Source organism: Sminthopsis crassicaudata, chromosome 3 (genome assembly GCF_048593235.1).
Source record: "Sminthopsis crassicaudata isolate SCR6 chromosome 3, ASM4859323v1, whole genome shotgun sequence".
In the NCBI taxonomy this organism is placed as follows: domain Eukaryota; kingdom Metazoa; phylum Chordata; class Mammalia; order Dasyuromorphia; family Dasyuridae; genus Sminthopsis; species Sminthopsis crassicaudata.
The window spans coordinates 118,297,474-118,441,652 of NC_133619.1; positions in this window are offsets into that span (position 1 = coordinate 118,297,474).

A 144,179-nucleotide genomic window follows, 5' to 3' on the forward strand; every position below is an offset into this window, starting at 1 on the left:
TTAACATTTCTCCATACGTTGGTCTAGAAAAATCTAATCAATGGGCACATAATATTTCCTAAATTTGTAATTGAACCATGCTAATTTTTAAGTGATTCCTTACTTCTGTCCTTGAAGGACGGTCACTAGGAAATAGCTACAAGGAAGTTTGATACCTCTTTGACCCTGTACAAATCAACAAATCTTTTTGTACCTTGGTTTCCTCATCTGTAAATTAAAAAAAAATAGATGAAGGGATTTCTAAGACTTCTTAAAAATTTAAGATTCTATTGGTTTTGTGAAATTTATTCAAAGGTAGCATTGTAAACAAACTGTAGAAATGCTGAGATAAGCTTTCCCTGCTCCTGAGGTTTTAATATATTCTAAGTGATTTGACAATTACCTTAAGCTATAGAAATTAATTCAATTGTAGAATTAGGGTGAAGACCCTAAAAATAGAAGGTTAATTTAAGTCTATGGTATTTTTAAAAGCATTTTAAAACAATTTTAAACTTATTAAGAAGTTTTGTGTTATGAATTCTATTCTCCCCACATTGAGATGGCAAGCAATCTGATAGCTGTTATACATGAGTAATCATGTGAAACATTTCCATATTAGAAATTTTGCATGAGAGAGAGAGAGATAAAGAGAGGGGCAAAGGAGGGAGGGGGAGAGAAGGGGGGGGAAAGAGAGAGAGAGAGAGAGAGAGAGACAGAGAGAGAGACAGAGAGACAGAGAGAGAGAGAGAGAGAGAGAGAGAGAGAGAGAGAGAGAGAGAGAGAGAGAGAGAAACAGAGAGAGACAGAGAGAGACAGAGAGAGACAGAGATAGAGACAGAGACAGAGACAGGAGGAAGAAAGAGAGAGAGAGACAGAGACAGAGACAGAGATACAGAGAGAGGAGAAAGAGAGAGACAGAGACAGAGACAGAGAGAGAGAGAGAGAGAGAGAGAGAGAGAGAGAGAGAGAGAGAGAGAGAGAGGGAGGAGAGAGAGAGAGAGAGAGAGAGAGAGAGAGAGAGAGAAGAGAGAGAGAGAGAGAGAGAGAGAGAGAGAGAGAGAGAGAGAGAGAGAGAGAGAGAGAGAGAGAGAGAGAGAGAGAGAGAGAGAGAGAGAGAGAGAGAGAGAGAGAGAGAGAGAGAGAGAGAGAGAGACAGAGAGAGACAGAGACAGAGACAGAGACAGAGACAGGACAGAGAGAGAGAGAGAGAGAGAGAGAGAGAGAGAGAGAGAGAGAGAGAGAGAGAGAGAGGAGAGAGAGAGAGGAGAGAGAGAGAGAGAGAAGAGAGAGAGAGAGAGAGAGAGAGAGAGAGAGAGAGAGAGAGGGGGGAGGGGAGGAGAGGGAGACAAGGGAAGGAGGAAGGGAGGAAGGAAGTGAATAAGTGAAAAATAGCCAGTCTGTATTTGGACAGTATCAATTCTTTCTTTGGAGGCAGATAACATACTTCATTATGAGTCCTTTGGATTGTCTTGGATCACTGTATTGCTAAGAATAGCTAAATCATTCACAATTCTTCTCAACATTCTCCTGGTTCTGCTCAACTTTACTTTGCATTAGTTCATGTAAGTCTTTCCAGGTTTCTTGAAATCATCCTTCTTGTCATTTCTTATAAAACAATAGTATGCCATCAAAATCATACACCACAGCTTGTTTAGCCATTCCCAAATTGATGAGCAAATCTATGTTTTTTAATTTGAATTTTCTGTAAGTTGTAATGCCAAACTGAAGCTCTTGCTTCCAGAGATTGGATTCAGTACAGAGGTTGTCTCAATCATTATACCACTTAATTTGTTTTGCCCTCACCCAGGATTTCCTCTGGGAACATCCAAATTGGGCTCATGTGTGAGTGTCTGCAACAAAAGATAAAGAACCCTTAGCTCAGCATTATATGCACCCAAACATTAAAAATAGGACATTTTGATCAAAACAATGCAAAATAATTTGTAATGAAACATAAATAACTAAAAAATAAAAAGCATTCTTTCTACTCCAATGTGTCCCATTTCCCCAGGAATATATACATGCCTATAAAAGTAGAGTCCTTTCTATTTCATGTAAGGTCACATACACACACACATACACACTTTTTTTGGATCTGCACACTCCACATATTCTTAAGTACCAGTGAATGGCAAGTTATGGGTTTATTCCTCCATATTGTAATTATTCCTTTCAATTCCTTAACTCTACTTGACCTTTGGTGTATGTGTAATATTTTAATTTGTATTATAGATAGATGTACTTCAATTTTCTCAATTAGACTATAAACTTATGAAGGGCAGGATCTTTATTTCTACTAACACTGCCAGACAATTTCTCAGGATCTCTGCCTAGTATTCTTTGTTCTTCAACATGTTCTTCAATATTTCAGTGGATTTGTGATATCATCTTCATGGGTACTTCTTTATAACTTCACAAACATTGCACTTGCATTTCCTCATCCTGTGTGATTCTTTTCTTGTCCATGCACTCTTGTCAATGTACTGCCATAAATCCTCTGCAGATAATCTACACAACAACCATATTCCAAATCACTATTTCATGAAAACTGGAGCAGCCCTCATGTTGCCTTTGCTGTCCCTTATCTCACTACGTGATAAAATACATTTACTTTTCTCACTTTTCTCCATGTACATTGCTTGGATGACATCACTTAGAACACTTCTGTTATTCAAATCACCAACAGTAATATATTTCAAACTGCTTACTTCTCACCTCTAGGACTGGTTGATTTTCTTCACTTTGAGATACACTAATATACCTTTGAGTTAATATATACCAACAATACCATAATTGCTTCCCATAGACAACTGTGATCACTCTATCTTTTTGAGAGATCATGAGGTTTATATCATGCTGCTTGACTGGGAAAAGCCTACGTTGATTAGCGGTCTCACTCTGCCTCTTTAATTGTAAATCTCTAGTAATTTGACAGCCAACACACATGTCTCTATTGCTGTGGGGAGTCATCCTTGTTATTTTTCAGAGACCGTTATGTTCCATGTGGTCCTTGGACATAAAGAAACTAGAAAATATTAGTATTAAATTAAATTTTGTTTCAGGGAGCAATGTGGCATAATAATATATGTATATTAGATATGTACCTAACAGAGGAGGTAATACTGCATAATTTCTTACCTTCAACCTTCATTCTTTTTATTCAATTCTGGGGCCAGCTCATTGTCAATCTTTAGGACAATGAGCTGGCCCCAATCTTTAGGGTTTGTTATAGTATAATATATTGTCTCACCAGACTTCTCATTCAACTGATTGTCATAGTCTCAGCAAAAAAAGTATTTTGATCTATTTATTTCTTCTTATATAGATCGTTACATTGATCTCTTGTGATTGCACAGGGATTTCTTTGAGGAGGCCAGGTGATATGGCCTGAAGTGAAGGGGGAGAGATGATGGTGTGTATATAAGAGACTAAATGATACCTACCAAAAAAATCTAGGAGGTCTCATCATTTAGGGAGAATTCCTCTTCCATTTGGCTTATGGCAAAGACATCTATCACATTATTAAACAAAACTGGAGAGCAAACAGTTCCCTGTTTTATACCTTGTTTATTATTTTTAATGGGTATTGTTAACATTTATTTACAATTTAACCTATATCCAATTGCTTGCTGTCTTGGGGAAGGGAAAGGTAAGGAAAGGAAGGAGAAAACTTAGAAACACAGTCTTTAAAAAATGAACAATGGCAATTATCTTTACATGTATTTGGAAAAATATAATCATATTGGGGAAAATTATTTATATTAGCATTTAAAATATTTATTTTATTTTAATGTATAGAATAAAAGAATCAAATGATAACATAATAGTATAATATAAAAAATAATTGCACATGAAACTGCAAATCTATTACATACAGCTAGCTATTCCTTTTAGATATACCATTATCATTTTTTTCTTCTCTTCCTCCTCCCCCATCCAAGAGATGTCTATTTTGGGGGACATTAAATATATATATATATATATATATATATATATATATATATATATATATATATATATACACACACACATATACATATATACAAATATGCATATAAATACATGTACATATGTAAAAGCTATTATGTACATACTTCTATTTATCAGTCTTTTCTCTGGATACAGATCTGTAGTTTATTTGGGTATTTATAATAGTCTTGTTCAAAGTTGTTCTTAAAACCCTAACCCTAACCCTAACCTTAAATGCTGCCACTACATACAATGTTCTCTTGGTACTGCTCAATTCACTCTTCATTATTTTGTGCAAGTCTATTCATGTTTTGTTAAGTCATGGAGCTCATTATTTCTTATAGCATATATATGTGTTTCTTATACATGTATATTTTTTTCTCATAATATTCCATCACAATCATATATCATGTCTTGTTTAGCCATTCCGTAATTGATGGGAATCCTTTCAATTTTCAGGTTTTTGCCACCATAAAGAAAGCTGCTATACATATTTAGAACATATTTTCATTTTCCCCTAATCATTTTTTTTCAAATAGACCTAGTGCTTATGTTGCTGGGTTAGCGTATAATCAATTTAATAATTCTTTAATAATTTACAGATTCTTCTGCAAAATGGTTTAGAACAATTGATAATTCTACCAGCAGTGAACTAGTGTACCGATTTGTCCACATCTTCTCCCACATTTGCTTTCCCTTTCAATCATTTTAGCCAATCTGATACATAAAAATATAAAAATTTGTTTTAATTTGCATTCTCTAATCAATAATGATTTAGAGCATTTTTTCAAATGAACAAATATAAAATGTTTTGATTTCTTTATTGAAAAACTGCCAGTTCACATCTTTTGATCATTTATCAATTGGGGAATGACACATATTCTTATAAATTTGACAAAATTTTTTTTACATATTTGAAATATGAGACCTTTATCTGAGGACCTGTATGTAACCCCCTCCACAATTTTATGCTTGCTTTCTGATCATAGTTACATTTATTTTATTTGTACAAAAACTTTTAAATTTAAGGTAATAAAATTTATTTATTTTATTCTTTACTCTGCTCTCATCTCATTTATTTATATGAGTTGTTTGCCTATCTGTAAGTCTAAGTAAATATTTTGTGTTCTTCAAATTCTCTCTTTAAATCTAGCTGATATATCCACTTTGACCTTATTTTGTAAACGGTGTAAGATACTGGTCTATGTCCAATTTCTGCCATACTGCTTTTTAGTTTTCCCCCATTTTTTTTTTTTACCAAGTAATGAATTTTTATTCTTAAATCCAAAATCTTTATACTTTATCATTTTAAAAACATAAATCAGCTTTATGTATGGCTTCATCTATCAAGTGCCCTTGTACCATCATAATACATGGAGTAAGGTTTAAATATAGTGCAGGAATTATAGCCCTGAATATAAAGTTAGAGGCATTTGATTTAAATTCTCCATCTGTTTTTAACCACCCACATGGCCTTAGAAGTTAGGTGGTTCAATGAAAAGAATGGTAGACATGAAGGCAGAATGACCCAAGTAAAAATCTGGCCTCAGACACCCACTAGCTGTGTAATTCTGCCAAGTCACTTAACCTGTGTTGCCTCAGTTTCCTCATCTGTAAAATAAAAATAATAATAGCTAATCCCCAGGGTTACTATGAGGATAAAATGAAATAATATTTGAAGAATCCTTTGCAAAGCTCAGCATTATAGAAATACTATTATTATTGTTATTTTTAGTTATTTTACTTTTTTGAATTTTTTAAATATAAGATAAGGTAGTTAGAATAAATCATCAATAAGGATAACTCTAATTCTAAATCCATGACTATAGGAAGAGTTTTTAAAAGCTTCCATAAGTCCTTAAAAATAAATAGTAGATATTTAATAAATCGATATGGAATCAAATGTTATTTCTTTTCATACTTAAGTAGCATAAATATTATCACATGAATTTTAGAAATTAGGAAACAGGGTCTCAGAGTTTTAAGTGATTTCCCTAAGTGATATAAGACTTTCCAATAAGTGACAGAACTGGCATTTGGACCCAAAGACAAGGTGTCTCTGATTCTCAGGTCCAGTTCTGTTTTCATCCCTCTCTATGAATAATAATAAAAGCCTCTAAATGGTAAATGCCAAATGAATGGAAAATTATAAATGCATATTGCAATTGGAGATGGACTGTCTTATTTTGACAAAAGGAGTAAGGCAGAGTGAAAAAAGAGACAGGAGCAGACAGGATCAGGCTTGGCAAACAGTAGCTGCAGCTGCAAACCAAAGGATTATCTTAATGTGTGCACAGTGTGGAAAAAGATGCCAGTCACATATTGATCTCTTCAGCCACACCCCGGCATCGAGATAGTGATCGGCCACAAGTCCCCATCATCTGCCACTCCTGAAGGACAGTGATGGATCAGTGCTATTTGCTTTTATTTTAAATGACATTTTGCTCTATGCTAATGAAATCAGTAATTAGACAGTCACTCAGCTGCTGCTATTTTGTAATTTTGTGATAAAGAAGGAATTGGTGAGTTGAAGAGAGAAGAGAAAAGTCAGTTCCTTCAAATATCAAATGCAAAGTGTGCAACCAGCACTGTAGCATGATGAGCTGTTACAGGATATGTGATCAGGGCGCAATTAAAATGTATCCAGCAAAGGCAGCCTGGAGCTTGCCAAGAAACACACCACAGAATTATGCAAGAAGTGTCCAACCTATGATTTAGAAATTCTGTGAACTCAGAAAAAAAGAATGTTCATTTCAGCTGGGTTTAGATGAGAATGTTGCTGAGGGGGAAAAAAATAAAACAAGTGTAAGTCAATTCTCCAGAAATGACATGTTACTCTGAACGAGCTTGTTTCTCCTCGTGTCGACAGGTGCTGCTTAGAAAGTTAGAGAATTCTTGTGATTATGCAGAGACCCAATAGTGGTACTTTGCCTAGAATTTCAATTAATGTGTGACTCCTAGTATGCATGGGAAAGTTATTCATTCTATAAAAAAATTATTGAGCACCTAAAATTCAGTTTGAATCAGCAAACATTAATTAAGCATTTACTCTCCCTCTCTCTCTCTCTCTCTCTCTCTCTCTCTCTCTCTCTCTCTCTCTCTCTCTCTCGGCAGCTAGGTGACACAGTGGATAGAGCACCAGCGTTAAATTCAGGAGGACCCAAGTTCAAATCTGGTCTCAGACACTTAACACTTCCTAGCTGTGTGACCCTGGGCAAGTCACTTAACCCCAGCCTCAGGAGGGAAAAAAAAAAAAAAAATATATATATATATATATATATGTATATATATATATATATACATATATATGTATATATATATATATCATAGTGAAATATATAACAATGCAGTACCATGGAAAGAACCTTGGAAGTGGGTTCGAGTCCAACCAGATACATTTACTAGTTTTGTGATGATAGGCAAATTGATTAACTTTTCCCTAAAATGAAGATAATAACACTTTCTACCTTCCTATGAGGGTTGTTATGAAGAAAGCAATTGTAAACTCTAAAGTGTTCTATAACTAAGCTCCAATGAAAATCCATCTTTCCCTTAAAGAACTTATTATCTAATGGGAAATTGAATCTATTAAACAAAACAATTTTTTTCATTAAGCTATAATATATAAAGCCAAATAATGACAAGATCTGCCACATAGAAGCATTATAAGTGCCTAGTGGTAGTACGGGCAATATATATGAAGATATAACAAAGAGACTGGAGTATTTGAACAATGCTTTTGGAAGAGAGCATACATGGATTGAGTGTTAAGGTACTGACTGAATTTAAATAGGAAGAGAGAATAGGATAGGGGAGGATAAGAAAAGAATAGGTTAGAATAGAATAGGGTAGGGAAGAGGATAAGAAAAGATAGAATAGAATAGAATAGAATAGAATAGAATAGAATAGAATAGAATAGAATAGAATAGAATAGAATAGAATAGAATAGAATAGATAGGATAAGATAGAATAATAGATAGGGTAGGGTTGGAAGAGGATAAGATAAATACCAAGAGGAGAAGAGAGGAGAGGATGGGAAAAGTGTAGAATAGGAAAGGGTAGAAAGAGGATAATTTAGGATAGGGTATAGTAGGGTAGGAAGAGGATGAGATATGGTAGAAAGAGAATAGGATAAGATAGGAAGAGGATAGAATAGGATAAAACAGAACAGGACAAGACTGAATAGGATAAGACAGGATAGGATAGGATAAGATATCATAGGATAGAATTTGATAGAATAGAACAGGTCAAGACAGGATAGGATAGGATAAGATAGCATGGGGTAGGGTAGCGTTGGGTAGGGTAGGAAAGGGATAAGATAGAAGGGAAACAGGGGAAAGGAGAGAATAGGATAAGAAATTAGAATAGGAAAGGAAAAGTGCCCCTAGCTTCTTCCATTTCTCAAAATTTTAGATTTAGAAAGAGTAGATTTCAGAGCTTTCAGAGAAAAGATAGATAGGATTCTATGGCCACTATTTCCACAAGGAAATTGGCTAAGGATAAATGGGTCACTTTCATGAATGAAATTTTAAAGACACAAACAGAAATACTTATGATAAGAAGGGCAATAGAGAACTGTCTATAGAAATTGATGTGAAGATGGGAGCAAGGGCAGGTAATGAGGATGAATACAAAAGCCTGGGACAAAATAGTGCTAGGAGAGCTAATGCTCAGACTGAGCTGAAGCTGGCAAGAAAAGCTAAAGATAGCAAAATTGAATTTGTTTCATTTTGTTTTTTATTTACCTTGAGTGAATGAATCTCCGATAATGATAAGAATATAAAAATATTCAAAATGTATTTTGAATCTCTTTTATCTGTCAAGGAAACCAATCTGTGACCTGGAGAAGACAGATTCGAAAAAGATAATAGGGAGTTGAAACACAAGGTAAGTAAGAAAATAACAGCTAGAAAATAAGATTGTCCCAACTCTTAAAGGGTTTTCATTTTAATGAGGAAAAAAAAAAAAAAAAAAAAAATATATATATATATATATATATATATATATATATAAACGGTTTTAGTTGTAAGTCCCATGGTTCTTGGGGTTCAGTGGTGAACCCCTTAATATCATTATTTAATATCACTATTTCCAAGATTCTTTGGTTTAGAGCCCTGAACCATTATCATCAGAGTTTAAAAGGAGATGGTGGTAAAAATGGTGGTGGTGATGAAGGTAATTTGACTTGCCCATCACATGGTGCCTCTTGTCTCAGCACAATCTCCTTGCCTTTTACATTTTAGAATATTATGTTGCTAGTTTTTTCTTCTTTTTTTTAAAAGCTCCTTTGAATTTTTAAATGAGTCGTTTTGTTCAATTGATTTTTTTTTCATTTCACAAATTCTGTTTTTCAGGGATTTGTTTTCTTTTTCCATTTCATCAAGTACATTTTATAAGGAGTTATTTGCTTTTTCCATTTCACTAAATCTATTTTTAAGGAGTTTTCTTTAGATAATTTCTTTGCTTTCTTTTCCAAACTGTCTTTCAAAGTTCTTATTTCCTTTCCCATTTTTCTTCTAACTCTCTTTTAAGATTCTTTTTGAATTCTTCCAAAAGAGCCTTGTGAGTTGGGGACTAATTTATATCATCCTTTAGGGCTTCATCTAGAGATAATCTGGAGATGAGGGTTTGAAATCTGTTCTTCTCTTTTCCATAAAAACTATCTATTATCAGAGTTCTTTTTTGCTTTTTTGTTCATTTGCAAAAAAAAAAAAAAAAAAGGTTGAGTTCTGCTTTTAGGGCAAATGGGGAGATTGTGCAAGCTTCCTCTACAGGTGACAGTGGCTCTGCTGAGTCTGTGCTGACTAACTTTGGGTGCTGGGTAGGCATGGCCAGGTTGAGTTATTCTGAATTCAGGGGCTCACTATTTGCTTTTTGTTTTTGTATTGGATGTCTCACAGCTAATTTGCAGACTTACTGACAGAGTAGCCATAACTGCTGTAGATTCCTTTAGTTACTATGTTCCTCTACTACTCAGGCCCACAATACCCTGGGTCTCTGCTTTGTGCCTGTGCTCAGCAGCCTCCCTCCATGTCCGACTGAAACAGTCCTTTTCTGCAGTTCTTCCAAAATATCTTCTGCTGGAAATTTGTTATACTCTAAATATTTCTGGGTTCTGTCACTCCAAAAATCAGTTTAGAGGCTTGATTTGGTGTTGATCTGAGTGACATCAGGGAAAGCTCAGATAGAGATGTATCTCTTCTCTGCCATTTGACTTTGTTCCCCTCTCCGTGCCCCTCCTCCCCTCAGCCATATTTTCTTCTTTTTTTTTGCCTACATGTTAATTGTAGACACTTAGTAAATCTTGCATGATCCTAGATACTTGAACTCCTTTTTTGGTTTGCCAACAGCAATTTTTGGAAGTTCTGGATTTGAAATATGATATTTCTGGGTGTTTTCATTTTGTAGTTGCTTTCAGGAAGTGACCTATGGATTCTTTCTATTTTTACTTGACCTTCTGATTCTAAAAGACCTGGAAAGTTTTTTGGTCTTTTCTCTTTCTCGAAATATGGCATTTAAAGTTTTTGTTTGGACACAATTTTCAAGGTATCCGATGATTCTTAAATTTTCTCTTCTCAATATCTTTTCTGTTTCAGTTGTTTTGAAATTACATACCTCTAGTTTATTTTTCCAATTTTAAAAATTTATTTGAATTGTTTTCTTGTTTTCTCATAATCCGTGAAGGCCATTATGTGAATAACAATTTCCTTTTGTTCTGTTTTTAATTCTCCTTTTAATTTTTTCCCCTTCTTATTACCCATTTTTAATTCCTTTCTTTTAAATTTCATGCTTAATTTCCTCTAGCTATTCTTGATGATTAGTGAATGATAAGTATTTGGTAAGCATTTACCATGTGCCAAGCACTCTGCTATAACCTGGGGGACTCAGGGAAAAAATATGAAAGAACATTCAATTTCTGGGTGATTGGAAGACCTAAAATTCAGAAGGGTGCAGTAGCAAGTACCAGGGATACTCAAGTTAACAGTAGTTCAAATGACAGTGCCACGAGTTCAGTAGGACATAGGTAGTAGGGCCAATATGGTGGCTAGTGGATCTCAGGAATGATGAAACAGATGGTGAAGACTGGTAATCTTGCATCTCATCAGAAAGGGATTTGTAACTCCCATTTCACCTAAAAGCTGAGTGAGCAGTCAAGCACCACAGTTGGTTTCTGAGTAGCCAGTACTTTTGGAGGAGATGAAGGGAAGGCATGGAGAGAGGGATGCTTTTTCTACATTTGGCTATCCGGGATGGATTCTGTGTGACTATTAAAAAGGAATGATAAGAGAAAGGGGAAAACCACGCCTATAGTTTCCCCTCTATTTTATTCCCTGAAGTTCTGCTTATAGCTGTTTTTTATGCCATTGATCTTCTTTAAAATCATGCTTTTTCTTTGTTGTGTTCAGTGTTTACCCCTATTTTTTTATACTGTCAGATTTAGTTCTTGGTTTCAGATTTTGGGCTTGGCCCTGCTCCTTTCATTCTTCTTGAAGAAGTTGTATATGTTTTTTTTTGGTCCTATCCCTGATGTAGGTTGGATGTTGCTTTTACTATCAATTTAAAAGGAGTGTATAATATTAGGTTCCACCATTCTCTACTTTAATCTCTAAATTCTGCCTCAATCTCTTGGTGATCCATTGTGAATTCTGAGTTTATCCATGCTGAATCTTCTCTTTGTTCAATGCACAATTAGAAGTTGGTTCCATTTTCTGCTATATCCCTGATGAGAGCCAGGGGAATCCTGGAGATCCTATTAATCATAGGCCTTGGGCACAGCCCTCCATGGATCTCTTAGTTAGGGGCTAAGGTGTCCTTGTTTTCTACTGTGGCTCTCAAGTGATCCGAGAGGGATATGGTTGGGTCCAGTTAAATTGCAGAGTGATCTCTTTCATTGCTAATGTACTGACAGACCAGAGTTTGCTATTAGAGCTTTTGATAGCATTCCAGTCTCCCATGCTGCCTACCTAACTTTAAGTGTGTTAGAAGGATCAAGAGTCAGCTTCCTTAGCACAGTTCCTCGGTCTCTATCAGTTTCTATCCCATTTATTTATATTAGCACTAGTTTCCGTGGTGGGTTCCTGCTTTGGATTATACATGTCTTTGATTGGTTCATGTAAATTCCTACTGACTTCTCTAGATGAGCCTTCTCCATATCCTTCCTGATTTTTTCCATTCTGAATTATAGCGATCACACTGACTTTTCTGCTAAGAACCCTCCGTCTGCCTCTGATTTCTTTGTATTCAGTTCTGGATTGGGTGGAAAACTTAGTGTTTTTCTTTTCTGTTTTCTTTATCCATGATCTTTTATGATTAGTTTGCTGATGTCTACAGAAATTTATGTGGAAGAAACATTGCCATATTACCTGAAAGTATCATCCTCCTCCTTTTTCCTGATATTTCATGGTATTAAAATGACTTTCAATTTAACATAATATTAAGACAACTATTAAAACCAGTAAAAAGAAGTATATTTTCTCAGATTAAATTTAGTGACACATTTAGGGCCTGATAATAAAAAAAATCAGTTTTAAAAATCTGGTTGCATAAGAGAAAAAAATAATGACTTGTTCCTTTTTTCCCCTTTTATTCTCTTAACTCTTCATATGAATAAGCTGGGAAAATATCATGTTTTTCTCAGATTTACATAACTCAACCCACAGTTAACTTTTTCTGACATTGCTAAGAATGCAATTTGAATTTTGCAGTTCCACCCTGCAGAGATGGACTATGGTGTTCTTGGTTAAAAAAAATTAATTGAAGAGGAAGAATTAATTCAGAATATGCTTGCCATTTAAACCCAACACTGTTTCAAAGTTCAGCTTAACTGTGTTAGTGATCTCATTGCTATTGGCTTTATATCATACTCATAAAAACTTATCCTGTTTCCTATGGGTTCTTAAGGTTCTTGGTCTCATCAGTGTAGGCAAATATCATTCTATCTTTCTGCCATCAAATTTGATTATGTGTGAGGGGAAACTTGAGACAGGATAAGACAGAGACAGATAGTCAAGCAGACAGAGACAGATGGAGAGTGGGGATTTTAATCAATTCATGGTAGAAGGTATTTTTCTATGCCTCACTTAATAACATAAGATGTTATTTAGCAACAAAAAAAGGTAGTGTGGTATAATGCATAGAGTTCTGGCTTAGGCTTTAGGAAGATCTAGTTCAAGTCTTTCCACTGACAAATACTAGCACTATCACTACAGGCAAATGAAATAATTTTTTGATACCCCAAGCAACTCTCTAAGGTTATATTATGCACAGAAGTTGGTCTGTATTGCTGGAAGAAGTTTCCACATCAGGAATTCTTTACACAGATAAAAATAACAAATCTGGTCAAACCCTCCCCAAATTAAGTTAAATGAATTGGGTCTAATTCTATCAGGCCATAGTATTATTCTTTGGGGCTTTGTATGTTTTGTTCATGGGAATTAAAAAAAATAATGATAGTAATCATAACAGAAACTGTCCATTGAAAGCCCACCCCTATGCACAGTATTCTTGGCTTTTTGCAATCCCCTATATGGACTCTAAAACATTCAAGAATACTTTGTGATAGTTCCTCCATAATGAGGACTAACCAATGTAAGTCTATATTCATGAAGACTAGGCTTTCATTGACCAGTCCCTGTTACACTCATTAGCAAATAAAAATAATTGTGTTTTTCTTATGGCAATGCTTTATAGGTAAATTGTCTATGATTTTGTTCTTCTGTTGAAGCCAATTCATTTAGTGATATTTTATGAGATGTCACCTTATTTTCCAAAGGCACAATAACACATATAGAAAAATTAGTTTCAAAATGTTATTGACTTAGAGAGTATATTTTGCCAAAGAGTTGGATGTTAACTTCATCACTCCTTTACTGTGGAAACTGGTCCAAACAGATTTAGCTTTCATCTACTTGAAAGCAAAATAAAGAACTAGGAAATGAGAAATGTTACATTTTTGTTCCTTTGGTAAGAAAAAATTCTCAATATTAACCTGAAAAATGTAGGAAAAAATGCAACAAGATGAGAATTGAATGAGTGATGTTTCCCTCTCTGGGGGTCTTCAATGTGGGATCAATATATAGTAAGATGACAACTCCTGAGCAACACTCACCCCAGAAGCTGTGCCCTTTCACTTCTTACACAAATCACTGAATCACCAAAGAAGCAGTCCTGAACCCAGCTGTGCAAGCAGGTGGAAAACACCCCCACTAATTACAGCTCTGTCACATAATGGCAGTGATGCTAGGAATGAAGTATTCACTGGAGGACTCTTGGTTTTTCCCATCAATTGGGGATCACATACGGAAAAGAAGGTGTGACTCATGGAAGATGAAATCAAATCAGTCACATTCTCAGCAACCAAGATGGATTAGTGGGTATTTAGAGATTTTCCTAGTGGTCAAAAAAGTTTAAGAATTAAAAAAAAAAATGACCTCTGATCATGAGAAAACTTTGCAGCCTTCTATTCATCTTCATTGATATTAACTACTGGATGTATAAACAGCAGATCCCAGAAAAAAGCAGTCTGGGTTGTCACATTCTTAGTAAATTGTCCAGGTATAAACAGTAGAAAGACCATCAACTATTTCATGGAGCAGACTCACTGTTAAATGGCTTTGGAATGTTATTAGAAAACTGATATGGAATCATCCATAGCAGACCATGGAATATTTAGGATGCAGATATATTTGTAATGTCATGAGACATCCTAGATAATAAGTTTTTCTAAATCTATTTGATGGCACCCTTCTTGTCACTTTTCCCAGTAATTCACAAGTACATTTATTCTTTGGTTTTCCAAACACAAAATTACTTTTCTCTTTTATCTTTAGGTCTTATTTGTCTACTCTGTCCCTTTGGTATATTTTTCTATTTTCAAGCAAAGGGTGGGGGAAGGAGAGAGGGAGAGGGAGAAGACAGAGAGAGAGAAGGAAAGAAAGAGAAAGAGAAAGAGAGAGGGGGGGGGAGAGAGAGAGAGAGAGATTGAGAGAGAGAGAAGTTAAATAGAGGTGGAGTAGAATAGTAATTCTAAATCTGAATGTGAATGGGATGAATTCACCCAACAAAAGAGAAGCATATAGTACATAATAGAGTGAATTAAAAAAACATAATCCCACAATATGTTGTTTATAAGAAACACACATGAAGCAGAGCCACATAGAGCAAAGGTAAAAGTAAAGGACAAGAAAAAAAATTATGCTTTAGCTGAATTTTTAAAGATAAATAAAAAACAGAGGTAGCAATCACAATCTCAGACTAAGTAGAAGCAAGAAAACATCTGTTAAAAGAGATAAGTATGGAAACTACATTTTGCTAAACATCTATTAAAAGAGTTAAGAATGGAAACTACATTTTGCTAAAAGGTATCATAAACAATGAAATAATGTCAATGCTAAACATAAGAGCATCAAACGGTTTGGCAGTCAAATTACATTAAATAAAGATTTTGCACAAATAAGTGAAGATCAGAAGGAAAGCAGAAAACTTGAGAAGTTTCTCTGATAAAGGCCTTATTTCTCAAATAGATAAATGAGTCATATTTTTAAGAATGCAAGTCATTCCCCAGTTGATATAGTCAAAGGAAAAGAAAACAGGCAGTTTTTAGAAGAAGAAATCAAAGCTATCTATGGTCATATGAAAAAAAAAAATCTAAATCTCTATTGATTAGAAAAATGCAAATTAAAATAACTCTGAGGTATTACCTCACCCCTTTCAGAGAGGCACAAAGGAAAATGACAAATATTGGAGGCAGTGTGAGAAAATTTGGACATTAATGTACTATTGCTGGAATTGTGGATTGATCCAAACATTCTAAAGAGGAATTTGGAACAATGCCAAAAAGATTATCAAACTTTATACTTTTTGACCCAGTAATACCACTACTAGATCTGCATCTGAAAAAAAATTAAAGAGAAAAAGGCCTATATAGACAAACATATTTATTGCAACTATTTTTGTGATGGAAAAGAATCACAAATATTTTCTTTCAGAATATGACTAATATGGAAATGTTTTGCCTGACTAAACATGTATATCAAAATTGCATACTATCTCAATGAAGGGAAAAGGGAGTAAGGATGGGAGAGAAATGGGAACTCAAAAGTTTAATAAATGAATGTTAAAAATTGTTTAAATGTAATTGAAAAAATATTTTTAAAAAGAAATGATGAAAGGGATGATTTCAAAGAAGTCTCAGAAAACATATGAACTGATACAGAATTAAGTAAGTGATAGAAACCAGGAAAATAAATTTTATTATAACAAGAACATTGAAGAGCCAAATAACTTTAACAAGTAGCAACTCTGATTATCGTAATGACCAATTATGATTCCAGAAGACTAATAATGAAACATATACTTAGAGAGCTGATTAAAACTATTTATACACACACACACACACACACACACACACACACACACACAGTGTGGGAATTTGTTTTACTTGAATATATTGATTTGTAACATGGATTATTGTTTTTCTTTCTTTCTCATGGTGGAGGGGGGGGAGAGAAAAAGTGGGAAAGAGAAAAGGTGAATCTTTGTTGATTAAAAAATCAATTAAAAAAAAAGGCAATTCCATTTCATGTTTTTCTCAACTGCCTCAGTTTGGGACCAGGTGGCAGCTGCCACAAGTTCAATGAGCCTTAGGGCTGGCTATTTAGTCACTTTTAGTCATATTCTCCTTCTCCATGATACTTTATTCTAGTTCTCATGGCAACAGGATGAAATGTATTAGTGCATAGAAAAAATCACTTGGTTCTCCATAGGTGGTATGAGAACTCCTGGATGATGACTTTCTGAAGACTTTAACTGCTAACTAGCTGGGTACCTGAAAATCATCATTTCCCTTTAACTCCTCATTACTCAGTCCTATATCCCTAAACTTCAAGGTGAGAGAATATTAAAATATAACATAGAAAGTACAGCAAAGGAAAATAAAATTCTGTAAAGTTTCAAATTTGTCCCAACAAATTGCTTTATTATTAAAAATATAAGACTTACATTTCAGTGTGTCAGATTAATATGTATATGTTCTATATGATATATACACATACATATACATCATATGTATATCTATATCCATATCTATCTATCTATCTATCTATCTATCTATCTATCTATCTATATAGATATAGTCTGATTTTAGCGGATATACCAAACCCAAGAATAAAGATTTTAAATCATTTTTAACTCCATTTTGCTAATAACAAAGAGAAGTTAAGTGAATTTCTCCAGGAGGACAAAGTTGGCAACTAGTAGAACTGAGTCTTAAACCCAAATCTCTCAAAATCTAAACCTGGTGCTCTTTCCATTATGCTACTCTCATTTTCCTATGAATTTCTATACTTTATATAGTTATCAAATTCCATTTTGATGTCTTTTAAAATACTCATTATGTTATGTCTTTCAGGAAGAACTATAGAAAATAAAAGGAATGTTCAATAAACATGAATACACATTTATTAATTAATTATTCAATCAATCAGCTCTTTTTTTAAAGACCTGCACTCTAAGCACTATGCTGTGCACTGAAAATACAAAGACAAAAATTCCTCTCTTCAAGTTGCTTATATTCTATTGGGGGGGAAAACTACAGGGCTGGCTGATAAATCATTATAAATTATGAGAAAAAAATAAATTTAAAGTAATTTGGGGAGGAGGAAGGGCACAAACAGCAACAAATAGGAAATTACTTCTGAAGCAGGTAACTAAACAGCATATTTTGTATGCTGCTATATTTTAGCAGGAATTACTTGTATATCAGAGTAAAAGAGACAGCATACAAAAAAAGGGAGAAATAATTAAATAAAATTACTTCAAAACAACCTTTCCAATTAAAAAAAAAAAAGACAAATACATAAAAGGTAATAATAATCATTAGTGGCTAGAGTTGCCAATATAAAACTTGATAATATTATGTAAATTAATTAATACATTTAATGTTTTACCAGCCAAAGTTCCAAAATTCTACTTAGTTGAAATAATGAAAAAATTGATTTGGAGAACCAGAAGGTCCACAAACATTTCAATAAAATAATGAAAAATTCAAGGAGGAAGTTAGTTAAGCATTATCGCACAATACAAAACAATAGTTATCAAAATCATGTGATGTTGTTTGAAAACAGAAAAATAGATCAGTGGGACAGAGTAGAGAAACAAAACCAAAAAAATAATGTTAATAGTAATTTCATTTTTAAAAAACCCCAAAATACAAAGTACTTGTGAATTTCTGGGAAAAGTGATAAATTGTTTGCCATCAAATAGATTTAGGACGGCATATTATCTAGAATGTCTCATTTCATTTCAAATGTATCTGCAACCTAAATATAAAAGGTCACATCATTAAAAGAAAACATTAGAAAAGGATGAAAGAATGCACATTTCTCAGCTATAGGTGGGGGAAATAATTCTTAAATAATGGATAGAAAAGATCACAAAAGATAAAAAAGATGATTTTGATTATGTAAAATTAAAAAGCTTTTCCAAGAAAAAAAAAATCAATAAAGATAAACTAGAAAAGTAAGTTGTGTAGTGGGAAAAAAACTGTTAGTTGAAGCATTTAAACATATCTTATAAAAATTTGATTTCCAGGACATATAGACAATTAAAACAAATGCCTAAGACCAAGAAACAATTCCTTTTACATAAGTCATCAAAGGTAAGAAAAGGCAGTTGTTTGTTGTTTGTTATTTGTTAAGTTTTTAACAATGAAAAAATGCAATCATTAACCATATGAAAAAAATTCTCTGCCATTAGAAAAACACCAATTAAAACAACCAGGAAGTTCTACCTAACACTCAACAAGCTAACAAAATTGATAAGGAAAGGAAGTAGTTAATACCACAACATTTGTGAGAAGATAGCTTATAGGGGACTTTGGTGAGACTCTGTTGTGACCCCACTCCCTCAAATCCTAGTTGCAGTGCTTACAACTAGAATGTATTTAGTATTTACTTAGTCCTAATTAGAAAAGTAATTCTGAGTCACCTCTCCCAACCTTTTTGTCCCTTTGACATGGCATCTAGCATTTGTATAATATAAGCAGTTGAGGTAAAGGAAGGAGCTGCTGCTTTTCTGACCTGGCCAGATCCTCACCATTTGTACATGGTGTTTTCAGGACCTTAAACAACCTCTTCACAGAGCTAGGAGAGGCAATGGTGCTCATGTCTGAATTCACGTAGTGCATCTTTGATTCTTACTAATGGTATAAATAGCACTGCTGTAGTCTAAGAGTTCTTATTGTGAATTGAATCTGAAAACCCAGACTTATCAGGGAGAATTCATAGAGACATTACTACTGGTGAAGATTAGAATATACTAGAAAATAATTTGGATTATATAGATGAAATTACATTCACTACTAGGCTTGTGCTAAAAGAAAGTCAAAGACAAAAACAAAAATCATTTGTTCAACTGTACTCTAATCAAAAGACACACATTCTTTTAAGCTTTTTCTACCAAAATTTTAATAGGAGAACATTTTTGGTAGCAAAAAAGCTGGAAAGAATGAGAGCATCCATTGATTAAACTACAGTTGAACAAATTGTAATACATAAATTAATAGGAGAAATTCAGGAAAACATGGGACAACTAGTATGTATCAATGAAAAAAGAACTAAGAAGGACCAGAAGAACAATCTAGCTATTTACTGTGATAATTTTAATTTTTAAAAATACAAAAAAGACAACTGAATTCAGAATAAATACAATGACCAATGCTGAATGTGGGTAATAAGCCTATGAATGCCAAATGTGGCAGATGAGTACAGACACAGTTGCTCTTTGCACTGTACTGAACAGTTACAGCTGGATGAAGATCTAAAGAAAGCATAATTTCCTTTTTGGTATTGTCAGACTCGGCTTCTATTATTTTCAGTTGATGCATTCTGCCTTTAATCCTATTTGTTTATTCTATCTTTTACACTGACACCTTATTTGATTCTGGAAAACGTGTTGAATTGTTCTTAATATGTTTTGGTATTAGTATCTATGTACTGTGCAGAGCACAGGAGAATTCTTCACTCTTTGCCAGATTAGATGCAAACAAGCTTCTATCCTCCAGGCAGCTCAAGTAGAAAGAATCAGGTTACTTTAATATAATAAATACTATGTAGGAGTAAACATGCAAAACAATGTAAGCAAGATGACAGCCAAGGTGAAATCCTAGTAAGAAAAACAGTTTACAGAATTTAGAGGAAAGTGAAGTTAATTTAGCATCAATGAGAGGCAGCAGAGAAGAGTGGATATCCTGAGGTTGGAGAGAGATGAAGAACAAGGAAGGGGAAATGGAGAGAAAGAGGTGATAGTGAAGATGTGCAACTTTTGATTTAAAATGTTACATAAGAGTTCTAAAATCATAGACTTGTAGAGTTGAGAAGAAACTTACAGCATCCTAAGTCTAACCTCTTTGCATACTAAAACAGTTTTCCTCCAGATGAGAATTCTTAAGAGGTATAAAAATTATTCAGGGATTTCAGTGATATCTTAATGAGTGCTGTTCCAACAAATATGCTTCCTTCTTTCTTTCCCTCCCTCGTTCCCTCCCTCTCTCCTTCCTTTCCTCCCTTCCTTCCTCCTTTCCTCCCTCCCTCTCTTTCCTTCCCTCTCTCCCTCCTTCCCTCCCTTCCTTTCTTCCTTTCCCCCCTTTCTCCTTCCTTCCTCCATCATCATAATATTAGTCAGCACTTAAAACCTTAAAGCTAAGCACTTTAAGATTCACAAAGCACTTTACAAAATATGATCTCATTTTACCCTGGCTTATATCAACCCTGGGAAACACATACTACTATTCTTTATCTATCAGTTATACACTGGTTGTCTTAAAGAAATTGGGCGGGCTGGAGCATCACCAGGTTGAAAACAAATGTTTGGTAATCTGAAATCCCTCTCTATGTGTCCTTAACTTCCCACCATGACCAGAGCCTCCAACTGGAGCCAATTTCTAAGTCAAATACATATACTTAACCATTTAAGGGGTAGGCTTTAGCATGTAACCCCTTTTTCTTCCTTCACACTTCAACTTCCAAATGTCAGGGCTATTCCTCATCTAGAATATTAGATGCCCAGTCACTGAGTCACCCAGGCCCTGCAACCTTGTCCAATTCTAACTTGGGATCAGTGTTCTAAGTTTGCCCATCTCCTTAATAGGGAAATTAATGTTCAGCTTGGTGACAATAATCTTTTCCAGCTCTAAATCTCTGATCCTACAATCCTATAAGTACAACCAGTTCAGAAGCTAGTTTCTAAGCCTCACTGGGAAATTGGCAACAGAGCTTCTTATTAACAATTTTTCTTACATTTCGTACCAAGTATACCTCAATCAATCAATGCCAAGGAAGCTCTTTTCTTTTCAGTGGTTTCTCTTTCTTGGAGAACTCTTTCTTTTTTCTGATTTGCTTTTGCTGTGCAACTGCTTTAGAAGCCTAAATTCACTGCTGCTTGGGTGCTCAGGAAGGGGGAAAATGCCACTTCAATCTGAGTTCTCACTAGGCTATGTCCCAGACATCCCCTAGGGACCCTTCTGAGCTCAACGACTTATTTTTTCACTTCAAAACAGCAGAAAGGAGAGGCCCAAAGGGTTAGAGATTGTAGCTTTAGTGTATCCAGGAAGTTTTGTCTCAGTAGTCAATTAAAAGTATTCTCATGAAAGACAAGAAACAGGCACAGGAAAGCTGATTGGAAGGCAGGAAGGCAGGGAAGGAATGAGGGAGGGAGGGAAGGTGGGAGGGAAGAAGGAAGGAAGGAAGGAAGGAAGGAAGGAAGGAAGGAAGGAAGGAAGGAAGGAAGGAAGGAAGGAAGGAAGGAAGGGATTTGAAGCCTTTACAATCTGAACCTACCTACCCTTCCAATCATTTGATGTTACTCCCCCTAATACACTTTATACTCCAATCAAGCTATCCTCTTCACTACCTGTGAATTCATGGATGCTATCTCCTGTACTTTTTCTACAGGCTGCTCCATACTTGGGACTGCATATTCTCCCCCTTTTCTGCTCTCATATTTCCTTGGCTCCTTTATAGTCTCAGCTTAGGTGCTACCTCCTGAGGGGAGCAGTTCCTAATTCCTACAAGTTATGACTATTCCCTTCCTCCTGAATTTATTTTGTATTTACTTACCTGTGCACCTGCTATATCCTCTTTCCCTTGCTAAAGGTAATTTATTAATAGATGCTTACATTTTGAAGCTGACTCAAATACATTATCCTATTTGATTTACATCTGTTCCTCAAGCTTAACATTGAACCTATAGACAGTGTTTATTAAATATCTTTAATTGAATTGATTGTCCTCTATTCACTTTCTTTAATTTCTTCCTCCTCCATTCCCCATTGTGATTACAGCCTGTGACTGGAGGGGGGAAAAGAGGAACAAAAGGCACAAAGAATATCTGAGAGGATCTTGAACCCTTACCTGTGTGCCAACTTGTGATCTTCTTTTCCATATACTTTGATTATTTTCTTGATGTTTAGTGAAGCAATTCTTATAATCATCTTCTCTCATTTTTAATGGGAGATCAATACAGACTAGAATATTAATTTTAATGGTAAGAGGTAGCTGAATTTAGGTTAACTAAAAGAAAATCTCTCTCTCTCTATGATATTCTAATCATCTTTATCCACCTATTCCGAGGTATTCAACTCTGTTGGAGTTCCAGGGGAGTCTTATTAAACCAAAACATAACCTTTTATAGGAGAAGTCCCATAAGCAGTGTTCTGATCAACTATCCTTATTATATTAACGACTAGATAATGTATGCATTAATATAAATATATGCCATAATATAAATAATGCATCATTCATAAATACGAAATAGTGGTGTTTAAATTCTGTCATTCTGAATTATGTCAGTCCTTTGTGCTCTGCTAATTTAATCACATTTAAACTTTCTCCTTTTAGTTAGTGCATTCATTCACAGAGAAAAAAATGTTTTTTATTAATAAATATCCTATTTTTATTATACTTTATTTTTATTTTATTTTTTAAAATTTTATTTATAATTTTTGACAGTATATATGCATGAGTAATTTTTTATAACATTATCCCTTGTATTCATTTTTCCAAATTATCCCCTCCCTCCCTCTACTCCCTCCCCCTGATGACAGGCAATCCCATACATTTTACATGTGTTACAATATAACCTAGATGCAATATATGTGTGTAAATACCATTTTCTTGTTGCACATTAATTATTAGCTTCCGAAGGTATAAGTAACCTGGGTAGATAGACAGTAGTGCTAACAATTTACATTCACTTCCCAGTGTTCCTTCTCTGGGTGTAGTTGTTTCTGTCCATCATTGATCAATTAGAAGTGAGTTGGATCTTCTTTATGTTGAAGATATCCACTTCCGTCAGAATACATCTTCATACAACATTGAAGTGTACAGAGATCTTCTGGTTCTGTTCATTTCACTCAGCATCAGTTGATGTAAGTCTCTCCAAACCTCTCTGTATTCCTCCTGCTGGTCATTTCTTACAGAGCAATAATATTTCATAACATTCATATACCAAAATTTACCCAACCATTCTCCAATTGATGGACATCCACTCATTTTTCCAGTTTCTAGCCACTACGAAAAGACCTGCCACAAACATTTTGGCACATACAGGTCCCTTTCCCCTCCTCAGTATTTCTTTGGGATATAAGCCCAATAGCAGTAATGCTGGATCAAAGGATATGCACAGTTTGACAACTTTTTGGGCATAATTCCAGATTGCTCTCCAGAATGGTTGGATTCTTTCACAACTCCACCAACAATGTATCAGTGTCCCAGTTTTCCCACATCCCCTCCAACATTCATCATTATTTGTTCCTGTCATCTTAGCCAATCTGACAGGTGTGTAGTGGTATCACATAGTTGTCTTAATTTGTATTTCTCTGATCAGCTTTCATATGAGTGGATATAGTTTCAATTTCATCATCTGAGAATTGTCTGTTCATATCCTTTGACCATTTATCAATTGGAGAATGGTTTGATTTCTTATAAATAAGGGTCAGTTCTCTATATATTTTGTAAATGAGACCTTTATCAGAACCTTTAACTGTAAAAATATTTTCCCAATTTGTTACTTCCCTTCTAATCTTGTTTGCATTAGTATTGTTTGTACAGAAACTTTTTAGTTTGATGTAATCAAAATCTATTTTGTGATCAATAATGATCTCTAGTTCTCCTCTGGTCATAAATTCCTTCCTCCTCCACAGGTCTGAGAAGTAGACTATCCTCTGTTTCTCTAATCTATTTATGATCTCATTCTTTATGCCTAAATCATGGACCCATTTTGATCTTATCTTGGTATATGGTGTTAAGTGTGGATCCATATCTAATTTCTGCCATACTAATTTCCAGTTTTCCCAACAATTTTTTCCAAATACTGAATTTTTATCCCTAATGTTGGTATCTTTGGGTTTTGTCAATGACTAGATTGCTATATATGTACCCTTTTTTGTCCTTTGTATCTAATCTGTTCCACTGATCTACCGGTCTATTTCTTAGCCAATACCAAATGGTTTTGGTGACTGCTGCTATATAACATAGCTTTAGATCAGGTACACTTAGACCACCTTCATCTGACTTTTTTTTTTCATTAGTTCCCTTACAATTCTCAGCCTTTTATTCTTCCATATGAATTTTGTTGTTATTTTTTCTAGGTCATTAAAATAGTTTCTTGGGAGTCTGATTGGTATAGAACTAAATAAATAGATTAGTTTGGGGAGTATTGTCATCTTTATTATATTCGCTCGGCCTATCCAAGAGCACTGAATGTCTTTCCAATTATTTAAATCTGACTTTATTTTTGTGGCAAGTGTTTCATAATTTTTCTCATATAATTCCTGACTATTCTTTGGTAGATGGATTCCCAAATATTTTATACTTTCAACATTTGTTTGGAATGGAATTTCTCTTTGTATCTCTTGCTGTTGCATTTTGTTGGTAATGTATAAAAATGCTGAGGATTTATGTGGATTTATTTTATATCCTGCAACTTTGCTAAAATTCTGAATTATTTCTAATAGCTTTTTAGCAGAGTCTTTGGGGTTCTCTAAGTATACCATCATGTCATCTGCAAAGAGTGATACTTTGATTTCCTCATTTCCTACTCTAATTCCTTGAATCTCTTTCTTGGCTCTTATTGCTGAGGCTAACGTTTCTAGTACTATATTAAATAGTAATTGTGATAGTGGGCAACCTTGTTTCACTCCTGATCTTACTGGGAAAGGTTCCAGTTTATTTCTATTGCATATTATGCTTACTGATGGTTTTAAATATATGCTCCTGATTATTCTAAGGAATAGTCCATTTATTCCTATACTCTCAAGCATTTTTAGTAGGAATGGATGTTGGATTTTATCAAATGCTTTTTCTGCATCTATTGAGATGATCATATGGTTTTTATTAATTTGATTATTAATATGGTTAATTATACTAATAGTTTTCCTAATATTAAACCAGCCCTGCATTCCTGGTATAAATCCTATTTGATCATAGTGTATTATCCTGGGGATGATTTTCTGAAGTCTTTTTGCTAATATCTTATTTAAGATTTTAGTATCAATATTAATTAAGGAAATTGGTCTATAGATTTCTTTCTCAGTTTTCGATCTACCTGGTTTAGGTATCAGTACCATGTCTGTGTCATAAAAGGAGTTTGGTAGGACTCCTTCATCCCCTATTTTTTCAAATAGTTTATATAACATTGGGGCTAATTGTTCTTTAAATGTTTGGTAGAATTCACATGTAAATCCATCTGGTCCTGGGGATTTTTTCCTGGGGAGTTGATTAATAGCTTGTTCTATTTCTTTTTCTGAAATGGGACTATTTAAGCAATTTATCTCCTCCTCTGTTAATCTAGGAAGCCTTATTTTTGGAGGAAGTCATCCATTTCACTTAAGTTATCAAATTTATTGGCATAAAGTTGGGCAAAGTAACTCCTTATTATTTCTCTAATTTCCTCTTCATTGGTGGAAAGATCCCCCTTTTCATTTGTAAGACTAACAATTTGATTTTCCTCTTTCCTTTTTCTGATCAAATTTACCAAAGGTTTATGTATTTTATTGGCTTTTTCATAAAACCAATTCTTGGTTTTATTTATTAATTCAATAGTTTTTTACTTTCAATATTATTGATTTCTCCTTTTAATTTTTTATTTCAAGTTTGATTTTTGGTTGGGGGTTTTTAATTTGGTCTGTTTCTAGCTTTTTAAGTTGCAGGCCCAATTCGTTAATCTTTTCTTTCTCTATTTTATTCAAATAAGCCTCTAAAGATATAAAGTTTCCCTTTATTACCACTTTAGCTGCATCCCAAAGATTTTGGTATGATGTCTCATCATTGTCATTATCTTGGGTGAAATTATTAATTGTTCCTATAATTTGCTGTTTCACCCAGTCATTCTTTAAGATAAGATTATTCAGTTTCCAATTATTTTTTGGTCTCTTTATCCCTAACTTCTTACTGAATGTAGCTTTTATTGCATTGTGATCTGAGAAGAAGGCATTTATTATTTCTGCCTTCCTACATTTAATTTTGAGATCTTTATGTCCTAATATATGGTCAATTTTTGTATAGGATCCATGAACTGCTGAGAAGAAAGTATATTCCTTTCTATTGCCATTCAGTTTTCTCCAAAGGTCTATCATACCTAGTTTTTCTAATGTTCTATTTACTTTTTAAATTTCTTTCTTGTTTGTTTTGTGGTTTGATTTGTCTACATCTGAGAGTGCAAGGTTGAGATCTCCCACTATTATAGTTTTACTGTCTATTTCTTCTTGCAATTCCCTTAAACTTTTCCTTTAGAAAGTTAGATGTTATACTACTTGGTGCATATATGTTTAGTATTGATATGGCTTTATTGTTTATGCTACCTTTTAGCAGGATATAGTTTCCTTCCTTATCTCTTTTAATTAGATCAACTTCTGCTTTTGCTTGATCTGAGATAAGTTTTGTGGTTTGATTTATCTAAATCTGAGAGTGCAAGGTTGAGATCTCCCACTATTATAGTTTTACTGTCTATTTCTTCTTGCAATTCCTTTACCTTTTCCTTTAGAAAGTTAGATGCTATACCACTTGGTGCATATATGTTAAGTATTGATATGGCTTCATTGTTTATGCTACCTTCTAGCAGGATATAGTTTCCTTCCTTATCTCTTTTGATTAGATCAACTTCTGCTTTTGCTTGATCTGAGATAAGGATGGCTACCCTTGCTTTTTTGGCTTTACCTGAAGCATAATAGATTCTGCTCCAACCTTTTACCTTTACTCTCTATGTATCTCCCTGCTTTAAGTGTGTTTCCTGTAAACAACATATTGTAGGGTTCTGACTTTTGATCCAGTCTGCTATCCGTCTCCGTTTGATGGGAGAGTTCATCCCATTCATATTTACAGTTAAAATTACTAATTATGTATTTCCTGCCATCATATTATTCCCAGATTATGCTTTTTCCCTTGATCCCCCTGAACCCCTTCCCCAATATTTAATTTATAGACCCTACTTGTGACGCACAGCCCTCCCTTTTTTAGTATCCCTTCCCCCTCCTTCCAAGTCCCTTCCTTTATTCCCCTTTTCCTTTTCCCTTTTCCTCTCCCCTCTTTTAATGAGGTGAGAGAGAATTCTCTGAAAAACAAATATGTCAATTATTTACTCTCTGAGCCTCTTCTGATGAGAGTAAGATTCACACAATGTTTCTCCCCCACTCTAAATTCCCTCAGATATGGTATATTTTCTATGCCTTTTCCTGGGATGTAGTTTCCCTCTTTTTATCACTCCTTCCCCTTTTTCTGATACTAGCCCCTTCTCTTTACCACTCCCCTCCTTTTTTTTATATCAGTAAAATCAAATTATCCATGTGGACTTTCTATATATCCACAACAGAGATACAGTTCTCAAGGGTTCTGTGTACCTTTTTCTATTTCTCTTCAGTCTTGTGGATGTAGATCAAATTTTTTGTTTAAGTCTGGTTTTTTTTTTCTTAGAAACAAATGGAATTCCTCTGTTTCATTGAATGACCATCTTCTTCCATGGAAGAAAATGCTAAACTTAGCTGGGTAGTTTATTCTTGGTTGCAATCCTTGTTCTTTTTTTTTTTTTTTTTTTTTTGCAATCCTTGTTCTTTTGCCTTTCAGAATATCAGGTTCCAGGCCCTTTGATCTTTTAATGTGGAGGCAGCCAGATCTTGAGTGACCCTTATTGTGGCCCCTTGATATTTGAATTGCTTTTTTCTAGCTGATTGCAATATTTTTTCCTTTGTGTGGTAATTCTGCAGCTTAGCCACAATATTCCATGCAGTTATTTTTTTAGGGTCTTTTTCAGAAGGTGTTCAATGAATTCTTTCAACGCCTATTTTCCCTTCTGTTTCTATTATCTCTGGACAGTTCTCTTTGATGATTTCCTGTAAAATAGAATCTAGGCTCTTTTTTTGATCATAGTTTTCGGGAAGTCCAATGATCCGCAGATTATCTCTCCTAGATCTATTTTCCAGGTCTATAGATTTTCCCAGTAAGTATTTGACGTTATTCTCCAGCTTTTCATTTTTTATTTGTTTTTTGTTTTATTTGACTGATTCTTGGGTTCTCAATGAATCATTCATTTCTATTTGTTTCTTCATTCACATTTTTTAGTTCTTTTTGTATATGCCCAATTGAGTTTTTAAATGAATTATTTTGCTCTATTGAATTTGTTTCCATTTCCCTAATTTTTTTAGAGAATTATTTTCTTTTTCCAATTCAGAAATCCTACTTTCTTGAGACTTTTTTATCTTTTCCAATTCAGAAATCCTATTTTCTTGAGAATTTTTTATCTTTTCCAATTCAGGAATCCTACTTTCCTGTGATTTTTTAACCTTTTCTAATTCACAAATTTTGTTTCCCTGAATCTCCTGTGAATTTTTTATTTTTTGCAACTCAAATTTCAGAACATTGTTATTCTCTATCATAGCTTCTCTTTCCTTTCCCCATTTTTCTTCAAACTCTCTTAATTTTTTAATAGTCTCTTCTAGGAGAGGGTTATGTGATGGGGGGCAGGAATCGTTCCCCTTTAGGCTGTTATCTGCTGACTCTCTGCTGTTAACTTCCTTGGGGTTGGATACCCGCTCTTTCTCTGTGTAGAAAGAATCGATGATTCTCTTTAGCTTTTTACTCATGGTTAAAAATCTTTTGGGGTCTGTCCCTGGCATAGGAAATTATTTATTTATTTCTTTACCAGCTTCCTCCCAGACCGGATGGATGCAGCGGCTCCTGCGCCTGAGCTAAAAGAGAGCTCTGGGACAGAGTTCCCCTCCCCCTCCCTGGAAGTGCCTCAGGGGTGATTAGTACAACTGCGCTGTGAAGGTTGCCCAGTGAAGGACCCCGCTGCGTGTCCTAGAGACTTCCCTGAGGTTTAAGACTGAATTGTAAAGGTGACACTAAGCCCAGCCAATGCTTTCCATGGGGCATGGATATCAGCAGCTGACATGAAAAGTCCCTGCGTTCAAACTGGAAGTGTCTGCCCAGAAACGCAGTCCCTATTTCAAAGATTCTGCTTCTCTGGGACTTCTGCAGCTGAGTGCCACAGCCTCCAGCCAAACCTGGCACTAAGTGAATTAGATGTTGCCTCAGGCTGTGTCCCCACTTTCAAGTTCTTAACTACCCCAAGGAGAAGCCCGGACAGCCTAAGTCAGCCACACCCACAGTGCCAAGATCTGTTGAGTCACTTCCGGATTGGGGTGGTTCTAGTATCTGGTTTTATATTTTAAAGCGGCTTGATTTCTCTTCTGAACAGCTGTTTTATAAGCAGAGAAGAAGGAGCTAACAGCCTGTGCCAGATTCCTCTATCTCAGTGGCTTCTCTGATCCCAGAGTTCTCCCCAGCTTGATCGGCGCAGCCTGCTAGCACCTAACCCTGTCTGCACTGGCTTTTTTCCTTCCTCCCCTGGGAGCTGACCTTTTCTGTTGAAACTCCAGATTCTCTTCAGCTGGTAAGTTATGCTTCCAATCCTTGTGGTTTCTACCAGTCCAGCGTTATTTTTGAGGGTGATTTAACTAATTGGTATTGAGGGAAGAAGGGAGCTCACAAAATTGTGTGTATCTTCTCCGCCATCTTGGCTCCGCCCCTAGACTTTATTTTTTAAATTAATTTTATAATTATGACTTTTTTTTGACAGTACATTTGCATGGGTAATTTTTTACATTATCCCTTGCACTCACTTCTCTTTCCCTTCCTTCCCTCCACCCCCTCCCCTAGATGGCAGACAGTCCCATACTGTTAATGTGTTATAGTATATCCTAGATACAATATATATGTGCAGAACCGAATTTCTTGTTGCACAGGAAGAATTGGATTCAGAAGGTAAAAATAACCTGGGAAGAAAAACAAAAATGCAAACAGTTTACACTCATTTCCCAGTGTTCCTTCTCTGGGTGTAGCTGATTCTGTCCATCATTGATCATTTGGAATTGAATTAGATCTTTTCTATGTTGAAGATATCCACTTCCATCAGAATACATCCTCATACAGTATTGTTGTTGAGGTATATAGTGATCTTCTGGTTCTGCTCATTTCACTCAGCATCAGTTGATGTAAGTCTCTCCAAACCTCTCTGTATTTCTCCTGTTGGTCATTTCTTACAGAGCAATAATATTCCATAACATTCATATACCATAATTTACCCAACCATTCTCCAATTGATGGACATCCATTCATTTTCCAGTTTCTAGCCACTACAAAAAGGGCTGCCACAAACATATTAAAAAATATTCTAAATGAATTCACTGCTTATAATGTGAAAATCAGTGAGATAGTACTATCTGCTAAAGTTCTTTTGTGATACTTCATTGGGTCCTAGAGATGATGACCTGGATTCTTGAAGGTTACCTCATGTAAGGTCAAATTACAAAAGGTCGTACCAAGATGAAGAGATCCTGAATATGGGTGGGCCTGGGAGTTTTGTTGTCCAAGGATCAACTTACCTTAGTCTGAAAGTTTTATAATTAGATATTAAACCAGCCACAACTGCTCTTGAAGGTTGAATAGAGAGTGGACCCCAAGCAAGTCAATGTGGGGAATACTTTCTTACTTTGATACACTGATGATCTCACAGACAATTATACTTTCTCCAATAATGCAAATCATAACCTATTTATGCCTATAGATACTATACAACTTATGTCCTTGTGTTTCTACAAATAGACAGGGCATCCAAACAACTTTCTGGGTAACAGAATATGTGAACTGTATATCAGTTATCCTTTCAGTGGCTCATCTTCTTTTCCATAATAACTTCTTTTTAAGCATATCTTTTATGCAGCTTCTCCTGTTCAATTCACTTTTTTTTTCTCCTGTTCATGCCCACTGCATATTGTATTGCCCTTTCAGTAATCCTCAACATCAATTTTTCATCAACTGTGGTATTCCATGACTCTCACTCACACAATAGGGAGTACCTATGCAGATGAGATCACAGATCCTTTCATCAGTATTCAAGTAAGTCTGGAGGTGAGCAGCACAGGTCATTGGTGTGTATGGTTAACATCTTAGATTATTAAAATCTGTTCTCTAGGCAACTGAATGGTAAATCTGATTCCCAGAACAAGTTCAGCTATTTTATGTACAATCCTTACAAAGTTCAAAAAGAAGCAACAAGAACAGAAAGAATATCATATCCTATAGTGGCGTTGTTCTCTGCTTTTACTCTAGAGATTCAAGCCATCAATGCCTTACTCTTAGGAAAGGGATCTTTCTAATGGAAATACTATTCTTTCTCAGTTTCCCTCATTCTTTTCTTGGATTGGGCTAGTTATTATAGCATAAAAAGCTAGAGTTCTAAACATTTAAGAATAATAAGTAATTCTATCCCTCAAGGTTCTGTGTACACATAATATTGTAAAGTTTTTCAGAGACAAAGATGATCATTCATTAGCTTGAGTGAGAACTTATTCCTTGATTATAAGAATTATGTAAAAACACCAATGGAGCTTAAATTTTTACCTAAGGGATTAGAACATACCATTATTCATTGACAAGTATTACTGAAGATAAGATAATTGAATTAATTTTGAAAACATTTACTACAATTGAATAGAAATGCAACTAAAATCCAAAGTAATTCTGATCATTTTCCCAAGTTGTAGTCTCTCTTCAGCTACTGGCCACTATGCTTTTAAAGTCTAGAGGAAAACACCATTGATGAAATTATCTTTTTAATACACTACTTAACATTGACTCACTCTGGGAAGCCTTCCTTGACCTCACTTAACTGGTCACTTCTTTCCAAGAGATACTTTTACATACTTACTTTGAGTTATAAAATTTTGCATTTCCAGATATATTACTTTATATCATTATACCTTTTTCTTTTGTATTCATTCATTCATTTATTTAATTATTCATCCAGTTAGAATCTTGTGTTGTTGAGAAGAGAAAATACTAACATAGATATTTTCTAATTCCTCCCTCTCTCCTGTCACTTCAAGGGCAATTGTATATTTCATAGTTTGGAGTTAGAATGGACCACAGATATTACCTATGGTTATAATTTTATAGATAAAGAAATGGACTCTAAAAAAGTATTTACCTCTGGTCATATAACTAAGAAGCTGTATAACTAAGATTCACTGACTTTAAATACAGGAAACAAATGTCTGACATTGGGGAGAGGAAAAAAAAAACAAAACTCTAGGATCATTAAGCCCTTACAAGATCTGGGAGACTGAACTGTGAATTTCAGCACCAAAGGGAAGAGAATCATCAGTTTAGATGAGAGTGATTAGATAGATGATGGAGGGATAGGAGATACATCTATATGCCTGTAGTAAAAGTATATTAGAAATTGTATTGGTTTGGAGAGCGAGATGGTGTGATTGTGCTCTCAAAGATTGGTAGTGAGGAATAAGTGACTGCAAAGGATGGAAGCTATAAGCCTTCAAGAACTTGCTGTAAAAATCCTTTCCAGGAGTCCCTTTTCCCACAATGTATACCAAGAGTAATGAGACTCTGTAAAATTGGATTCTATGCTACAGAATGCATTTAAATACTGGACTTCTAAGGAAAGGAGCATGAATATATCTATATATCTATCTCTCTATATAAATATATTCTATTTCCTTACACACACACACACACACACATACACACACACACACACACACACATATATATATATATATATATATATATGTAAGGAAATAGAATAGATGGTTGTAGGTAGAATGATAGGGAAACCTAGGCCAAAGGATATAATTATATAATAAAACTATAAATTCCATTGGGACCATGCCTAAATTTCCTTAGTCTTCTGCCAACAATATCAACACACAAAAGATATTCAATAAATGTTTATTCAGAAATGCTCGCTTACCCTAGTCCTAGAAATGGAATTATTCTTTTTCTTTTTAAAAGGGATTCCATAAAATAATATTCTATTATTTTGAAAAAAATGTTTTGTTTAAAAGGAGAGTAAGGAAATATATTTAAGAAAATGTCAAAAAGCATCCAAGATGCAAATTGGTTGTTCTAATAATGATGATTGGCTGATCAAATCAATGATACAAATACAAAGGATGGAGCAAACTATTTCAATTTCTACTTTAAAAATTTAAAGGTCCTCCTGGTAGTTAATAGTATTTTTTGTCATTATTGTTGTTATTATTATTAACCATGTTTTACTTTTCTTTCTTTGTATTGGTAGATGCTATGGGAAAAGTTGCATGCCAGGGCTAATGGAAAGGCTAAAACTTGATTCCTTATATTTTAGAGGAAAGTCAGATTAGATTTAGAACTTCTTGTATTTGAGCAGCACTAGGACTCTGTAATAAAGATCAGGAAATGTGGGTAGGAAAAGCCTAGAAAAAAAAACAGATTTCGGAAGTCAGTTGGAAGCTGAAGATGTTAGTGGAGAAGAATTTTGTTATTGTTTAGTTATTTTTCAGTAATGTCTGTCTCTTCATGACTCCATTCAGGGTTTTCTTGGCAATTTCCTTTTTCATTTCCTTCTCCAGACTATTTTACAGATGAGGAAACTGAGACAAAGTTTGCCCAAAGTCACAGAGCTAGTAAGTATCTGAGGTCATATGTGAACTAAGGGGGTTAAGTCTTCCTGACTACAGGTGAGCATTCTATCCACTTCACCTAGCTGGAACTAAAGGTGGAAATCCAAGTAGAGAGGAGTTAGGATTAGGCATCATTTAAAAATCTCTCTTTCCCTCATCCTTTTCTTCAATGCTTCTAACCTACAGCTGAGATAATACTATTCCCATAAACATACACATTTGGATAGAACCTTGGAGCTTGGTGAAAAGCATAGAAATTCAGGAGGGGATAGGAAATCTCAAGCAGTAAGGCAGAGGAAAACAAGTTCTCAGTATGGCTTGGCTATTTGTTTGCTTTTTTTTAAATGTAGCATTATATACTTTATTATATGTGCATTATTGCATAAAATATTTTCAGTCAAGTGGCCATAAGTCAGAGATTGCCTGGCTAAAAGTGTAAATGTTCTCTATATAACCATTGATAATATTTCTTAAACAGTTTGGGTAAAATAGCTTTACTGCTGACTGATTCAAGACTGAAGGCTATCAGATTGAAAACACATCTATACAAAGACATTTCCTATTGAGTGGAACTATAACTGTCTTACTATAATATTCAAAGGGTCACTCATATCTCATTAACTCCACTGCCTACTTGAATTTCTCATTCTTGCATGGGGAAAAACATCAGTTGGAGTTAATGGAAGCAGTGCATACATATGAAGAAGGGAATCAAGCTGAGAGATTTGGCTCTAGCTGGCTCCATATGGACTTTTAATATCCTTTCTCACTGAAGCGAGGATTCTTCCTTGGGATCCATACCTCTTTATAGTGGGTTAGTGCTCATCATTACCCAGAAAAAGAAACTGTCACAAGGTACTAAAGTAATGGTTTATTTGTGAGGATCATAGAAGGGTTAATTCTGTTGTCTCTATCACCTTCTCTCTATTCATACGACTTCTACTCTTGTTCAGGCTCTAACCTTCTCTTTATAATTAAAATAGTCTAGGAATTGGGCTCCCTAACTCATGCCTCTCTCTCTCTTCTGCAATCTATCCTTCAAATAGCTGCCAAATTGACATGTTTAAAACATTTTAGTGGCTGTTCATAAGTGGTTCCCTCATATACAGTTCTGTTCTAGTAAATGCTTAATAATCATATCTCTGGATAAAAAAAAAGTTTATTACAGGACACAATTTTATATTTAATATTTATTAATTATAATAATATTTATTTATATAAATATAATATTTATTTGATATTTAATCTTTATTATTAACATTTTCTCTATTATTTTTTTAAGTTTGGACAATGAACAAAATAATCAGTGAAGTCCTATTTGTAGAATTTGCTGATTTCTGATATGTAAATACCCACATTGAAATGTTAACAAGCTCCCGAGGCAGTTTAAGCAGCCTCCATACACATCTGATATTTGGTTCTTCTTCCTCTAGATCTTTTTTGGAATAGGTGAAAGAGATGATTCTTTACCTCAGTTGTTACCTTATTCACTGAATGGCTGTGCCCACAGTCCAACTGAGACCTCTTGAAGACTGTAGCTTAAAAAAGCCAAGGTCTCCCATTGCATCCATTGATCTACATCTGGTCACTGGACCCAGATGTCTCTGAAGGGGAAAGTGAGGCATGTGACCTTACATAGCCCTCCCTCACTTAAATCCAATTCATTTGCATGTTATAGTATCACCTCTCTGATGTCATGGTCCTCTTCTAGAACTAAGGACAAACAACAACCTTTCCCCCTGTAGAATCACCAGCTTCCTTCAAAGAAAGGCTCAGAGTCACATTCTATGATGTGTTTTTTCTAGAATTCCCCAAACTCTACTTAATTATGAGCATTCTCAGAATCCTGAAATTCTTTTATATAAGCTATCATAAAGACATGAGATCATAGAACTAGAACAAATTTTGGAAGTTATCTAGTACAATCTTCTCATTCTATAGTTGAGAAAACAGCTCTATAGAGATTGAGTGAATTGGCCAAAGTAGCAAAGTATCAGAGTCAGTATTTAGATCCTTATTCAGAGAGTTTTCTTTGTTTGTTTACTATAGATTTTGTACTTAGAAATGTAGTGTGTGATCATATAAGAAGGCTCTTTGCTGATGTGGACCTGATTCATTCTTGGAGGTTGAGCTTAAGAGTAATTTTCTTTCTTTGCTTTGTTCTCCATTACTTTAGAACCATCTCATATAATCAGGTTATATAATTCATATTTCCTTAAGTGTGGGTAAGAGAGACTTCTAATTCCTATATAAGCACTTAAAATACCAAATGCATGTTGGAGTAGGGGGAAGATTTTTGTAGAGGTACAGATCAGCCAACCAAATGACATTTGTAAAATTTTATTATGTTCCATTCATATGGGAATTTAATGAAAACAAAAACAAAAACAAAAAAAACCAAGAAAGGTGAAGAAACTGAATCAGAGAAGAAAGTTGTTCCTAGATCTGAAATCTCATGGCTTTGTGGTAAAAAAAAAAAAATAATAGGCACTCTATATCAGTGGGATGAATTAATTAATTTAGAAATCAAAATCCTAAAACCACACAGAAAAAAGTTGCTCATTTTAAAGACTAAATAAGCCTCACATTAAGACCACATGACCCAGTTTTTGCATAAAACCCCATTGGTAATTTTTAATTAAATATAGTCTGTACAATTTATAGCATTATTTTCAGATGCCACATACAAGTGGTTCTGGACTGAGAACTGAGCAGCTCGATTCTGCTTTTGTTTGTATATGAACAATCCATATAAAAACAAGACAAGTGAGATTGTTGTACTTGGGAAGATGCTTGGCAGGATATCCCAGTTAAATAGCATTTTGAAAGAATAGTGAGCATTCTTAGCTCAAGATTAAAATATTTTCTTTGGAATTTAAGCTTGGGGGAGAGAGATTTGGAAGGGTAGGGGATAGTCTGCATAAACTCCCTGAAGACTAAATATAATAGGAAATCTCTTTTCATATTCTATATTTATAGCACCAGTCCTATGAAAGCTAACATTTTAATTAGTAATGAGTTCTTGTAAAAATAAGTAATTAGCAATAATATTAGCATATCTTACAAAGTAGCCTATTATGGGACATATATCTATGTTTGCAGTTAGCTTTCAAGTTCTTTCCAAAAGAAGTCCAAAGACCCATCAAGGAACTTGAGGCTAAAAGATATTCAAACTTAAAATAATATCCAATTATGCTTTTGTATGTAATGAAAAAAAAATATATATATATAAAACAGCGTTCAAATAAAAAAAAATCTTCTCAAACACGGCTGCCCCTTCAACATGGCCATTTCTGAAGGAAGCAAAGTTATTCAGGCAGACGAACTACTGAGACCCTAACTATACTGTAGCTTTTTACATTGACCTAAAGACTAACTAAATGAACAGTTGTTTTGATGTGGTTTTATCTATAGATTGTCTTTTACTTTGTTTAAATACAATTTCAATACATTTTCTTACATTCCCATTAAATTTCAAAATAATTCTTCTTTTGAATAAATCAGTGAACACAAATTATTTTCATTATGAACACAATCAATAGAATTTCATATACAAAGAAGAAAAGGAGTGTATTCACAATCATGATCTTTTGCTGCATATTTTTAAAGTACATAAAAATTAACAAATCAATAAAATATTGCCCTTTTTGTTTGTGTTTCCTCTTGAATAGTTTTGCCATCTTCTATGTATTTTAAGGTTTTGTTGATGCTTGTTATTTGGTCACTGAATTGTTCAGAACTCCAAATTTATTTAAAGTTGTTTGCCTTTATTTTATGTGTTTATCCTGTAAAATTTTTTCCTGGTTCTGTTCATATCTCAGTTCATTAAAGTATTTCTAATTTATCTGAAATATTCTTATGATACAATTATATCCCATTATATTCATGTTCTGGAATTTGTTCAACCAACTACTTCCCTTCCTTTGCTGTGCTGCAAATATGGCTGTACTCATGAGTTTTATTCCTTTGTCTTTGACTTCTTATGGTCAAATATCTAAGACTGGTATCACGGGGTCAAAGAGTATGCCAGTTTAGTGACCTTTTTTGTGGGCTTTACATTATTAAAGGCTTTGAGTAAGCAAAACACAGGGAAATACTCTCCATCATCAAAGAATAATACTCTGAGAATTCCAATTGGGGAAAAAGAACCATACTTAGGTAACCATAAAGCACTTTAAGAGAAGATCAGCCCAAAATGAACCAATAAATCAATGTTGTATAAATTGAAGGCACAAGGGAAGAGTGTGTACAAAAAGAACACTTTAAATAATTTTAACATAATATTAGTAAGTCTTATGTTATGAAAAGACCATCTTCAAAGAATGGATCTCAATTTAATTTCCTTCTACAATAAAAAACAAAACAAAACAAAAAAACAGTAGCTATTTCTGCTAAATCTTGATATTAGTCACATGTTTGATGATTTCCTTCTAATAGTTATATATTATTAGGCAGTGGTAAAAGGCAAGATAGTGAAAGAAAATGGCATATATTCATTTTAATTTAATTTAAATTTTTATTTTTAATAGTTTTTATTCACCAGATATATGCATGGGTAAATTTTACAACATTGACAATTGCCAAAGCTTTTGTTCTAATTTTTCCCCTCTTCCCCCCCCCAGAAGACAGGTTGACCAATACATGTTAAATATAATAGAGTATAAATTAAATATAACATATATATATATATATATATATATATATATATATATATGTGTGTGTGTGTGTGTGTGTGTGTGTGTGTGTGTGTGTGTATACATACATATGTATATATACTATACATTTTAATTTTAGTTTAAAATTTAGTTTTGGAATCACTTAATATTTTGGAAAAGATTATTTAATTCAAGTAAATATTTATTGACTTGTCTACTTTTTTGCCCAACAATGTTATAGATCCCAAAGAAGGATAAAGAAGAGATATATGGTGTGGACCCCCACCCTCTAGAAATTACAATGTCATTGGGGATACAAGATATACACATGTGAAGTAGAGAACAGTATAAGTGAACACAATCCATTGTGGTCATTATCAAAAGAAATGACTACAATGAAAAGAAGAAAAGTATTCATGGAATTCAGGGAATCCAGCTAACCAGAGACATATTCATAGGTTGCAAATTTACAGGATTATAGGGATCCAAAAGGTAATGTGATCATAAAAGTTTTCTTATTCTGATAGCTATTTTTTTTAAAAGGATAACAAATACTAAGGGTCCCTTTTTCATTAATTTTTCCATGCCTTGAAATGTGGAAAGTAATGCTTATGGACCAAATAGCTCATTTAAAGTGTTATTCAGGATTCATTGAATTAAATAATTCCCTCCCAGGGAACAAACATAGTGTGTATAGGAAGGCCATTTCAGGACCATCATCAGAGTAGATAAAACATAAGAAGAAAAAAAAAAACTGCAGAAAACATTCCTACTTTGGTAACATGAAATTCCTCCATACCTTTATTTTTCTATAACTGAAAGAACTGAAGTTTAAGAATCCCTCTAAATAGAAGGAAGGAAACAAGTATTTATTAAACATCTATTATGTGGCAGGCATGATACTAAGTGCTTTTACAAATATTTTACAAACATTACCCCATATTTTTGAGTCATGAACTTATTTTCTGGGCTTTACAATATTAAAGGATTTTGAATAAGCAAAGCACAGGGAGGTAGATGATATTATTCCCCATTTAATTGCTGAAAAAATTGAGGCAGACAAAAATTAAGTAATTTCTTCACCCAGAATTTCTTATTCCTATGAAATCACAGGTCCAACTATATTTCTGGGTGAATGTGCATACATATCTGACTAAGTATATAATTAATTTCAGAGAAGAAGAAGAAAACAAATCCGAATAGCAGAGCCATATTCCCAAGGTTGATGTTTAAAGTGGAGGATGCTTTTTAATCCTCTGAGTGATAGTGGTAGAAGTGGCCAGCTTCTAATATAGATTGCCAGTCTTCTGTTAAAGAATGTTATTTAACTATGCTGTTTAAGGAAGTTGTTTTTTGTTTTTTGTTTTTGTTTTTTTTTCCAGAAAAAGTGAGCCAGTTGTCTCTCAGAAAAGAAGGCTAAGGAAGGGCCTTTCCTTCCAGGACATTAGCTTTAAAGAAGTAGAAGTGGTTTTAGGATCCCCCAAATTTAACAGGTACAACAGCTTCTTACATTTAAAGGCAAAGGGTAATAGAGAGAAGAGAATGAATGAGTTTGTCCTAACTCTTCCTCTACAAACTATTAGATTTGTTTTTGGAGGACCTATGCTATATATGTAATATTTGGAATGAATTTACCATGTAAGAATTAGATTCAAAAGAAATTTAAGAGATGCATTTTAGTGAAAATTATTCTCACTGTACATTGGAATCAGACCTATAGTAAAACTGGGGTGGGGAGGAATGCCTCCAACTATGTTGACATTAATGTAAAAATTCTAACAAAATGGAAGAAATTATTAAATACATTCTTTTTTCATCATTGGTTGTAGCGAGCTGTCGTCTCTAGAAGCTGCCGGATCACTCTCTGGGAAGAGATCTGCTGTGTCTTCTACTCAAATCTCTCAGACAGATTCTTCTTCCTGTAGTGAACCGTTGTCTCCAGGCAGTTGCTGTTAACTCTTGTCCAGAGAAGTGACTTCCCTTCCTGCAGAGAGCCCCGTCAGGCCTGATGTAATGCAGAGACCCTCTTCTTGAATCCTGGCTCTGAATCTCCTCCAGCTCTTATCCTTCTCCAGGCCGATCTGCTCTCTGGGCCCAGTGCTGTCTCTTTTATCCTCCCAGAGAATGGGCGTGGGATAATGCAAGGGCTTCTGGGAAGAACCACCCCAGCCAATGAGCTTGCCCCCTCTATCAAGTCAACCTGAGTTCTCACCTTGTAATTGTCCAGAAAACCTGAATTCTCACCTTGTCACTGTCCAGACAACCTGAGTTCTCACTTAGTAATCCTAACATCTCCCCCTTTCTTTTGATTTAGAACATAGGACAGTCATGACCTTGAAACATAAATCCATCAATATGGGAAGTATTACAGATAATTACATAAATGACCTTGAAACATAAATCCATCAATATGGGAAGTATTACAGATAATTACATAAATTACATAAGCACATAGTAACATAGTAACATAACACATGCTAGAAGTATATAACATAATCATAAATTGAAAATTTATAAATGTCCATAAGTCCATTGTCCATTAGTCGCATCTTGTGTGAGGAAGTCCAATGATTCCTGCTGGTTTTAAAGTTCTTTAACAGTCTTCTTATTATCCATGCTCTTTCAGTGTCAGATGTTTCTTAGATCTTCTCCTTTATTTTGAGGTCTTTCTCTTTTTCTGTCTCTCTCTGATGGATAAGGCGAATATGACTCGTTGGCACCCATCTGATTCCTTCTCCTGCTGAAGAAATACAAGCAAACCCTCTCCCCAAGGCAGTTAACCTATCTAATTACCTTCTATTTACCACTTTCTAAATCTCTTCTCATCATCTGGCAATTACATTGGAATTGTTTTGCACTGAACACAGCCCTGTTGGTTTAAAAGGCCTGTATTCTCCCCAAGTGTAATCCATTTTTGCAATCTGATTGCCTTTTGGCTCACTTATCAGGTAATCCCTTTCTGCCATGTGATTGCTTTTCTGCTGGTTGATCAAATCAGAGTCCTGACTTTCTAAAGGCTCTTTGGGTGTAACATCAGCTGCCATCATGCCCCAAGTCTTTTTTGCCTGGGGCCCTGGACCTGGGCCCCTCCCATTTCCTTGAATTATTCTACACTCTGATGCCCAATGGAGTCCTCTGTTGCATTTTGGACATGGGGTTTTAGGTCTTCTTTCACCCTGTCTTCTCACTGTATCTCCATATCTACACTGAGCTCTTAGATGTCCAATTTTTCCACATTGAAAACATCGCCGAGTTTCTCTAGAAGTCCCTTGCCAGGAGGGACCCTGCCTTTCCACATTCATCATTGTCCGGGTGTAAAAAGCATTTGTTCCCACTGTAGCACAGCGTTTTATGATCTCCTCTAAAGGAGCATCTTTGTCTAATCCCCATATAATTCTTTTGCAAATCTCATTGGCATTTTCCTTAGCCAGATGTCTGGTCATTATTTCTGTAGCTGAATTTTCTCCAATAGTTCTTTTGACAGCAGTTTGCAAACGTCCCACAAAATCTGCAAAAGGTTCATTGGGACCTTGCTGTATTTTAGTGAAAGCCTCTCCACGCTCTTTCTGTCCAGGGAGGACACCCCAAGCTTTTATTGCAGCCTTAGCAATTTGTTCATATATTGTCATGGTATAATTAATCTGTTCCGAATTCTCTCCATACTGACCTTCACCAGCCAAGTGCTCAAAAGTGAATTGTGTGTTAACTCCTATTTCCAAATTGCATCTGACTTGAATTTTACATAATTCATGAAATTCCGCAAGCCATAATAAATTTTCTCCAGGTTCCAGGCATATCCTTGCTATGGATTTCCAATCATTTGGGGTTAGGACTTCATAAGATAAACCATCTAGTAACATTTTGACATAAGCTGATGTAGCCCCATAAAGGGTACAACGTTTTTCAAATCCTTAATTTTATTCAAATCTAAAGGTGCATATCTTCTCCTTTTTTTACCTACAGAGTCAATATTTTCAATCACAGGATATGCATGTATAAAATCACTTATATCCTGTCCTTCTCTCTTAGCTGTAACCAATGCTTTTTCTAATCTTGTCATAGGCTTAGGCTGCTTCACAGGCAATTCTGTTTGTGTTTCTGCCTCTTCCCCTCCTTCTTCCTTCACCTCTGAAGGTGGGGTTGATGTGGGCCTGTCAATAATCTGTTCTCTAGGCAGAGTTGAAGCTTCTTCAAGAGAATCATACCATAATTCCTCATTTAAATCTTCTTGCTCTAGGGCAAGATCTTGATCTTTCCTTTTTTCCTCACACTTCCTCCTCTGTTCATTTTTAAAACTTTTCCTTCTCCTACAACTTGCTTGATAGTTTAAGGCTAATTGAACTATGTTGTAGATATAAAATACTTCTGCAGAAATTGAACGAGGCCCATTTTTTGCTTGAAATTCTTTCATTTCATATCCCACTAGCTTCCATTTCTCTACATCTATCTTTTCTTCCTCTAAGAACCAAGGGGATGTGCGACTTAATGCAGCCAAGAGTTTAGCAATCTGTACCCAGGTTACAAGTAAACTCTGCTCCTCAATTATCTTGATTATACTCTCTATAGTACCACTCCTGAATGGGGGTGGAGCTGAGGTTGCTTCTGGGGCTGGGGTTGAGTCGGCTGAGGTCCAGGGATTGAATATAGCTAACATCTGCCCCATTTCAGCTATAAGAGATTCCTGGTTTAGCCCTTAACAAGTTAAGTTCCTTATTTATCTATTAGCACGCTCACTTAATCTTTAACAAAGTTTCCTCGTTACTCACGGTTCTGGGTCAGAAAGACTGAGATCTAGATCGGAAGCTTTTCCACTGGAATCAGGACTGTGTCTGTCCCTGTTCAGGCGCCATTTTGCGAAGGTCTGGTCTAGCTCCTCTTGTCAGGATAAGCAAAAGTCCTTGCCCCACGTTGGGCGCCAATTGTAGCGAGCTGTCGTCTCTAGAAGCTGCCGGATCACTCTCTGGGAAGAGATCTGCTGTGTCTTCTACTCAAATCTCTCAGACAGATTCTTCTTCCTGTAGTGAACCGTTGTCTCCAGGCAGTTGCTGTTAACTCTTGTCCAGAGAAGTGACTTCCCTTCCTGCAGAGAGCCCCGTCAGGCCTGATGTAATGCAGAGACCCTCTTCTTGAATCCTGGCTCTGAATCTCCTCCAGCTCTTATCCTTCTCCAGGCCGATCTGCTCTCTGGGCCCAGTGCTGTCTCTTTTATCCTCCCAGAGAATGGGCGTGGGATAATGCAAGGGCTTCTGGGAAGAACCACCCCAGCCAATGAGCTTGCCCCCTCTATCAAGTCAACCTGAGTTCTCACCTTGTAATTGTCCAGAAAACCTGAATTCTCACCTTGTCACTGTCCAGACAACCTGAGTTCTCACTTAGTAATCCTAACATCTTCCTTTTCAGAGTAGTATAACTTATGGATCTAGTAAGTTTTAATTAATAAAAAGGGAATAGTTGACATACATATCAAGAAGCTTTGAAGAGAATCCAGAATTTTTTTTTTTATCTATTCTTGGCAATCTTTTGAAAATTTACAATCTCCAAAGTAAGTTTACTTTAGATATGCACTGATATGTAGGGCAAAGATACCTTTTAAATATGGTCACAACAAAATGTCCTGTTTGCATGTGCTTTTCATTCTTCTTGCTCAGAAGGAAAAAAGCAAAAGATTCTGTTGCCTCATATTATCTGCTATTATCATTTCTAATTTTTTTGGTCCAGACCTGTGATTTCTTTGACTAAAAGAGTTCCCAGTAAAAGAATTCCCATTACCATTGCAGGGTTGTATTTTCTCTGCAAATCACCATAATTGAGAATTACTTAGATATTAAAGTGTCTTCTAGCTTTACACACCCACTATGGATCAGAGGCCAGACTTGAATCCAGGTTGTTCTGACTGTGGACAAACCTCTAGACCCTCTGCCAAGTGAATTCATATGTCAGATATCAACAATGATATAAAGATTATATATTTCCCAATTCAAGGGCACTAGATCAAAGAAGGCAAAATGTAAGTTTGATTGCTGAACGACAAAGTTACATGGGCAATGCTTTAACAATTCTCTTATGAAGCCCCTTCTGGAAGCTCATTGATCCCTAAAGATCAGTTTGTTTCTAATTATTTTCCCACCCTCCACCTCCATCAACAAACAAAATTTGGAGATATCACAAAAAGTATCATGTTGTCCAACTGAAGCACAATCACTGCAAATGAGTTATAACAGTATGTTAGCCACCATTCTAAGAGAACATAGAATTAACTAAGGAAAATCAAGCTTTGCTTATCACTGGAAGGACTAAGAACACAACTTCCTTGTAGCCTGACATGGGCTGCTAGATAAAGTTAATGAATAGAACAAAAATTGCATGGTTCCCACATAACTCAGGAATCCCACTTTCTGTTTTGAAGATGTTTTGAATCATCATAAATATGCAAAAAATTAGGGTTCTCCCCAGGCAAAAGCCAGAGATATGTAGACAAGAGAGAAACTGTAAACCAAATTTGCAAAGCATTTAATCAAGACAGAATAGAAAAGGAAATAACGTACAAAATGAAGCAATAGCATCTTGCTGTAGTCCATCAAATTTAAAAGGGGATGATCTCCCATAGATTCTCATAGTATAGTGGGGGGGGGGGAGAGTACACTCTCTCAGAGTGCTTACTATCTAAGGTGAGAAAGTATCCTATCATGGCTGGAACATCTCCAATACCTTTAACTTGTGGTAACTTGTTATGTCTTCTTTTTTTAAATCTCCTCCTCTTTGTATGTTCTAAGAGCTCACTTTGATATTGTTTCTCTAGTCTCCTTACAAAGTTATTAGACTTCTGCTTTTCCATCAACCTGCCCCTAGAAATGTCAATCGCCAAAGCTGCTTAGTGGGGTGTTGGTACTGTCACAAAAATAGGAACGCATTGATGATATATTTTTCTAAGACCACTCTTGGCCAACATACCTGGGAGACTAATCAACACCTTTTCAGCTCTTTTACTAGAAAGGCTTCATCACACTTTACTGATAAACACCTCTCATGGGTCTGACTCTCAAAACAATTTGTGCTTTGCTCTTTCTTGGCTCTGGCTTTCATAGTCCCCTTGATGGGATCCTGGGTTTCCCTTTAGAAATTCTGCTTCACCCTGTCTCAATAGATAATTCACTTTACAGTTGTTATTTACTGCTTCATCAATGAGCAATTACTGCCATCTGCCAGAAATATCTTCTTGATCAGGGGCAGTGATAAGAGAGGAATGGACATAATTATTGCTCTTTTGTAAAAATGATCTCTACCGGCATGGCTTGAGATCTAATCACTACATTTTGAGGTAGAAAGAGAGAGAGGAAGAGAAGGAGAAGAGAGAGAGAGAGAGAGAGAGAGAGAGAGAGAGAGAGAGAGAGAGAGAGAGAGAGACAGAGACAGAGACAGAGATAGAGATATGGATATAGAAACCGAGAGAGATTTACCAGATAGTGAATTTTCTAATTTAAAATGAAAACAGTAATATGAAACAATATGACATAGGGGGGAAACCTGCAATTTAGAGATAGAAATCCTAGGTTTGAAGTCTGGTTCTATTGTTAAATATCTATTTAATCCTGGACAAATCACAACTTTATCCTTATTGTCCAGAAAAAAATGGAAATCTGATGATATCAGGAGTCTATTTCAGCTCAAAATTTATGATATTGTTTCCTTAATATTGAAATCCTGAGGTCAAGAACAAGCAGGTGTTTGGAACTGATGGTGATTCATTCTGGTGAAATATATATATTTGAGTTCCATATGAGAAATGTCCTTTTTATTAAAGACTAGTTAGAAATTGATGGCCCACGTTGCTTCCAGTGGTAGTCATATCATATATAGGAGTAGTGTCATTGGGGTTGTAGCCCCTGAAAGATTAAATTTAAAAATGTCCCTTAACAGGAGATTTGAACTTATATATATTATATATAACATATATAACTATAAACTTGAAATATACATGCTTCCCAGATGCAAGGATGTTGTCAGTATGTTGTTTGGGATTCTTCTCTGTATGTATGACATTAGATTTATCTTAATGAAAACTTAAAAAGAACATCATATATTAACATCATTAATAATAATACAACTCTATAGCACATTATATTTAATGATAATTACAATATATTATAATATCTTATTTTAATTTTTTGGGAAAAACTTCACCTCTCAATAAGTACATATTTTGCCAAACCAGTTAAAAAAACCCCAAAACACCAAATTTGCTTCCTGAGTCAAATTTAGATTATTCAGAAGAAAAATGTACCTTAATGTTAATGGTCAAGAGCTCTAGACTTTTATCTTGATTTAAAGTTCCATCTTAAATCCATAGGTTATTCATATAAATAACTTATTTCTATAAATTATACTAATAACTGTTTCCTTCAACTTTCTGATGTCAAATATCAGAAGAAACTAGAACAATAATAATAATAATGATTTATATAACTCTTTAATTAATCACTCAATTAATAAGAATTTAATCCCAGTGGTAGGATGGGGACACAAAAAGAATAGTTAATACCTTCCTTTAATGGGGCTTATATTCTATGGGGGTAAATAGAAATGTGGGTATGTGTAAAAAATATATACACAATAAAATAGAAGCTCCTTTTGATGGGGACAGATGTTAGCAACTGGCCAAATTGGAAAAACCTTAATATAGAAAGTAGTAATTGGACTATTTAGAAGGAAACCAAAATTTAAGGTTTACAAAATACCTTGTGCTTATTATTTAATTTGATTTAATCTATAAGATAGGCACCTGTTTTGGTTACAAAACAGTGAAAACTATGAATGGCATTACTATTCCTTCCAGAATGAAGGGAAATATTAAATTAATACTTTATCTTCCAGTCATCTTTAATCCAGTCCAATAAATGTTTATTGTCCAACACTAATAAGCATTTTCTTGTAATATTATTTCCATATGAACTGCAACACCTCCAAATTTTAGTGAAGGGACATGAAAGCAGGGCCTGGGTCACCTTGGACAGGCCTATGTCTCAAGTCATAAAAAACATATTGTAGAGGCTTAACTATTATGAACAAGTACTACATGGAGGATTAAAGGCACAATTTTACCCTTTTCACCCTTGACTCAACTTCCTGTCTGGAGCTAGTCCTCAAAGGGAGGACCTTTGGCAAGGTTTTTAGGGTGGGTCCTGGGAATTCACACACAATTAGAGCTCATTAACAATAATGGGAGCTGTTCTAAGGTCAGCTTTCTTCCCCAAATCTCTAGGCCATACTCTTGAAGATCAGTGCATAGAAACACGTATTGTTTATCAAACAACCTTTTTAAAATCTATTTCTTCTTCTGTAAAATAGGGATGTGTATCTTACAGAGTTATTATGAAGATCAAGGGGATTGATGGGGTTAAAGTAGCAATTCCTAGTTCAAAATCAAGGCTCAAGGCATATGTGATAAATTCAAAAAAGGTGTTCTCTTTGCCAAAAGGTATCTTTATTTAAGGGAAGGGGTTAAGACAAAATGAAGAGGTAAAATAGGCATCAGCAGTGATAAATAGAAATAAGTTTAGGAAAGAAATAAAGTTAAGAAGGAAAAGCATTTGAAAGAAGTCACTAAAAGTGCCATGAGTTATGAGTTCACCATTGACTGGCAGACTAACCAGAATTAGCTATAGTAAGAAGAAAGATGCCATTAAAGGGAAGATGCTATGTGGAGGGAGAGAGTATTTCATAGCTAGCTTAGTTCTGAAAAGGACTTATAAAAAATCTTCATTATAAGCACATGTTTTTATAGGGGAAATATAGCGTTGGAGGTTTCTCAGGGGAAGAAGGGAAGTACCAGGGAAGACTAGGGAAGATAAAAGATGTATATTGAGATTTGTGACTGTTTTTAAGATATTCTGGAAAAAGTTGCTTCCCATCTGGGCTTAACAAAACAATCTGGAAAGTTCTCATCATAGGTATCCTGGAGGTATCTTAAAGATGCTGTTCAAGGCTGTCTGGGCACATTATATTTGCTTTAACTATGGTAATAAAACAGTTTGGGAAACCAAATTCCCAGGAAGAACATTTTAGCATTTCCTGAAAAAAGGGAGATAATAATTAAATTTTGGATTCACATCAGGAAAATACATGCCATATGAATTATGGTCATAATTATAATTGTTGAAAGTGATTATTGCTACTGTTGAGGTTGGGAAGGGACCCCAAAAGGTTGGGGGTCACAGACCAGTATCTTGAGGTATCTCAGAAGAATTTGTAGGCTTGAACTCAATATCCAAGTCAAGGGGCAAAGTTTATTGTAATTGTAATGCCAATTGAAATGGTCTAAATTCCAAGAGAATTTGGCTAGGAACCTGAAGCAATTTATCTAGTTCTTCAAGTTATAGATATGCTAATTTTATGGCCTAAGGGTAAAACCAAGGAGTGGTCAAGAATTTGGTTATCACTGACCAATAGACAGTAATGTTTGTTGACAGATTGTTAGAACGATAGTAATCTTAGGGGGGTGGTGGGCATCAGGGTCAGAGATTTCAAAACCAGAGGACTTTAGAATCACTGATAGATTGTTAGAACAGAAGCCCCCTAAGGTCAGGGAACCTTAAAATTACTGCTATATCTCCCTAAGAGCTATACCACATCACTATTGTTATTATGATTGATAGGTCTTAGTAATTAAAGGTAGATTAGTCTAGCCAAGTTAGACACATCATTTTTATCATTCTTCATGAGAACAGGACCACACCCTATTTGGAAGTCGCCTTTCATTTTTTATCTAAGTTCCTCTGAGTTGACCAGTAGGTAGTTATTAGATTGGACCTAGACATAGAGAATTTTGGTAATATTTTGAATTGCAAAGATTCTTGGTAATTTTTAATATTTCCTTGTTGCTTGTTATTAACAGGGGTCTCTCCAACATCTGTCATATCTTATTGAAATTCACTGGGTTGAACACAGCTGCTATTCCATAGCAAAGAAGGAGAATAGAGGAAGGGAATGGGGGAAGGGAGGAGGGTAGAAAAGAGTATAAGAAACTGTGATTCGCTGTTGTTGCTTAACTAATGTGTCCTGGGATTTTCTTGGTCTGCCTGAGGCTCCTATTTATCTCAAACCCAGAGTACAGCAGACAGACAGGTGTAACAGCTATAGATTCCAAATACCATTCAGAGCAATGTATTTCAGTCATACAATAAACCAAGGGAAAATTATACCTCAACCTTTGAAACACAGTCCCTCCTCTGAAAAGAAATGTTTACAGTGATTGTGTAGCAATTTACTGGGACTTTCTTCCTCCTCTTCTCAAAAGCAAGAAAATCAGCCATCTATATAGCACACCATGCCTTCTAAAACGTGCACACATTCATGGAGTGAAATGGTAATCAATGACTACAGGCTATAGGGTGGTTACTGACATTATGGGAGCTGGGAAAAGCTATTAGATTCCGCAAACCATTATTTGTTGTTCTTAGCAACCTTATTTCTTCTCCACTGTAGCGCACATTAATCTGCATTACATACTCAAGTACATACTTAAAAGGTATTTCCTTTGCCACACAAAGATTTTAAAATAATTTGCAAAATGATCAAGGTCAAAATTTCACATATTTCTTTCTGTGGTCATTTTCATGAATATTACCACACTCTGAGTCTTCCTTCCTTTTCTCACTCTCAATGTATTATTCAAAGGCAAGGCCAAAGTAGAGAATAATGGTAAATTCATGGCACACAGTGAGAATTTACTAAATTTCATTTATTTATTTATTTTTTCATTCTTTCATTCATTACTTTAGTTCCTACTTTAATGCATTTAAAATTCAGAGATTACTTGGACCCTGTGGCAGTCTGGTGGCTTATGGGAATAATGATTTAAATGCATAAAATAAAGGGCTTTTAAATGCATGAAACACATAGACTTGCCAAGGAAATCAATTACATTTTAATACAGTTATCAATATATTTTGAAAGAAATAAATTTACCAATCCCACATTAAATTGGGTGTCACAAACCCCAGACTTAAATGAAGGAAAAGTTAATGTCATCCATTTAATAACATGAATTGCTTTAGCTTAATTTTTTTTGTAGAAATGTAATGTCCTTCCTAGCTGTGTGACCCTGGGCAAGTCACTTAACCACAATTGCCTCAGCAAAAAAAGAATAAAAGAAATGTAACACCAAAATCAACAGCAGCATTGCATGTGCTTTCATTGGATACTTTCACAAGGAAAAGCAAGGGGAAGAGATGGTCTGTAAAATATTTAGGGAGCACTTAAAAAGGGAAGAGGAAGAAAGAATGGATTATGAAGATCCACAATAACAGCTAAACTTAAAACCCAAAATGATGATTAAGCTCTAAATTCCAAAGAGTTGAATGATTTCTGTGCCAAGAAATAAAAAAGCACTATCGAATATGTAATAAAGTCAAGGCACCAGCTATCAATGATGTGGAAGTATCAGAGCAAATGTAAGCATCAGAGACAAAAATAACTATATATTTGTATAATTTTGAATAGTTTCCTTTTTGTATTTCTAAGTCAAGGGGAAACATTCTGTTTTGGGAATGGGAGACTTTTCATTAAGAGAATAGATTTAAATAAAGTTTTCTATGGAAGGCACTAAATATTTAACTTAATTGGATTTAACAGATTCCTGACACCTTTGTGTACACCTGTCAATGTATTTTCCAGTTTCCCTCATCTTGCTAGGATCATTAGGGGATTCTTTGAAAAATCAGATAGGCAATTAGTGGAAATGCAATCTCAACACTAGCTGATCAAAATGGGATCAGCCAGCCATATACTGGCATCCACATCACATAGCACAGTTATTATCCAAAATTTTACAGTCTTCATAGATAAGAGTATCTGGAGCTGCAAGGGTGTGTGTGTGTGTGTGTGTGTGTGTGTGTGTGTGTGTGTGTGTGAGTGTGTAAGTAACAGGGCTTAGATAGAGTATATAGCCTATGAAGCTATGAATGAATCCCCTAATCACACATTTCACTCTAGTGAATATTAAAGAAAACAATATTAAGGTTGCTGCTTCAACAAGAATCCATGGGGGAAATCTGATAAATATCTGATTAAATTAGTCTTCTCCATAATTAAATTAAAGTCAAACTTGTTTAACTTTTTGTATGCTTGGTTATCTCTGCACATCCAAAAAGATGTTAATTAGCAACCTAGCTCCTAATGTATTTATACCTGATTTAATAGTTCCTATTTCATAATGCAAATGAAAAGAAATTTAAAGTTGTATCAGTTCAAAACTTTTTAAAACTTCAAAGATCCAGGAAGGAAGAAAAAAGGAAGAAGGAAGGAAGAAGATTTATTCCTTTCTCTTCTAAAGTTCAATTGCCATTCTTCTTCAATATTTAGAAATGGGGCTGGATTATAGAGGAGTATATATATATATATATATATATATATATATATATATATATATATATATATATATATATACACATATATATATATATATATATATATATATATATATATATATATATATATATATATATATATATATATGCAGAAAGAAAGCACTGGAATTTGCTACCAAATTGGACATATTTTGATTAAAAATAAAGAGTAAAATAGTTTTTGGAGGATGAAATTAGTTCAGTTTAAAGAGATTTAACACCAAAAGTTTGGCTCATAGGTGATTATATATGTGCATGTATACACACACATACACATACACACACACACTTTTAATAGAATAACTTATAAAATAAATCCATTTGTTAAAATATAATGAGATTATTTTCTTTGCCATGATTGAGGTGGGCCATAAGGACTTTTAACAAAGTCATGATATTTTGAAATATATAAGTATTCCTCATTCCAGATTTGTCTTCTTCAATACTTTAAGAATAAAATGTTGTTATTTAAAAATAAAGATAATAAGATTTCTGTTTTATAATAATCTTAGTTTTTGAATAATAGACTTAGGAAAGGGACTTATGCAAAATAAGAGAAGTTTTTCATGATAGTATTTCAGTTGAATGGTTATAATTTTTATTTTTTTCCTTTAGTTGAGGTAGGGGATGAGAGTGAGAAGAGTACTCACTGTGTACTTTGGCATTGTTGATTTTAATTGCCTGACATCAGAAATCTAGTAACTATTGAGAGCAAAATAAATCCCATGAACTATAAGATCTCCAAAACTGTAAAAAAAAAAAAAAAAAAAAAAAAAAAAAAAAAAAACAAGTTCAAATGACTAGGGTGAATAAGGCACAAAGTTAATGTAATGATTTTATACCAGAAAGGGTGAGGCAGATTCTTCAAAGAAACTTGAGTTTTATGTCAGCTTTAAAAAATAAAATCTGTTTTTTACCAATATGGAAATACAGACTAAATTTAGAAGAGTATTATAGTTACTATATATCACCAATTCAGAATTGAGAAGCTGAAGCCCTTAGTATAAAATACTAATTGTAAAAAATATATTAAAAAATGTAATTTTATTTATTTTTAAAACTTTGCATATTTTAAACTGACATTCATATACACACATATATCTTCATATACACATACATATATACATATGTATGTAATATATAAGAACATATAATTAAAATTGGTTAATGCAAGAAGTTATAATTTGCAGCAGGCCTAGAGTATGTAATAATATATCATAGAGCTAGATATCACTTAGAAATTTTTAAAAATTATTTTCATTTTAAAAGAACTCTACATTATGGCTAAATGATTTATAATTCTAAATTGGGGGGTTCAAATCAATAAGATCTTATTGCAGTTCAACTAGAAACCTAATACCAAAAATTCTGGTATTTTACAAATTATAAGTCCACTTATTTTATGGTTTCAAATTAGCCTCTCCCTCTACTTTCCTTTTTATTTCTAATTTCTCATTCTTATTCTTTTCTGTAAACTTCTTACTAAGCAAACTTTCTAAATATCTTCCATTTGCTTTCTAATATGTTAGCCTTTTGACTTCCCTAATGATTATTTAGTTATCAAATATGGATTTATGACTTATTATATGCAAGGCATCTTGCTCCCCCTTTTCATTTCTTTTGCCTAGATGCCTCTCCATATTAATAATTTGTCTATGGTTATTGATTGGTAGGTCAACACCGGAGTTACAGAGGCGTGAGAATGGCTCCATTCCCAAATTCATAGGGCTAAAAATGGCCCTGGTATCCTTCTATAATTCAAATTATCACACTATTTGTTAATATTAACAATCAATTCAATAATATTTATTAATAAATAATCCAAAATTAATAAAATATTAATAATGAACATAAACAATAATATAATCATAATTTATAATAAATTATTAATGAAAATTAATGATTAATAATAATTAATATTAATATTAATCAATTAATGACGGTTAATGTTTGTTAGTGCTTTAAGATTTGTAAGCATTTTACTTATGTAACTTTAATTTAATTTCTGTGAGACCAGTGATATTGTTATCTCCATTTTACAGAGGAGGTACCTAAGTGCCCATGTATAGAAATAAAGTGTCATCTTAGTATGGAGAACTGTATTGGGATTTAGTAACATTCATTTCAGATACTTTTTAGTTCTTGTAACTGTGGGCAAGCCACTTATTATCTCTCAGGTTCCCCTTAGCCATAAAGCTGAAATGTTTGAATATAGGCTTTTAGTGGTAAATCAGAAGCCAAAGATTAATAAATAAGTCTGTTTGTTTTTCCTCACAGTTGAGAATCGCCAAGCTGCCCTCATCTCGTGGTTGAGTGAAATAATTGAGAGGAAATGATCTTGTTGTAAAGTACTTCCTTTAAATTTTTTTCTGTTTTCTCTCCTTTTTGAGAAGCCAGCTCTAAACATAACTGTGAGATTTATTTGATGATTGCTACATGGAGATCTCACATCTTAAATCACCTAGTGCAGTCCTCTTTTTCAAACAAATTTAGGGTTAGAGTTCCAATCATATTAACTACATCGCCATTATGTTCATTTAGATCTGAAGAGTTGCTATCAACCTTTTAAGACTTCCTGCCCTTAATGTTATTTTTCCTTATTGACAAAAAGGTAAGCATGATTCTACCAGCTGGGGCAGAAGAGTTCTTATGAGGACTATAATTCACTCACCCAACAAACAAAACACCAAAACCACAACATCTGGTACATACTAACTAACAAATCAGCCTGAGGCTCTTTCTTTCTTGTGGGATGCACTACAGGGCCCTAGTTGCAGTCAAATTTTCTCACTTAAATGGTACAAACTGTTAACCATTTCTATCCCAAACTATCACATTCCCAAGATGTCAGCGTCCATTAGTAAGGAAACAGGGGAGCTCCTACAAATCTGATGATTTCTTCTTTTCCCCATTGTCACAGCACCCCAAGCACTCTGTAAAAATAAATTCTTGCCTTGGATATCTTGAATAGGATGTTTTTATATTCTGTAAAAATTCAATAAATATTAGATAAAAGTTATATTAATTATTGTTAATGTGCTGTATCATGGAAGTTGGAAAGAATAGTAGATAGAATACTAGACTTGGAACTAGGAAAACCTGTTTTAAAGTCCTGTCTCAGACATTTTAGAAGCCTTGTGACGTAGGGGAGGTCACTTGAAAGAGGCTTAAGACTTAGTTGCAGAAAAGGTGCTGATTGTATTGATAGAGGAAATTTTCTCTACTGAGAATTCCCTCTACCAATTATATAAGACCCAATCCTTATCCTTATAGAGAGATCTATAAATTGAAGGAATCACTTTAAGCTTTAATTCCCATTTTTTAAAGATGGAAAGTAGCTTTTCCTATTCGATTGAGAAAGGAAAATATGAGGTATTTGTTATAAAGATAAAAATAGGGGAAAAGAATTATGACAGTTAAAACAGGCACTTTTCCTCACGTAGATTTGTCCCCTTATAAAGAACTTAAACTTGTCAAAGCAAATCTCTCTATAGGAATCCTTCATCCCATTTCCTCTAGTCCTCTCCAGTAGATCGTCCCATCCATTATTTCCAATATTTCTCTAATCTGCAGTCTCTCCTTATATAATGGCTTCTTCTTCAATGTATACAAACATGCCCCTGTCTGAAGCTCTTACTTCATCCTACCGTCCCAGCTCAGTAACTATATTCTCCTCCCCATGTCAGCTAAAATCCTTGAGAATGTCATATACAAAATGTGTCTCTACACTCTCACTCACTGCAAATCAGTTTCCAAACTTATCATTCCTCTGGCTATCTCCAGTCACAAATGATTCCTAATTGTCAAATTTTGTGCCTTCTTTACTAGCTGTCTCCCATGCTTGCACCATTCTCCCTTCTAATCTGTTCTGTACCTTCTGGATTCCCTGTCTCTTTCCATATGCAGCTTAAATCCCATCTTCTTCAAGAGTTTTTCCATGTTCCCCACGATTGCTGGCGACTTCCTTGTGGAATACTTTCCATTTATACCAACTCTATCATATAAATACAGAATTATTTTCACATTGTCTCCACCTATAAAATTAAAGCTTCTTGAGAGCAGGGATTGTGTTTTTGTCTTTATGTCCTTGGTGGTTTATACTCTGTCTGGCATATCAAGTTCTGTCATTTTTCATTTTTGTCAGATTCTTTGTGATTTCTTGGAGTATTTTTGAAAAAGATACTGGAATGGTTTGACATTTTCTTCTCTATCTCATCAGATGAGGCAAACAAGGTTAAGTGATTTGTCTAGCTAGTAAGTGTCTGAGCTCAGATTTGAACTCAGAAAGAAGAGTCTTCCTGACTTCAGACCTGGTATTTAATCCACTATGCCGCCCAGCTGCCCTTATCTGGCATACAGTAAACAAAAAATATATTGTAATTGATTGCCTTCTAACATTTTATACCTGCTAAGAGAAAGCAACAAAACTTTGAGACTGCCCAGATACAAACTGAGTTATATTATCACTCTACTCCCTCTGCCCCTCCCAAAAGATAAGACTTTTCAATTTTCTTCCTAATTTTTCCTCTACCTCTCTTGATTTTTAAAATCCCTTTTGAGCTCTTCCATGGCCTAAGACTAATTCTTTTTTTATTTTATTTTTTTTTTTTTAAGGCTCTGGATTCAGGAGCTTTGACTTTGTTACCTTCTTTTGAGTATGTGTTTTGATCTTCCTTGTCACCATAATAACTTTCTATGATCAGAATCTTTTTCTGTTGTCTGCTCATTCTCCTAACCTATTACTCAGCTTTTAACTTTTTGTTAAAGTACAGTTCTGTTTGCAGAGTGCTCTGTCCCCAACTTCAATTTTTGTGCAACTGTAAGGGCCCTTTAAATGGGCGGACACAGTGCATCGGGAGATTGAGGCCCGGAAGTAATTTCTGTGGATATTAGGACTGCCCTTGGGCGGGATCCTGGCCATATTGAGATAGTTTCGTAATGGGTGACTCTCTCGCTGATTGGCTGTGTGTGTGACCTCACAGGCCCTATGTAAGCCCACTGCAGGCAGCAACCGCCCTCTTTAACCTCGTGCTGTTCACCCTGGCTCCTAGCCTGGGTGGCCAAGCCAAGATGGGTAGCCGAAAGAGGTAAGGGTTTTGGTAGTGAACACATGGGTCTTCTGACCAGGTGTTCACTTGGGAACCAACAAGTCAGGGCATCAGTTAGGGCATTATGTGAGTAGGTATAATAAAGGCTTTTAAGATTACACGTGGTTGTTCTTGAGTGCGCTACCGGTTACTAAGCTATAGATTCAAGAGATTGTGACCAGAGACCTTAGAAGGCCTCAGAGGAGGCGAGCCGGGTAGAGCTCACACTGCAAAGGACAGTGGTCAAAGGTACTCTGGTGGGTCTAGGACAGACTAGTAATTGTAACTGCCAGGAGAGCACGTTACATGCAACTATATTCAGAAATTCTTCTAGGAATCTGACCATAAGTCCTCTTTTTCTATCCTGGAATTATGAAGAGGGTCCCTGCCCCACTGTAGCTATAAGATCTAGTATGCTAAAGCAATAAGGTCCTTCCGCAGTGCTAATAAAGAGACCTCCTGTGAGTTGAGGACTCTGCCACCATTGCCCATGTTCACTCCTGCTATCCTGGCATCCTGGTATCCAAGCCCTCTCATCCTATTGACAAACCTTTCCAAATGACCTTACAAGTAGTCTTTGGTATCTTTGGTGTGCGAGGTCCAGAAACCACCAGTGATGCTGCTGATAGAAAAGTCTCTAGGATCATTCCTGCTTTGCTGGGACTGGGCTCAGAGCCAGGGATGCACTGGCACTGTCTAAACTGAGACTGCTCTCTGGGCCCACCCTGGTGCCACAGACCCTTTCTGCTGACTTCCAACATGTTTTTGGTGTCTCTGGGAAGAGCGGTCTGGAAGCCACCAGTACTGCCTCCAGTTCTTACTTTGCTGGTTCCAGGACTAGAACTGAGGCTGGGGCTGGGACTACTCTGGCATGGTGTCTACAAAGTAGATTCCTACCCTGGTACCATAGACTTTTTCTGCTGACCTTCTAAGTTGTCATAAGCTGGAAAATCATTCTACGAAGTTAAAGCTTTTTCACCTGCCATCCTGAAACTGGAATCTTAAATACTGAGGTGTAGAGCAGTTTAAGACATTCCACTCAACTTACTCTTTGGAAAATCAAGTTATTTTCTTGTGACTTTCAGCTGGCTACATAAAAATGTTTAGTCCCATTCCAATTAAGTCTAGGGATGTATTCCTGTCACTAGTACATGGATCAGTGGAGAGACTGCACTGGTTCAGACAAGGGAAGTGGGATTCTCTACTGTGCCCTTTTTTTCTCCAGTGTCTTTTCTCTTTATTAGTGATGACATGTGAGAATTTTCCATGATAGAAAAAAACAACTAGGAATCCCAATAAAGTTCTTTTGCCTTTCAAAATAGCACAGGCAGCAACTATTGTAATAGCAATGACATTCAATAATTTGACAACCAAATTAGTGAAATTCATCTGGAAATTTTAAAGCTAAGTAATTTAACAGAGCAAATGCATCTTAAATAAAATTCAAGATGTCCAGTAATAAACGTAGCATGCAGAACTATTGCAGATATATTCAGGGCAAGAACATGAAATAGGGAAAGGGAAAAAAATGAACTTGAATGGAAATGGAGAATAAAATTGAAGGGTCCTGAATGAAAAATCTATCTTATTCAAATGTCTTCTATATATTTGTGCAGAGTATTTGGTTTTTATTGCTTCTCATCAATCATTTTATATACAAAGAATAACAAACTGAAGTAGCTACTGGATGTGTAGTATTGAGCTAGAGCCCTAGGAAATATTGAACAGGGTATAGGTCCTACCTTCATGGAGCTTTCAGTCTAAGAAGGAAATAAAAACACCAACATTAATAACATATAATACAAGATTCATACTTAAAGATAACAAAACAATGACCTCTAAGGAGAAAGGTTTTTATGGGTTTAGAGAAATGAAAAGCTTCATAGAAAAGGTAATGTTTATGTTGTGCTTGAAGGGATGAATAGAAGTCTGGTCATATAGCAGCCAATACTGTCCAAGTATTTCCTTGGCAAAAATATTGGAGTGGTTTACCATTTTCTTCTCTAGTGAGAAAGATAAAATGACTTGCATAAGAGTTACCTAACTAGTAAGGGTACAGATTTGAACTCAGAACTTCCTGACTCCACGCTGAACACTCTATCTTATTAACCACCAAGTTTCCTTGAGTTAGGTCTACCTCTTTTCCTTTCCTTCCTTGAGCTCTTGATAAATGAGTTCAATTCTACATTGTCCTCTTCTCTTGAGCCCTTAGTACCCTTGTCTTACTGATGATTCTTTCCCTATCAAGCCCTAGTGTTGGATCCTCTGAGTTCACTCTACTTCACATGCTGTTGAATAAAACTGGAGAAAATTACAAAATTGTGCTCATTGAGTCTTCTACAAAATCATATTATGTAATCTCAACTAGACCCTCACTATGACAGACAAACCTCCCTAATTGATTCACTATTCCACTCACTGCAGTGACTATTCCTAAGTTTTTCATCCCTTTTCAAAATTTCCATGGTATCTCTCCCTTCACCCACTCAGCTGAGAACCTTGCTTCATTTTTCATTGGAAAAAAAGTTCACCAAAAGCTTCCTTTTCTTCTATCTTTCTCATCTCACATCACTCAAATGTCTTCTACAATTACCTCCTTTTACACTCTGCCTCACACAAAAATGTGACCCTTCTCCTTGCCAAGATAAACCTCTTTACATGCATCCCTGATCCTAATGCATCCCATCTTGTCCATCAGATTTCCCCTTCTACCATCTCCATTCTCATTTATCTTCAATCTCTCCTTTCTACTGGCTGCTTTCCAAATGCCTCTAAACCAGTCTCTCCTATCTTAAAATAAAACAAACACAAATTTTCACTTTATTCAATCATCCCCATTAAATATTACCTTATATTTCTCCTCCCTTTTTTGGGATAAACTCCTTAAGAAAGCCATATAAAATGAATGCTCCCCTTTCTTTACTCTATCATCTTAACTCTCTCTGTCTTCTGACCTCATTATTCATTTTAAAGTGCTCTCTTTAAAGTTAATAATGATCTCTTAATTGTCAAATCTCCATCTTCATTCTTCTTAAACTCTCTGCAGCTTTTGCCACTGTTGATCACCCTTTTCTCCTTACTTTAGTAAGGAAGTACTCTTCTAATTTTTATACACTATCTCTCCTGGTTCTCGTCTTACCTGTTTGGACTTCTTAGACTCTGTTGCATCTTCATCATGATCACAACTATTAATGGTAGGTGTCCCCCAAGGCTCTGTCCTGGGCCTTTGTCTCTTCTCCCTTTATACTATTTTACTCTATGATCTCACAAGCTCAGGGAATTAATTTCAGTATGGAAATGAATAAAATTGTGCTAGTATAGCACCTTCCTTCCACAAATTAGAAAACACTTCCCAAAAGGATCTCCACTATATTATATGGCCTTTTTTTTTTAAAGACAAGTTTGCATTCTAACTTTATATATAAAAAGATGAACATAGACATAAAAAAGATTATACAATTTTTCTTAGTCCAAATCTCCTAGCACCCATCTCTACCTCTTTATACAACATCTCAAACTGAATGTCCTGTAGACATTTTAAACTCTACATTTCCATAGCTTAACTCATTATTTTTCCTACAAGTCCTCCTCTCTCCCTACATTTTTACATCTCGAGGGCATCACTATCTTTATAATATCTCTCTTATATTCTTTCTTTTTTTTTCCCAGACAATACAACTATCTAGGTGTTGACCCTTATCATTTCACCTACAAACTATTTCTATAGCCTGCTGATTGATATTCCTGCCTCATGTCACTGCCCTTTCTGGTCTGTACTAACTCAGATGTCAAAGTGATCTTCTTAAAGCATAAGTCTCATTATGTTATATTTCCACCTCCACATAGCAAATCCAGTGGCTCACTATCCCTTCCAGGATCAAATACAAAATCCTCTGTTTGGTGTTCAAAGCCCTAAAAAACATGGTCCCTTCCTATCTTTCCAGGCTTCTTTCATCCGAAGAACTTTTCAGTTCAGTGGCACTTTTCCCTTTCTATGTCTGGAATAAGCCACTCTATCTTCCCACTTTTGTCATTTTTACTGGTTGACCTTTGTGCCTGAAATAGTTTTCCTTCCCATCTCTACCTCCTTAATTCCCTGGGTACCTTGTGTATAAACATATTCAGAATGCCCTCCTTTCATTTTTTCCTTCCCATCTCTGCCTCCTGGATTTCCTGGGTACCTTGCTTATAATAGACTCTCCTTTGTGTTCAAAGTGCTCTCCTTTCACTTTTGCTTATTTAAATGTTGCCTGACCATGAAGCTTTTCCTTTTCTTTCCACCCAAAATGATTCCTTTGAATTGTTGTAAAGCTTGGTTTGAATACCTCTTGACTATTATATCCCTTAATAGTTTGTACTGATCTTGAAGATAGGGACCCTGTCTTGTTCATCTTTCTATCTCTCACAAGTCCTGCAGTACAAGAATGCATAGGAAGTGCTTAAGAAACACTACAATTCCAGTGATTTTTCTGAAGACTAGGAAAATGAACCTTAACTTTAGTTTTGAAGAGTTCTTTGACATGTAACTGATAATGTGATACTAGCTCTGTTATTCAGAAACATTACTTGACAATAGAGAAATTTTATTGTATGATTAAAAATTATTCTAGAAAGCATGCCAACAATCTTATGTTTTTTTGTGTGACTTTTCTTAGTGCATTGTATTCAGGAAGAAAAATCAACAATAACATCAAAAACATGGATTGTTTAAAGAAAAAGGTGTAGTCCCAGTGTGTGGTACTTATAAGTGTGCTCCCCAGCTATTAAATAAATCTCTTCCATACTTTAAGAGTCATCAAGCTATTCTTCTGACATTATAGGGATCTTTCTTAGGCTGCTGAATTGCAAAATGTAGCCAAAGCCATTTCTTCAACCAGGTCTAAAATTTAATCTCCCACAAATTCTCATTGAAATTTTCGATTAAGTTTACCTTCTGGAAAATTTTTCGACATCCAATTTGAAAGAAATGTTAGCACATATTATTAAGGTTACATGAACCTGGAAGAATATTGTTCATTTTCTCCTGACTTTGCTTAAGACATAGGGCACAATGAAACCGTTTTTATAAATTGTTTTAATCTTGAAAGTCAACGGGCTTCATTGTTCTTTCAGGCTGTTAGGTCCTGGCCAATATTTCTAGGCTGTTGTTTGAGGCTGCTGTTGTCTCCGTTTTCAGTGCTGAAAATCAACTATCACTCAAACTAAGTGGGTTACTAACCCAGTCATTTGGTTTTTTATTCAAGTGACTATTAGGACATGCTTTATGAAGTTTGAATTGACCCTATATTCCTTCTCATATAAAATGACTATAAGATATCAGTGACAGTCAGATTCCATGTCTAAAGGAAAAGCTACAAGGTCATAATAGTACTGAAGCATTCAAGGGCGATGTTTTTTTGTCTGAGTTCTATTTTTTCCAAGACCTATAACAGAGGATTGATAAGTCCATAATTCAGAATCTACTTCCAGGCTTACAAGAAAATTATATATTTATACCTTTCCTGATGAGAGAACATAGGTTAAAGGCAAAATGGAAAAAGGAGCAGGAAAAAAATGAAGAACCACAAAAACAAAAAAACAAAAAAACCCCTAAGGATTTATTTGATATAAAATACTTTCCTCTCTGTACTTTTCAAAAGCACTGAGCAAAATGACCACATTTTTAAGGTAGTTGATATAAATGATATTAAACAGCATAGTAGATACTCAATAAATGCGTATTGAATTGGAATAATCATTCTTGCATTTAAAGTCTAGAGTAAATCAATGTTGAGTAAAAATTTGGTTTCAAAGCCACCTTCTAAGCAATTACTGCATTACAGGGTTGTATACTCTACTTTTCAAGGCAGTTTAAAACTCTGGGGTTTTCCTAAGAAGGGGTTCTTGAGCCACCGACACATTCCATAAAATTTTCCATGGATATTATTTTTTGCAGCTCTCACATATTTCAAATTCCAGGAGGCTCAAGGATATAGTCTCATTTTAACTTTTACTTGGGTTCACCGACAAACTATTCAATATCCTTATTCCTTTCATTTCAGATTCAATGGAAGGCTATACAAACAGGAAGTCAGAAACCAGAAGGACAAGGAAAGAGGTGGATGTACAAGTCCGAAGCACTACAAACTGATAGAAACAAAGGTGTAATGAAATCTGGTGGAAGTAAAACCAGTCTTTATTTTAAAAAATAAAATTGGCTCACTTTCTGTTGGCTAGATGTGTTTTCTTGCAGTTTGGGAGGCTAGGAGACTTAAATACATGCCCTTGGGATATACTATCAAATAAGTTATTCAAAACCCCCAAGAAAATTCCTTTGTAAGCTGCACACTGTATAAGAAGAGCTAGAAATTTTGATTACATAAAAATTATGCCATTTGGGAAAAATGTTAGAACAGAAATGCTATCTCTCTCTCAATCAGAGTATCCTGAAAAAGAAATATGTTCCTTTTTGGGATGCGGAATTGGATTGGGTTAACCAATGAAATTTCTTATTTTTTAATGAACTATAAAATCTTTAACAAAAAGAATATGCTACTTGCTACTGCTAATACTAGTATTACTACTTATAATAATAATTGCTTACCTTTATGTAGTGTTAGTAAGGTGATTTGCATGTTATCTCATTTGATCTATAGATTGAAAGCTCTTAGAAGAAGGAACTGTCTGCCTCTTTTTGTAACCCCAGTACTTAATCTAATGCTTGGCACATAGTGTTGCTCTATTGACTAACTGAGCCTTATGACAACTCTCTGAAGTAGATGATATTGTTATCTACATTTTGCAGATTAAAAAAAAAAGAGGCTGAGAGAGAGGTTAAGTGACTTGTCTATCATCAGAAGGCTAAGTGAAATGTCTAAGACTGGATTTGAACTGTGATCTTACTGACTCCAAGTTTCAACCTCAGAAGTCTAGGGAAATAGAGATTGTTTTTGAAACTGATTCCATCAGTGTTTTTGTTTTTTTTTTTCAAATATATACCAGGTATCCCAAAAGTCTTAGCACAGTTTTAAGCCAATCTATATGAAACTTTGGGGATTCACTATATAAAGTACATAACATTGCTAGTCCCAACATTGCCCTGCTTGTCTTTGCCTTATTCCAAACTTTCTTCTTCTCAGTTTTGTGTGTTTTTCACACATTTTATTGATGCTTTTTTTGGGGGAGGTAGCATCATCTCCCCCCTCCCAACTTTTTCTTCTCCAATAAAAGCTCTTTCTTGGAACAAAAATGTAGTCAAATAAAACAAAGTTTTGTCTGCATGTTTCCTCACCTACCTAGAGTTCAACACTTCTCCACCAAGAAGTGAGAAGTATGATTTATCACCAGTCTCTGGAATCATAACTGGCTATTACACGATCTTTATTCTGAAGTCTTTCCAAGTTGTTTGTCTTTGCAGTATTGTGATCATTAGATAAAATAGTGTTCATGCTTCTTCTCAACTCATTCTACACTAGTTCAAGCAAGTCTTACCAGCTTTCTCTATTAGTCTCTTTCTTGCAGCTTAGTGAGACAAGTTATAACATACATGCAAATTAACAAAAAAGCATTGTTGTATGCATGATTAGAAAATCAAAACCACAAATTTTAGACAGAAAATGAGGTTGGGGCAAAAACTTCATCAGTAATGATGTGGATCTCGAATTTACTCTCTTCTCTTGTCAGGAAGAATCCTATCTAGCCATTATCAGGCACAACCAATTCCCCATACTACCCTGTTTTTAGAGAGTGATTTGTAAGAATGGAACTCATTATCAACCACTGTTGTCTATCTTTCAAACATTTGGGCATCTTTAAACAATCTTTGAGATATTGATTAGCAATTTTTTTTAGACACATCTGGGACCTGATTTGCCAGGTATTCCATCTGGCTCCAACTTGATCCCTCCCTCTGAATACCCACCTTTATTTCCCTTCCTCCCTTGAGAAATCCCTATAAAAGATGTGCCCACGATGAAGATCTTTGCTAAAGTCCTTTTCAGGACTAAGCCCACTCTGAGGCACTCTCTCTTTCCTACCTCATGGTGCCATCTTTTTAATAGTATCTTTCTCTTTACTATAGCTAACTCTGGTTAGTCTGATAAACCCCTCTATGGATCTAACTAGCCAGTCAAGGGAATACTCCCATCTCATGGCACATTGAATGGATTCCTTAATGGATTTGCATGTTTTATTTAATGGATTTCTCCAGACTCCTTTATTTGATCTTTTCCTCAATAACCTTAATGCTTTCCCAAATCTATTTCATATTTCCCACTCCTGGTAACTATTTTATCACTTATTTTGTCTGTAATTTCCTCTAACTAAATCTATCTTTTTGCAGAGAATGGTCATTGTGAATTCATAACATGTTTATTTTGATCTAGGAATTGCTACCCTGACTTCATCAAGTAACACATAAAATAAAGGAAACTAACAAAAACAGCAGCAAAGTTTTATACATATTTATACATATTAAATGATTAAGAAACACATAAATTTATCATAACTAATGAGTAGTTACTCAAACAAACTGAGCAGGTAGCAACTTCAGGCTTCCTGTCATGGTGGAAGAAGGTGAGGATGGGGAGGTCAGCTTTGACTTCTTCAATCTACACCACCTACTGTACCAGAAGAGATACACTAAAAATGTCACCTCATCTTGAGAAAGACCTGAAGTTTGTTTGTGGAAGCATGTATCAAATGGTTGTAACTTTTAAGTTATCAAGAAGTGGTACCGTTTCTATACTTTACACAGTAAAAAGAAATAAGGATATTTCTTGCCAAAGAATTAGAGCCCAAAGCAACCAGGAAATGTCATATTATACGCAAAATGATCTCTAATATATCAATCATGTTGGAATAAATTTGGCTTTTAAAAATTTACAAGAGAGAATAACTGACTGAATTTTATTGCTAGACTTTGACCCAGGAAGACTTGGGTTAAAATTCTACTCATGGAAAATCAGTTCTTTCTCTGGAATATATGCTACCCAATTTTGTGCCTTCTTTATAATTTTAGTTACATTGGTTTAGATTGTGCAGAAACTTAAATTTTATATTATCAAAATGATAAATTTTATATCTTATGATAACTCTATATTTATTCTTTGATCTTAAAATTCTTTTCTTATTCATAAATCTGCCAGACAAACTAGTTCAAATTTTCTCAATTTGTTTATGGTATTACCCTTTATGTGTAAATCATATACCCATTTTGATTTTTCTTATTACATGGTGTGAGATGTTCTATATCTAGTTTTTGTCTTATTGTTTTTCAGTTTTTCCCAGCAGTTTTTGTCAAATAATGATTTTTTGTTCCAAAAGCTGCATGTTTTTGGTTTATCATATACTAGTTTACTATGGTCATTTGCTATAATGTAATTTGTACCTAATCTATTGCACTGATCCTCTACCCTATTTCTTAGTCAGTAGCAGATTGTTTTGATAATTACTACTTTACAGTATAGTTTAAGATCTGGTATGGCCAAACCATCTTTGTCATTTTTTTTCCATTATTGATTCAATTGATATACTTGAGTTTTTGTTTTTCCAGAAGAATTTTTCTAGCTCTATAAAATATTTTTTGGGGGCATCTAGATGGTGCAGTGGGTAGAGCACCAGCCTTGAATTCAGGAGGACCCGAGTTCAAATCTGGTCTCAGACACTTAACACCTCCTAGCTGTGTGACCCTGGTCAAGTCACTTAATCCCAGCCTCAAAAAAAAAAAAAAAGAAAAGAAAAAGAAAAGAAAAGAAAAGAAAAGAAAAGAAAAGAAAATATTTTTTCATAATTTGATTGGTAATCCACTGAATAGAAAGATTAATTTAGGTAAAATTTTCATTTCTATTATTTTGCATCATATTGGATTGGTCTACCCATGAACAATTAATATTATTCTAGTTGTTTAGATCTGACTTTATATATATGAAAAGTGTTATAGTTGTGTTCATGGATTTCCTTCTTTTATTTTTTTTAAGCTTTTTATTTTTCAAAACATATGCATGGACAATTTCAACATTAACCCTTGCAAATTCCAATTTTCTCCTTTTCCCTAGATGGCAAGTAATCCAATATATGTTAAACATGGTAGAAATATATGTTAAATCCAATATATGTATACATATTTCTACAATTATCATGCCACATAAGAAAAGAAGAGAGGCAAAATGCAAGCAAGCAACAACAAAAAGAGTGAAAATGCTATGTTGTAAACCACACTCAGTTCCAGAGTCCTCTCTCTGGGTGTAGATGGCTCTCTTCATCACTGAACAATGGGAACTGGTTTGAATAATCTCATTGTTGAAGAAAGTCACGCCCATCAGAATTGATCATAGTATAGTCTTGTTGTTGTTGTGTACAATGATCTCCTGGTTCTGTCCATTTCACTCAGCATAAGTTCATGTAAGTCTCTCCAACCCTCTCTGAAATCATCCTGTTGGTCATTTCTTATAGAACAATAATATTCCATAATATTCATATACCACAATTTATTCAGCCATTCTCCAGCTGGAGAATGGTCATCCATTCGGTTATGGATTTTCTTCTTTTGTCTTATCAGGTAGACTCCCAAATATTTTGTGTTGTCTACAGTTATCTTAAAGGGAATTTCTTTTTGTATCTCTTCCTGCTAGACTTTATTGGTGATATATATATAGAAATGCTGATGGTTATGTGAGTTTATTTTATGTCCTGATACTTTGCTAAAATTGTTAATAATTTCAAATCATTTTCAGTTGATTCTCTAGGATTTTCTAAGAATATCATCTGCAAAGAGTGATAGTTTTGTTTCCTCATTACTATTATAATTCTTTTCATTTTTTTTTCTTCTCATTGCTAAAGCTAACATTTCTAGTACAACATTGAATAATAGAGATGCTATAGGGTATCCTTTCTTCAATCACTGATTGTGTTGGGAAGGCTTCTAGATTCTCTCCATTACAGATATTGCTTGTTGATGGTTTTAGATACACATCACTTACAATTTTAAGATGAACTCCATTTATTCCTATGCTCTCTAGTGTTTTTAATGGGAACAGGTGCTATATTTTGTCAAAGGCTCTTTTTATAATCTGTTAGATTCTTACTAAGTACTAATGAGATAATGAGATAAGTTCTTACTAAGTGCTAAGTCGGTACTTAACAATTCTCTAGTTCTGGTCTTTACTAGGAGTTTAACCCCTTTGAACTCCTGGGGAGGAGCTTGCATGCTTAGGAGGAGCAAGTTCATTGGTCGAAGTGATTTTTCCCAGAAGCCCTTGCATTATCCCACGCCCATTCTCTGGGAGGATAAAAGAGGGCGGCACTCGAAAGATAGAGAGTCTTGTCTGGACCAGACTTGAGGCAGCTCTCTGCAGGAAGGGAAATCACTACTCTGGACCAGAGTTGATGGCAACTGTCTGGAGACAACGGCTCTCTACAGGAAGAAGAATTTATTTGAGAGATTTGAGTTGACACAGCAGATCTCCTTCCAGAGAGCAATCAACAGTTTCTGGAGACAACAGCACATTACAATAATCTATTAAGATAATCATGATTTCCTTTGGTTTTGATTATGATATGGTCAGTTATGCTGCTAATTTTCCTACTACTGAATCAGTCCTCCATTCCTGGTATCAATCTCACCTAGTCATAAGTGATAATCCTTGTGATAGAGTACTTCAATCTCTTAGTAGCACAATAAATCTTTGCCCCTTAACTTGAAAACAAATTGAGTTTATAAATTTTTTTGGCCATATCTACCACAGGGATCTTGAGACCCTAACATTACTGGAGTGTCTTTTACCTCAACACTAGTATTTTATTTAAAAATTTTGCACTTATATTCATTAGGGAAATTGGTTTATAATTTTCTTTTTCTGTTTTATCCCTTACTTAATGTCCATATCTTCTGTTTATAAATTCTCCTTGCTCTGTTACTTGCTTTCTCTGGACTATAGTTTTCCCAATTGGCTTCTCCTCCTTTTGGGGTTCAGCTGATGGCCTGCTCTGAGGGAGGATCTTGTGCTGGGTTGTTATGGTAGTAGTTTTTCTGATGGCTGGCCTGGAATAGGAATCTTGTTTCTAGTCTGCCCTAGGGATGGGGTTGGAGGAGAAATTTTGTGGCTGCTTTGCTTGAGGGGTGGGGCCCTGCTGCTGGATTGTTCTGGGAATATAGGCCAGCCCTGGGTGGGGCTTTGTTGCTGATTAACTGTGAGGTTTAGGCTTCTGGTGCTTTGGGTACTAGAATGGGTCATTGCAATGCTACTCTGTTTGCTTACTTGCATAGGGTGATGTTGGTTTTCAGAAAGGCTCCTCCTTGGTAGATTGCTCCAAGCTTTTGAGTCTTGCTGCAGGGTCCCTGCTGTGAGGGTGCCTATTGCTACTGGTGTTTTTGCTATTGCTCTTGGACTTTATTTCCCTCCACACCAGTTAGACAGATCTTTTCTGCTCAGCTAATAAGTTGATCCTAAATCAATTCTGAGGTGGTTTTCCAGTTGTTTGGAGAGGATTTGGAAGTCTTCAGAGTGTTCCTTCCTCACTCGTCCAGAAAGGCACCGAAATGCAGGATACTCATATGTAATTTTCTAATTCATATCTCTACATTCATTACTTTAATTTATTCATCATTCCTTATTCAATGAGCAAATACTTGGTTTATAGTTGTTTGTTACAACAGAAAGTATTGTTTGTATTTAGGGATTTTTAACTCTTTTTATTTGATCCCATTGGGCATATGTAGTGATATCTCGGGAGTCAAAGGGTATACACAAATTAGATTTGAGCATAGAGTAAAATGGCATTAATATACCTGTCTTTTAAATCACTTTTAAAACAATTGTTTTTTTCATTATCCAATCTGTTAAAGTAAAACTTATAAGTTTGACATTGCATATAACTTAAAAATTAATCTTCATCACATAATTTTTATTGTATTGATAAGTAACAATGATGAGAAATTAACATCCCTCTAATTGCTAGGTCTATATTTCTATGAGAAGTTGTTTTATAGCTTTATTCATATAATTCCTTTGTGTATCTTGGTCAATGTCTGAAGCAATTTTAAATGGAAGATGTATCCACTCAAATGCTACCTTTTTGCTTGTATCTAATAAAAAATAAAGAGAGTCAATGCTTAGTTTTGTCTTTTTCTGCTGGGTTTTGTTGGTAACGTACATAAAGGAACATGATTTATTGGGTTTATTTCACATCTTGTTAAAGTTATTAATTGTTCAATTAATTTTAAGTAAAGATTTCTAAGTAAACTATTATATCATCATCATTATATCATCAATAAAAATAATACTAATTTTTCTTTCTTCTTATTCCATCCATTTTATTTTCTCATCTTGTTTTAACTTATTTTACTATTTACTATTTGTATTATTTTTCTTTTACTATTGTTATAATTTATTGCATTTTTATTATGGTGATTTGAACATTTTTTTAAAATGGGATTATTAACAATTTGTATCTTTACCCTTGAAAACTGCTTGTTGATGTCCTTTGACCACTATTTATTGAGGAATTACTTTTGTTCTTAGATATTTACATAAATTTGCAATATACTTTGGATATCAGATGTTATCAGAAAAAACGACCCCTAGATTTTAACCAATGAACTATTTCCCTTTTCATTCTGTGTTGCTTTTATCTATGCAAAAGCTTTGCTTTTATGCAATCAAAATTATTAAATTTCTTCTGATTCTATCTTTTGTTTGCTCAAGATTTCATTTCCATAGTCATAGTTTTGTACTTTCCATTCATTTTCTTCACTTTGAAGTCATATATCTATTTTGGAACTTTTTCTGGCATATTGAAACAAAATAGAATTCCAATTATAAATCCATATTGGTGATAGTGAATTATCTTTTACAATATTTTTGCTAAAATATATTTAAATATTTTTTCTTCATACTCAGATATATTGGTCTATATTTTCTTTTTTTCTGATTCATCTCTTATTTTTTTAAATATCAGAATCATATTTGTCTGATATGACAGCTGATACCATGAAATCTTTCCTTATTTTTCCACACAATATTTGTAAAATTGGAATTAATTGTCCTTTGAATATTTGCTAGAATTCACTTGTTTGTTTGTTTTTTAATTAAGGCTTTTTATTTTTTTATTTTTTATAATTTAATTTTTATTTTATTTTATAATTATAACTTTTTTTTTTGACAGTACCTATGCATGGGTAATTTTTTTACAACATTATCCCTTGCACTTACTTCTATTCAGATTTTTTCCCTTCCTCCCCCAACCCCCCTCCCCCAGATGGCAGGCAGTCTTATACATGTTAAATATATTACAGTATATTCTAGAAACAATATATGTGTGTAGAACCGAATTTTTTGTTGCACAGGAAGAATTGGATTCAGAAGGTAAAAATAACAGTTTACACTCATTTCCCAGTGTTCCTTTTCTGGATGTAGCTGATTCTGTCCATCATTAATCAATTGGAATTGGATTAGCTCTTCTCTATGTTGAAGATAATCACTTCCATCAGCATATATCCTCGTACAGTATCATTGTTGAAGTGTATAATGATCTTCTGGTTCTGCTCGTTTCACTTAGCATCAGTTGATGTAAGTCTCTCCAAGCCTCTCTGTATTTCTCCTGTTGGTCATTTCTTACAGAACAATAATATTCCATAACATTCATATACCATAATTTACCCAACCATTCTCCAATTGATGGACATCCATTCATCTTCCAGCTTCTAGCCACTATGAAAAGGGCTGCCACAAACATTTTGGCACATACAGGTCCCTTTCCCTTCTTTAGTATTTCCTTGGGATATAAGCCCAGTAGTAGTATGGCTGGGTCAAAGGGTATGCACATTTTGATAACTTTTTGGGCATAATTCCAGATTACTCTCCATAATGGTTGGATTCTTTCACAACTCCACCAACAGTGGATCAGTGTCTCAGTTTTCCCACATCGCTAGAATTCACTTGTAAGTGCACTTAATTTTCAGAGGGTTTTTTTTTTTTTTTTTTAAGAGAGGGTATCCATTTATAACTTGTTCAATTTCTTTTTCTGATAATAGGCTATTTACATTCTTTATTTCTTCTTATGTCAATTGGGGATTTAAAAATTTTAATTTATTTATCACTTTTGATGGTCTATACTTTAATTTTTATGGCCTATACTGTACTATACCATCCTATAATTTCTGATTAAATCTATTTCATCTAATTCATTTGTTCCAAGTTCTACTATTTTTTTATGCTGGCAATATGATTTTGCTTTCTGTATAGTTTGGTTAGGCAAAGTTTTCCTATTTTTCTAATTTTAAAAATATGGTTTAATATTTATTAGTTTGTTCATTTCTGTTTTATCACTTTAATTTTCAGAACTCATTTTTGAGATGTTTTTATATAGTTGAGCTTTTTTATTGAAAAATTATTGCTTTTCTAAGTTTTTTTTTAATTACATGTCTAATCATTATGGTTATCATTATTAATACATTTTGATCAATAAAGAATATTTAATATTACTATATTTCTTGTTTATGATATTTCTTTGCTAGAATGCATGATTAGTTTTTGCAAAGATGCCATACAAAGATTAGTAATATATATGCTTATTTTTATTACCATTCATAATTGCCAAATACATATATTTTTACTTAAAATTCCACTCAAATCCTTAATTTCTTGCTTAACTATCTGTTAGACTTGTTGAGGTTTAAAATAAGCACATTGAAGGCCATGATTATTATTGTTTTGTTTTCAATTACTCCATATATTTAATTAACATTTTTCAGTTAATTAAATGGTATATCCGTTGGGATATGTTTGCGTTTATGAGGCATTGATATTATTTTGCTATCTATGGTAACATATGGCCTTTACACATAATGCAGTTTTCCTTTTTAACCATTTCTGTTTTTACATCTCTATTTTCTGAGATGATGATTTGTACCTTTGTTTTTAATATTTATCTGAAACCTAATCTACTCCAACCACTTTCACTATGTATAAATCTTTATATTTTGTATGTTATTTCTTGTATACAACATATCATCAGGTTCTGCTTTCTAATCCATTTTGCTATTTTTCCATGTTTTATGAATGAGTTAATCTCATTTACATTCACTATAATGACTTTTAATTGTGTTTGTGCTTCCATCATATGCTTCTATATATTTTCCTCTATTTCTCGTAGGTCCCTCATTAGAAAGAACTGAGTGGAGAAAGAGGAATCTGATGATCACTATCAATCTATAATTGAAAGGATCTGTTCATATTCTACCCCTCCTCTCTTCACCAAGTCAAGACGCTGATCTCTTGTTCTTGCATTTTTATCATCCCTGTATGATTAACTCTCCAAAATTACTGGGAGTCTTTTTTTTGCTTATAAGCATTCCTTCTCAGATTCTAGTTTTCCTCTTTATTTTTCCTAATCTGTATCCCTATTGATTTTAATGTGTATTGTCAAATTGTCAAAGGACAATTAATTCCAATTTTACAAATATTGTTTGGAAAAATAAGATTCCATGGTATCATCTGGCTTCTATTGAACAAAGATATATTTGAGTATCAAAGAAAAATATTTAAATACATTTTAGCAAAAATATTTTTAAAGATAATTTACTGTTGCCAATATGGATTTATAATTGGAATTCTGTTTTGTTTCAATATTAGGAAAACCACAAAAATTTATATAATATGAGCTCTTTGTGCATCTGTATTTGTGTATATGAATATTTCTTCAATTCTTTTTTTTTTTCTTTTTTCTGAGGCTGGGGTTAAGTGACTTGCCCAGGGTCACACAGCTAGGAAGTGTTAAGTGTCTGAGACCAGATTTGAACTCTTGTCCTCCTGAATTCAAGGCTGGTGCTCTATCTACTGTACCACCTAGCTTCCTCTTTTCAATTCCTTTTGAGGGGAATTAGATAAGAACAAAAATGAACTGGCCTCTTATCTTTTCCAGCATATTTGAATAGTTTTTTCAACACATCAAAGCCCACTTTGGTGCATTTTTTTTCCTTTTTCTTCCCACCCCCATAAACCCAAGAAAACAGAACAAAACCATATACAAGTTTCATGTTTGTCTTATTCAACTTCTCTTATCTTTAAATTCATTAAGATTCTGAAGGAAAACTTTAATCTTCTCCCTAGATTGCAATATTGACACTTCATGGTTATTTATTTCCCCCTAATTGCTTAAATATGTTTATCTTTCATGGCTTCTTTAGCCTCTTCTTTTTACATTTCAGTTCCTGCCTAGCTTTATTTTTTCCCCACAAGAATGCTTAAAAGTTTTCTATTCTATAAAAGATCCATTTATTACCTTATAATATTTAATTCTGTTTTGAAGGGTAAATTACTTTTACCTATTGGAATGGCATATTGCATGATTTTCTCTCCCTGTAGTTATTGCAGCCAAGTCTTGTGTGTTCCTGGCTATGGTACCTTGTGTAACATTTATACCTAAGTGTGAGATTGGAGATAGAGCCAAAAAGGAAAAACATCTTTTCAACTATGGGATATTGGAAATGTTAGTTAGAACAAGCCACTATTTTTAATTCTCCTCCCTGGCAGTTCCTACTGTCTAGTGACCATCTTTTATTGAGTTTCTAGAAATATTCATTACAGGGAAGGGGATGGGGGGGTAGGAGAGAAGGAAGGAGAAGGGAAGGAATGAAAGAGCAAAACAAAATAGCCTTATAACTTAGCTTTATCCCAGATAGCGAAGTGACAATTTGTTTTATCCTGTAGAGTGGGAAGAAAATTTCATATTCTCTTTATTTCTGCTTTTTGGAAAGTTTATTCAAAAAATCCCCAGTAAAGCAAAACTATAAAATGGATGTTTAGTTTGACATTTGGAGAAATCCTGCCATTTTAGAACCACAGCTTGAACCTTGAAATTTTCTGTGTTTCTCAAAACCAAAACCACACATTGTTCTTTTCTCCCATATCTTCTTCACAAATAAAAAAATACACAAATTAAAATCAATTAAAACAGGTCAGATAAGCCAGATTTTAAAAGTACTACTTAAACAGTAAAGAAAGAAATTTAAAGAACAGAAAACTATATTGACATTTCTTTGGAAATACAGGGATGGGGGAAGGGAGAAAGTTGCTTTACTGCCTGGATTCTTGCCTGGGGAAATTGTTCACCAACTTCCCATTGCTCTGGTTACAATCATTTCATCTGCTCTAATGAATGAAGTCTCCATCCACCCTGCTGCTTCTCTCTCCTGAGAAGCTGCTCTCTCTATATCATTTATACTGCTGCTGCATCAGCAGTGACAGTATCTACAGCTAGTCACCCCTTCCTTTGCTGTCACCAGCACTCTCAATTCAAAATCCACACCTTGTCAGAAAAGGTTTCTCCCTCAATAGTTTCCCATGTCTTCAAAGGAGGAAAGAAGACTAAATCCTTCAAGCAAAGTCTCCCTGGAGCCCTGCTTAGCTTTCTATGCTCTTTTTTTTTTTTTTTTTCTGAATGCTTGAAATATGTTTTCTTTGACTTGGAAGGTCTGGATTTTGTCTTGAAAATTCTGGGTATTGTTTTGTCTAATATTTTGTTCTGGAAATGATAGATTGCTTGAGTTTTTCATTTTTCTTTTTTTCTTCTGAGTCTTAGTTTTCTTTCATGATTTTTTTTTTTAAATCTAGGGTTGTGTTTTGGTCATGATTTTAAGGGAGTCCAATGAATTTAAAATTACTTCTCCATGAGTTTTCTAGGTCAATTGTCAGATGATAAGCATTTACTAAGATCTACTATGTTCTAGGCACTGAACTAAATGCTAGGAATACAAAGAAAGGAAAAGTGCCTTGCCCTTGCGGAACCCACACACTAGAGAGAAGACATCATGCAAACATCTTTGTACAATCTATATTCAGGACAAACTAGAAATAATCAAATAATTGAAAGACAGAATTAAAAGAGCATGAGAAAGATTTCCTATGAGGGTGGAATTTTAAATGGGATTTGAAAGAAGACAGAAGACAGAAATGAGGGTACACTATGTGTGACTGTCTCATGGAATCATTTTCTTCTGTTTTTCACTAAATACATGACTTAGATAAGATTTTCTCGCCTTTTGTTATTTTTTCCCCCTTTGTTCCAATTCCTTTCTTCTTTTGATAGCTCTGGGTAGAATTGGGGAGTCATATTCTACTTCTTGCTAGATTTCTTTATTTTCAGAAGATTTCTGGTGTTCTATTGACGCTGAAATTACTGTGAAAGAGCTCAGCTCCTCTCTGATCTATTCAGATCAGAGATATTAACTCAAAGTATATTTATACAATTTCATTTAGGTCATTTGGGCTGGCTATATAAGGAGATCCATGTTGGACAGCCTTTTGCTGAACCTTAGTTTTGTAGTCTTGGTCTTTATTAGTAATTATCACATTCATATTATCATCATTTAATTGATTTCCAATTCACAAGTTTCTCTTCAAATTTGAAATGTCAAACAAGCATTTATAAATGTCAAACAAGCATTGTCCAGTGTTATAGGGTTAAGAAAAAAATAAAAGAGTCCATCCTCAAAGAGCTTACGTTCTAATAGGGGAGAAAGTCATGGCTAGGTTGATGCTTTAGACCTTAGGCAGAAATATGAAGAATCAAATTGTTTTTTCTAAAGTAAAATCGATAGTAGCTATGTTTTGAGCTAAGCTTGAGCTATAGATTTCTCGTCCTTTGCTCGTGTGTGGGCATGTGTGTGTGTTTGTGTATATAGCATTTTTCTAAACAAAGTTGAATCAATATGCTTCATGCTTCATGCAGTAACAGGTAAATATGTCAGTAATACAAGATATATCCAGAATAAGTGGAAAATCACTTTACAGAAAGTTCTAGACTTTGAAGATTCTAGACTGGGAAATTTTTTTCTACAGAAGGTAGCATTTGATCTGAACCCTTGAGGGTAGCAAGGAAATTTATTATATAGAAATTAAGAGGGAGAGCATCCCAAGCATCTGAGTCAGCAAGTATCATGTCTGGGGATGGGAGAAGGAGTGTCATGTACAAAAGTAAAGTAAGTATGTTAGTGTAGCCAGATCTCTTACATATATGTATATATAACTGAAGATATAGGAATGGACCAGGTCATAGAGATCTTTAAATATCAGAACAGAGGACTTTAGATTTGAGAATCACTGGAGTTTATTGCATATGAGGTTAGGAATGATATGTTCAGACTCACACTTTAAAGAAAAATATTTTAGCACCTATGTGGAGGATTGGTTGGAGGAGGGAGAGACCAATTAGGCTATTCCACTAGCATATGAGAAATGAATGCATGTCAGCATTATGGGGATGGATGTAAGAATGAAAAGAAAAGGACATATACAAAAAACATTGCAAAGATAGAAACAAGTTTTGGTAACCACTCGAATGTGTGAAATGAGTGAGGATAAGAAAAAGTTGCATATCTCAGTGACTAGGAAAATGGTGGTACCCTAGACTTTAGACTGGAAAATGGAAGACTGTGTTGTGATCAAAATTTAAGACCTATAGATCTCTTGTCTTTTGTTCAATCCATTATATTTCCTGGGCTATTCTTTTTCCCCAGAAAGCCTAAGGGATATTGAATAAATATGCCTTACACTATTAGACTAATCACTAGCACAAGACCTAAAAATGACATTTTTATGGTTCCACCAAACCATGATCCCATAGCTAGAAATCAACCCAAAGCTAGAAAAATATGATCACTAGACCATAATGCATGAAACTTGTTCTGATTTTGTATCATTGGCATCCTGTCAGGGTAGTGTTGGGCTAAGGGTATATGTGCCTTTGAGTGTTTCCATCCCACATTATCAGGAGCCAAATTCTCATACATCGTTGTGAACATTCCATAGAACTGTCTAAAGTGCGAGTTGAGACATACATGGGCTGATAATTGTGAAGACTGATGCCTATTTATAGTCTTACGTACTTTCATACACTATAAATATTTTTTGTTGTTTTGAACTTTAGCCCTTGAAAAAAATTCACAACAAGTATTCCTATCTAAGCCACGATCTTTTATACATTGCCACTCTTGCACATTCTGGTATTTTAGTTTTCTTGTTATAATTGCTTTACAAATAACCCTTACTCACATACACACACATAAACAAACACATTACATATAATGAAGGCATATATAAATATATAAACATACATGTATATTTCTTTCTATCTAGTTTAGTCATTTATTATCTTCTTGAAAATAATCAGGATCATCCCCCAAGAAAAAAGGTAGGAGCTTTTCTTGAGAAAGAACTGGTTCTCAAGAAATGTATCCTTCAGCAACCATGTAATCATAAAGAAAACTCCAAGGGTTATGATGTGAATCAGAAACATACCACTTCTGCAATTCATTTCTAAACAGAAGGAGCCAATATAAATCCTATGGATTTCCTTGTCCGCTGCCAACATGCCTATTTACTTCTGAATAACCAGTGGTTAGCAATTCTGCCTCTGTAGGATTGTAAGTCCATATTCAGAAGGGTGAAGATCTCATAACCCCTTTAAAAAATGACCGACTGCAAGCCCAGAATTAGCATCTTTCCTTTATCCCCAGACAGCTCTGAGCCAGAGCCTCAGCTCTGAGCCTTAGAGATCTTTAAGCCACTGACCACTCGGCAGAGTTTGTTATGCATTCTTTGAGGTTTAGGCTTTACCCCTGCACATGGTCTTTGTTATTTTAGTACCTGGTCCTCACATGGTATGATTTCCATCTTGTAAATTAGGTCCAGCTGTTTAAACAGCAGGTTAAACCCATACACTAAGGTGTTTGGCTATTAAAAAATAAGTTAAAAGTGACTGATAGCACCATAATATTTCAACTGAAGCCAGATTAAAGGCATGGATATATGATGTCCTTACTCTGAAAGGTTCTATTCATTTCTTCTGGACTCAGTTCTCCACAGGGAATCCAACCAGAACCTCCTGCCTCAGTGGCTAAATTCGGTGAGAACTGTAAACTCATGGTATGTACTACCACAGCATATTTTTGCCTGGGATGAATGATGTAGTAAAAAGTTAGCTGGTAGCTTAGTTCCAATGCATTGAAAGCTTCAACAAAGAGAGGTCTTAGTCTGTACTTAGTACCCATTGATCAAGATAGTATGGTTCTCAGAAAATAATGTTATCAAAATTAATACGGTATACTAGAAAGAACCTTGTGTTTGGCATAAGAGTGCCAACATTTGAGTCTCAGGCTTAATGCTTACCTACCAGCGCTGCAACTGTGGATAAGTAATTTAAACTTTCTGAGGCTTGGTTTCCTCTCTGGAAAATAAGGGTGAAGAAATGTGAACTATTTGCTTCATTTGACTCTTTCTCTGTGAGCTAGACAGTCCTATAAATCTGTGAACTATTCTAAATTTGAGAAAAGAGAAACACAAGTGATTTTTTTTTTTGTCTAATTGGTTACAATTCCTCTAAATCTAACACACACACACACACACACACACACACACACACATATATATATATATATATATGTATATGTATATGGTATATATGTATTTTTTCCTGCACAGTTCAACTCACATGCAAATACAGTCAGCTTTTAAAATGATTGGTGTTCTAATTTGAGAAGAGATTTCTCAACAGATTAATTTAGTAACATCTTAGATCAATAAATTTGGCTTTATGGAATACTTAAAAACAAGCACATATAATAAAAATCAAGGAATGATGTCAATATCTCACCACTCTTTCAGGCTTAATGATTCCCTTAATTTCAAAATCATTTGAAGGGTACTTATTGGCCAATGATGATAAAGTACTCAGTTTTCATAATAAAGTCATATTCAGGATATAAATCCTGAATTAAACTAGAGTTTAAAAAAGAACTAATATCATTTTAGTCTGCTATTCCTATAGGATGCAATGTGACAGTGGTGGAAACACTGCCATCAGCAAAATTACACTTTTCTTTAGGGGATTGAGGGAAGTGGGTGAGCAAAGGAAATTAAAATTTGGGGATATTTGCATATGTATTTATGTATGTGTATGTATATATAGTTGTTCAGTTGTTTTTCAATTGTGTCCAATTCTTTGTGACTCTATTTGAGTTTTCTTGGCAAAGATACAAAGATATTGGTTTGTCATTTCCTTCTCCCACTCATTTTATAGAGGAGGAAATTGAGGCAAACAAGTTAAGTGACTTGCCTTGGATCACATAGTTAGTAAGTATCTGAAGACAGATTTGAACTCAAGGAGATGAGTCTTCTTCACTACAGTCCCAGTACTTTACTCTGTCCTTTGTGCCATCTAGCTGCCCTGTACACATATACAGACACAAAATGTGGAAAGATTAATATGTTTGTATGTATATGCATACACATATGTACATCATTGCTTAATAGCAACAAAACAATCTTAGCATTTAGATAGAAATATTGTATATATATATAAAAACTTGGGGGATTTTATAATATATGTATGCATGTACACATACCCATTTGACTAGAATATATATATGCGTACTATATAATATATATGTATGTATGCATACATATATGTGTATATATATATATATATGTGTATGTATACTTTGGGGAGACTACATATAAATATCAATACCATTTGTATAAACATTATACATATGGAATTTGGGGAAATTTGTATATATGTATGTATTTACATACACACATACATATACTTTGGGGAGATTTTATATGTATGTGTACGTATATGCATGCACACCATTTGGCTTGAAATATATATATATATATATATATATATATATATATATATATATATTCACACACATAATTTAGGAGGACTATATATATATATCAATACCATCTGTGAAAAAATTATATGTAATTTGGGGAGATTTATATATGTATATGTATTCACACATGAACATAATGGTTTACTAAATAATAAGTAAACAAATTTATCATTTGGATAGAAATATATATATATACATACACACGCATTAATTTGGAGAGATTTTAGATTTATATTTATATATATGTATTATATATAAACACATACATAATCTGGGGATATATATATATATATATTTCAATACCATTTAGATAGAAACATTTACATACATACATACATGCAAATAAAATTTGGAGATTTATATATATATATATATATATATCTCAATACCATTTAGTTATATTTATACATACATGCAAATATATAAAATTTGGGGATATATATATATATATGTATATATATATATATATCAATACCATTTGAATATATTCATACATATATATGCATATGCATACATATATATACATATAAATTTTGGGAAGACATGTATACGTGTGTATGTATGAACACAATATGTAAATCTCTCCAAATTTTACAGATATATAGATGCATACATATATACATATATACATACACATACATAATTCTAGACAAATGGTAAGTTTGTTTGCTTACCATTGAATAAACTATTATTGCATAATTTGAATAATCATACTTAATAATAAAGGGTTTCATAGAAAGAAGCTTAAAATATGATCTAATAAAAACCTCTCTTATAGCAGATAAATTGGGCAGGGTCTAGATGGTAAATGGACTTGCCAAAGTTAGAGGGAATAAAAGTTAGAGAAGATATTTCCATCCAGGTCCTTGGGCTCCCACTCCAGTTATCTCAGCGCACATGACTCACTAGTGTGACATGTACCACCTGTTTTAATTCAGAGAAAGGAGATCTTTTGGGACTTGACCAAGGTGGCCTTTCACCCTAATGAGGAGCTGAAATGTTGTAACACTGGGCATGAAGACATTGCCTGGAGAGAGAAGAGGAAGGGAGTCTAGGACAATTGTTTCCAGTTGTTCAAGCATTAGCAGCACTCTGGGATGAGGGAGAAGAGAGAGAGAGAGAGAGAGATTTATGTTCTCTTCAGAACCTTTCTTGGTGGGTCATGACCCTGGTTTGAGAAACACTATTCTCTGTATTGATTCCTGGCCTGTAGGCAGGGGCAATGCCAGGAGTTAAGGACACTTAGCTCAGAATTTCACCCCATTGACCTTTTTAGGAGCATAATCCATGTGTAAAAAATCTCTTTTTTACTCACATAGAGTAAAATACTCTAAATAGAATGCTGGCCTGGCAATCTCACTTATTTGTACTTGATAATGAATTATGGTCTTCTGTGTCCCAGATGATTAACCATTTTTAGCTATCATATTTCTCTTGAACATAAATAATGTCACTTTTATACAATATTTTGAGATTTCTCAAGCCGTATTAGTGTTAAAATACCAACTGTACAAAATTCAGCGGGGAACCCAATTGGCCCCCCCATTCCACGCCCACCTCACGGCACACACACACACATTTGACGCTTCTATTGAAGTTTTGGGAAGTTGTAATCAATACCATGCTTGAGGCAATCAATGAATCCATGTATCAGTCAAACAGTTTTAAAATTTCTACTATGTGCCAAGCTCTGGGTGCTAGGTGCTGGTGATTAAAAAAAAAAAATTAAATAATGCTTTTCCTCAAGGGTGCTTATGTTCTGCTAGGGGAAAGGATAAGCACACATGTAAACAAAGTAATTTCAAAGGATAGCCAGTAGAAGCTGGGATGGTTAGGAAAAGGGGCAGGTAGAACTTGAGCTGATTTTTGAAAGAAACTAGGGACTTTAAGACTATGAAGAAAAGGAGGGAGCATGGAGACAGCTTGAACACAATGATTGCCCCTCATGAGGAAGATCAAAAAGACCAACTGTGCTAAACTATAGGAAAGATAGTCTGGAGTCTGCCTTTGAAGAGATTTAACAAAGAAGCTTTATCACATCCTAAGGGTACAGAGGTAGCCTATGGGAACTAATTAATCAAACTACTTTATGAATATCACTTTGTTAGCTGTGGGAAGTTGAGGAAGAGTATGGGATAAGGAGGCCTTTGAGATGCTGTTATAATAGTATTGTTTAGAAGTGACAAAAGGCCTAGAATCAAATGGTATCACTATGATCTGAACTGAATAGTCACACATGACAGAATAAAATTATGATGACCAAGACTTGGCTTCAAAATAAGTGATATAAGAAAGTAGTATCTCACCTTTTTGTTATTGTTTAGGGTTTTATTTTGTTTTGTTTTTACCTGTTGTGTTTGATGCTTTTTGATTTCACTTGAAGTTTTCTTGACAAAGAAGCTGGAGAGGTTTGCTGTTTCCTTCTCCAGTTCATTTTACAGATTAGGAAATGGAGGCAAACAAGACTTGTTCAGGATTGCAGATCCAGGAAGTATCTGAGATTACCATTGAACTCAGGAAAATGAGTCTTTCTGACTCCAATCCTGATGCTGTAACCACCGTGCCACCTTTACAGAGCTAGAATATTATGGCTATACAATGCTGCATATAATGTCAGACTATATACATACATAAATTTGCGTGTATGAATATGTATAAGTATGTGTATGTCTTCACACACATAAGTATCTATCTATAGAGATAAATCTATCTCTATGTCTCCATCCATCCAACTATTAGTTTTTGTTGTATTATTTTCTTCCCTGGACTTTTTAAAAAAATTCTTTGTTATGAGGATTTACTCTCTGGGAGAAGGAATTGTTCTCTTGGAAATGTAGGTGATCTAAAAATAAAAGCATAAATAAAATTAATTTTTAAAAACACAGTACTGTTGCTTCTGCAGTTGTTATTGTTGTTGGTAAAACCTTGCCTTTTTTATTATAGAATGCATCAGTCTTGAAACTAAGACAGCAGGGAGACATGGTGAATAAAGTACTGGACTTGAACTTGGAGCCAATGGATTATGGAAAATGCAAAAGAAGACAGAATCAGAGAAAGCAAAGTTTCTTACTAAAATTTCAAGAGAATGGTGGTAACAGAAATATTCTTTGAACTTTTCTTGATTATACTAGCAAGCCACTCTAGTCTATCTACAATGTCTTTTCATTAGATAGATTAGCCTGGAGCTAGCTAGCTAGCCTTTGAAATTCCCTAGACGGACCATAGTTTTTGTCTTCTACCAACTTAATGAAAATGATTTACTTCTTTATAGTGCATAGAGTTTTATGCTTTTCAAAGTACTTTCACATACATTAATAGCACTTTACAATTTATAGAAGCACTTTTCTCACACATTTCTCTAAAAGAAATGATAACAGGCTAATTAATTTCCCCTATTTTTGATGATGCAACTGAGGCTAAATGATGGAACTAGAAATTAGTTCTGATACTTTACTGGGCAAATGCCCATTGCATTTTCTGATTTGAGCTTTACGAAATCATCACATGATGGACACAGCAAATGTTATTATCCTTAACTTTTTTCCAGATGTGGTATTATATTCACATCGGAAACTTCTATTAAAGGAACTACCTATCAACAACTGTTTTGCAATTGAGAATTTCAGAGATGTTGGCCCAGACTCTGGAGAGTTAAATAGCTTGCTCAAGCTCACATAGAACAAATGGGCAAAGATCACATAGGTAGTCTGGACCAGACTAATGTGGAACTAGAATTCAGGTCTCCACCATGCCCTATTCACAGTCTCACTGAACCTTCAGCTCCCTTTTATGCAATATTTTTTTGGTTAGAATGTTAGTTTCCCCAAGGGCAGAAATTGTCTTTCTTTATACATGTAGTGCAATGCCTGACACTTTACGCAGTTTCTGGCACATCTTAAATACTTAATAAGTGCTTTTTTGATTTGACTTGATTTACCTATAGAGTATCCTCCCCCCTCCCCAGAACTCTGCCTTGTGTTTATGTATAACTTTCAATGTAGACATGTTGAGAAGTTTAAAAAACTATTTTTTCCCTTTTTGTTTCTCTACACCTAGAATTTAACTTGTGAAAGAATGCATGCGTCATCTAGTACTTTTTCAGTTTTATCATATTGCCAACATTTTACCAGGTGTAGCCCAGCACCAAGGAGGGAGGCAAAGGGATGTTCTTTTCTCAGCAACCCAGCCATAATATGTTGTAATAAAAAGATTTAATTTTCCCTAAAGTAGAAAATAGTCCATATTTGGGTCTAACCAGCAAACATTTGCACCTGTAGGGACAAACAATGCTAAAACAGATGCTATCCACAGAGAGTGGCGACTTATCTATTGATGAAAAATGGATTGCAGAGGAAGAGCTCTTCTATGGGAGGGAAGGGCATTTCTAAAGATTAGCAGTTCAATGGGCAAATCCCACTGGGACTGTCCATAATTACTTGCTTACTAAAAATTTGATACTTGATTAGATAAACTCTGGATAGACCAAGTTGATTTTTAAAATACACTTTAATCCAATATGCCTGAAATTCATGAATATTTTGGTATGAAGTTTTCTTCAACTACATTCTTGGATTTTTCGTTATATTTGTATTTAATAGTTAGCAACTATACAACATACTAGCTGTGATCTAAAGAGCAAAGGTGGAAAGATCTCTACCTGGAGTCACAAGACTTGAATTCAAATTCTGCCTCTAAGATTATTAATGTGACCAGAATGACATTTAACTCTGCTGCGAATTTAACTTCCTTGGCCCTTTATTTGCTCAGATAGGATTAGCTCTAAAAGGGAGCTGAAGGTTCAGTGAGACTGTGAATGGGGCATGGTGGAGACCTGAATTCTAGTTCCACATTAGTCTGGTCCAGACTACCTATGTGATCTTTGTCCATTTGTTCTATGTGAGCTTGAGCAAGCTATTTAACTCTCCAGAGTCTGGGCCAACATCTCTGAAATTCTCAATTGCAAAACAGTTGTTGATAGGTAGTTCCTTTAATAGAAGTTTCCTATGTGAATATAATACCACATCTGGAAAAAAGTTAAGGATAATAACATTTGCTGTGTCTGACAAATGTGCTCTGACATTTCTCTGACCCTAAATATAGGGTCCTAAGATCATATCCAGGGCATCCCAGTGGATAGAGTTCCAGGTCTGAAATCAGAACTCCTCTCCATAAGTTCAAATCTGGTCTTTGACACTTTCTAGCTGTGTGACTCTTGACATATGATTTAAACTTGTTTGCCTCAGTTTTCTTATCTGGAAAATGAAATGATAAGCTACTCCAAGAAAAACTTCAAATGGGATCATCAAGAGTCACACATGATGGAAAAATGACTCAATAAAATCCATTGGTCAAAGGTTGAATCCCAAATTGTTTTTAGCAAGCTTTAGCAACTTTGGGACACTGTAAGTGATAACGTTCTTTAGTAGAGTCATGCTTTGGCTTTTTGCTTATGAGAGATAGGGAACTAAAAATAAAATTACTGAGACTCAGGGAGTTGTACTGGTGGGAGAAAATGCCTCTTCCCATGTTATATAAAAGTCAATGGATAGTTTGCAATCATTTCTGAGTAATTTCTCATAAGGAGCCAACTTACATCAAAATTCTCTACAGGGGTCTGATTACTTCATGCTTTTCCTTGACTATTCAGGAATCCTAACCATTGCCTCTCCCTTAGGTCTACCCTCCATGGAAGCACCTCATGCTTCAAGATCTATCTGTTACTTCTCAGGAATTTGTTGGAAAATGATCAGAAGAAACCCTCAAAAAATCCCCAATTAAACACACACACACACACACACATCTATCTATCTACATGTATGTATGTATATAGGGACACAATACATATGTGTATACATGTATTTATATATTTGTGTGTATATATATGTAAGTAAATGTATTTATTATCCTTTTTTTTTTTTTTTTTTTTTTTTTTTTTTTGCTGAGGCAATTGGGGTTAAGTGACTTGCCCAGGGTCACATAGCTGTCTGAGGCTGGATTTGAACTTAGGTTCTCCTGACTTCAGAGCCAGCACTCTATCCACTGCACCATCTAGCTGCCCCCTACTTATTATACTTTTAAATTTAATTTGAACACAATATTTTCTCCATTATCTTCTTAAGTCAAGATAGTCAACAAAACCATAAGCCATAAAATTGTAGCGTAGCATTTTGTCAATGTCTGAGTTGTAAATGATTAAACTAAAAATTTAAAAATTGGTCGAGTCCTCATATGATTTGTCTCATCTTCACACTTAAAATGTTTCTGCTTACTTTTAACAGGGATAGGTAGGTAGAACAATGGATAGAGTGCTAGGGCTGGAGTCAGAAAGGCTCATCATCCTGTGTTCAAATCTGGCTTCAGACTTTTACTAGGGAAGCCGCCTGCTTTTGTTTTCCTCAGTTTTTTCATCTGGAGCTGGAGAAGGAAATGGCTCCAGCACCTTTGCCAAGAAAACCCCCAATAAGATCACAAAGATTCAGACAGGACTGAAAAAATGAATTCAAGGCAGGTTTTCTGATGTTTGTTGAGGGAAATGAAATCCCAACATGGTATGTGATCTGTCTAAGTTCATTCAGTAGTACATAAGAGCGACAGGGCTTGAACTCTTGGCCTTAAATGCATATCCAGCATTAATTTCCCAACATTATCTTGCAATCCTTTCAATCATAAAATTTGAAAACTGGGATGAACCCTAGAGATCATTTAGTTCTACCTTCAGTTCATGGTTGAAGAAGTTAAAGCCCCAAAGAGAAAAGTGGAATGGCCAAAATCCTATATGAAGATGGTGCCATTGACAGAATTGGACCCTGAATATCCTTTCTCCCAACCCAGCAGACAACGGTGGTGATGAGAGGGTCAGAGATCTGGAACATAAAGTCTTAACATCCCTTTCAAGTCACACATACCGATTTTTGTCTCTGCACTGGGTTAGCAAGGGTTTCAGGACAGAAATAACAAGATTCATTGTATTGTTCCTGCTCTTCTGATACCAATTTTGGTAATTAATGCATCCTGTACCCAACCAACCATGCACCTCTCCTATGCAATGAATTCACTTAAATTCATTTTAAAGTGTTTTCTCTTCCTTTTATTTTTCTCAGTTTGATAATTGCCATGAATAGGTCTGTGTGTTTTATCCTTTTAATCCCCCATAATTGTTTTTATTACTTCCTCCTGTACTCCTACTTTCACAAAAGGGAATAAAAAGAAAATAACAAAACCAAGAAAGCAACCAATAGTTTCACTTACAACAGCAAATATCTTTAAGTCTGGAGTATTTTCTGCTAATAGTTTTGTGCTTGTCTTTGCACCCTGCCAGCATTTCTTCAGTAGACAGCATAGGTTTCTGTCTGATTTCAGAATGAGTATAATCAAAACCAAGCACTGTGAACATTTATACTTCAGAAACTGGCAAATGGTACAAATCAAGGTTTGATTTATTGTTTTGTGGATTGTCTAGACTTAGGAAAGATATGAAGAAAATAATAAAGCAGATTAAAATAAAAATGTATGTCTATATATCGTATGCGTGCATGTAACACATGTTTGGGTTTTTACTGAAGAATCAGTTAATCAACATTTATCAACAAGCCATTGAATATAATTTTTAATTATCTTTCCAATTCAGACACAGACATTACTGGATCATAGCCAGCAGATCTGGGTTCAAATTCTAGCTCTATTATTGAGCTGTGTGATTTTTACCAGGATACTTAAATGCTTTTAGTTTCAGTTTCTTCCTCTGTAAAATGACAAACTCTCTCTAAACCTGTACTTCTGTGATCTTAAAGAAGAGGATGGACTTACCCAATTTCCACAAAACATCATTTTAGGAATGAGGTAAAAGAGTAGTATAAAATTTCCATTAGCTAGTGACCACCTGAGATTTATGTCTTGTCAGATAAATCTCTGTCAGAGAGCAAGTAACAATTTAAATCGTCAGGGAACAAACACCACCAGAGAGAGATTTGCATGTTTAGCAATAGTATCATCTGATAAGCAATGGCATTAAATCCCATGTCTGGAATTTCTTTTTTCTCAACATATTTCTAGAAGAGATCCCCAAAGAAGTGGATTTTGTGAGGGCAGCAGACATCCCAATGCCTTCATGTCCATTGTTTGAGGAAGCCACTGTGTTTAACACTAAGTTGTTCCTTCTCAGGGGTATTTTGACAGGAGATGTAACCAGGTGTAGCATTGTGCAGCCTTTAATAAAGAAAAACCCAAGTCTTTTAATATATTTTAAATAGGGCACTGCTTTTCTAGATTGAGCATGTCATGTAAAGGTAGAAGGACCCTATTCTCTAAGGAATCAGATTCAGGGACTGGGACCAAGAGATGAGAAAAGTGGTAATGGAGTCTGACACCCAGACAATTGGATTGCCTTTACTTACCAGATGTCCAGTTTTATATGTTTCTGGCTTCTTACTGAAACTAAAGGCATGGCTATGAATTGTGTCTATGTATGGGAAACCAGCAGCATCCACCTGCTTCTGTACGAGCTGCAGCCACTCCACTGACACCCCTATAAATTCCTTGAGTTACAACACTGCACCCAGGTGGGGTATTTTCTTTTTCCACTTCAAACCCATTTGGGTTAATCCCAACCAGAAGTACAGGCTCATATGATCTATGATCAATAAATTTATTATGCCATGATAATATGCTTTATTAGATAAGTTCCTTATCCAAACATTATGCTCTCTTTTTGTTCTTTTTTATTTTAAGTCTCAGACCACAAAAATAATTTTCACTATATACTTTTCACTATAGAATGATAGAATAATTCAGCCAAAAAGTTTCTGAGTGATTATTTCTTTTCCAGCCCCCTTCATTTTACAGATAGGGGAACTGAGACCTAAAGAAATTAAAGTGATTTGTCTAAATTACCTCCCTAAGGTCACATCACAACTAAAACTAAAACTCATAGTCCAATTTGTTGTAATCTTCCTTCTAAATTTTAATGTCATTAGTATTTTATATCAAATGAGGAGAAAAAAAGAAAGGAAGGTTTTATTAAACACCTACTGTGTGCCAGGCAATGTGTTAAGCTTTTTACAAATATGATCTTATATAATCCTCACAACAATCCTGAGAGATATTTGTGGAAACTGAGGCAAAACAAAGTTAAATGACTTGTCTAGGGTCATGCAGCTAGTCAGTGTCTAAGTCTGAATTTGAACTCAGGTCTTCCTAATTCTAGCATTCTATCACTATACCTCAGTGTAGCAGAGTAGCTTGATGGTAATACAAATATAATCAATCAAGGTCAAGGAAAGTTGTAGCTGTACCATCTCTTACCAAGGATGTCTGGTCTTTCCCTTCAAAGTCTGTAGTTAGTGACACATCTTCTCACACCTGGAAATTAGAAATCTTTTAAGACTTATGTACTTCTTTGCTTTCAGAGGCTTCTGGGTTGTGTAGTTCATGGGAGATGAGCATGGGAAGGAGACACCACTTAGTCCACAGGCATAGGTTTGTAATAATATCAACAAATTTAGGTTTGTTTTTAAAAATGAGATTAGCTATGAATAATATACATTTTGAAGAAAATAAGAACACAAATTTAAAACATTAGAGGCTTTTAGTATCTTTTGGGGGCTTTGTCTAATAATGAGGTTCAAGTTGAAACATTTGGTTTTAAAGACTGCATCTTATATCCTTATTCAGGTCTTTCACTTAAATAACTTAATAAATCAATGATTATTTAACAAATCCATTCTAAGACTCATTTCCCTCAACTTGATCATTTTGGAAATATGATCATTATCTGAATAATGCCACAAATGTTAATTTGATCAAATATGTATTTTCATATTGCAATAGTGAACAAGGAATTAAAGTTTTTCCTGTTAGTATCCCATATTATCATCTAATGTGGCTACATAGTTATTGGCCACCTAGGTCATAGAAGTGGATCGAGTAGTGAACCTAGAGTTAAATCTTAGAAGACATTGTGCATTATACTGTTAAATAGCCTTGTTAATGGAGTGGCAGAGGTATAACTAGGGCAGTTGTTGGGGCCTTTTTGCCAGAGGTGCTGAAATTTAGAAGATATTGACAATGTTTTTACTCCTACTACCTCTGTCCTTAGTGTCTAGTTAATAAAATCAGTTTGTCAGCGACTAAATAGTCATTGTGAGAGGGCAACATTTTTAGTTATAGAATAGAGTTCAAATACTGCCTCAGAAACACTAACCTGTGTGACCTAGCAAGTCACTTAATCCTGTTTGCCTTAGTTTCCTTACATGTAAAATGAGATGGAGAAAGAAATGGAAAATCATTTCAGCATCTTCATGAAGAATACACCAACAGAGGCAGCTAGGTGGTGCAGTGAATAGAGTAACAATCCTGAAGTCAGGAGGACTCCAGTTCAAATCTGATCTCAGACACTTAACACTTCCTAGCTGTGTGACCCTGGGCAAGTCACTTAACCCCAATTGCCTCAGAAAAAAATAATACACTGAAAAGGTCATGAAAAGTTGTACATGATTAAACAATATCTACATTCAAATATCCAATTTTGTCTCCTCTTTTAATTGGTGTAAAGATTATTGATCATATTTGTTCATTTTTGGATTCTAGTACTGTCTCCTCCTTTTTGAGGGAATGGGAGGAAAGAATCAATAAATATTAAGATCTTTCTTTGTGCCAGGAATTGTGCTAAGCACTTAGCATAAGAAGAAAGAGTAAAAAAAAAAAAAAAAAAAATAGTGCTTGATCTCAAGGAATTTACAATCAGTGAGGATATAAATATGTAAACAAAAAGTACAAACAAGCTATATATAAGGATAAAGAAGAAATAATCAATGAAGGAAAGGCATTAGAATTAAGAGATTGGTAAAGATTTTCTAATAGAATATGGGATTTTTAGCTGAGGTATGAAGGAAGCCAGAGAGGACAGTCAAGGAGGACAGGCAGTGAAAGTTTTCTTTCTGGAACAACAAGACCAATGTACTTTATCCTCCTCTAGGATAGTAATCCAGAGCAGCAGTGGGAAATGTGCTGGCCTGCCTGATCTTCCTGAGTTCAAATCTAACCTCAGACATTTAACTTAGTTGTGGTACCATGGGCAAGTGATTTAACCCTATTTGCGTCTGTTTCCTCATCTGTAAAATAAGTTGGAGAAGAAAATGACAAACTACTCCAGTATCTTTGGCAAGAAAACCCTAAACAGAGTTACAAAGAGTGGGACATGACTCAAACAACTGAATAACAACAGAAAGATTGTAATCATATTTCTTGTTGTCAAAGTTGATAGAAATGATATATTAGAAATAAAAATAACAGAGCATCCTTTCATGCACAGTAGTCTAGAATCATAAAATCATAGAAACAAAAGATATAAATTAGATAGAAACTGACATCTGATTCAACTCGTATCTGACAGGAATCCCTCTATGCCATCCTTAACAAATGAGCATTATGAAGACCTGTGGTGATAGAGAAATCACTGTCTACCGACAGCCCATTTTGCTTTGAGAACAACTGTATTTTTAAGGAATCTTCTTATGTTGAAACAAAATATGTCTCCAAGTTTACTGGTCCTGGAGTTGGGAAGATGTTAAGTTCAAATCTGGTTCAAATATTTCCTAGTAAATCACTTAATCTGTATCTGCTTCAGGTTCCTCAGTAAAAATAAGGATAAATAGCATTTACCGCCCAGGGTTGTTTTTAAGATCAAATAAGACAATATTTATAAAGTGCTTAACACAGTATCTAGTACACAGTGGACAATAAATGCTTATTTCCCTCCTTCTGGATCTATCCTATTTCCACGTGACAGTCCTTTGATTACAGCTATGATATATCCACTTAGTCTTCTTTTTTTCTAGTCTGAAAAATCCTTATTTTCTTCATCTGATTTTCAAATATGCTAGCTCATTCTTTCACTCTCCTCTATCTGTGTTTCAGCTAATCAAAGACTTTCTTAAAGTGTAATTCCCAGAAATGTATATAATATTCCAGAAACAGTCTGAGAAGAAGAGCATATACTCAATAATAACAAATCAAAACTTTTCTTGTCCTTGGAACCAGCTTTCTGATACTACAACCTCAGATTAAATTTAGTTTTGGAGTCTCCACATCAAAGAGGTGACTCATTGAAATGGTGAGTTCTTTGAAGGCAGGGACTGTTTTTCCCCACCATCCCCAATTAATAGCATTTTTTTTTTGCCAATTACTGTAAAAATAGTTTTTGATATTCATTTTTATAAGATTTTGAGCTCTGAATTTTTCTCCTTCCCTTCCTTTCCTCCCCTTCTCCAAGACAGCAATCTGATATAGACCATATATATACAATCATGTAAATATATTTCCATATTAGTCATGTTGTAAAAGAAAAATCAGAACAAAGAGGAAAAAGATGAAAATTGTATGCTTCAATATGCATTAAAACTCCATAGTTTTTTTTTTTCTCTGGATGTGGATGGCATTTTCTATCCCAAATCTTTTGGAATTATTTTTGCTCTCTGTATTGCTGAGAAGAGCCAAATCTATAACAGTTGATCATCACAAAATGTTTCTGTTACTGTATATAATTTTCTCTTGGTTCTTTTTATTTCATTCAGCATGCAGAGACTGAACTTATCTTTTGTTGTATTCCCAAGCAAATGTTCAACAGATAGTATAGGCTCTTGAGGAATGTTTGTTGACTTGATTTTCTTTGGCTTATACTAAAACCCCTCACTATTTTTATATATGACTCATTATGAACCAACATAATGTATACATATAGTAATTGCTTTTTTATTTTTACTCATTACATTATATATTGCTAAAAATTAACTTATGAAATAATATTTTATTGATAAAATATATGATATAATAAGGAAATTAAATTATCTTTTTTTATGTGTCCAAGAAATAAAAATAATTAACTCCATTGGTGTTGTGGAAAAAGTATTATACTTGGAGTCAGGAATTAATCAGCAAGTATTCATTCATCAGGCAGGAATTTTATATTCTATTGGGAAAGACAACATCACAAATATATATAAACAAAACAGATACAAAATAAACAGAATGTTTTAGGATAAAGGCTGAGAGAAATGATTATTAATAACTAATGATTTGGGGAGATCCAGAGTTCTTCCCCTTTTTTTTTTCTACAGTTCTCATTTTAAGGCTTAGCCTCTGAAGGACAGGAATGACAATAGCAGACAGGTTTAACATTCTCCTTTATCTGGGTATTGTTACCCCACCCAATCTAATAAGGAATTTAATCTAAAGTGGAACTGAGTGGGACAGGTAGAAATAAATGCATATCCCTTAATTCCTGACTAGAATAAGTTCACCTCTCATGATAATATTCATTTTCATTAATTGTTAACCAATCAAAGTTGATTGCCACTCTCAGAAATGCTCATTCTTCCAAGAGAATTTAAACTGTGAGCCACAACTATGAGTGGTATGAGTGGCTTGAGATAGCCAAATAACTATTTCCTTTATTAATAAAATGCTACCATTGTTACTACAATGATTAGTTACCTAAAAACTATGTCTCTCGAACTTTTATACCATCACAGAACCAAATATCTATGAGAATCATGAGCAGCAAATGGTGCTTGAGCTAAATCTTGAAGGGAAATGGAAAGTCTAAGAAGCCACTGTGAAAGTAAAAAGGCAGGGACTGGAATGTGATATGTGAGAAATGGCAAGAAGACTATTTTAATTAAACATGTAAGGGAAGATATGGGTTTAATAACTTCCTTGGACATTAGCCATGTTATCCTGGTCAAACCACTTAAGCTTTAATTTCTTCATTTGTAAAATGGGGATAATAATAACACCTGCCTCATAGCAGTGTTGTGAGGAATGAATGAGATAATGAATATAAAACACTTCACTAACTAAAAAGTGTAATACAAAGTGAGCTTTTTAAAAATCATAAAGTAGCTAACTTAATAGAAGCAACTACAGTAATAAGACTTTGACTTGGTTTTGCACTCATGGCTTATTCACCTACTATAAAGATATACAAATAGACCTGGGCTGATAAAAATGTTATAGTGTTTGAGTTCTCTATCTAAGCCAATAAAGTCAATACAATTCAAATAAAATGTGACATTTTTTTAAGCCTTTTATAATTCTGCCTAGCACTAAACTCTATATGACAATTTCTCCTAAATAGTGCTAAATGTATTTTTTAAATTTGAGAGAGATTTGAACCAAAATATCTTATCATTTTGTATCCTTGAAAAGCATCAAGCAATATGGGTCTTTGGTGAGGGGAGGCATTAAATATTTTATCTCAGGAGAGATTTTTTAAAATATCAAAATATCTTTTGGAATCTATAAGTGCTTAATGTACTTTAGGGAAGATAGAGACTGAAAGATTTTAATTTGAATCCGTAAATGTTGCAATAGATGAAAATGATACCTAATAGATATCTTGGTCTCTTCCAGGCAAGACACTGAGCATAACGAGTCAAAGAGAAGGTTATGGCCAAAAATGCTAAAAGATTTATTGGCATAAACTGGCAAAATTTAACTAGAAAAGCACATGTAAAACAGTTAAAACTTGAGTAATATTAATCTTAATGTTCACCTTTAGAATTACAAAATTCAATAAACAGATTTGGAAAGAATTCTAATAAAAACCTGTAAAGAAAATAGAGAGCCCACTATCCTAATATAAGTATAGAAAAAATTATTATTTTTTTGCCATAAAGGAAGAAGAATATCAATAGATATTCTCAAAGCAAGTAGTAAAGTGGTAAAAAAAATCTATGAAAATAATTTTGAAATGGCAATCATCCCTTCATTTAGAAATAGTAAACTAATAACAGATATATTCCATTGCATTTATTGAATGTAAAATAATACTAGTTTATTTCCAAAGTAGGTCTTCAAAATAACTGATATATAAGAATAGAATTAAAAGTTCTTCAGTTGGCCAAATGATTATGTTTCTGTCAACATCTTGGCAAAGAAGGATCAAACAAATAACTGTAATATAAATTAGTTTGTTAAAAAGATTAGATGTTTAGTACAGAAACTTAGGACCAGGCCACTGTCACCAGAAACTAGAAAAGTCCTTAAGGACAAAACAATGCAAGTTATTCAAGAAAATGGTAGAACTTGTGCAACACATAATTGCAGGCTGTCAAAACTTAGTACCTATAGAATAGCTAGCAAGAAATTATCTAAAATTTAGGATTATATTTTGGAAGCTTGCTTTTTTAAATGGACTAACAAATGAAAAATACACTCTAAATACAGATCTCAAAATATTCTGGGAAACTCTCCAAATATATTTTGCTGAAACCTAATTATTATCCCAGATAGAACTGTTGCCAATATTGATCCATAAGTATTTAAGAACATTTAAAACATATTGTCATACCAAATGTTCATATTCTATAAGATATATGAAACAATAAACAATAAAACTTTTAACATATAAAGATCTAAGTTATTAAGAAGAAATGAAAATCATTTTGGGAACAGCATAAGATTCATGGCTAAGGTATCCTGTCTCCTCCCATTGTTACTTTCAGTGAACCTATTAAAAATGAAATTGCGTCCTAAAAAATACTGTTTAATGACAAAAAAGTTTATTCATTTGTGCAATAGTCCACTGAACATTTAGTATATAAGAATAATAACAATAGCTTAATTGTTCCAGGATCATATTTATTTGAACTTCAATAAGACAGATGAGAAGTAGATTGCTTAACAACAAACAATAAGAATGACATATATATATATATATATATACACACAAAATGCAACAAGTATATATTATGAGTAATATTTAATATTTGGCTTTAAAGTTTGCAAAAAGTTTTACAGTTCTGATTTTGATTATGCTTCAAAACAACCTTATAAATTTTGTACTGCAAATATTATAAGCCCAATTTCATTGATGAAGAAGCTAAAACTTATGGAGGCTCAATGACCTAGTATTAAAAACAGAGATTAATTCAATTTAACAAAAACTTCTTACTTATGTATCTTGTAAAGAGCACCGTACTTTGTGCTTTGAAAGACATTTACTAAAGTCTAAAGGTGTCCCTTATAATGTAGTAGAGGGATAAGACATCAACCTGAATACCATTATTAAATGTAAGGAATTAGTGAGGTACAATGGTAACTAATTCATTGGTACTTTCTTAATGTTATTTCCTTGTCTCCCTCTTAACGATTCCAAATGTTGTATTTTGCTGTGATGTTACAGCCTTAGTTCTGCTACTGTGACCTTGAAAATACCTTTTAATCTCAGATTCCTCAATTTTAAAATGAGGGATTGATTCTAATTGGGTAAGAGGTTTCTTCCAGTTCTACATCTATGCTTCTGTAAACTGTAGCTGTTGTTATTGTTATATTATAATTGTAGCTGTATACTTTATTAGTAATAAGTGAGAATGATCAAATTTTACATTCCAATATTTTAATCCATCATAGGCTCATTGGGCAAAAGAGGGTTTTAATAAATGTTTTACTCTGTGCCCACTCTCAGAGTTACAGTTCAGAAAAAGAATCCAATCACCAAAGACAATTTCCCATTTTGTCCATGGTCTAAAGATTCTATTCTGGCCCTGATCCACCTTCTATTATTCATCTAATCTTACTTTTCTAATGACCTTTCCTTCTATTTATTCTTCTTAGCTCATTCATTCCACGGCCCATTGAATGTTTTTATTTTCTTTATAACATTGTCTTCCATTTTAAAGAATTCTGAGCTACTTCTGGCACTTCTTTTCTTGATCTGAATCTTATTAGAAACTTGTTGGATTTCAAATACTGAAGCCCAGCCCTCTGTACATAGTTTAGCTTTGACTTCTCCATGGAAAAAATAATTCTCATTCTATAAATCTCTTTTATAAATCACAGCCTTTCTATGGGAAATGCCACCAGCTGTTCTTCTGACTTCTCAGAGAACTTTAACAGGCTATTAAAAATCATCAAGCAGTTCTTAAAACATTTAGTTTACCAAACTATCATTTGAGCTTCAAAGATGCCTTTCTAGGCATTTAGAGAGGCAGCTGCGGTTTCTCTAATACCTAAGTCCTAAGAAGGACGACTGGAGATTAGACTAGATCGGAAATTCATCCCTTGGTTCTATGTCCCTTAAGCCCCATCAGGTTGAATGTGATACTGTGAAACTATGCTGTTTATGCTTCTGTAAACGACCAGTTATAATTCATTCAGGAAAAAAATCTCTCAGCTACCTTCTTATTGCCTCTTTGATTGAATATCCCTCTGCCTTTTATGTTTAACCTTCATTTAATAGGACAACATGTTACTCATGATCAAATTACATTTCCTTTTCCTTGGATTTTCTTTCTCACTACTTTTTATGCCCCTGTTCAGACTATGTATTCATGCTAGCCCCAAGTCTCCAAATATGAGGTTAGCCATATCTTGAAAAGCTTTTGGTCCAAATTATCCTAGGACTTAATTGCCTGCTTTATCCATAAACTGACTACTTTGTTTTTTCTCCAAAAAAGCTAAAGAGTCAAAATTTCACAGAATTAAATTCTCACCAGCAATTAAGTGTTTATTATGTGTAAAATCTTGCAAACTCTAGAGGCTAGACCCTTATAATTATATGCAGGAGAGGATCAAGTAGCTGGCCCAAGGCCAGAACTTTTGTGTCAGAAGTAGAACCTGAACCCAGCTGTTTCTAGGTCACAATCCACTATGCCATGGTGTCTTTCCCTTTAAGGTATACAAAGACAAATATGAAACAGCCTCTGCCCTAAGGAGAATGCATTCTACTGGGAATAATGCAACATGCAAAGATATAGATAGATAGATAAAAGCATTTGTTAAGCGCATGACATATGCCAGACAGGGATTACAAGAGGCAAAAGGGAAAGAGGTAGTGTATTCCACATATGATGGAGACAAGGAGAGAGAGAATCTATGTGAAGATATCAAGGAAAATGATGAAATGTTGTGTACCTTATATGGTTATTAGGCCAATTATATTGGAATGGAGGAAGCATAAAGGAGAATAATGACATATTACTGGAATGGTTTAGTTGGGAGCCAGATTTTAGAAAGCTTTAAATGCCATACTGAGGATTTTATATTCGGTTCTAGGCAATTGGGAAACACTGGAGATTTTTGAATAGAGGAATGATATGGCCATATTTATATTTTAAGAATATAAATTTGGAAGCTATATGGAGGATGAATTGGAAAGTCTGGAAGCAAGGAGACCAATTAAGAGGCTATTACATACAGTAGCAGAACTGAGAGGTAATAAGCACCTGAACTGGGATCAAGGATATATGAAAAAGAGAAAAAGAAAATGAATACTGTGAACATATTATTATATATATATGCCCAATACCTGATGAGAAAACGATAATATTGTTCATCTCATCCTTGGAACTTTTTAAAATGTGCTTCACTTATATTTTGTTGTTGGTTTTTTAGTTGTTGTTTCAGTTATGTTCAACTCTTAAAGACCCAATTTGGGATTTTCTTGGCGTCTTGTCATTTCCTTCTCCAACTCATTTAATAGATAAGGAAACTTTGACAGACAGGGTAAGTTATTTGCCTAGGGTTACATAATAAATAGCTAGATTTTAACTCAGGTAAGTCTTCCTGACTCCTGGTACTCTACTGTACCACCTTGCAACACACATTTATGTTACCATTATTGTAAATGTAAAACACTGCAAGGTGAAAGAGGAAGGAATCATTGTTAAGATTGCAGAAGACATTTAAGAGCTTGGCTATCTGTTTATATTTGGGTATTTCAGTGCTTATTAATATTAGAACAAGGCGGCCTAGACAAATAACGGATATGTATCATGAAATGCCACTCCTGCCTTTTAAAAGCAAGCCTTCCTGGCATCCGCATTCTAAAGCCCAGGTTTGAACAATGACATAGTACTCTGGGATACCAGTGAGTCACAGAGATAACACACACATATACCCACCAGCACTGATGCAAATCTCAATACCCCTAGCTAATAAACAGTGTTCTAAGACCTTAATAGCCTCTGGCAGCTGGGAGAATAGAGGTGGGTAGAAGAGAAATGTAGCCCTATCCTCTCAAGACAAAATTCTCTAAGAGTTCTATCAAGTTGGTTTAAAAGAGATCCATTTGGATAGAATACTGGGATGGGAATTCCTCCATGCAATAAAACTAAAACAATAATCAAATTAGAAGAGTAAGCAGTCTCCCCATAAAAGCCATCTTATGGCTCCCTCTCCCGACAAATGCACACCAGGTAAAGGAGTGCAAAATCCTCTATTAGCCCTGATGACAGCCAGCTGGAGTCCCCTGCTAAACTCACATATCACACACTGACAGGCATTGACTTTGGGCTATTTTGCCCCAGTCTTTCACAGTTGGAATGACTGTAAACCATGTACACGATTTATTTAAGATTCCTGAGCAATCCTCAGCTTTCATTCATTTCATCTTCCAAATATGCACTATCCCCCTAGACATCATACTGTTCAGTTTGCCTAATCACTTCCTAAGCAGTTGTGCAAATTTCAAAGACCAGAGCAACCTATATTCTATTGTAACTATTTCCACCAAAAAAACAAATCCTGGCTAGGTAGGAATACCTAAAAATATTCAATTCCTTGAGGCTCAGACAGAAATGGCATTCTGAGGAGTGACAATATGCAATGGAACTCCAGGAGGGTTTGTCTTTCTATTCTGTTCATAAAGGTCAATGCATTTTGCTTTAGACATCATTCATGGCACATCTGTGTATATAAAAAAAAAATTGTGATTCACTCTGGATATAATGGAAAACAGTGAAAATAATATATTATCTTCACATGGTATTTTTCTCTATGGAGCTCAGATTCACTTAGAGAACTGATCTAATTCTTCACTCCTATGTTCCTGTGGGAGCATCAAGAAGGTAAATGTTGCTTTCCTGCTTTCTAAGAGAATTGTTCTTACTTCCAGCTCCCACAATTCCATGCAAAGGCAGATACCAGCCGTCTTCTTAACATGGTTCACTTTTTCCTTCGTAGTGACCCTGAAATTGGTTATAGCCTATCTTCTGTATCTAAAAACTTATATAAAAGACTTTCTGGCTAAGGTGGAGGGGTGGGTGTCTCAATTCTGAGGTCACATTATGTATGCTTGCTTACTTGCTTGTAATTTGTCTTGCTTAAATTTTCAATGTCACCTACTGAAATCATAGGATCAAATTTAAGAGCCAGAAGGAGGTCATCCAAACTCATTTTAGAGATAAAGAAATTAAGAACAGAAAGGACATGTGACTAACTCAGCTAGCAAGATCCAAGATAGGATGGGAACTAGTTTATTGACTCCCAAATCCAGCTCCCTATTTACTACCGTCAAATTTCTTATTTAATACAGTATCTTATTCCATTGTCTTTAGGCTAACTCTAAGCATCTTTTTAGCCACAAAACTTAAGAGTTGGAAAAAAAACCTCTTGGACAAATTCCTTCCCATCTGTTCTCATAAGACTCCATCTTCCAACTCTGCATTTTTTCTGACTGTCCCTCATGCTTGGAATTCTCTTCTCTTCTTATAGTGGACTCTTGGTTTCCTATATATATGTGTGGGTGTGTGTATACATATATATGTATACAACTATCTATCTATCATCTATCTATCTATCTCTATATCTATCTATCTATCTATCTATATGTCTTATTTGCATATAGAAATTTATATGTAAGATAATTATTCTTATTTCCAGCTCCCACAATTCCATCCAAAGGCAGATACCTGCCATTATCTTAACATGGTTTAATTTTTCATTAAATTGTTAGCACCTTGAGGACTTGGACTGTTTTTGCCTCTCCACTGATTAGCACACTATGTGGCACATAGTAGGCACTTAATAAGCGATTGGTGACCTGAGTGTAATATTCTCAATAAGTGGTCAATCTTTTCTTTGAACTTCCTAGTGAAGGAAAACCCACAACCTCTAAAGCAAGTCAGCCCACTTAGAACCAAAATTAATTGTTATTAGAAAAGCAAAATAATGTTGCTTTTCTGCAATTTTGACTTATAACTTTTAGTTCTATTGGGCCAACAAAACAAGATCAGTACCTCTTCCACATGAGAGTCTTAACGAATGCTTAAAAATCACTATGATTTTCCTCCTAAGTCTTTTCTTCTTTAGGTTAAGCATTACTATTTCCTTCAATTCAATTCTTTAATATTTCATTTCAATCCTTCATTTTTTAATTTTTAATTTTAAAATTATTATTTTCAATATATGAAATAAAACAAGCATTACCAAACATAGTAGAATGGAAAAAAAGATGATTATACAAGAAACTGCAAACATATTGTGCACGATTTGCTATCCTTTTAAAATATATGACAAAGTTATCATGTAACTTTCTTTTTTTCTTCCTCCTCACCCCTTCCTAGAATGGCTACCATTAGAAACAAATATGTATGTATACATATCTGATATATGGAGATATAAATGTGTGTATAACATTCTGTACATCACTTCCTTTTTTAGATTCAAGTATGTGTACACACACACACGCACACACACACATATATATAGATAGATACATATCTATATCTATATCTATATCTATATGGAGATATAAATGTGTGTGAGTGTGTATGTTTGTGTGCGTAACATTATTCTGTACCTACTTCTATTATCACCTCTTTCCCGGATTTAAGTAGATATATCTATATCTATACACACATATGATATTTGGAGAAATAAGTGTGTGTGTGTGTGTGTGTGTGTGTGTGTGTGTGTGTGTGTGTGTGTGTAATATTATTCTGTACCTACTTCATCGAATTAATCTTTCATGGGTGTTTTGCAGTTAGTTTGGGTATTTCTAATAGTGAAAATAACTGTCAATCACAGCTGTTCTTAAAACAATGTTGTTGTTACTACATACAATATTCTCTTGATTCTCCTAATTTTGTTCTTTATTATATCATACATCTATCTTTTTCCCCCTAAAATCAATGAATTCATCATTTTTATAGCATAGTAGTATTCTACCATGGTCAAATATCACAACTTGTTCAGTCACTTCCCAATTGACAAGCATTCCTGCAATTTCCATTTCTTTGCCACCACAAAGAATGCTGCTATAAATATTTTAGAACATATAAGTTCTTTTCTTTTTTTCCCTAACCATCTTTGGAAATATGCCTAGTAGTGGTATTGTTGGGTCAAAGAATATTTTTACATGACATGGTCTCAAGAAACATTACTGTTCCAATCATTATTCTGCTTAATCTTTAGCTTGTTTATGTCTTTCCAAGCATAACACCTGGGGACACTTCTCTTTTGCATCTGAGCCCACCCCACAAACCAGATACAACACTCCTGTTTCCAGATGCTCTTTGGCCTCACATAACACACACACACAAAAAAAAAACACCAGGGAGAGGGACAGTTGCTCTCACATAGGACTTGTATGGAGCTGTGTATATTTGACTAACTACATTGTTTTTATTTTTTTTCAAACCCTCAAAACTCAAATCCTTAGGTTCTTGCCATATGAGTGAATTTCAGCAAGCACAGAATGAAGACCCAGAGGAAAATTTAATTGTCTTCCTCATGCCTCATTAGTATCTTGACTTTGTTATATCCTTCAAGAATAAGCTAGAATCCCACCATTTACAGAAAGCATTTCCTAATTCCTTTCCCCACCCCCAATCAACTGCTAATGTCTTTCCCTGTCATATTACTTCCCATCTATTCCGTATGAATTTTATATATATTTACATGTCGTATCACTCATTAAAATGTAATCTCTTTGAAGGCATGAATTATTATTGATATTCTTTGTATTTCCAGCACTGTGTCTGGTAAATGTAAGAACTTAATAGCATGTAAAAATATGAAATATATATATGTATATATATATGTATGTATGTATGTATATAAACATATTTATATGCATACACATATATGTATAAAAGACAGAGGGAAGAAGGGTGGGGGGAGGAGAGAGACAAAGAGAGATAGAAGATCGGCATCATAGAAAGTAGGTAACTTGGAACAAGGAAGACCTGAGTTTAAATCCTACCTCAGATAATTATTAGCTGTTTGTAATTCTAGGCAAATCACTTAATTCTGCTTCAACTTCAAGTTTCTCATTTGTAAAATGGGGATAATAGTATCACCTATCTCAGTGTGTTATTTTGAGGAGCAAATCAGAGAACATATGTATACTTTAAACACTTTAAAACAGAATAAAAATATTAGCTGTGATGACAATCACAAGGTGATGATGAAGACAATGAAAATGACAATGAGAATAATGATGATGGTGATGATGATGACAAAAATGGTATGATGATGATGTCAGAGTGTATGGAGATCCAGTGTTAAAGTCAGTAAGATTTATCTCTGACATGTGTTAGCTATGTAACAAAAAAGATATAAGCTTTTAATGCTTCAAATAACTGTCTATGATATTTTCATTAGTAGAGGAAATTTCTATAACAGGAGTTATTCATACCAATGAAAGGCTGAAGTCAAACATAGGGTATCCTTGAAGTTTTTAGCCCAATTTTAAGTTATTAATGATATGGAAATATATGTACACACATATATGTATATACATATATATTTTAATAGCTCATTAATCAATACATACATACATATGCATATATACATTAGATGATTCATTGATGGAGAACTTCCAGTGTGGAAATTATTTCCCAGATGAAGATATAGCTCTAGGGATTCATCTGGGCATACTGAGAGATTAAGTCTTTCTCATGTCAGAGGCAGGATTTCAAATTGGGCAGTCAGTCAATCAACAAGCATTTACCACTGTAAGCCTCCACTAACCACTCTACTATGACCCTCTTATTTCAGTCTCTTAAGTATTCTACATATGTAATTTAACATGAGGGTCAGTTATATTTTGCTGCGTAATAGAGGATGGATAGATTCAGAGAAGGCCCTATAAAAGAACCTCACAAAATCAATACCTTTTTTGTTGAATGAATAACTTATTACCATAACATTTTCTTAGTGAATTTAGGGGAAAATTATTCCTGTTGCAAAGAGAAGGCATTATAATACTGAAGATAAAAGCTTTTCATTTTAAAAAAAGATAAGATAAACTGAAATTTCATTCTTCTAGTGCTACCTAATTGTGTCCTTATCCATCATATAAATGATAGATTTCTTATATTTTGAATCTCTTAAAAGTTTCTGATTATTAATTTTTGGAGTGTTTTATATGATTACTATTGTACCCTACATTTATATTATATTATTTTCTAAGATAAAATGTACTTCAAGTTTCTAGTCATCCACTCATTTAGATCTTATAGAATAAAATTAGAAGATATTCATCATCATTTTGCCAAAAAGAAAAGTTTAAGACAGCACAATTTGTTGGCTTCCAGTTACTGTAACACTGAGGCTGGTTTTGGTAGCTAAAACATTTGGACCATGACAGGACTGATAATTAGGATGGTCTCATTATTATGTATTGCCAATGGAAGATTTTTCATGGATCTCCATGAAAAATAGAACCAGTCATCAATATGTACCAAATGATCAGACTGTCTTATTCTAATTTGCCTTGTAATAGAGTTATTTGTTTGCTTGTCATTTTTCCCTCCCTCCTACTAAGTTATCAGTTCTTTGAAGGGATACATCTTTCTGTGTTCATACACACACACACACACACACACACACACACACACACACCACACACACACACTGCACCCCAACATAGCCTAATGTCTGCTGTTCAGAAGGCATTCAATATTTGTTAAATGAATGAATGAATGGTTATTTCACAGTTCAGTAACAATGTTATATAGATATAATGATAATATAACATTTTCATGATTCTAAAGTAACTATTTCATTCAATCTCCACAATAATTCTATGAGATAGCTATGAGATAGCTGGGAGCCTCAACACAAACCTATTCTTGACTTTCTCTGATATTGAAGCTTGTTCTCCCCTCCTCCCACCTACTGGAATTAATTTATTAAAACATTTATTAAGCATTTGCTAATACAAATACTATTCTTATATTACTACATTGTGTTTATTTTGTCTACACTTATGTTGTTTCTTATGTGCCTGCAGGAGACTGGAGAGCAGGAAATGTTTCCTGTTATACTTTGTTTCCCCAGGACCAAACACAGTGCTTTGCACATGGTGGAGGCTTCATAAATGAATTTTGGTTCCTTGAAAAGATGAAGAAACAAAAAGTCAGTTCTGTCAACATCACATGGGACAGAGCCAAGACTCAAAACCACAGCATCTCATTCCAAGTCCAAAATGCTTTCCACTACACTATGATCAGTTTCACCCACTATCCTGCCTTAATCAGAACTCAGGTTGCTTAATTTCCTAAATAAAGGCAATTTGTTGGTTTATTCTATCTCCAGATAAGATTTTCTGAGACTTTTAAAATATGCTATTTATTAGGTTTGTTGGTTTTCAGGTTTTGTTGTTGTAGTTTTTATTTTCCATATTGAAGTATGTACATAAATAAATCATACATGATTTCTTTAGCTATAGGAAACTCCCACTGTTAGAATTCTCTCCACCAAGGCAGATTCCCATATGACTTAGATAAGTCCTAGGGACTTTCTTGAAGCAAATACAAACTAGTTGCCTTACTCAAGATTACATAGCTACTTAGTATCAGAGGTGACATTTGAATGTGGATCTTCCAAACATAAACTCTTTACTATCTGCACTAAACTGCTACAACATACATTTTTTCTAAAAAATAATAATAATAATAAATAGAATAAAAAAATTTTATTTTTCTTGTCAAACACATGTAATGAAATTTTATTTTAGTTTTTAAGAAATAATGATGCTTGATGTATATTAAGAGCTTAAAGTTTTTCAAAACTTTTTACATATTTAGTTATTTAAATTATCTTGTAAGATCTTGTATAGATCTCATAATCTCAATTTTACAGATGAAGAAACTGAGTCTCAGAAAGCTTAAAAGGGGACAGCTAGTTGGCACAGTAGATAGAGCACTGTGCCTGGAGTCAGAAGGAACTGAGTTCAAATTTGACTTCAGACACTTAATACTTTCTACTATGTAACCCCGGACAAATCACTTAACCCTAATTTCCTCTCACAGGTTAAATGACTTGCCATGTACACACTACAAAATATTAGAGATGGGTCTTAAAGTTGGTTCTTTTTTGATCTGAAGGTTTGTGCTCTTTTTAGTATCTGAAGTTGGTGTAGGATAGTATACAGCACACTGGAGTTTGGATCTAGAAGACTTGTTTAAATTTCAGTTCTATGTAATTTTGCATAACCTTAAAGCAAAGGTGTGGGCTTCAGTTTTCCTGGACTGAATAATCTCTAAGGTCCCTTTTATTTTCAGATCTTATGGTCTATTCTTGAAATGTGTAGCTTCATCTCTTTTCTTTTTTCTTTTTTTCTGCTTCAGGTGATGAGAACATTCAACTATATAGCCACGAATGGATTTAGGCAAAGCAAACTAATTACAATGAATGGATCACATAATAAATCAGTAAGCAAGACTTTTATATTCTTATAGCTGATTTTTGCCACATACTTATGAAATCATAGGATGTTGGAACTTGAAAAAGCTGTAAAAATTACTCTAATCCCAAGTTGATTAAAAATTTAGTAACATTAACACATTCATCCTCAAATATTAACACCAAATTTCATATGATGTATGTAGCTCCTCTAAAAGTTATAGTCCTTAGAGTTGTTTAAGCTATGTGACTTAGGTCTCATAGCTGATAAGTGTCAAAGGTGGGACTCAAACCCATGTTTACCTCATACTGAATCTATCTTATGACCCATTAAATCATGTTTACTCTCCCATCTTCAAACAGGTCCCTTTTCTTTTTAATCTTATTCTTATCACTTTTATTCAGGTAGGAGACTTTCAAAACTAGTAGAACAATCTGATTAAACTGGTCTCATAGTAAGAACAAATCTAAAAATGAGTTTCAGATTCACTTTATGATACAGTTGCTTCTGTCTTATCAAAGTGCTGTCACCAGGCCTATTTGTAGGATGCAACATAGAAGGTGAAAAATTGTAGTCAGATGCAAAATTAATATTTTGCCATTGCTATTGGTTGTAGGTCTGCTTATTAACCCTCTTGCTGGTAAATCTGAATGAAAACCCTCTGAAATCAGATGTAAAGTAATAACTTTCTTCAGTATTACTCAGGCAATAGAAAATGATTTTCCATCTGAAAAAATATCATTCACTGACATTGTCAAGAAAATCCATCACCAAACTTGATAACACGGCACAAAGAAAGAAAAAGAGAGAGAGAGAGAGAGAGAGAGAGAGAGAGAGAGAGAGAGAGAGAGAGAGAGAGAGTGAGAGAGAGAGAGAGAGAAAGAAAAGAAAAGAAAAGAAAAGAAAAGAAAAGAAAAGAAAAGAAAAGAAAAGAAAAGAAAAGAAAAGAAAAGAAAAGAAAAGAAAAGAAAAGAAAAGAAAAGAAATGCAGGCAGAGCTTTAGGGTTATCATTTGACTCACTGGGGAATGAGATTATTATAAACCATCACCTACCTTTTCCTCTGCCTCACCCTTGGCCAAAGATGCCCCTACACTTTTTCCTGAGTTCCTGGCTACCATGTACTACCAGGCACTGGGATAAAAAAGGGGAGAAGTGACAGTGAAATAGACATGAAAAACATAGTCCTGAGGTGTTTGGGTCTTATCACCTCACATTTCAGATTCCAGTTCAATTAGGAAAACATTTATTAAACACTTACTATATTCAGTATCCTCCATCTAGTTTTGAATCTAGCATTGATCAGGTATAGAACTTTACAAAATTATTCATATGAATTTTCTTATTATTAGATTCTTCTTATTGTTATTATTGGATTTTTTATTCTCATTCTAGCCCACTGAGAGTCTTTTACTATTTATTCCATTGATCATTGTGGTAACTGTCCAGTCCATTTTGTGTTATTTTGATATAAAATTGTTACATTTGCAGTTGATGTCTGAAGTGATTGATAAAACCTTTGAACTTCAGTACCAAATGAATTTTTAAAATTTAATTGTTAAATTACTGTCACATTTGCAAACATAAGTTGCTTGCAAGGAAAAAAGGTACCCTAGAAAATTCCTTCAAAGAACTTGATCTGATATATATATGATATATGACATATAAACAGAAAGAATAAAATTATAGGCCAACATCCATAATGGACATAGATGTGAAAATTTCAAACAACATATTAGCAAAGAGACTAAAACAATATATCATAAAGTTTGTAGTATGTGACCATATTAGAGTTACATCAGGAATTCAAGTTTGATTATAAATTATCAGGAAATGCATAAATTTAATTTACCGCATTAATAACAAAATCAACAAAAACAAAAACATATAACTGAATTAATAGATGCAGAAGTACCCACTTCTGTTTTAAAAACACTAGAAAAATAGGAATGAACAGACCTTTTCTTAAAATATTGGCAAAAAGGTCAAGAATCTCAGGAGGAAAATAATAATTTAAAAATGGGAACAAAAGGAACCTAACTGCCAAATTTCAAACTATTCTACAAAGGAATTAAGATTTAAAAAAAAAAATAGTACTGGCTAAGAAAAAGAGACCAATAAGTAGAATAGATTAGGTATATATCACACAAATATATCTATTATAGTAGTATACAATAAACACAAAGAACCCAGCTATTGAGATAAGGATTCATTATTATCATTATTAAACAAAAACTGTTGGAATCTACTTGATTTAGACTAATATCAATACCTTATGGAAAGATAAGCTCCAAATGGATGTGATCTAAATATAAAAGGTCACATTATGAACAAATTAGAAAAACTTGGGGCAGGGGAGGGAAATTGTGAAACAGATGAGTAGGAGTAAAGTTTGTGACCAAACAGTACACAGAGAAGAGCATAGAATAAAATGGATAATCTTGATTTCATAAAATTAAGAAAGTTTTTGCACAAACAAATCTAACAAAGCTAAGATCAAAAGAGAAAAAGCTAATTGGGGGGAAAACCTTTGCTCTAAGTTTCCCTAGGTTTCATAGCCAAGATTTATAAAGAATGAATCCAAATCTTTAAGGGCATCCTTCCTAAATTGATAAATGGCTTAAGGAAGAAACTTAAATTGTCTGTAGCAACATAAAAAAAAAATAATATTGCAAATTACTACTAAAGAGGGAAATGCAAATTAATCTGAAATCTTATCTCATGTTCTTCAAAGTGGCAAAGTTGAAAAAAAAGAAAATGATTAATGTTTTGGGTTGTGGGAAAACAGGCACACTGAAACACTTTGGTAGATCTTTAAATGGGAGAAACCAGTTTGAAAGCAATTTGGAATTGTCCATTAAAAAAAAAAATTACTATATACTTCATACTCTTTGACCCACCTATAGACTATATCCAAAAGAGATCAAAGAAGGAAAAGTGCTTTACAAACAAAAATATTTATAGCAACTCCTTGTATGGTACAAAAATTCTGAAAACCAACAATATGTCCATTAATTAAGGAATTCCAGAATGAGGTGTGGTATGTGAATATGGCAAAATATTATTATGCTGTTAAGAATGATGAAATGGATGATTAAAAAAAGACATAAAAATACTTACACAAACTAATGCAGAATGAAGTAAAACACAAAGAATAATGTATGATGTAAAATATTTAAAAATAAACAATTTTAAAGACTTTAAAAAACTGATGAATAAATGAACAGAACTAGAATAATATATACAATATCAACAATGCTGTAGAAACAAACAATTTTGAAAACTTTAAGAACTATAATTAATATATGACTATTCATGATGTCAGAGAACCAATAATGAAACATGTTATTCATTACAGAGAAGTGATGTATTTTAGGGTACAAAATGAGATATTTCTTTTTGTGTACCACCACTGGAGGAATTCCTTTTATTTGATCATGCACTTCTATCACAAGAAATCAATTTTTTTTTCTTTTCTTTTTTCCCAGGAGGATAAGGTATTGGAGGGAAAGAAAATAGATTTTTGCTCTTTAGAAAAAATAGGTGAAGGTGCTGGTGATTAAAAGATGAAATGTTGCATTCGTTAGTAGTTTTGTTTAATCTTTTTACTTTGTTATGAGACCTCACACTGTGGAAGAAATCAGCTAATGTGTGAAATATAAAATGAAATACTTAAAGAAACCTGAATGATACAGAAAGAGAAAATGTAAATAAAATAGTACTAAGTAAGGCTCGTTGATAGCCATTGTTTGGTGAATTGATTAAAAAAAAAAATTACTGCAAACCACTATCATCTCACTTAGGAAATGGTGATCTTATCTAAAATTCTCTCATTTGAAAGTTCAAAAATGGGGCCTAAAAAAGCTAATTATTGGCTCATGGTGACATGGTAGTAAAGACAGATACTATTGGGTTGAATTCCTGATTGTTAGTTCAGATATCTCTTTATGTCAATTGACTCTTTTTCATGAATCACAAGCAGATTTCACTTATGCCACATATAATATTGGTTCCTTTGCAAAAGTCCATAGAGTTGATAGAACAGGTTTGACTATTTCCCCTCTAAAATTGAGGAAGCAGGCTCACAATTTCTGTATGAATTGTCCAAGATCAATTTATGGTGACCAGGGTAGGATGTGATCCTAGGTATTGCAATCTAATGCTAATACTTTTCTACTATGCCACAGTGAATTACCATGCTAGAGTGCATAATAAATCCCACTCTTCATGCTATATGTAAAGGAACCCAGAGAGGTTAAGTGACTTGTGAGAAGAGAGTTGCAGAATTTGAGTTAGATTTTGTGTTTCCTGATTCTCACAAAAAGTATTCCTCCCACAGAGACATATATTCATTACTCGTTTCTACCTTACAGCCTCAACTATTTTCATCTGCCTCAGCACCTATTTGCCCTGCATTGGTCAATCCCCATTAAGAGAATGAGGTTACTGTCTAAGCTAAAGTCCAACAACCAAAACCTGTCAGCAAGGGATCTGAAAATGAAAATGAAAACGACAAAAGGCTAGCAATTATTCAACTCAAAGCAAATAATTCTGGAAAACAAAATGTTGAAAGAAATAACACTCAGATTTGGAATAAAAGGTGCAATGATCTTCTCATTCTGAAATAAATAGGAAATCCCAGAAACAATAGCAGCCTGAAATATCAAAGGCAAAGGTCCAGAGAGAACCAGTATTTGAAAATTAAATCGGACTAGAACTGCACAACAAACATAAAGTCACCTCAGGTAATTACATAGGATGTGTTAACCTAGCTATGTTGCTATACAATCACATTTTAAATAATTTATAATTCAATAATACTTGAGAATGTGGGACTCTACAGAGGCAAAATTTTAATATGTCAGAAAAATACTGAAAGTCCTATTACATTGAATAAATATAATATAAAGGAAGTAAATGCTACTATAACATCTTAATTGATAAGATCTATCTGCCTGGCTTTGCTGAGTGACAGCTTTACAGGTATGGATTATAGTATAAGCTTCTGGAGAACATTTTTAATGTTTAGGTTTCTGGTTGAAATATAGGGTTTCATGAGAAATGTTACAACAGCTAATATTATTTCATAGTTACTATGTTAAGTAGGCTTTAATAATTTCTAATAGATAAGTATCTCAGTTACTTATTTACCCATTCATTTTCTTTCAGTATCAATAAATGCTGTCCATTTATGTAATCTATGGATTTTGTTTATTTCATCATTATCTTACAAATATGTTTTTGATGATAAAAATACTGATACAAATTAATTAGAGTTTAGCCACCACTGATCTATAATTGACCACTTCTGTATGTAATCTGGCTGAGTCAGGTCTGCAAAATATAAGTTAGGGAACATGTCCTAAACATTGTTGGAATTGATGTGTTTCTAGTTTATCTCATCTTTCACAATATATAATATCTTGTGGGAAATAATGTATCCTGTTTCTCTGACCATGCCATTCTCCTTTCTGAATGTCTAATGTTAAATAACATTTTAGGGAGGAATTTTGGTTATATAGCCACTTTTGAATACCTATATGGATTTTATTGAGATAGACATCAGTTATCATCAGCCAGGTCAGAGCTTACACAGAAGGGACATCTTACTATCTAGTCTGCAAATGTGTACAAATCTACCATCTACCCCCATGCACCCCATCTTGTTCTAACTTTTCCTTTTGTACTGAGAATAGTAGTCTAATTATTGCTATTATTGCTACTTGGAAATAATGATATATATAATCTATAAATCTATTTTGTACAACTTGCTATTCCTTTTAAATATTCAATGATTTCCTCATTTCCATCTCCAAAGGCTTTCCTTCAGTTCTCATTCTATTGATTCCTCTGCAGCTTTGACACTGTTGATCAATCCCTTCTCTTTGATACCCTATTCTCTTTGGTTTCCTTCATATCTACCAAACTTTTACTTCACGGTTTCCTTTGCTAAATCTTCATCTAGATCATGCCCTCTAATTGTAGATGTTCCTTAGGGTTCTGTCCTGGGTCTTCTCTACCTTTATACTATGTCACTTCCTGATCTCATTAGCTCCCATGAATTTAATTATTATCTTTATATTGATGATTTTCAAATCTACCTTTCCTATCTTAATCTCTCTACAGACCAATCTCACATTTCTAACTACCATTCACACATTTTGAATTGGATGAACTGCAGACATCTTAAACTCAGCATATCTGAAACAGAAATCCTTATCTATATCCTCCACTCCCACCTACTTTCCCTATTACTTTAAAAGGAACCATAGTACCTTCTAGTCCCTCAGGCTCTCAACCTAGAAGTTATCCTGGTTTCCTTTCTCGGTATCTCTCACTAGTCACATACCTCCATATGTAAAACCTTCTGATTTCACCTTTGCAACCTCTAGAATATTCCTCCTTCTCTTCTCTGACATTTTTAACACTCCAGTGAAGACCTTCATCACTTCATGCCTGGACCATTGCAATAGTCTGCCTCAAGGTTCTCCCCACTTTAATATATCCTCCATTCAGTTACTAAAGTGATTTTCTTAAAATGCAGGTTCAACCATGTCACTCCCCTACTCAATAGTTTCCAGTGGCTCCCTATCACTCCCTATGAAAATTCTCTTTTCAAAGCCCTTCATAAATTAGTTCTCTCCTACATTCCAGGCTTTTTAGACATCATTTCTTTCCATACACTCTGTAACACTGTCTTCCTTGTTATTCTATGTACAAAGGACTCCATCTGTTAGCTCTAGCCATTTTCTCTGACTATTCCCCATACCTAGAATTCTCTCTTCTCATCTCTACCCACTAACTTCCCTGACTTTCTTCAAGCTCCAACTAAAATCCAATTTTCTATGAAAATCATTTCCCAAACTCTCTTAATTTTAAAGTCTTTTCTCCTAATTGTTTCCACTTTATCCTGGATATAGTTTGATTGTGCATATTTGTTTGCTTGCAGCCTCCCTCATTAGCTTGTGAACTTCTTGAGGGCAGAAGCTATCACCTACCTCTTTAATTATCTCTAATACTTATCACTGTGCAAGAAACCAAGTAGATACTTACTAAAGTTTATTGACTGTCTGACTATTCATATAATGATTGGACTAGATGGTCTCTGAGGTCCCTTCCAACTTTAAGATTCTATGAGTCTGAGAGAATCTCCACGAGAAAAGTTTTCCACTTGAAAACTAACAACTCCTTTGTTGATATTAGCAACCAGTTTGCCTAAGAATAGGCAGTTCATTTCCCTGGATTAAGAGTTTCCATTATTGGCATAGGTAGTGAAGGCAGCTGTTGTCTAGATCCCAGCAGCCCTTCCCAAGCTGCTGACATCCACCTGTTAGTACCACATGGCTTCTGTGTGGCCTCCAGTTATAATTCCCTCCCTTTCTTTTCAATAACATAGCAACAAGGTCACATTAGGAGAGGCAGACAGCTTGCCCTTACCATAACCTCCTCCATTTTACTGACTAGAACAGCTGGTGGATCATTTCTGGATAGGTTGTACAAGACCAGCTGACCCACAGAGAGGTTCACCCTGAGACCAGAGTCAGCTTTACTTTACTCTCTGAGAGATAAGGGAAGGAATATTAGCACTATGGAAAGCAGGCAGAATCTAGAGTCAAATGAATTTTTCTTAATCAGCATCTTTGTGGATCTCTCTGCAGCCATTGACACAATCACCCCTTTCTTCCTGATACTATCTTCCCATTAGGTTTATGAAACATTAACCTTTTCTAGTTTTCCTTCTTCCTGTCTGGTCACTCCTTCTCAATTTTCTATGATATATCTCTAAGGAAGTATTGCCTACTAACTGTGGGTACCCTCAAGACTCTGTCTTGAACATTCTTCTCTTCTTCCTTTATACTATTTTACTTGATGATCCCAATAGCTCCCATTGAATTAGTTATCTTCTCTAAACTGATTCTCAGATCTACTTATTCAGCCCTATTTTTTCTCCCATCTTCCATTTTCTCACCTCCAACTGCCTGTTAGATGTCTTGAGCTACATATCTTTTAGATGTCCAAAACAGAACTCATTTTCTCCACTCCAGCCCACAAATCATCCCCTCTTCATAATTATTACTCTTGAAGGTACCCCCATCCTCTAAGTCACCCAGATTTACAACCTGGTGTTATCTTTGACTCCTTTGATATTTCTCACCATCACCCTCCACATTTCCTATATTCGATTTGTTGCCAAAGATTGTTTATTCTACTCTATCTCTCCTTTAGATTGCAACTATTCCAGTGCAGGACCTCAGCCATTCATTTCTAGACAATTTTGATAGTGATATAAACTATGCCCCCTTTAATCTTTGGGGGGGAGAAGAGTAGGAAAGGGGTCTCAAACCCTCCCAGCCTCTGGAAGGAGCACACCCTTCTGTTCATAAACAATCTCATTCAATTGGAAATCTCAGCCAGGGACATGGTCTATTCTGCTATTGAATTGAAGATTAGTTTCTCAAACTGCTCCCTAGCTCAGGGCCAGGGCAAAACCCATAAAACAGAAGGCCTGTCACTCCATCTCTGCTAATTCCTAATCAGGAAACCCCACTGAGAAGTTGGTTCTTCCCAGTGTAAACTCATCTCAGCAAAAATCCTAACAGGAGTTTCCCTGCTAAGAAAGCTGTTTTCTTAGAGTAAATAAACCCGTTCTTGCCACAAACCTTGAGCCTATATTCTTTGAGGTTTATGAATTCTTTCACAAAGCCTGCAACTGACCAAAGGAGATCCCATTGCTGTCAGGGGCTCTCTCAAGCCTCATTTTTCACACCTCAACATTAGTGTCTAATTGTTCTCAAGTCTCTCCTCCCAGCTTCTGCAATCCCTCTTCCATCCTTCTCTTTGATGCCAAATTGATCTTCCTCATATATAAGTTTAGCCACATCATTCTCCCACTGCACTTAATAAAATCCAGTGGCTCTCTATCACCTCCCTGTTAATTCTGAATGATCTAGTGATAGAGCAGCTAAGTTCAATTGTTGTTCATTCATTTTTCAGTCATGTTTGATTTTTCATGTTTTCATTTCTTTCCCAAGAAAACTGAAGTGTATTGCCATTTTCTTCTCTACATCATTTTGTAGATTAGAAGACTGAGGTAAACACACTTAAGTGACTTGTCTGGGGTTGCACAGCTAGTGTTTGAGACTGAACTCCAGTCTTCTTCACTCTAGGTTTGGTGTTCTATCCACTGTATTACTGAGCAGCTAAGAATACCACCCAAATGGAGATTAGATTGCTTCTAACAAAATTGTGGGATATAAGGTTACAGAAGATAAAAGGGATTTTCTCACTGAGGTTTGAGTGAATGGGAAGAAAGACAATCAGAGCTGAAACCCTACAAGATCAAATATCAATTATAAAATCCTCTGGTTGGCTTCCAAAGCTCTCTGGTCCTCCCTTTCCATTCTTCTTGGATCTTATTTTTCTCTAAATACTCTGTGATCCAGTAACACTAATATCTTTGCTGTTCCTCACACAAGATATTCCATCTCTCTATTTTGAGCATTTCCCCTGGCTATTCCTCCTGCCTGGATCCTCTTTTTCCCTTCCTCTCATGAAGTTCTAGCTAAAATACAATCTTCCTGAAAAAGCCTTTTTTGATGCCTTTTGTAGATTTTTCCTTCTATGGATTATTTCTAATTCATCTAGTTTATAGCTTGATTTCACATGAAGGTTTACATGTTATATCTCCCATTAGATTTTGAGATCCTTTAGACTAGAGACTGTATTCTTTGGTTTTATTCTGTTTTGGCGTGTGTGTGTGTGTGTGTGTGTGTGTGTGTGTGTGTGTGTGTGTGTTGGGGGTATCTCCAGACCTTAGCACACAGTGCCTGCTTGGCACAAAGAAGGCACTTAATGTCACTCATCCAATGACTGACCTAGTTCTGCCATTTATGACCTGTTGGGCAAGTCATTTCAAGTCTTTCAGTGTCAATTTCCTTAATCTGTAAAAGTGACAAAATTAGAATTTGAATCCAACGATTCTATGATTTGCTTTAATCTCTAGCATTTTCTCAGTTAATTGGATCAATTGAACTCCAATACAAGCCACAAATAACAGTTCTGCATTTCTCTATTGCTTTTGCATAGCCTTTAGCATAGCAGAAATGTTCAGGCCTTGGAGTCATAAATATCTAGTTCAAAAACTTCTCCAGATATTTTCTTAGCTGTGTGATTGTGGAAAAGTCCTACTTGTTATCTCATTTTCTTCATCTACAAAATGGGAATGGTGAATATAAGATCATAAATTTAGAGCTAGAAGAGACCTTAAAGGCTGGCTAGTTAAAAAAATAAAACAAAGCAAAACAATAACAATAACAATAATAATAAAATGAGAATAGTAATAGCACATATCTTGTAGAAGAATAAAATTTATAGTTGATAAATTGTCTTTCTATAGAAATGTAACAAGAATTTTTGCACCTTAAAATTAAAATTATTTATTTAAATTATTATAACTAAAAATTATTAAAATGTTAGCTTTCACTGTTGTATCCAGTGTGTAAATAAGTGAGCTAGTTTTTTTTTAACCTTGTTTATTTTTTCTTCTCTGCTTTTATTGATTTTTACCCATTTTTCTTTTATATATGTGGCAAAAGAAACTAGGAAATGCATCACTTGGAAGATGAAAATTCTCATAGTATTTTTTGGGCTCAACATGGCTCAAAGGTGGATTTTTAGGGAAGAAGGAATAGCTTGCAATTTGTAAAGTCAATAAATGTGTTCTTCAAAAAATGATAACTGCTTTTTTAGTTATTAAAGACATGGTTCATAAAAAGTTCACTTAACCCAAGTGAGGCCAATATCAAGTATTTGGTTGTGGAGATTATTGATCCAGGAATGAAATGGTGATGATATAGGAGTAAAAGAATGAAAAATTTTAAAACTGTTCATCCAGACAAAGGATAACATTCAAAAAGGTCATCTAAGTCATGGAAAATAGTAAAGAATAACACATCTAATCAAGAGAGTCTAGAGTCCAAGAGGTTAGAAATGCATCCATACAAAGCAATTGTGGGATGTACAGGCAAGGTTGAATTTTAATTTTTAGGCCAAGGTTATTTGCTTTTTCTCTTATCTTTTAGATCTGATAATAACAGGTGCATGGATATTAATCAAAGCCAGAAGCCTGATTGATGCAGTGACAAAGCAGCTAAGGGTGCCACCCAAATGGACAAGAATAGATTGGTTCTTTTAGAAACAGCATTGGGAGCAGCATCTAACAGCTTTGTCCCAATTTGTTCCTGTATTCATGCATATTAGTTAAAATCTGAAACTTCATTTTAAAGTCCCACCAGATTGTTACGCCATGGTCATTTTCTAGTTTTCTTAACCAGACTCCCCCATTCTCACCATAATATATGTTAACAAGCCTGAAAAAAAAAAATAGTTTGGCTCTAGAAAAATTGTGAGGTTCGGAGTGACAGGAGACAATAAATAAGAAGCTTTGAATGAATTGGGGAGGACAATCAAGTCTGATTCTTGCTTTGGCTAGAATGATAAGGAAATAGGATTGAGGTATAATGGAAAAATAAAGAGAATAGTCTTGGTGATAGTTGTGAGACAGTGATGAAAAAGCAATCTAGAGTCTAGAGTCAATTTAGCAATCATTTATTAAGTACCTACTTTGGGCAAAACATTTATGCTACTATTTGGTGATGTTACAAAGTTTAGATAAAACATAATCCTAGTTGCCAGGAAGCTTAGAACCTAAGATGATGATTAAATTAAAGACAATATGATGTATGATATGCCTTTTTGGTACAAGACATAAGCTAGTCAGAAAAGATATCAGAGGAAAGGGAGATGGTCCTTGCAAATGTGAAGAGGAGAAGATGGAATCTCAAGTTTAGGAAATAACTAGAAGTTCCATTTTGCTTGACTATAGCGTGCATAAAGGCAATAGTATAAAAGAAGGTTGGAAAAAGTAGGCTAGAGCCTTATTATAGAGTGTTTTTCATAGTATATGTAGCTAAGAGGTGCAGTGAATAGAGCACTGGGCCTGGAGTCTGAAAAACCCAAGGCCAAATCTGGTCTCAGATACTATCTGTGTAATCCTATGCAAATCACTTAATCCCATTTGCCTCAATTCCTCATCTAAAAAATGAGTTAGGAAAGGAAATAGCAAACCGCTCCAGTTTTTCAAAAAAAACTCAATGGGATCCCCCAAAATTGGACATAAGTGAAAATGACTGAATAAGAAGAGTTGGATATAACTGAAAATGATTGAAAAGAAGATATGACATATACAACAATGGCAGATAGATAATTATATGACAATATGAGAATATTTATATTCACTTTATATCATTTAAAAACCTATAAGTCAGTGTAGCAATTGCATTTCATTAAACACAATTAATTCACTTAATTTGTGGTTCCTATGATAGAAACTAAGCTTTAATATAATTTTCTTTATATTTACAGAAATGTCTCATAGATAAATTGATATAAATGACATCATAGTTTTAACTTATTTAAGAGATGGAGACGAATATATTTTAAGACAAAACACTGAGGTCACTACTTCCTGTAGTTTACCATTTCCCACACCCACACACCCATAGGGATACTCAGCAAAGTAATTGCTTAAGAGGTTTTCTTTTATGCTGGCCATTTTTTATTTCTCTACTTGCACATGAAAGCTCATTCACAAGCCACAGAGGAGCCTCTTAAAGTTTGATCTCAAAGTAAAATACTCAACTTAAAAGTTGTATTTGAATTCAGAATTATATGTGTTCCTGTCAGTGACCTTGCACCCATTATACTCTTTGACATAAGAAGGACACTTTTCCCTGAACAATCATCTAACAAACTTTCTATCTTTCAACCTGTAAAAATTCCAGGGTTCACAAAAATATTGGTTGGGTCTAGTCATCACATTACTACTGAACTTAGTGTGGATATCAAATTAGCTCAGAACTCTAGAATTTAAGAGATCCAACCAGCCTCAGTTTTTAACTGAAAAGATTATTATCACCAAAGTAACAGTATGACTAAGTGGTAAGACTTTGGGGAAAAACTATATACTTAAACCAAGCCAATTTAATTTTGTTAGCTTTTGTCTCATATTTCAACCTCGTAAAATAATTATGAATCTTGATTCTTTTGCCATTTCATTGACTATCCTTCCCAGATTTATTTTATATGAATGCTTGATGGACATTTTAAAATTTTCTGTGGGTCACAATATTTTAGAGATAAGAGATTTAATGCTTTCATGGTAGAACAGAGGTTAATATTTCCTAATCTAAGAATAAGAAGAAACTTCCAATATTTATGTTTTATGTTAAGTATGGCTATGTGATCAAAAGAATTTTTAGGTTTTATGTAAATTGTGTTTATCCCAAATGGATTCTGATCCACATAAATTTTGTTTTAGATTTCCAATTTTTTTAATTTCATGAATTTTTGTTAATCATTAATTTCTCATTAAGATAATTTTATTATGAGATTTTAATTCTATAGATGTTTTGAAAGGAAATAGAAATCGGAAAATCAGCTGAACTAGGCCAAATATAAACAGACAAGGTATGTGCTGGAAGTGACACAATTGTTGAGGGCATTTAGAGATCAGCTTTCAAGGTATCTAAAGGAAGAAAAAATATTTAAATGTCAGGAAATTTCTCATACCTTATATCACCAAAAAGGACAATAGAAAAATATGCCTACTTTCTCATCTTTATAAAAACTTTTATGAGTAATCTAGATATGTATCAAGAGATTATTTGAAGGGGATAGAGGAAGGGTATAAATAGGCTTCTACAAGCAATATTCCATAGTAAACCATATTTTCCCATCCTAAAATTGACTAAAAGGCATAATACAATATACCATTATGCTTTCTGCTTATTATCTATTATATTGCATTTATCTTATTTGTACATAATTTGCATGTTGTGTCTCTCATTAAACTGAGAGTTCCTTGAAGGGAGATGGTGGTTAGTGTTGTCTTTGTGTCTATAGGATTTAGTATAGTGCTTGCATATAGAAGGTACTTAGTAAATGTTCATTGATAAAATGACTGATTAGATTTGGTAAAGCAAACATCACTTCATAGTCTTTTTTCAAGTCTCCCATTTATGCATCAAAATGATACTAGACTCCTTCAAAAATTTAACAACAGAAGTGACTTTGTTTCATGTCCCTGTGGACAAAATAATGAAAGACAGAAAATAAGGAGATGTTTAACAATTAGCATTTAGAATTGTATAGTGCTTTAAGGTTTGAAAATAGGGAAGTAGGTATTTATTATTATTTTATTACTATCATTATTATTATTGCCATTTTAAAGATGATGAAACTGAAGCAGATAGTGAAAAGTGTCTTACCTAGGGACACACAACTAATAAAGATGCAAATTTGAATTGAAGACTTCTTGACTTCAGTTCCAGCATCTATCAACTGTACCACCTAGCTGCCTAATCATAGGAAAAACTCAGCAAATGTTCGAGTCAAAGATGTATTTCCTATTCACTTAAGAAGAATGTTCAAAAAAGGGCAGGGGTGAGAACAGAGGGAAGTTTCAGATCTTCCTGTAAAAGGTTTACTGATTACATTGTAATAATTGTTGTCAAACAATATCAGAAATATTACCAAGGCTCCTGGACAAGATCTATAATGACATGAAATAGTTGTCCAAACTATGATCTGCAATTAGAGTAAAAGGCTATATTGTTTGTCCCTCAATATAGCTATCTTGGGCAGATATTGCAAATGGAGATTGAGTTGGGTACAGCATTAAAGGGGGAAAAAAAGACTAGTCTGGACTGCCTTTGGGAAACTGTATTTCTTTTAAGAACCCCAAATTTCTCCCTGAAACAAAAGACCATCTTTTATGACCATTATTTTTCAATGGCAATTATATGACTACTACTTGAAGGACACTGTAATCTCTAAAGATTTACCAGTGAGTATCACTCATCAATGAAGAGGCATAGCTATGGTATATGTAAGTGCAATGTGACATATTATAAACAGGAAATTATATGGAAGAAGTAGAGTAAAATTATCATCAAAGAGATTATCATTATTGAAAAATAACAAAGATTGATCCATATGTCAAAGGAGAGGGTTAAGAGTGGACAGCCTGTGGGTTCTACTCATTTCCATTAAATGCTAAGAGAAAACAAAAGAAGCATGTTGTGTAGCTTCTCTATGGGAAATGTGGAAGAATATAAACTAGAAATATGCTAAATTTGCAAGCATAGATATTTCATATGTTGTTGAAGAGAATACCCATATTGACAAGTTCCCATAGCCAACAGAATATTTTTATGTATTTGTAATTATTTTTGAAAATATTTAGAAATTGAAAAGGAAAAATAATCTGTGTCCAGGGTCTATATTTCCCCTCATATGGTCAAAAGTAAACTAGACATACTATGTTCATTTACGAAATAAAAACCACTTCTGTATCTTTGCCAATAAAACCCCAAATGAGGTCACGAAGAGTCAGGCACAATTGAAAATGACTGAACAAGAAAAAAATCTGATTATGGCTTAAAGGTGAGTCAGAATTATCAAAAGTCATATTAGCAGAGTGTAAACTCTGGTAGGTCCTGCTCAAATGACAAGGCTTTGAGGAAGCCCAACATCCCAGGATGAGTTTATTAAAATGCAGAAAGGCTTACTCCAAAAGGTTGACCACAAAGTGATGAATTTTCTTGGCTACGAAAACTCATCAAAACCATCTACAAAAGCTTAAAAAGCTTGTGATTTTCATCAGGTAAGAAAATACCTACAATGCAAAATCATAAATACTTTAAAACACTGAAAAAATTCCCTTAATAGTACTTATGGAAAGAGGTATATGATGTAGCTCTGGATGGACTTTTCTTGCAGTTTATTCTCCTAATATTTAAAAATTATTATGCAAGCAAATTATTTCATCTTGGTTTCTTGGCTATGAATATTGTCTTAATTAAGTTATCAGGTATTATACAAGCAAATAAAACCATCACTCTATATCTAATAATTATAATTGTCTTCCTCTTTTATAATTGAATTATCTTCCAATTTAAGCAACCATGAATCCTTTCTCAGACAGAAAACAGATTTTCTTTCAAACAGTGAATTTTAGGAAAATAGAATTCAATAGGAATATAGGATTAGTTTAAAATATCCGTGTGCATGTGCACATACAAATAACTTTTCACCTTTGATTATATACTATCTGTTTATTGTTGTTCAGTTGTTGCAGTCAGGTCCATTTTTTTGTGATCCTATTTAGAGTTTTCTTAGCAAAGATACTGGAGTAATTTGCCATTTCCTTCACTAGTTCATTTTACAGATGAGGAACTGAGGCAAACAGGGATGAATATGTATAAGGTCATACTGGTTGTCTCTGAGGCTGGATTTAAACTCAGAAAGATGAATCTTGCTGATTCAGGTCTAGCTGAGCCATCTCTCAGATACTACTTACAAAATAACAAAAATATCCTTAGTTGCACTCAAGTTAAAAACAACAACAATAACGAAAACAATCAAAGCTTATATTGAAATGGTAGTAAACAGTGAACAATGAGCCTTAGAATGGAAAATCAGTATACATAAAGGGACGCTAAGGGCTCACTGAGAAATAGTAGGCCAAAAATTGGATTTGCTTAACCAATGATACAGTTATTTCTATAAAATGGTAACAGTGAACCTGGGATCATTAGTTCTGCTTTTCCCTTAACATTAGCCTCATGACAAGTGATGACAGAACTGGTTATCATATTTAGGAGAGTCTTCTTGAGAATGTAGGGACTATTTGCACATTTGCCTGTGAATCTCAGAGTTTCCTACATAGTTGATGCTTAATAAATGTTCTTTGAATTAAACTGAACATCTGATATTAACTGAATTTAATAGCATTGGAATTGAATCACAAGATCATATATTTATAGAGCTGAAAGAGATGATAAAGATGATTGAATTCAAACTTCTCATTTTACAAATGAGGAAACTGAGGTCCATAAAGGAATACATCAATTCTTCAAAGTGCTATAATTTCATGGTTTAGGCAGTCTCAGCAATTTACAATTTACAACCTTTCTACAGCCTTCATGATTCTTTTTATTTTGAAAAGATTCATCATCTAGTAGCCTGATTTTTAGCTTAGACTTAGATAATTTAGCCCCTGATAGATGAATGCACAGCATATTGCTAAATTAGTACTTAAGAGTATGTAGTTAGGAGAATGTCCCAGAGTATGTACATGAACTTTAAATTGCCAAAGTTCCTTTGGGATCTCAAGGTCAACTCTTCACCATAAGGAAGTATAAGATTAGGATTTCACTGATGGATAAATATGCACAAAGGAAAGCAGAAAGTTAAAATTCAGCATAATCGAGGTAAAGCTAAAAGAAAATATTGCTTCTTTAATAGAGGAAGTTAAAAATAGACAACACCTCTCCCCACCCCAAGGCAATTATATTGATAAGAATACTTAAGCTTAGAGAAATTATATGATTTGTGCAAAGTCATAGAGTTAGTTATTGGAAGGGCTAATACTCAGCCCCTGATACTCAGATCTTTTAGTCTAGTCAGAGCTCTTTCCACTGCTCCACAATGGATTTGAGAAAAGAAAATTAAGATTAGAATGACAAAGATCTGATGAAAGATGGTTTAAACAGACTGATTTTTATTGGAATACATAGGTGGTGATATTTAGAATCCATGGAGCTAAAAAAAGCATTTCCTAAAGTCATTGAAAGGTCTCTAGTTCTTTTTTAAAATTTATTATAGTTTTTTTATTTATAAAACATATGCATGGGTAATTTTTCAACATTGACCCTTGCAAAACCTTCTGTTCCCACTTTTCCCCTCCTTTCTCCCACTCCCTCCCCTAGATTCAGGTAGTCCAATACATGTTATATATGTTAAAGTATATGTTAAATACAATATATGTATACATTTTTATATAGTTATCTTTCTGTATAAGAGAAATCGGATCTAGAAAGAAGGTTAAAAAACAAAAAACAAAACAAAACAAAACAAAAAAAAAACCTGAGAAGGAAATCAAAAGTGCAAGCAAACAACAATAGAAAGAGTGGAAATGCTATTTTGTGGTCTACACTCATTTCCCATAGTTTTTTCTCTGGGTGTAGGTAATTCTCTTCATTATTGAATAATTGGAACTGGTTTGAATTATCTCATTATTGAAAAGAGCCATGTCTATCAGAATTGATCATCATATGTGGGAAAACGGGGACACTGATACATTGTTGGTGGAATTGTGAATACATCCAGCCAATCTGGAGAATGATTTGGAACTATGCTCAAAAAGTTATCAAACTGTGCAAAGCCTTTGATCCATCAGTGTTACTACTGGGCTTATATCCCAAAGAGAACTTAAAGAAGGGAAAGGGACCTGTATATGCTAAAATGTTTGTGGCAGCCCTCTTTGTAATGGCCAGAAACTGGAAAGTGAGTGGATGCCCATCAATTGGAGAATGGCTGAATAAATTGTTGTATATAAATATTATAGAATATTATTGTTCTGTAAGAAATGATCAACAGCATGATTTCAGAAAGGCTTGGAGAGTTTACATGAACTAATGCTAGTTAAATGAGCAGAACCAGGAGATCATTATATACTTCAATAACAAGACTATATGATGATCAATTCTGATGGACCTGACCCTCTTCAACAATGAGATGAACCAAATCAATTCCAATAGAGCAGTAATGAACTGAACCAGCTACACCCAGCAAAAGAACTCTGAGAGATGACTATGAGCCACTACATAGAATTCCTAATACCTCTATTTTTGTCTGCCTGCATTTTGGATTTCCTTCACAGGCTAATTGTACGCTATTTCAAAGTCCGATTCTTTTTGTACAGCAAAATAACTGTTTGGATATGTATACATATATTGTATTTAATTTATACTTTAACATGTATTGGACAACCTGCTATCTAGGGGAGGGGGTAGAGGGAAGGAGGGGAAAAATTGGAACAAAAGGCTTAGCAATTGTCAGTGTTGTAAAATTACCCATGCATATATCTTATAAATAAAAACCTATAATTAAAAAAAAATTGATCATCATATAGGATTGTTGTTGAAGTAGTCCTGCTCATTTCACTTAGCATCAGTTCATATTTCTCCAGGCCTCTCTGTATTCATCCTGCTGGTCATTTCTTATAGAATAATAATATTCTATCACATTCACATACCACAATTTACCCAACCATTCTCCAATTGATGGACATCCACTCTGTTTCCAGTTTCTAGCCACTACATAAAGGGCTGCCACAAACATTTTTTGCACATGTGGCTTCCTTTCCCTCCTTTAAGATCTCTTTGGATATAAGCCCAGTAGTAACACTGCTGGATCAAAGGGTATGCACAGTTTGATAACTTTGTGAGGTCTCTAGTTCTTGATACTTCGTGACTAACTGGGAAATAGCTTATGTATTTTGTTGAGCTTCCTAACAACCTCGTAAAGCAAGACATATAGGTGTTTCTATTTTCATTTTACACATGAGGAAACTGAAGTTCAGAAGTTATGTGACTTACCTATGATCACATAGCTAGTCAGTGTTAAAGTAACAATTCAAACCCAGGTTTTACCTTACTCCTTGTTTTTGCTCTGCCATTATGCTTCTTCTGAAAAAAAGGGAGCTACAGTGGATAATGAGTTGGCCCTGGAGTGAGTGAAAAATATAATTTAAAAGTGGAAAATAATGTTCCACTAAAATGAGAAAACTCAGGAGGTCCTTCTGCTATTAACTTTAGGACTAATCAGATCATCACAGGAAGAGACTCATAACTATTGAGGCAAATGGGCAACCCAGAGAAGAATTACAGCAGAGATGATTAATTGAATCATCAATAATCAAACAATTATAAACACCTACATGGGGAATAGAGTGAGATAAGGTGAAGAACTTACAGGAATATGTGAATTCTTTTTCTGTATTTTATTTTCATTATTTCTGTGTTTCCCCTATGACCTGTATAATATGTGTAGCCCCATATTTACTTGAGCCTTGGCCAGCTATAATCATATTTACTTGACCTGAAATGATGACATTTATCACTATTCAATGTTATCAATATTTAGACTATTAGTTGAATGCTGTTAGCTTAGTAATCTAAATTTTGAAGGTCTGTGGCACCCATGTCTAACATTCAATTAAGGGGAGAGGGAACCTATTTCTGAATGCTCCCCAATTTATGATGTAATCCTTTGTAACAGAAACCTTCCATTCCAGTCTCTCCAAATAGCAACAACCAATTAGATGCCTCTCCCTCCCCTTCTCAATTCTCTCTTACTTGTGATGTAATTTCTTGTATTAAAGCTATGTATCTTACTACTTCTTTAGCCCTCCTACCCCGAGCTTTCCCTTTCTTATCTCACAATGGGATGGAGGTTTCAATAAACAACTTTTCTGCCTTCTACTGAGTGATCTCTGAGTAGTCATTTTGGGTAAGGGTCTTCTACATCCCTCACACCTACTATGTGCCAGGGACTGTGCTACAGATTAAAAATACAAATATAAAAATAAAATAATCCTTGCCCTCAAGGAGCTTACAAATGTATCAAGAGACAGCATTTTTGCATACAAATATATACAAAACATATACATATGTAATAAATTTAAGTAATAAATAAACAAATAATGAATATATAAATAATAATTATATAAATAGGGCACAATCAGGTTAGAAATCAAAGAAAACTTTGACAGGGACTATAGATTCTAAGCAGTGGGGAGGAGAAAGACATTAGGAAGAAGTCCTGTGCTAAAATGTTGAAGGATCTGGGTTTATTTTGCCTGAAGAAAAGAAGACTTAAGAGTGATTGACTTGCCATCTTCAAGTATATAAAAGATTCTTATTTGGGAAAAGGTAATAAATGTTCTCTTTGCCCACTCAGAATAGCATAGGCTTGAGTCAGAAACTAAAAGATTTAGGTTAATTGGAAGTGAGAAGGATTCTTTCTCTTCTGTAAAGTGTCTACCTCTATCTTTCCCTTAGCGAATCCTTCTCCACCTCAATTCAATCAAATGAATTCTCCTCTGGCTAGAATAAAGTAGACTTACCTGTTTTTTTAATATACTAAAGCATACATTTTCAATAGCACTGGCTATTTGAAACTGCTTTGGGTCCAGAAATTGATATTTAAATCTGCTACTACAGAACCTGGCTCAATTCTCTATGCAATGAGGCACTTAATGCAATTATTTTTGAGCATTACTAAAGATAAAAGGATTTGTTTGTTTGTTTTTGTCTTACCACTGAAAACTTTTAAACACTGGCAAATTGTGGAATCTTTTCCCCCAGAGCAATCCATTCTGTTTTTGGACTGAGAAACTTTAAGCTTCCTCAGATAATGATTAACAGTAGAGACAGAGTAGAAAATTAGCTCCTACATGTCTGTGTCTGCATTTATGATAAAGTATTTTGGGCTAGGCATTATTGTCACTAATTTTAAGTGGTCATAGTCCATTATGCAAATTAATCTTTCAGGATCTAAATTACACCAAAGCACACTATGCTCATGTACAATAGATGCTAATATTTACTTACAATGTATCTATTGCAACCCTAATGTAGCTAATTTACAAAGTTATATATTTTGCCAATTTAAAGGCTTTCTAAAAGATATGTTTATTATATAAGGGTGGCTAAACATTGAAACTAGCTACTGAGAGAAATTCTTTCCTGGAGATTCTTAAGAAGAGAATAGATACTCATTATCTGGGATGGATTAAAAGTCTGTCTGTTTTAAGGAGATCCTTTCCTCATCATATTGTTGAAATTTAATTAAAGGTGTGTGGGAAGGAGGAAAGATTGGATGATAATAAGCACCTAGTATGTGCTAACTATTTTACAAATATAATCTCATTATAGTTTTGCAAAAGCTTTGGGAAAGAGATATTATTTTTATTCCCACTTTTCAGTAGAGGAAATGGAGAGAAACAGGTTAAATCACTTGCCCAGGTTCCAAATTCAGTTTTTGATTCCAGGTCCAATACTCTTACCAACTGTGCCATCTAGCTCTTCTAGATAAATGAGAGCCAGATAGAGAAAATCTTGATGATAGAAAGATTTGTAACAATGGAGTGAAGAGAGAGAGAGGGAAGAAAAGTTTCCAAAGTATATGATGAAATGAGACAGGTTATAGGTATGTGAGATTGACGTGGGATTGGGAGAATTAGGAGTGATTAAAATAGATTTAAAGATTTGGTAGGTAGAAGTTAGCATCACTAAGTAAAATGAGCAGAACCAGGAGGTCATTGTACACGACAACAGCAAAATTATATGATGATCAATTCTGATGGACATGGTTCTTTTCAATGGTGAAGTGATTCAGGCCAGTTCCAATGATCTTGTGATAAAAAAGCCCTGTATAATCTAATTATAGCTCCAGTGTATTTGAATTGTTTTTTCTTGCAAAACGTTCTTTTTGATCTAGGGTTTTTAAAGCTTGGCAATCATATTCCTATGTGTTTTCTACAAAAGATCTCATTGAGGTGGTGATTAGTGGATTTTTTCTATTTCTACATTCCCCTCATGTTCTATCACTTTAGGACAATTTTCTTGGATTATTTCTTGCATTATTTTATAACTGGTTTTTTTTTTTTTTTTTTGGTCACAAGTCTTAGGCAGTCCATTTTATTTTCTCTGCTTGATCTGTTCTCCAGATCTGTCATTTATCTTATAAGATCTTTCACATTCTGTTCTATTTTTTCATTCTTTAGAATTCATTTGTTATTATGTGGTCTCCCATAACTTCACTGGCTTCTTCTTGCTCAATTCTTATTTTCAAAGAGTTATTTTCATCTTTGAGACTCGGATCTTTTTTTCTAGTTGGTTAACAAGATGGTTTTTATTTATTTTTTTTTTAGTTTTTCCCCATTTGATTTTTAAATTCTTTTTTTGAGTTCTATAAATTCTCTCTGGGCTAGGAGCCATTTAATGTTACTCTTTGGGGTAGAAGTTTTTTTTACTTGTGCCCTCCTCTGAAGATGAACCCTACACTTCCCTATTCCCCTAATAAGTTTCTATGATGGGGTTCTTTCTTCTTTGCTGGCTAATTTTTTTTAAAATAAGAGATGTTAGTGTTAGCACTCCTGATTGTGGGGGATGGTACTCTAGCTTCACTCGATCGCTCCTCTCTGATCTAGAACCCCAAACTGGGAGCTTCAGCAAGGGCCTGCAGTCAGCAGATCCCTGACTCCACACTCTATCAGGAGGTGATAGTTTCTGTGATTCTGGCTGAGGTTCCTGCCCTAGCCTCAGAGCTCCCTACTTGGTGCTCTGTGGAGCTAGTTGAGAAGCATTTGGATTTCACAAAGGTTAATCCAGAACCTGAGGTCATTCTTCAAATCTTCTTGGGTTGTATTGGAAAATCCCTGTTCTGTTCCAGATCTTCTTGATTACCAGTCTATATTCACCCTGAGGTGTAAATTTGTTCTATATGTGGGAAAAATCTGGAGAGCCTGGCACTTAAGAACTTATTCTACTATCTTCTGAGAATCCTCCACTTCAAATACCTCATGTAATAGATAAGAAATTTAAGGCCCAGAGAAATAACATTGTTAATCAATAGCAGAACTAGCACTGGACCCTACGTGTCTTGGCTCTAAGTTAGGCCTCCTGTATACTGTGCTGCATAACCTTTTTCTCCAATGATTCTAGGAAATCATTTGTGTCTCTATAAAGAATCTTGTGATAATAAAAGCACAATGATAAAGCCAACAAACTTCTTTTCATAACATTACATTTTTAACATTGTGAAATAATCTTTTAATCAATAGAACAGTTTAATCCTGAGTTTTTGATGTCAAATTTCACCCAGAAAATTATGTACTTTTGAAATTAGGTATTTATAATGGACATTTTGACACAGTTTTAACTCTCTGAACACAATGAGGCCCTGCTCTAAAACCATCTATGCACAGCACATCCTTCATTTATCCATAAAGGCATTAAAGTAAATCCAAGCACAATTTAACCAGAGTCAGCAATAGAAGGGCTCTGTTTAATGCACCCTATACATACACATATATGGCATAAACATAAAAAAACCATTTGGCTAGAGCTATTTTTTCATCTTTATAATACTGTAAATTATTTTGATTTGCCTTTGAAAAGGAAAATCAGAGTAATTCCACATGACATTGATGTACATAAGATATAGTATTTCCAACAGTTAAAGTCCATTTCTTATAACTAATGACAATCTATTAAATAATAAAGCAGGAAACTTATTGATACGAACCTTTTTTTTCTTCTATAGTTCCTAAAATAAAGATTCCATTTCAAGTTGAACCATGGCTGCTCGAAATAACTGTATTATTTTAATATAAAGTATCTTAGTAATTTCACATTTGTCAAATAATTCTCAAAGTTTAGCAATTTATAGAATCTCAATGTCAGATTTTGCTAGAGGTAGTAAAAGTCCAAAGATTCACCTGTCTTCATCTGACTATTTTATGACTCCTTGGTTTTAAAAGTGCTCACTTTTATTATATACTTCATAATTTGAGAATTTTGATTATGAAGAAACTTTTATATGCAAATTATTATTCAGTATTGTCATTAGCAAATAGGTGCTAGAGATAGAAAAAAGAATGAGACACAATTTGTCTTCAAAGGCCCTACTATCTAATTGACAGTACGGTGCCATATGCCAAGTTCTTACAGGAATTCAGAGGAAGAAGCAATAACTGAGTGTTTCAGCCCTTAAACAAAGGTAGTATTTAGGGTGAGAAGAAATGAGGAGCATAAAGGCACTCCGGATAGGACCCAAATATACTTTTGGGTACAAGAATGTTTGTGAGAACAATAACTGACTAAAAAGAAAAAATTTAACAATTGATATCCCTGAAGAAGAAACAAATCAGGATTCATGTTTGGATTTATAGACCAAGATGTAGGAGATTCCAAGATAGTGGCTTTTGTTATTAGTCATGTCTGACTCTTTGTGGTCTCATCAGAGGTTTTCTTGGCAAAGATACTGGAGTAATTTACTATTTCCTTCCCCAGCTCATATTATAGATGAAGAAACTGAGGAAAAGAGAGTTAGGTCACTTGCTTAGAATGGCATATCTACTAAGTGTCTGAAACTGGATTTGAAATCAGGTCCTCCTGACTCCAGGGCCAGCAATATATCCAGTGTGTCACTTAGTTGCCACAATAGAGACTAGTAAAATATTAATATGGCAAACTACAGGATCACAGCTAGATGTGGAAAGAAAAGAAACCAGAATGAATGGACTGAATTAAAGACAATGGGGATGGAATGTAAAGTTTTACTGAATGTGAAGAGTGAGTATAGTGAGTATAGTGAGAAGATATGAGAGATAGAAACATAAAGTGGACACTAGGATTTAAAAACTCCAAATCTTAGCAATGGTGTAATTCTGAGATATGTTGATATCACCTGTACATATTTCCGTTTGTAAATGAAGTGGGTAAAGAAAAGAATAGGAATTGAGAAGAGTATGGATTCTTATAGTGACTTTGTTGGAAAGATCATCAAAATGGATGGCTATTCAAGCCCACATTGATGATGACAGGAAATATTATGGAAAACAAAAACACAAGTCAGTATGTCAATTATTAAAGGTGAGAGCATGGTAGCAACAACAACAAAAAGCAACAAGATAGTAATAAAACCATTGCATAGAACTCAAAAATGTTAAAGTCAAAGAATTATATGTTTAAAGAATATAAAGTTGTACATTCACTTTGAGCCTCTCAGTAGGAATAAGAGAAAGAATGACCATCAATGGAGTGATGATCCAAAGAGATGAGGTATCTTCAGAGGAGATCTAAATTTCCATTTAAATAAGGATATAGAAGAAATGATTATTGAAAATCTTGATGATAGAAAGATTTGTAACAATGGAGTGAAGAGAGAGAGAGGGAAGAAAAGTTTCCAAAAGTATATGATGAAATGAGACAGGTGATAGGTATGTGAGATTGACGTGGGATTGGGAGAATTAGGAGTGATTAAAATAGATTTAAAGATTTGGTAGGTAGAAGTTAGCATCACTAAGTAAAATGAGCAGAACCAGGAGGTCATTGTACACGACAACAGCAAGATTATATGATGATCAATTCTGATGGACATGGTTCTTTTCAATGGTGAAATGATTCAGGCCAGTTCCAATGATCTTGTGATAAAAAGAGTCATCTTCTCCCAGAAAGAGGATTGTAGGAACTGAGTGTGGTCACAACATAACATTCTCACTCTTTTTGTTGTCATTTGCTTGCATTTTGTTTTCTTTCACATTTTTTTCCTTTTTGATCTGGTTTTTCTTGTGCAACATGATAATTGTGCAAATATGTATAGAAGAATTGTCCTTGTTTAATATTGGATTACTTGCCATCTAGGAGAGGGAGCAGGGATAAGGAGAGAAAAACATTTAGAACCCAAGATTTTGTAAGGGTGAATGTTGAAAATTATCCATACATATATTTTGAAAAAAAAAAAAAGCTTTAATTAAAAAAAAAAAGTTAGCTTCAGTGTGCTACTTGCCTCTACCACGAAATTAGATGATTGAATTTAGAAAATCAGTAAAAGAGGAGATAGATTTGTTGAAGCATGCATGCTCATTTGATGCAGAGATTAGATGAGCAATTCTCATATACACGTGTATATCAGGATTTATGTTCAAATGTGTGTGTGTGTGTGTATATGTTTGCTCAAGGTCATATAGTTAGTAATTAGCAGAATCTACTCTTTAACTGATAGGTTTAGGAACCACCTCTGTCATTACTAGGTGTGAAAGTTTGGGCATATATGCCTATGCATCTAGCTGGGTCTCAGTTTTTTTCCATTGTAAAATGAGTCTGTTGGATAAAGTTATTGCTGAGATTGCTTTCTAAATATGCCATCTTATGACTGTAGCTTCTATGGATCTATTTTTGGCACTACTATGTCATCTGATTTTCTTATTTCCTGAGTCAGTTTTTTCATCTGCATAATAAATAATAAAATAAGTAGGAAAACCCTTCTTGGCTTCCTTACAGGGCTATAGTAAATGTAGGTCTTGTTTTCCTAGAAGTTCTCTCATAACTATGTGTGCTTCTGCCCCTTTCCCCCAGGAAAATTTTACAAAGGGGTCTACATTCCTAAGAAATAGATTAGCTAATGCATGTGAACATGCTATGCAAATATGTCATAATTTTAAAGTTTTCCTTATCTTATTTTAAAAGGTGTAAAGGGCTAGAACTAAGCAGATGTACTTGACCTAGATGCGAGGTAATCCAGCACTTAGGGCTAATTACCAGTTGGAAAATTCTCTATTAACATGTTTGGAGGATGACCCTACTCAACTAGATGCTGGTTCCATCTGCGGGTGTGGTGAGAGAAGGGAGGAAAGATCAGCGGGTAGAGTAGGAGAAGGAGGATTCATTCTTTGGAGGTAGAGAGAGAGAAAGAAGGTGTAGAGTTTCCTGTATCTAATCCCCTGAGAGAGACCCCCAAAAGACCAAGAATAAAGACTTTTGCTAATCCTGACTCCAGCTGATTCTAAGATATTTAGGGTCTCAAAAGAAAGGGATCAAACAGAGACAGTACTTGGATAAGATGCTATCCTATTACTTTTCCTTTATAATTAATATTCTAATGAACTATTGGACAAAAAGATAAGTAACCACATTATTTAATTGTATACAAGTTTTAAGATGTAAGATTATGTTTTCTGATTCCAGTAGCAGACAGGGCACGTACTTCATTCTGCTCCCATGTGAATTTGATCTCCTTGACTAGGTCTCTATATCTTCAAAGCATTTTGTTCCATATAGTTTGTAGATTATGGATTTTTGGCATGGTGACTTATTAAATCATCATCATCATAATCATCATCTTTGATGGTGTAGGAGAAAAAAACCATCTTTTTTTTTTTTTTTTTTTTTTTTACTTGAAATAGCAAATTTGATAGGTTAGGAATTTCCTCAAATGCTATTAAAATGGCTCATTTGGTATAAGACATATAAAATATGTATAAGTTCATAAATGATGCTTTTTTAAAAAGCTCCCTGAAAAATCCAGGATTTTTTTTTGTGTCTGTCCATGGTGTATCTTGCCATTGTTTCATGTACAAAACTTCCATTGGAATCAATTGAAGCTCTAAGAATAAAATCAGTAGCAGGATATAACCCTAAGAATAGTCACAAAGAGCATTGCCCAGGAACAAATGAATTTCAAGTGTCCTCTACCTCCTAATATTGTATTACATCCTCTTAGAATGGATTTGAGAACCTGTCTTTCATGCTTCATTGGTCAATAACAGCAATGGTCAATATGACTCCTTTGTCACCATTGTTTGAGGGTCAAAAGAGCCTCCTTTATTTTAAATTCTCTTTAATGGGTTCTTACCTCATATTAAGCACACATTCAGTTATCTGATCCTGCAAATACAGTCTTATCTGAGACATGCGTGTGCAATTTAATTGATTTGGTATGTCATTCTCAGATGACTTCTTAGTAGCTAATCAATATCTTTAATCAAGAAATTTATTAAGCCATTGATTGTCTTAAAAGAAAATTTCCTACTGTAATATTGCACCATGTGATAGTGTTGGAATAAAACATGTGAGAGACAATAGATGAAGAGATAAACATATATGACCTTGTTTTTGTTTATTTCTTTGTTTTCCTCTGATTTTATTGCTCTGGGAACTAAAATTTTCTCTGTGAAATTCATTTCAGAAAACTATGTCAAGGAATTTCCTGTTTTCGATGTGTGTTTTGTTGTTTTTTTTTTCAGATTGTCCATAGAAACTAAAAGATATCAAGTGATTAAGCATTTTTGCAACCACTTCTAACCATAAAAACTAATATTGCCTTTAACAAACAACAACAGATACCCTAATAGCTATGAAACTATTTGATTTTATCAACATTCTAGAATTTAAAGAGACCCCAGAAGTCATCTAATTCAAACCTCTTCTGAGGAAACTGAGGTCCAGAAAGTAACACAGATAAGAGGCAGCAAATCTGAGATATAAACCCAGGTTTTTTTGACTTAAGATGAAGTACTATTTGCAACACATCATTTAGCCCAAAGTTTCTTAAATTGTGGCTGTGACTCTACATGGGGTCATAGAACTGAATGTGGGGGGGGACCCACAAAATTAAAATTTATTATTTTTGCATCTTGGCAAAAAGGGTCACATGTGCAAAAAATTAACACTTCACAAGCATTATATGGTAGTAATGTCCAAATCCCATTCCTCATGGTACTAGGAAGATCCTAAATTTTCAAAGGCTTTAAAGTGGAATATGAGGTCTAGCAGATTGTACCTAATAAGAAAATTTCTAACATGAGTCAGGCTAAGGAATGTTTATTTGCAGCCTAAGGAACAACCACGATAAGTTTGTTACTTGTGATAACAAACCATAATTCTAAAAACAAACAAAAAAAATACGTCCACACTGATCACATCCAAAAATGTATTTCTTACTCGCCTATTAGTTCATTATCTCTCTCAACTCTCTTTCTCTATTCATCAACCTGGTGTCATGGCTGATCATTTAGTCTGGTTCTCTTTCAAAAATCTCTCCTTTTTATAATATTGATGTGAGAATATAAATTGTTTTTCTGATTCTGCTCACTTCATTAAGCATCAGTTCATTCAAATCTATCCATGTCTTTGAAATCATCCCTCCTTATTTCTTACCACACAATAGCCATCACATTCATCTACCACAATTTGTTCAGCTATTCCCCAACTAATGAGCATCTTCTTGATTTTCAGTCTTTTGCCACCAAAAAGAGTTGCTTTAAATATTTTTTGTATATATTTTTCTTTTCCTCTTTCTATGATCTCCATGGGGTTTAGATCTAGGAGTGGTATCTGTGAGTCATTTAATATTTTTTGTGTAAAATTTCAAATTGCTTTTAAAAATCATTGGGTGCACGGTTCCACCAACAGTGCCTCTTTTCATGATGTCTTTCAGGCATTTGCCTTTTTTTCATCATCATTGCCAATATGATTGCTTGCCTCATGATGGCTCCAGGGGTTGGGCCAGAAGTAAACTAGTAAAGCAGAAGGGTTGTATGATTTGTTGCACCTTAATTTAATTAAACACTCACTCTGTGTCTGGTATCATACTAAGCAGCAAAATGCAAGAGAAAAGACTTGCTCTGCTATTCGACAATGCTTTCTTTTTAAAGTAGGAGAATATTGTATGTTTTCTCATACTTTTCAACATATTAATTAGTTTTATAGATTTTTTTTCTTTTCTATATTTTTATACTTTTAAAATAAATCTTTGTGCTAAGGAATGCTGTCTGTTAAGAAAAGGAAAGTGATATGGGGGAAATTTAAGTGACATGAAAATTACTTATATCAATAAAAATTTATTTGTAAAAATGGGGAGAAGGTAAAGTAATGGGGGAATGAATAACCTAATGTGGTTAATGTACAGTTCTCTGACTCTGATTCACTGCACAACTTTCTACACATCTCTTGTTCTCATTTCAATATTTGTAAATTGGATTTTCTTATTCATCTCTAGCTAACCAATTCTTCGTCATGAGAAGTACTTTGAGAATAACTGATACTCTTCAAAGTGATTTAAACTAAGATTCTAGAAGCAAAATCAGAACAGTATTGAGAAAGTATAGTTATAAAAGCCTACCTTAATCAACGCTTTAAAATTTGCTCATAACCTAAGGTCAATAGTATAAGTTATATTATCTCAATTTTACAGACAAGAAAACTGAGATTCACAGATGTTAATTGATGGCCACAGTCTGATGGCAGTTCAAAATTTAGAGTTCAGGTTAGAGGAAGCTTTATTTATTAATTGTGGAAGACTTCCATGGAAGAATCCTTCCAAATTAAGCACACACAAAATTAACTTTTTTTTTTTAAATCTAGAAAAAACAAATTTTTTCCCTCAGGGAAAAATATTAATAGCAGGAACAGAAAGGTCCTCTATCTATGGTGGGCTTTGGGAGGGACAAGAACGGGCAATGAGGGCACATGAGATGAGCTCACATTCTGAGATTTGTGTGACTGGAGAGTAGTTTTATAGTTTTTGAGATTGTCTTCCTATCTCACCCTGACTGAAAGTGCAGTAGCCAAACATGGCCAGTCCCATTTTTGATTTTCCTATTTCATTGGCTCATTCCATTTCCACCTGTCTGTCATTCCACTAGCTGAGATTTATGGGAGAGTAATAGTTGCTCATTTTTAGATAGATACAAGGTCTTTGACTCAATTCAAATAACATTTATAAAGAGTCTTAGCTCAAGCCCAGGCATTAGTCCCCTCTAGACTTTACATCCTCCTCTTCCTCTTTCTTCCCTTTCTCCAATACTCATATTTTCACATATTCTGCATATCACAAATCCTATGGTTCAAGTCCTATGTCCTCCAAGGGTCTTTCCAGGATTCTATAAAGTCCTATTATTTATAATACTCACCAATCTATTTAAAAGCTACACAATTGTTCTATCTGTCTGGTCTTGTTTCAGGTTTTAAATAGTTCTTGGAAAGAACAATGGTTTAGAAGCAGAGGACCTGAGCATAAAACTCAGCTTTGCTGATTACTGTAGATATGATGCTGAGCCAGTCATTTAACAGTTCTTTACCTCAACTTCCCTACCTACAAAATGGGATATTTGTATTTTTGGTGTTCAGTCAACCATTCAGATATGTCCAACTTTTCATGGCCCCATAGAATGTAGCCCACCAGACTATCTTCACTATTTCCCACAGCCTGTTCAGCTCATGATGTTTGGACTAGATTGCTTTAAAAATTCAAAATCTATCATCTTATGGTTATGTTTAAAGTTCCATGCTAGGCACTAGCATATAAAGTCTCAAGAAGCCCAGTTTTCTTCTTCAAAGAGATTATTTCTACTTGGAAAAAGAATAGGATGAATGGGAAACCAGGAAAAGCCTTCCAGAGGAGTTAGCACCTGAACTTTGGCACCTTGGGGGGGAAAAAGCATTCTCAAAGATAGTGAGAAAGGGAGAATATATTCTAGGTATTGGGGGAAGGGCTAGCTCTTGTGATGTACATAGAGGGGATAGAATTTTAATTCTGGGAAATAGTTAATAATGCAGTTTCATTAGAACAGAGGGAATACAGAAGGGGATAATATAAAGGAAAACTGGAAAGATAGAATAAAGTCAGATTGTAGAAGATATTTAAATACCAGCTTGAGTTGTTTATATTTTAACCTGAAGGGAAAAGTGAATCATTGAAGGTTTCTGAGCAGAGGATTAAAAAAATATTAAATATGTGCTTTAGGAAGCTTAATTGCACAATTGAGTAGAGGACAGATTAGAGAGGGAAGAGATGGGAAATAGGGGGAATAATATTAAGGCCATAGTGAAAACAATCTATTTATTGATCTTTGCTCAATACCATATTATGTTTCATGAACATGATGAGCACTTTGAGTGAGAGCATTGGTAGCCATAGCCAGGAAACACACTTGTATATGTGTACACATGCATTTATAAACATACATTTGTGCACATGTACAATTGTGCACATAAATACAATGTACATATATGTGTTGAGTGTTTGTACTCATGCATATTTGTATATATATATATATATAGATAGATAGATAGATATAGATATAGATATAGATATAGATATTATTGTGTGGCTTTGGATATGTATTTATGTGTATGTACAGTTATCCTTTTAACAGATAAAATAGGTTGATATCGCATGATACTATATATATATTTTATGCATTTCTGAGTTTCTAAACTTCTGTATTGCCTGCTGGCCTCATATGTTGTCTGCGACTTCCACAAAAATCCTCCACAATTCTCAATTAATTTCTATGCCAACTTATGATATATCAAAGATGCAATGGGGAAAGTTGTGATGTGAAAGGGATAAATGTATATATGGGCATGCATGTAAGTATATGTCAATATAATAATATATATGTATATATGCACTTACATATGCATATGTACATCATCATATAATGTATACATTAAAGCTTCAATGTGGACAGAATATAGAAATAACATCAGGAATATTTATGTCTTTCAAGACATTTAGCCCTTTGAGAAAACTCATGTCAATTCAGGTACTTTAATGTACCTAAAATGGGACCCACTGGTCAAAATGGAAATTGAATCTCGTATTTTCCAGTTCTATCCTAACATTAAGTCCAAAACACATATGGTCAGACCAGAAATAACAGGTTCAGTGGTTGGCTTGTTTAAAAAATGACTTTCCTCCCTCTCTACATTACTGACTTTGAGACAGTATTCCCTCAATCTTACACACAGGAATTTTGTCTTTAGTAAACAATGTTTGCTTTCTGCTCAGTAATCCACATACATTTAACTGTGATCACACACAGAAAATCATTCCCAGCAAGCTACCTCCCTGCCGGGTTGACTTGGGCTCCCAGATGTTTCCCATTTCCCAATGGCTGTAGCTCAAGCTTCTCTGTTTACTGATTTTCCCCAGACTCATGGTGTTTCTGGCACCCTTTGGGTTCTTCTCAGTGATCCTGATTGAACAAGGAGTTTTCAGTTTGAGTGGCGCTTTTTTTTTTTTTTTTTTGGTAATTACTGTGATTTTAAATTTGAGATATCCACCTGGTCAGACTTCTGCTTGTTTGCCAGGCAGAGGCAGCTGCTTTCAGGGTTCTATCATGGTCATATGAAAAGGAGCTAAAATATGGAGAAGAGGTCAGTTGGGACATTCATATCTTCATTTTGGCTGGTTGTTATAATTAGAACATGGGTCTGCTATTCCAAGATACAGTTCTTTTTCTCTGTCCTTATGTTTCTAATTTTTAAAAAATTTCTCTATCTCTGATTTTCTCTTTCTGTCTCTTTCCCTTACTTTCCCTTTCATACAGACAGGAAAGTACTCTTCTGTCTCCATCTCTCTTTCTGTTTCTCTCTGTCTCTGTCTGTCTCTCTGTCTCTTTCTCACTTTCTGTCTCTCTGTCTCTTTTTCCTTTGCTCTATCTCTCATAGATATGAAATTACTCTGTTTCTCTCTCTCTCTCTCTCTCTCTCTCTCTCTCTCTCTCTCTCTCTCTCTCTCTCTCTCTCTCTCTCTCTCTCTCTCTCTCTCTCTCTCTCTCTTCCTTTCTCTCCCTCTCTCTCTCACCCCTTCTGTCTTTCTGTCTGTGTCTGTGTCTCTGCCTTTCTCAGTCTATGTTTCTCTGTCTCTCTCAGTCTCTTTTTATTCTCCCTCTTCTGTCTCTCTGTCTATGCCTGTCTCTGTCTCTGTGTTTTTGTCAGTTTTTTTGTTTTCGTCTTTCTCTCTCTCTCTGCCTGTCTCTAGCTCTCCTCCTTCTGTCTCTCTGTGTCTCTCCCCTCTCTCTTTCTTTCTCTCTCTGTCTCTGTGTTTATATCTTTGTCTCTGTCTCTCTTTCTCTCTGTCTCTGCCTCTCCCCCTTTCTCTGTCTTTGTTTCTGTGTCTCTCAGTGTCTGTGTCTGTCTTTGTTTCTGTGTCTCTCAGTGTCTGTGTCTCTCAGTGTCTGTGTCTGTCTCTCTGTTTCTGTCTCTCTATCTCTGTTTCTTTTTCTCTCTATCTCTCATCTCTCTCTGAGTCTTTCTTGTCTCTCTCTGCATCTCTGTCTCTTTCCCTCTCTGTCTTTGTCTCTGTGCCTGTCTCTGTCTGTCTCTTTCTCTCTCTCTCATATACACAAATACACACACCCTTCTTGGAATGAAATAAAGATTCTTGCAGGGAAACTGGCATTGTGCCACATTGCCTTGGGCTATACTGTAGGTGCTTTGGATAAAGCCTGTAGGAGAACATATGGGCCTCATGAAAGAAACACCTGCTTGTTCAGACTGGGGCAAGGAAAAAAAAAAAAAAAAAAAGGTTGTTCTATTGCTAATTTGGAACCCTTCGAAGGAAAGCTGGCTGTGATTAATGTAGGAAGTAGTTTGAGGTAGTCTCTGCCTAGCTCTTCTCAGGTATGTTATTTCCATTCCCTTGATTTTTAAATAGAACACAATTCAGGGAGTAGACCACACTGAGATCCTGGTGGCACAAAAGAATGATTTCAGAGGCCTTCCCTCTTTATTTTATCGAAAGCTGAATCTATTTTGCTTTGGTATACAAGTCTATCAAAACTCTGGATCTGAATTTGCCAGATCCCCATGTAAAAAAAATTAGTTCAGGACATCTGAAGCTCTGCACCTGCTCTCTTGAGAGGGTTTTTATTTTTGTTTATTTATTTATTTTTAAGAAACAACATCTAAGAGGAAGTCTATTCTGGAGAGGTTTTTGTTTTTGTTTTTTAAAGAAACAACATCTAAGAGCAAGTCTACTACTCTTAGTATCCTGAAAATGATTTCACAGAAAAAAAAAAAAGGATATAGTATCAGGAGTTATTGGTGTTTTTTTTTTAATTTCCTAGATTCTAAGCTATTGTAAAAGAATGATTTAAATATGAATATTGAAATATGAATGATTTAAATATAAATATGAATGTAATTTAAATTTGAATGTAATTTAAACATGAATGTAATAAAACTGCATTCAATTAAACTGACAGATGTGTATACCAGACATTTCTATATACTCCAAAAATATAAGCAAAAATTATATTATTCTACTTACCTTTGACCTTGGAGGACAATTTGGAGAAAATTTGCCTCCAAGGAGGTATCCTTCAGAAAATATCATCTGACTTTGGCAAACCCTGGATTGTTGTAGAATAATGACAGTCATTTAACAGATTATTGTATGATGTCACCAAAGCTTTTCTACAGGCTGAATTGGGTCTTTTTAATAGATCCACTCCCTGAGAGAGGAGGAGGTCAAGATAGCATGGGGAGCAGCTTAAGAGGCTTCCATCTCCTGATCCAAGCTCTTTGTTCATAAGGAAGTTGCTTACTCTCTAGCACACTGCTGAGGTTAGCAGTGTAAGATGGTTAGTTGTACCCAAAATGTCCCTCACATTCTCATTTTTTAAGAGCTTTGGTTCAAGCACTTGTCAAAACCTGAAATGCATCATTAAGCCTTTCTTCCTCCTAATTTTCAATTCCATGTGTATTTCATGGGAAATTTAATTTATGTCTCTCAGATTCACTCAAGTGTAATTGAACAAATGTAGTTTTGTAAGATTTACTTAATGTCCAAAAAATAAAAATAAAAAAAAGCACCTATCCAGGCCCTCCTTGGATACAGGGAGTGGTGCTTTATTGACTAAGAGTGAGTGAACGTGGCATCCAAACAATGTGAGTAGGATTTTATAATCTGTATCAGGGATTCTTCAACGCTTGCTGTTGAGAAGGATTTCTATGATTGCCAGCTTTGAAAAAGAATATCCTGAGTACCTCATTTATAAAATTAAATCTTAGCATTTGATTCCTTCACCCAAAATAGCTGCATTACTTCATCAAGTCTTTGTCTTAATTTTTCTTCATCTTGAACATTTCTGAATATTTCTGAAAAAGGCACACAAGGGAGTGTCCACTTGGAATAAACCTTTTCTTAATAAGAACAGAGTACCATAGCAACACTATGTTAGAGGCGAGAAAGGTAAGAATCTGAAGCTTGGAAGAATCCTTTTGACCTGATAGGGAGCTAGTCTGAATGTAGAGATTCTGCTTTATTAAAATGCTTTCAGAAGAATCCTCCTATGGAGTCGTGCTTAGCCAGTCATGGTGGGATTGTGAGAATTATGCCAGCAGATAATGGAGACTCTGGACAGTCCTGCCAAACTCCAAGGGCTTCAAATATATGTCCAATTAGACACAGGACCAGAGATTTCTAGCTGGAAGGGACATCCGAATTGATTTAGTTCAACTTTCTTATTTTGCAGAGGAAACTGAGTCCCAGAGAAGTTATTTTTCTGAATCAAAATACACTACTATTTACATTATATTACATAATCTAACTCAGTTATTTAGCCAACAAGCATTTATTAAGCACTTACTGTGTGCCAGGCACTGTGCTAAGTATTAGAAGTGCAAAGAAAGGCAAAAACAAAATCCCTGACCTTAAGGAGTTCAGATTTTAATGTGGAAGCAATATGCAAAAACAATTATTCATTTAAAATATATGCAATATATGTAAACTCATTTCAGACCT